This window comes from Pan troglodytes, chromosome 23, assembly GCF_028858775.2.
Source record: "Pan troglodytes isolate AG18354 chromosome 23, NHGRI_mPanTro3-v2.0_pri, whole genome shotgun sequence".
Classification (NCBI taxonomy): domain Eukaryota; kingdom Metazoa; phylum Chordata; class Mammalia; order Primates; family Hominidae; genus Pan; species Pan troglodytes.
Window position 1 is genome coordinate 44,470,807 of NC_086016.1, and position 109,051 is coordinate 44,579,857.

At 52.2% G+C, this 109,051-nt stretch overlaps 3 protein-coding genes, 1 non-coding gene and 1 pseudogene across 7 annotated transcripts; 2 read left to right on the forward strand and 3 right to left on the reverse strand.

The window, feature by feature from the left end:
* The first annotated feature begins 27,123 nt into the window (after positions 1 to 27,123).
* LOC112206713 (serine hydrolase-like protein 2) lies at positions 27,124 to 39,088 on the forward strand. Its single transcript, XM_063807993.1, is given in 9 exon segments — positions 27,124 to 27,245; positions 28,178 to 28,238; positions 28,240 to 28,325; positions 28,470 to 28,583; positions 28,902 to 28,943; positions 31,569 to 31,678; positions 35,562 to 35,644; positions 37,157 to 37,250; positions 38,646 to 39,088. Coding segments are annotated over 9 exon segments (732 nt in total). The 5' UTR covers positions 27,124 to 27,223; the 3' UTR covers positions 38,766 to 39,088.
* A 1-nt stretch (position 39,089) lies between these two features.
* Positions 39,090 to 46,378, reverse strand: RRP7A (ribosomal RNA processing 7 homolog A). Of its 2 annotated transcripts, XM_024352574.3 has the most exons (7): positions 46,262 to 46,378; positions 44,548 to 44,690; positions 42,576 to 42,701; positions 41,716 to 41,833; positions 41,247 to 41,344; positions 40,663 to 40,861; positions 39,090 to 39,522 (listed from the first exon to the last, which is right to left on the reverse strand). In XM_024352574.3, the coding sequence occupies exons 1-7, from the start codon at positions 46,332 to 46,334 to the stop codon at positions 39,437 to 39,439; spliced, it is 843 nt and encodes a 280-aa protein (XP_024208342.1). In that variant the 5' UTR covers positions 46,335 to 46,378; the 3' UTR covers positions 39,090 to 39,436. The 2 variants fall into 2 exon arrangements, with proteins under 2 accessions (XP_024208342.1, XP_063664062.1); XM_063807992.1 differs by lacking the exon at positions 44,548 to 44,690 and having other exon boundaries at positions 46,262 to 46,366.
* On the forward strand, positions 45,840 to 100,667 carry SERHL2 (serine hydrolase like 2). Of its 3 annotated transcripts, XM_024352575.3 has the most exons (13): positions 45,840 to 45,901; positions 75,700 to 75,839; positions 81,246 to 81,395; positions 81,540 to 81,653; positions 81,972 to 82,013; positions 82,377 to 82,396; positions 82,826 to 82,900; positions 84,645 to 84,754; positions 86,480 to 86,559; positions 92,605 to 92,639; positions 97,155 to 97,237; positions 98,752 to 98,845; positions 100,225 to 100,667. In XM_024352575.3, the coding sequence occupies exons 2-13, from the start codon at positions 75,797 to 75,799 to the stop codon at positions 100,342 to 100,344; spliced, it is 966 nt and encodes a 321-aa protein (XP_024208343.2). In that variant the 5' UTR covers positions 45,840 to 45,901; positions 75,700 to 75,796; the 3' UTR covers positions 100,345 to 100,667. The 3 variants fall into 3 exon arrangements, with proteins under 3 accessions (XP_024208343.2, XP_024208344.2, XP_063664061.1); XM_024352576.3 differs by lacking the exons at positions 45,840 to 45,901; positions 75,700 to 75,839 and adding an exon at positions 80,259 to 80,348; XM_063807991.1 differs by lacking the exons at positions 45,840 to 45,901; positions 75,700 to 75,839; positions 82,377 to 82,396 and adding an exon at positions 80,259 to 80,348 and having other exon boundaries at positions 81,972 to 82,033.
* On the reverse strand, positions 95,220 to 95,324 carry LOC112206800 (U6 spliceosomal RNA). The gene has a single exon (XR_002941270.1). It is a non-coding gene; the product is annotated as a U6 spliceosomal RNA (small nuclear RNA).
* LOC107966259 (ribosomal RNA-processing protein 7 homolog A-like) lies at positions 100,290 to 108,260 on the reverse strand (annotated as a pseudogene).
* Positions 108,261 to 109,051: the final 791 nt, after the last annotated feature.

Below are 109,051 nucleotides of genomic sequence, written 5' to 3' on the forward strand. Positions count from 1 at the left end.
GCTTCATGCTGTGGGTGGCTTTTCCCAAGACAACAGAACAAGAGTCCCCATCATGAGCCTCTTGTCCCTCTTAATTCTTCCCTGCTTATGCCAATTTTTTCCACTTGGCAGGATAATGATGCAACTGAAACTTCCCAATCAGTAGCTTCTGCTGGTAACTTGACAGAACCTGACCTAAGAGATCCTTTAGGCCACCTAGTGGGTAACTTTGGCAACATCCCTAATAGAACTGTTGTTCACTCGGCTTTAATGCATCCCAGTTGTGGGATACTAGATGATGAATTTGCTCTATATTATTTATTGGTTGGATAAGGAAATGTCTGTGCTATTGCTAATACTACATGCCACACCTGGATAAATTTCTTTGGGGAAGTTGAGACCCAAATACACAAAATAAGAAAACAAGTCACTTGGTTACAACAGGTCTCATCTAATTCTCCATGGTCATTCGATTTATTCAATGTATTCCCTTTAAGTCTAGGTTCATAGCTCAAAACCATTATGCAAACTAGGGTTACCATTTTTATTTATTTATTTATTTATTTATTTATTTATTTATTTATTTATTTATTTTTGAGACAGAGTTGCGTGCTGTCACCCAGACTGGAGTGTAGTGACACGATCTCAGCTCACTGCAACCTCCGCCTCCTGGGTTGAAGTGATCCTCCTGCCTTAGCCTCCCAAGAAGCTGGGACTACAGACATGCACCACCACGTCCAGTTAATTTTTTTTTTTTTTTTGAGCCGGAGTCTTGCTCTATCACCCAGGCTGGAGTGCAGTGGCTATATCTCGGCTCACTGCAAGCTCTGCCTCCTGGGTTCACGCCATTCTCCTGCCTCAGCCTCCCGAGTAGCTGGGACTACAGGTGCCTGCCACCATGCCCAGCTAATTTTTTGTATTTTTTTTTTTTTTTAGTAGAGATGGGGTTTCACCGTGTTAGCCAGGATGGTCTTGATCTCCTAACCTCGTGATCTGCCCTCCTCAGCCTCCCAAAGTGCTGGGATTACAGGCGTGAGCCACCGCGCCCAGCCACGTCCAGCTAATTTTTTGTAGAGACATGATTTCACCATGTTGCCCAGGCTGGTCTCAAACTCCTGGGCTCAAGAGATCCACCCACTTCAGACTCCCAAAGTGCTGGGATTACAGGTGTGAGCCACTGCACCTGGCTATCCCTTCTCTTAGAAGGATGAATCAGTCTATTCAGTAAATTTAAAAGGTGACTGGGGCTGGGCGTGGTGGTTCACATCTGTAATTCCAGCACTGTGGGAGGCCGAGGCAGGTGGATCACCTGAGGTCAGGAGTTCGAGACCAGTATGACCAACACGGTGAAACCCCATCTCTACTAATAATACAAAAATTAGCCAGGTGTGGTGGTGCACAACTGTAATCCCAGCTACTCTGGAGGCTGACGCAGGAGAATCACTTGAACCCAGGAAATGGAGGTAGCAGTGAGCCGAGATCGCACCAGTCACTCCAACAGAGTGAGACTCTGTCTCAAAAAAAAAAAAAAGTGACCTTATGAATGGGTAGCAATTGCCTGTGTCTTACAGCCAGATCTCAAACAACTTCGTGAACAAATCTACAAGAATCACACATTGTTAAAACACAGCCATCTCACACACAGAATCAAGCTTGTGTTTGACAATGGCATGGAAATCACACTAATTATGATGACCTAGGCTGGGAGAGAAAACCAGTGCACCTGCGCTATCTGATCCCAGCCTCCCTCTGAGCCTCACCTGGGGTCACTCTTCCCCTTAGTGTGCTGTAGCCACTCTAGATCCCACCTGCTCCTAAACACACCCATCTCTTCTCTGCCTCGGGGCCTTTGCACATGGCACTCCCTCTGCCTGAGAAGCTGCCACTTGATGTTGTCAGCTCCTTCTTATGCTTCAGATCTTCCTTTCAATGCCAGCTACTCACAGAAGCCCTCCCTGACCACCCTGTTCAAAGTAGCATCCTCACTGTGGTAGCAGGATGATGCCTCCCCAAGATGTCCATGTCCTAATCCCTGGTACCTGTGAATATGTTATGTTACATGGCAAGAGGGAATGAAGGTTGAAGAGGAAATGAAGTTTGCTAACTAGCTGACTTTGTTTTATTATATTTTAGTTTTTTTGTGAAGGAGTCTCACTCTGTCGCCCAGACTGGAGTGCAGTAGTGCAATCTCAGCTCACTGCAACCCCTGCCTCCCAGGTTCAAGCAATTCTCCTGCCTCAGCCTCCTGAGTAGCTAGGGTTACAGGTGCCCGCCACCAGGCCTGGCTAATTTTTGTATTTTTTGGTAGAGATGGGGTTTCGCCATGTTGGCCAGGCTGGTCTCAAACTCCTGACCTCAGGTGATCCCCTGCTACCTCGGCCTCCCAAAGTACTGGGATTACAAGCGTGAGCCACTGTGCCCTGCCGAGAGCCCCCTTTAAATCATCAGGCCCAGAGAGGCATTGAAATGTGATGGCAGTTACAAGCCCCCTCCCCCACCCGCCCCTAAAGCCACCTGCTATTGGGACCCTAGACTGACTATCAACACCAACAGCCATAAATTAACCCAACCATGCCATTTGCTGGATACCATAACTCATACCCTAATCAATGTGATTTCAATAAACCAATGAGAATTCCTGTAACATAACTTCTGTAATTGCTTCTCTCCTGTTTCATACTTTTTTTTTTCCTTGAGACAGGTTCCTGCTCTATGGCCCAGGCTAAAGTGCAGTGATGTGATTGTGGCTCACTGCAGCCCCCATCTCCCAGGCTCAAGCGATCTTCCTGCCTCAGCCTCCCAAGTAGCTGGGACTACAGGCACACACCAACATGCCCGGCTGATTTTTTTTAAATAGAGATAGGGATCTCACTATGTTGCCCAGGCTGGTCTCCAGCTCCTGAGTTCTAGCAATCCTCCCACCTCAGCCTCCCAAAACTTCTGGGATTATAGGTGTGAGCCACTGTGCTCAGCCTGATTCATCTTTTTTCCTTTCCTTCTTTTTTTTTTTTCAAGACAGAGTTTCACTCTTGTCCCCCAGGCTGGAGTGCAATGGCGTAATCTTGGCTAACTACAACCTCCGCTTCCCAGATTGAAGCAATTCTCCTGCCTCAGCCTCCTGAGTAGATGGGATTACAGGCACGTGCCACCATGCCCAGCTAATTTTTGTATTTTTAGTAGAGACAGGGTTTCACCATGTTTGGCCAGGCTGGTCTTGAACTCCTGATCTCAAGTGATCCACCCACCTCGGCCTCCCAAAATGCTAGGATTACAGGCATGAGGCACCACGTCCAGCCCAATCCTTTTTTCTTTAAAAACTCCAGTCTCTCCTTTGTTCTCCAGGGCACTTCCCAGTGTGTCTGAGGCCGTAGTCCTCAGCTTTGGCCCAAAATAAACTCTCTACCTATGTTAATTTGACCTCAGTTTCTTTAGGTTGATGCATCCAAACCAGGGCCATTCAGGAGTGAAAGTGGCACTATTAACAACTATGCTGGGCCAAGCGTGGTGGCTCTCACCTGTAATCCCAGAACTTTGGGAGGCCGAGGAGGGCAGATCACTTGAGGTCAGGAGTTCGAGACCAGCCTGGCCAACATGGTGAAACCTCGTCTCTACTAAAAATACAAAAATTAGCTGGGTGTGGTTGCGGGCGCCTATAATCTCAGCTACTTGGAGGCTGAGGCTGGAGAACTGCTTGAATCCTGGAGGCAGAGGTTACAGTGAGCTAAGATCACACCACAGCACTCCAGCCCGGGTGACAGAGTGAGACTCTGTCTCAACAAAAAACAAAAACAAAACAAAAAACAAAAAACTGTGCTTTACCAACAGACACCAGCCTGGACACAGGTCACCTCTAAACAGCAGGATCCCCAAGCAGCAAGGACAAGTGGCTGGATCACAGTAAATGGGGGGATAAGGATAAGACCCGAGAGAAGGAAGGGGGCAGGTTTTGTTTGACCTTACAGGCCATGGCAAGAACATTGGCTTTTACTCTAGGGGAGCTCCATGAGGGAGTTTTAAACAGAATAATATAATTGGGCTTACTTAAAAAAAATCAGGGCCGGGTGCGGTGGCTCATGCCTGTATTCCCAGCACTTTGGGAGGCTGAGGAGGGTGGATCATGAGGTCAAGAAATCGAGACCATCCTGGCCAACATGCTGAAACCCTGTCTCTACTAAAAATACAAAAATTAGCCAGGCATGGTGGTGCGCACCTGTAGTCCCAGCTACTCGGGAGACTGAGGCAGGAGAATCGCTTGAACCAAGGAGGCGGAGAATGCAGTGAGCTGAGATCGTGCCACTGCACTCCAGCCTGGGTGACAGAGCAAGACTCCGTCTCAAAAAAAAAATCAGAATATTATTTTATCTTATTTTTTAATTGGCATAGAATAATTGTACATATTTATGGAGCACACAGTGATATGTTGATACATACAGTGTGTAGTGATCAGATCAAGATATTTAGCATATCCATCTTCTTGATCATGTCTATCATGTCACTGTGCTGGGAGCATTCAGTACCCTCCTCCCAGCGGTCTGAGGGTTTTTAAAGGATTGCCCTAGCTGGTGTGGGAGGAACCAAACCTAAGGGCAAGAAGGCAGAGGCAGGGAAGCCTCTGAGGGCTCCTAGGACCCCCAAGGACCTTGCTTGGTAGACTCAAGAAATCGAGGTTGACAGCCAGGCAGAGTGGCTCAGGCCTGTAATCCCAGTACTTCTGGAGGTCAAAGTGGGTGGATCACCTGAGATCAGGAGTTCGAGAGCAGCCTGGCCAACATGGTGAAACCCCATCTCTACTAAAAATACAAAAAATTAACCAGGTGTGGAGGCACACACCTGTAGTCCCAGCTACTCAGGAGGCTGAGGCAGGAGAATCATGCGAACCAGGGTGGCAGAGGTGGCAGTGAGCCGAGATCACATCATTGCACCCCAGCCTGGGTGACAGAGTGAGACTCCATCCCAAAAAGTAAAAAATAAAAGTTAAAAAAGGAAATCGAGGTTGCCATCAAACAGGAAGTGGGGTGAGTGAAAGGGGAGTAGTGATATTGATATGGTTTGGGTGCGTCCTCACCCAAATCTCATCTTGAATTGTAGCTCCCATCATTCCCACGTGTTGTGGGAGATAATTGAATCATGGGGGCAGTTCTCATGGTAGTGAATAATCTCACGAGATCTGATGGTTTTATAACAGGAAACCCCTTTTGCTTGGCTCTCATTTCTCTCTTGCCGCCACCTTTCGCCTTCTGCCACGATTGTGAGGCCTCCCCAGCCACGTGGAACCGTGAGTCTATTAAACTTCTTTTCCAGTCTTGGCTTTGTCTTTATCAGCAGCGTGAAAACAGACTAATACAGACACAGTGACATATGTATTTAGTCTTCTACCTGATTTCCTGATACATGACTTCTAAAATCCTTGGAACCTCCAAAGGGACAGTGTCTTTTTGTATGCTGATGATTGGCTGGTGACTGGCAGCCCCCAGTGGTTTCTGGAGGAGGCCTGGTTACCAGGAAGACCGAGACAAGATTAGAGAATTAGGACTTTGAGCCCCATCCTTCAATCTCCCCGAAAGGAGAGGGGCTGAAGTTTGAGTTGATTATCAGTTGCCACTGATTTAATCAATCATGCCTGCATAATGAAGCTTCCATAAAACCCCAACAGGACTGGATTCGGAGAGCTTACAGGCAGCCAGACACACGGGGGCTTCCGGGAAAGTGAACAGGAACACATCCACATGCTGGGGGTGGCCCACCCAACTCCACGGGGACAGGAGTTCTTGCGCTTGGGGCCCTTCCAGACCCTCGCCTGTATGGCTCTTCATCTGGCTGCTTTTTTAATTTTTAAATATATTTTTTTGAGGCCCAGACTGGAGTGTGGTAGCATGTTCACAGTTCATTGCAGCCTCAACTTCCTGGGCTCAAATGATCTTTCCACCTCAGGCTCCCGGGTAGTTGGGACCACAGGTGTGTGCCATCACGCCTGGATTATTGATTGATTGATTGAGACAGGGTCTTGCTATGTTGCCGAGGCTGTGCCCTTTATACTAAAGGAGATTTGGGGCTCAGAAAATGATGCCCCAAAATGAAGGCCTCAGCAGCAGCCTCAGAAGCAAAAGTTTCTCTCTGACCTTCTCCTGCCCTCCTGTCTGTGGTCCCTCATTCTGCCCTGAGGCTGGCCATACAGACTAGAATCTCTCTTCCTCAGGGTGGGTCACAGGAACCAGAACCCCTTTCCCCCAAACCAGCCATACAACCTAAAGTATGACTCTAACTTCCCCTCTGCCCTATCTGTGTAAAAACTGCCATAAAGAAATTCTCTGGCCTACTTTGACTGTAGACCATAAGACCCCCATTCCAGGCCAGGCGCCGTGGCTCACGCCTGTAATCCCAGCACTTTGGGAGGCTTAGGTGGGTAGATCACCTGAGGTCAGGAGTTCAAGACCAGCCAGGCCAACATGGTGAAACCCCATCTCTACTAAAAACACAAAAATTAGCCAGGCATGGTGGCATGCACCTGTAATCCCAGCTACTCAGGAGGCTGAGGCAGAAGAATCACTTGAACCCAGGAGGCGGAGGTTGCAATGAGCCGAGATCACACCACTGTATTCCAGCCTGGACGACAGAGCTAGACTCTGTCTCAAAAATAATAATAATAATAATAAGACCACCATTCCAGAGAGGGTCCTCCCCACACCCAGAAGGAAGGAACTCTGCTCAGAGAGACCAAGAGGAATCTAGCCAGACAGGCCCTGCTGGGTTCCCCACTCCATCTGCTAGCATTAGATCAGATCGTTTTTGTCCAATCCTATGTCTCCACAGCTGCCCATACTGTGTTGAGCCTCAGCATGAAAATGGACAATTTCCCCTGTATCTTTGGGTCTTCATTCTGAAGTCTCCTGTGACAGGTAAAACTATAATCAAATAAATGCGCATCCCTTTCTCCTATTCATCTGCCTTTTGAGAGTTGATTTTCCATGAACCTTCAGAGGGCGAAGGGGAAGTTTTCCCTTCACCCCTACATGGTAAACCTGAGTAAGTGTTCCCCCGAGTTCTGAGCCTCTCTAGCAAGTGAATTGAACCCAAAGAGAGGGCTGTGGGAACCCCAATTTACGGCTGGTTGGTCAGAAGCAAACACAAAATAGGCTAGGCACGGTGGCTCACTCCTGTAATCCCAGCACTTTGGGAGGCTGAGGTGGGTGGATCCCTTGAGGTCAGGAGTTCAAGACCAGCCTGGCCAACCTGGTGAAACACCATCTCTACTAAAAATACAAAAATTGGTGTGGCATGGTGGCGCAGGCCCATAGTCCCAGCTACTGGAGAGGCTGAGGCAGAAGATTCACTTGAACCCAGGAGGTGGAGGCTGCAGTGAGCCAAGATCGCACCACTGCACTCCAGCCTGGGCAACACAGTGAGACCGTGTCTCAAAAACAAAAATAAAGAAAGAAAGAAGAAGCAAACTCAAAATAACCTGGGCTTGGGATCAGCTTTGGGAGTGGGGCTCAGGTCTTGTGGGACCAAGTTCTCAACCTGCGGGACCTGAGGACATCTCCAGGTAGACAGTGTTGGGACTGAGTGGAAGCAGAGGACCCCCAGCTGGTGTCTACTGCAGAACTGACTCTGCAGGAAGTCCGTGCAGGAGTCTCCCCAGCCTGCAGAGGCTGCACTTGGATGGTGTCCGTGCCCCTGGTGGAAGAGGGAGGAGGCATGAGGAGGAAAGGAGACCCTTGGGTGACCATGGCCAAGGGTGTGAGGGGCAGGTGTGTCCCCCAGCTCACTCTGGAGACTTTTTCCTGGGCTTTCTACCACAGCTGAAGTAAAATGACCATGAACTGGGTGGCTTAAAACAACAGACTTTATTCTCTCACAGTTCCAGAGGCCAGAAGTCTAAAATGAAGGTGTCACATCAAGGAAGGGATCCTTCCTCACCTATTCTAGCTTCTGGTGGTTCCTGGCTGTTATGAACCGAGTGTATGTGTCCCCCCAGAATTCATCTGTTGAAACCCTAATCCCCAGTTCGGTATGGTATTAGGAGGTGACATCTCTGGGAGGTAATTAGGGTTAGATGATGTCATGGGGGTAGAGCCCCCTGATGCCATGATGGGATGAATGCCCTTATAAGAAGAGATGGGGGACGCCGGGTGCAGTGGCTCATGTCTGTAATCCCAACACTGTGGGAGGCCGAGGCGGGTGGATAACTTGAGGTCAGGAGTTCGAGACCAGCCTGGCCAACATGGTGAAACCCCATCTCTACTAAAAATACAAAAATGAGCCAGGTGTGGGGGGGGGGTGCCTGTAATCCCAGCTACTCAGGAGGCTGAGGGGGGAAAATCACTTGAACCCGGGAGGCAGAGGCTGCAGTGAGCTGAGATCAAATCACTGCACTCCAGCCAGAGTGAGACTCTATGTCCAAAAAAAAGAAAAAAGAGACAGGGGATCGCGCGCTCTCTCGCGCTCTCCTCTCTCGTTCTTCACCCCCCTCTGCCATGTGAGGTCCGAAGTAGGAAGGCAGCCATGCTTAAAACCAGGAAGAGGCCCTCCCCAGATTGAACCGAATCTTCCAGTACCTTGATCTCTAACTTTCCAGTTTCCAGAACTGTGAGAAACAAATGTCTGTTGTTTGAGCCTCCCAGTCTACCACATCTTTAGCAGCCACAGCAGACGAAGACACCTGCAGTCATTGCCACTGCCGGGCTTGTGGGAGCGTCGCTCTGACCTCTGCTTCCGTCTTCATGTGGCCATTGCCCCTCTGGGGCAGTGTCTCTGTGTCAAAATGTTCCTCTTCTAAGGGTGCCAGTCATTGGATGAGGGTGTGACCTCATCTGAACTTGATTACAACTGCAAAGACCGTTATTTCCAGATAAGGTCACATTCACGGGTACCAGGTAGCCATGAATTTCTTGGGGGCGCTTTCCAACTCAGAGCACCTGCCATTCCCTAGGTGTCCTCCCTGGCCCAGCCTCCCCCACCCACCCTCACCCGCCGTCTTTGAGCTCCACGAACCAGGAGCCACCTTCTCAGACCCCCTTTGCTTGATCATGGTTCTGCATGCGAGCTGCCCTCCTCCCCAACACCTGCCAGCTCTCCCCCAACCTTGCGATGGCAACTGGACCCATTTTTACCCATACACAATTTCAAAGCAGACTGAATGCTGTTAAAATCCTCCAGATACTTCCTTTCAGGTCCACATCCCTCTGTAAGTGTTCATCTTTGAAACCCTAGGTAGAATCTGAGTTTGATCTTTTTTTTTTTTTTTTTTTTTTTTGACACAGAGTCTCACTCTGACACCCAGACTCGAGTGCAGTGGTGTGATCATGGCTCACTACAGCCTTGACCTCCTTGGCTCAAGTGATCCTCCTGTCTCAGCCTCCTAAATAGCTGGGGCTACAGGCATGCACCACCATGCTCGGCTAATTTTTTTTTTTGTAGAGACAGTGTTTCACCATGTTGGCCAGGCTGGTCTCAAACTCCTGGGCTCAAGAGATCCACCCTCCTCAGAATCCCAAAGTGCTGGGATTACAGGCATGAGCCACCATGCCTGGCCTTGATCTTTATACCAACTAATTGGTACACACACAAGCTCATGCTATGAAATGGTATTTCACACTGTGTGCCGCTTTGCCTTGGGCTCCCTAAAACTTCATCACCCCCCAGCGGACTCTCACTGCTGTGGCCTGTGGCCCTACTCAAGGAGCTCAAGGCGGCCACTAGCCATTTGGAGAAGGAGGTAGTTGGGGCCCTGAAAGTTTACAGGACTTCCTCAAGGCCACAGCAGGTGTGTGAGAAAAGGAAGATGGCCAGCCTGCCTCCACTTCTCTTTCCAATCTCCCACTTTGCCTGAGCTAAGCTCAAGCTCAGGGCCACCCACGTCTTGGAAGAGCTTCCTACCAGCTGGTCTATTGAGATGAGAGCTGCCCTGCATATCATGCTTGTCATCGCCAAGGACCCCAAGCTCCAGTTAGCTCAAGTCCTAGAAAATGTGCCAGCTACAGAGAGCTATGCAGGGCGTGGCCCTGGGGATGCAGGATGTTATTGCCCTTGGGATGGGAAGGAGAGATGAGAGGGAGAATTGGCTGGATCTTAAAATTGTGTTGCACCCCTTCAAACACTCTACCATCTTTGCCTCTGTAGTTCAATATTAGTCTGTTCCTATCTTCTAAACTTGCAAATGAACTTGCATGGCAATAAATCTCTGCACACTCAAAGCCATGATTTCCTCAGCAGGTGGATGCAGAATGCTCGGAGACCTATAATAATCAGCCTTTGGCAACAAGCACTTTTTCTTCTGACTCATTATTGCCGCGTTTTAAGAGGAGAAGGGAGCAACTGCTCTCACGGGGCTACAGAGACACGGAAACACGCTGGGGAGGCTGCTCTGTCACCAGGAAAGACAATGGAATCCATTTAAAATGTCTTATTTTCCCTTTCTCTGCCAAGCAAAAGCATCAGAACCCTTTGGGGAATTCACTTTACAAGGAAACAAAATGAGGCCCCGCATCTGCAGCCTGGCCCTCCCCGCCACCTGCACCCCTTCCTCTGAGGTCCCCGGCTCTGCACGGGCCGAGCAGGCGGCACCCGCTCCCAGTGGTGGCATTGTTGGGACCTGCTCACAAAACACAGTTGTTCTCTGCAATAGCTCATTTTCCTTTCTGGGTTTGCATTTTTTTTTTTTTTTTTTTTGAGACAGAGTCTTGCTCCATAGCCCAGGCTGGAGTGCAATGGCACAATCTGGGCTCATTGCAACCTCCGCCTCCTGGGTTCAAGCAATTCTCATGCCTCAGCCCCCCGAGTAGCTGGGATTACAGGTGACCACCACATTGGGTAAGTTATGTATTTTTGGTAGAGATGGGGTTTCGCCATGTTGCCCAGGCTGGTCTCGAACACCTAACCTCGGGTGATCCACCTGCCTTAGCCTCCCAAAGTGCTGGGATTACAGGTGTGCGCCACCACGCCTGGCCTCCCTTTCTGTTTTAAAGGTGCTCTGTTTATTCCCATTGAACCTGGACTTCACAGAGAGGATGGACACAATTACAAAGCTCTGAGAGCTCTGTCCCTCACTTTTCTTTTGTCCTCACTGGGTAGGTCCTTAAGGCTCTGTCGTACCTTTAGGGCACAGCATTGGCAACCCTCACCAGTGCTTGAGGGGTGGATACCTACGCTGTCTCCAGCATGAAGTTCCCAAGGGAACAGAGGTCACCAAAGAGTCCAATCAGCAAGGACCTCAGAGGTGGAGCGCTTGAATTACTTGCTCTGAACTTCTTCAGAGGTGGAGAGCTTGAATTACTTGCTCTGCACTTCTTGCTAAGCCAGCAGGGTCATTCGGATCACTGATCTGCAACCCAGCTGGATCAGGAGTCAATGCCCGGCCTAGTGCACCGGGCAAGTGACAACAGTGACAGAAAATTGGGCCAATTTGGACCATTTGGCAGAAAGCTAGACTCAGTCAGTGACAAGCGTGAATTAAACAAACTAATAAAACATAACTTTAATGTATTTTTACAATGTTCTTTTAAACTATTGCATACTGTAAAGAAAAGTTTTTACTAAGATAAATTTGGGGCCAGGTGCGGTGACTCACACCTGTAATCCCAGCATTTTGGGAGGTCAAGGCAGGAGGATTACTTGAGGTCAGGAGTTCAAGACCAGCCTGGCCAACATGGTGAAACTCTGTCTCTACTAAAAATACAAAAATTAGCCAGGCATGCTGGCACATGCCTGTAATCCCAGCTACTTGGGAGGCTGAGGCAGGAGAATTCCTTGAACCTGAGAGGCGGAGGTTGCAGTGAGCCAAGATCGTGCCATTGCACTCCCGCCATGGCGAAGAAGCAAAACTCTGCCTCAAAAAACAAACAAACAAAAAAGATAAATTTGGGGCAGGTCCTTGTCTATCAGAATTGAATGAAATGTTATTTTGACTTTTACTATGAATTTAATTGGAGACTGGCCAGGCATGGTGGCTCACGCCTGTAATCCCAACACTTTGGGAAGCCAAGGCAGGCAGATCACTTGAGGTCAGGAGATCGAGACCATCCTGGCTAACATGGTGAAACCCCGTCTCTACTAAAAATGCAAAAAATTAGCCGGGTGTGGTGGCACTCACCTGTAGTCCAGCTGCTCGAGAGGCTGAGGCAGGAGAATGCCGTGAACCTGGGAGGCGGAGCTTGCAGTGAGCCGAGATCAAGCCACTGCACTCCAGCCTGGGTGACAGAGCAAGACTCTGTCTCAAAAAAATTATTATTATTGTTATTATTATAATATATATATATATAATACATATAATTGGAAACCAAAGTAAATAATTTCTACTTCTGTCACCACCCAGGAGGAATGAAGATGAAGTATTTATTATCAGACACTCAAGTGAAGAAAAACTTTTTGGCCAGGCACGATGGCTCATGCTTGTAATCCCAGCACTTTAGGAGACTGAGGTGGGTGGATCACTTGAGTCCAGGAGTTAGAGACCAGCCTGGGCAACGCATCAAAAACCCATCTCTACAAAAAATACAAAAAATTAGCCAGGCATGGTGGTGTGTGCCTGTAGTCCCAGTTACTTGGGAGACTGAGATGGGAGGATCACCTGAGCCCGGGAGGTTGAGGCTGCAGCGAACTGTGTAAGGTGAGACCCTGTTTTTTTTGTTTTTGTTTTTTTTTTTTTTTTTAAAAAAAAGCCAGGTGCAGTGGCTCACACCTGTAATCCTAGCACTTTGGGAAGCTAAGGTGGGTGGATTGATTGAGTCTAGGAGTTCGAGACCAGCCTAGGCAACATAGTGAGACTATGTCTCTATGTAAAAACATTTTATTGATTTAAAATTTTTTGAAAAATTAGCCTAGTGTGGTGGCAGTGCCTGTAGAATCGAATCAGCTACTCAGGAGGCTGAGGCAGGAGGATCACTTGAGCCCAAGAGGTAGAGGCAGCAGCGAGCTGTGATCACACCACTGCACTTCAGCCTAGGCAAAAAACCAAGACACTGCCTCAAAAAAAAAAAAAAAAAAAAGTGGCCAGGCGCAGTGGCTCACACCTATAATCCCAGCACTTTTGGAGGCTGAGGTGGGTGGATCACCTGAGGTCAGGAGTTCGAGACCAGCCTGACCAACAGAGTGAAACCCCATCTCTACTAAAAATACAAAATTAGCTGGGCGTGGTGGCACATGCCTGTAATCCCAGCTACTTGGGAGGCTGAAGCAGGATGGGAGGCTGAGGCAGGAGAATTGCTCAAACCTGGGAGGCGGAAGTTGCAGTGAGCCGAGATCGCGCCATTGCACTCCAGCCTGGGCAACAAGAGTGAAACTCCGTCTCAAAAAAAAAAAAAAAGAAAGAAAGAAAGAAAGAGAGGGGGGGCACGGTGGCTCACGCCTGTAATCCCAGCACTTTGGGAGGCCGAAGTGGGCGCATCACCTGAGGTCAGGAGTTCAAGACCAGCCTGGCCAACATAGCAAAATCCTGTCTCTACTGAAAATACAAAAATTAGTCGGGCGTGGTGGTGGGCACCTGTAATCCCAATTACGTGGGAGGCTGAGGCAGGAGAATCGCTTGAACCCAGGAGGCAGAGGTTGCAGTGAGCTGAGATCACGCCATTGCACTCCAGCCTGGGCGACAGAGCCAGACTCCATCTCAAAAAAAAAAAAAAAAAAAAAAGAAGAAAGAAAAAGAAAAGCTTTTCTTTCATTAACTAAACTTATAAAATAGTAAGATCTATGAAAAGAGAACCAATGGTAAAGAAAACTATTTAGAAGCCAAGTGTCTTCCCAAAACTAGAATATAAGGTTCCTAACTCCAGAAAAATCACTGTAACCATGTCTTCCTCATCTCCTTTGCAGCTAGGACTTTCTGGGAATGTTTAAATCTGGACCTAACTTGTGCGATTCAGAGTTCTGCAGGTTTGTCAGGGCAGAGTCAGGCCTGAATTAAGACCAGGACCCTCACCAAGGCTAACTGAGCTTCCCACTATTAGTTGTGAAATATTTGCTAAGCACCTTTGAGAGAAAACCATTAAGCCCACTGATGTCATGCATAGTAGACAACCTATACAAGGCATATGTGGTCTTTAATTTTTTTTTTAATGTTCACATTCAAAAGAAACATTTTCCAGAATCCTTGTGCCTAATAACTGTAATTACAGAAAATGTGGGGCAACTTTCAATAATTTCAAATTATTACCTTCGGCCAGGCGAGGTGGCTCACGCCTGTAATCCCAGCACTTTGGGAAGCCGAGGTGGGTGGATCACGAAGTCAGGAGCTCGAGACCTGCCTGACCAACACGGTGAAACCCTGTCTCTACTAAAAATACACAAATTAGCCAGGCATGGTGGCACGCACCTGTAATCCCAGCTACTTGGGAAGCTGAGGCAGGAGAATCGCTTGAACCTGGGAGGCGGAGGTTGCAGTGAGCCGAGATCGTGCCATTGCACTCCAGCCTGGGTGACAAAGTGAGACTCTGTCTGAAAAAAAAAAAAAAATTATTACCTTTGAGGGCTGGGTGCAGTGGCTCACACCTGTAATCCTAGCACTTTGAGAGCCCAAGGCAGGCAGATCACTTGAGGTCAGGAGTCTGAAACCACCCTGGTCAACATGTTGTAACCCCATCTCTACTAAAAATACAGAAATTACCCGGGCATGGTGGCGGGCACCTGTAATCCCAGCTACTTGGGGGACTGAGGCAGGAGAATAGCTTGAACCTGGGAGGTGGAGGTTGTAGTGAGCTGAGATCACGCCACTGCCCTCCAGTCTGGGTGACTCAGCCAGACTCTGTCCCAAAGTAAATAAATAAATAAATAAAATTATTACCTGTGAGGCCAGGCACAGTGGCTCATGTCTGTAATCCCAGCACTTTGAGAGGCCAAGGCAGGAGGATCACTTGAGGTCAGGAGTTTGAGACCAGCCTGGCCAACGTGGTGAAACCCCATCTCTACTAAAAATACGAAAAAATTAGGCCACACTCATGCCTGTAATCCCAGAACTTTGGGAGGCTAAGGCGGGTGGATCACCTGAGGTCAGGAGTTTGAAACCAGCCTGGCCAACATGGTGAAACACCGTCTCTACTAAAAATACAAAAGTTAGCCGGGTGTGGTGGTGTGTGCCTGTAGTCCCAGCTACTTGGGAGGCTAAGGCAGGAGAATCACTGGAACCTGGGAGGCGGAGGTTGCAGTAAGCCAGGATCATGCCACTGCACTCCAGCCTGTGTGACAGAGCGAGACTCTCTCAAAAAAAAAAAAAAAAAAAAAAAAAATCCTCTTCCTCCAAAGTTTAAAAATCATATAAATGTACCTTCCTCTCAATTATGCTGTGAACCTAAAACTGTTTCCCCAAAATAGTGTCTTTAAAAAAATCAAGAATACTATAGGCATGTTCTAGAAGAAAAATGTACAGGTTGCAGGCAGGAGACACCGAGCAAATCATTTCATATCTGGAGGCCTTCATTTATTGCTCCACAAGGTTAAGAGTTCAACTCACACTGGGGTATATGAGCTAACCTCTCACCAGGGCATTCTGTTCAAACCTTGGGCCTCACTTCGTAAAAGTCCAGGAAATTACTCTCCCTTTCTGTTTGCACTCGGCCTCATGCCACGGGCCTCCTGGGCAGGTGCACTGCTGCTCCACCGGCACTCAACACATTTTTGCTAAAGGAATGGATGACCCCAGAAAACACATACAAGCTGGGCACAGTGGCATGTGTCTGTAATCCCAGGTACTTGGGAGGCTGGGGTGGGGGGATCGCTCAACGCCAGGAGTTGAGGCTGCAGTGGGCTGGGATCGCACCTATGAATAGTCCCTGCCCTCCAACCTGGGCAATGTAGCAAGACCCTGTCTCTAAAAATTTTAAAAAAGAAATAAATAATAAACATATGAATAACTATGGCCGGGCATGGTGGCTCACACCTGTAATCCCAGCATTTTGGGAGGCCGAGGTGGGCGGATCACCTGAGGTCCAGGAGTTTGAGACCAACCTGACCAACATGGTGAAACCCCATCTCTACTAAAAACGCAAAAATTAGCCGGGCATGGTGGCAGGCACCTGTAATCCCAGCTACTCAGGAGGCTGAGGCAGGAGAATCTCTTGAACCTGGGAGGCAGAGGTTGTGATGAGCCGAGATCGCGCCATTGCACTCCAGCCTGGGCAACAAGAGCGAAACTCCGACTCAAAAAAAAAAAAAAAAAGACTGATAGGCCAGCGTGGTGGTGTGAAGAAAGATGGAAAGGTGAAAGCTACTGAGAATGGGAACTGAGAACTCCTAACCGTGCCACAAGGTGTGATTAGTGCCATGGACAGGCATCATCCTGAATAGGTATCTACCTGTTCTTTCTTTCTTTAATAGAGATAGGGTCTTGTTCTGTCACCCAGACTGGAGTACAGTGGTGCAATCATGGCTCACTGTAGCCTCAAAATCCTGGGCTTAAGCGATCTTCCCCCTCAGTCTCCCGAAGTGCTGGATGATGGCTGTGAACCACTGTGCCTGGCTGGCACCACTATTAAAGAGAACGTTAGTCAGATGTTGACAGTGGTTCATCTTTCCCCCTTTTTTTTTTTCTGACACAGAGTCTTGCTCTGTCACCCAGGCGGGAGTACAGTGGCGTGATGTCGGCTCACTGCAAACTCCACCTCCCAGGTTCAAGCGATTCTCCTGCCTCAGCCTCGCTAGTAGGTGGAGTTACAGGCGCCCACCACCAAGCCCAGCTAATTTTTGTATTTTTGGTAGACACAGAGTTTCACCATGTTGGCCAGGCTGTTCGCAAACTCCTGACCTCAAAAGATACACCTGCCTCAGCCTGCCAAAGTGCTGGGATTACAGGCGTGAGCCGCCGCACTCAGCTTTCCTTTTATTTACCTATTAATATAGTTTGTAATATCCTATTTGGAGCTGAGGCAGAGTTTTCTAGGAGCAAAGGAGAGAGGAAAAAGCCCATCCTGCTATCTATGGATGTGCCTCTACTGACACCTAGGCTTGTTGTGAAACCAGCACCCCGGGTCCAACCTTGGCTGGCCACAGGGATTATAAAGTCCACACTTGTACTGGATGCCTAAGGGAGGCACATGAGGAGCCGTCCTTAATAGGAAAAGGAGATATGCCAACCACCGAGCAAGTCTTAAATAAAAGTTCACTCCCCATTGTTTCTGGTCTGTGTCTGAGTTTGTAGGTGTCTTTTAGGAGAACACACTAGCAGCCCCCACTGTGCCCTTTCAAAAGCTGTAAAGCGGGAAAGGAATTAATTATGTTGAAAGCAGAGTCACAAACCCTCCACGGGGACAGCAGTAGGGGAGCAGGATGATTTATTTAGGTTCAAATAGATGTCTTCAGCCTTCCTTCTAAAACTTTATATGGGCCAGGGGTGGTAGCTCACGCCTGTAATCCCAGCACTTTGGGAGGCCAAGGCGGGCAGATCACAAGGTCAGGAGATCGAGACCATCCTAGCTAACACGGTGAAACCCCGTCTCTACTAAAAATACAAAAAATTAGCCAGGTGTGGTGATGGGCGCCTGTAGTCCCAGCTACTCGGGAGGCTGAGGCAGGAGAATGGCGTTAACCCAGGAGGCGGAGCTTGCAGTGAGCTGAGATCACGCCACTGCACTCCAGCCTGGGCGACAGAGCGAGACTCCGTCTCAAAAAAAAAAAAAAAACTTTATATGGACAACCACCATTTTAAAAAATAGCAATAACAGGCTGGGCGTGGTGGTTCATGCCTGTAATCCCACCACTTTGGGAGGCCAAGGCGGGAGGATCACCCACGGTCAGGAGTTTGAGACCAGCCTGGCCAACATGGCAAAACCCTGTCTCTACTAAAAATACAAAAATTAGCTGGGTGTGGTGGCGCATGCCTGTGATCCCAGTTATTCGGGAGACTGAGGCAGGAGAATCGCTTGAACCTGGGAGGCGGAGGTTGCCGTGAGCTGAGATCGCACCACTGCACTCCAGCCTGGGTGACACAGAGTGAGACTCCATTTCAAAAAAGTAAAATAAAATAAAATAATAAAATAATAACAGCAGGCCAGGTGTCGTGACTCATGTCAGTAATCCCGGCACTTTGGGAGGCCAAGGTGGGAGGATTTCTTTTTTTTTTTTTTTTTTTTTTGAGATGGAGTCTTGCTCTGTCACCCAGGCTGGAGTGCAGTGGCTCGACCTCGGCTCACTGCAAGCTCCGCCTCCCGGGTTCACGCCATTCTCCTGCCTCAGCCTCCTGAGTAGCTGGGACTACAGGCGCCTGCCACCACGCCCAGCTAATGTTTTGTATTTTTTAGTAGAGACGGGGTTTCACCGTGGTCTCGAACTCCTGACCTCGTGATCCGCCCGCCTCGGCCTCCCAAAGTGCTGGGATTACAAGCGTGAGCCACCGCGCCCGGCCGGTGGGAGGATTTCTTGAGGCCAGGAGTTCAAGACCAGCCTGGGCAACATAGCAAGACCCCATCTCTACAAAAATAAATAAATAAATAAAAATAACCAACAGCAAGGTTGATCCAGGCATTCTAGAAGGGGCACTTAGGTAGGATGCTACTGCCTTGCCATTGATTGCTTACACAAAGACTCACATCTCAGCAGTGCCCATTCCCTGGCTGGTAGCCACTGTCCCAAATGGGCGCCAGTCCTGGTGTCAGCAGGTCTCTTTCTCCCACACAGCTGAAGGCCCCAACCCGTCCTGCCTCTTGTCCTCCTGAAGCTCTGGCCTCTTGTCCTCCTGAAGCTCTGGCCATGGCAGGCCTGGTGCTCACCCATGCCGCCATCTCAGTGGACAGAGCTCCTCTGTTGCTTTTGCAATCCTTTCCAGAAGCCTCCCCATGAAGTCCGAAAACGCTCTTCAGCCGGAAGCAGCTGAAGGAAATCAGAGATGGGGGTGACAGCGCCACAAACTCGAGCTAATGGGCAGTCGTGGTCGCAGTGGCATTGGCCACAGTAGGAGTCCCAATGTGTGGGACGCTGGGCGAAGGCCTGGGGGCGCGATGGGACTCATGCCCGCCCCCAACCCACCTCCCCTGAGCATCTCGCATCACCATTTGTCCAAGGACGCAGCGGCCCTAAACACTGGTGTATCTGTGCTCAGTACCGAGGGCACCGCAACTCTCCCGGGCTCGCAGAACAGTGGACACCACAGGCCGTGAGCCACCTACCAAGAGGTGCTGGCGTGCACATCTGCACAGGCCTGGTCCTTCCAAGTAGCCCCAGGAGGCTTTGCAGTGATATCAGTGGCAATGCCAGTGACCAAACTTTTGGGAACTGTTTTTGGAGCATAGGGTGCATATTCCGGGGAGTTCTTTGCCTTGTCTTTAAACTTTATTTGAGTATCATTTAGGTGGCTGGGCTGATAGCTCATACCTGTAATCCCAGGAGGCCAAGGCAGGAGCATCGCTTGAGCCCAGGAGTTTGGACCAGCCTGGGTAACATAGGAAAACCCTGTCTCAACAAATAATTTTTTTTTTTTTTGAAACAGAGTCTCTCTCTTTCACCCAGGTCGGACTGCAGTGGCACTATCTCGGCTCACTGCAAGCTCCGCCTCCCGGGTTCACGCCATTCTCCTGCCTCAGCCTCCCGAGTAGCTGGGACTACAGGCGCCCGCCACCATGCCTGGCTAATTTTTTGTATTTTTAGTAGAGACGGGGTTTCACCATGTTAGCCAGGATGGTCTCGATCTCCTGACCTCGTGATCCGCCTGCCTCGGCCTCCCAAAGGGCTGGGATTACAGGTGTGAGCCACCGCGCCCGGCCTACAAATAATTTTTAAAAATTAGCTGGGCATGGTGGCACACACCCATGGTCCCAGCTACTCAGCAGGCTGAGGCAGGAGAATTGCCTGAGCCTGGGAGGTCGAGGCTGGAGTGAGCCATGATTGCCCCACTGCACTCCAGCCTGGGCAACAGAGCAAGACCATGTCTCAATAAATAAATAAATCTGTCTGTATTTCTCTCTATGTATTTTATTGGTTCTGTTTCTCTGGAGGACCCTAATACAGATGCCATCATAGGCAAAGTGATTGTGCTTTCAGAACCAAAATTAAGGCATGTAGTCTGAAAAATGCAAGTATACTTTCCAGAACAAACCAAAACAATGGCCATCCACCCATGCATCTCACACTGGAATGTGTGTGTAAATTACTTGAGCATCTCACTAAAAGGCAGATTCTGGCTGAGTGGGTCTGGGATTCTGCATTACAAACAAGCTTCCAGCTGAGACAGATGCTGATTTTGCCTGACCACTGTGCGGATAGTTAAGTACCTGGAACTGCACTGTGCAAAACAGTGGCAGTTAGCCATGTGTGGCCATTAGGCTGTGAAATGTGGTTTCTCCGAACGGAGATGTGCTGTAAGTGTAAAATACCAGATTTCGAAGACTTGACATGAAGGGGAAAAAAAGGATGTAAAGCATTCCAATACTTTTTATATTGATTGCATGTTAAAAAGGTAATGTTTTTTGCTGGGCGCGGTGGCTCACGTCTGTAATCCCAGCACTTTGGGAGGCCAAAGTGGGTGGATCACAAGGTCAAGAGAGTGAGACCATCCTGGCCAACATGGTGAAACCTCATCTCTATTAAAAACACAAAAATTAGCTAGGCGTGGTGGTGTGCACCTGTGGTCCCAGTTACTTGGGAGGGTGAGGCAGGAGAATCACTTGAACCCAGGAGGCAGAGGTTGCAGTGAGCTGAGATCCTGCCACTGCACTCCAGACTGGCAACAGAGCGAGACTCCGTCTCAAAAAAAAAAAAAAAAAAAAAAAAAAAGATAATGTTTTGGAGGTGGGCGGATCACCTGAGGTCAGGAGTTCAAGATTAGCCTGGCCAACATGGAGAAACCCTGTCTCTACTAACATACAAAAATTAGCTGGGCATGATGGCAGGTGCCTGTAATTCCAGCTACTTGGGAGGCTGAGATGGGAGAATTGCTTGAACCCGGGAGACAGTGGTTGCAGTGAGCCGAGATCGTGTTACTGCACTCCAGCCTGGGCAGCTGAGAGAGACTCTGTTTCAAAAAAAAAAAATGTTTTGAGTAAGTTGGGTAAAATAAAATGCATACATTATTAAAATTACTTTCATCTGTTTCTTTTTATGTTTTTAAATGAGGGTCCTAGAAAATTTTTAATTGCATATGTGGCTTACATTGTATTTCTGTTGAACAGAGCTGCTGCAGAATGTTATAAATTGGGACTATCTAGAAAGAATTTACAGCTGTTAAGTTTGGGGATGGCATTTGCCAGGACAGGTGGTATTAATAGGAGTATGTTAAAAGATTGGTGGGGCCAGGAGCCAGACTTTGGAGGACTGAGGACTCTGGTGACCTGCCTAGTGTGTAGGCAAGGTCACCTGCAGAGTAGTGTGTGTGTGTGTGTGCGCGCGCGCGCGCGTGCGGACGCGCATGCATGGGAATGCATGTGTGATAAAACGGGGTATGGGCCAGACATGGTGGCTCACGCCTGTAATCCCAGCACTTTGGGAGACCAAGGCGGGCAGATCACTTGAGGCCAGGAGTTTGAGACCAGCCTAGCCAACATGGCAAAAACCCATCTCTACTAAAAATACAAAAACATTTAGCCAGGCATGGTGGCACATGCCTGTAATCCCAGCTACTTGGGAGGATGAGGCATGAGACTCACGTGAACCTGGGAACTATCACACCAAGGGCCCATGGGCTTTGCTGATCTGAGAGTAGGAGGCAGAGGTTGCAGTCAGCTAAGATTGCGCCACTGCACTCCAGCCTGGGTAACAGAGCAAGACTCTGTCTCAAAAAAAAGAGGGGTATGAAGAGAGAGGTAAAGAATTGTACCAGCCGAGTGCAGAGGCTCACACCTGTAATCCTAGCACTTTGGGAGGCTGTAGCGGGTGGATCACGAGGTCAGGAGTTCGAGACCAGACTGGCCAACATGGTGAAACCCCATCTCTACTAAAAATACAAAAATTAGCCGGGCGTGGTGGCGGGTGCCTGTAATCCCAGCTACTCGGAGGCTGAGGTGAGACTTGCTCGAACCCTGGAGGCAGAGGTTGCAGTGAGCCAAGATCACACGCCATTGCACTCTAGCCTGGGCAACAGAGCAAGACTCCGTCTCAAAAAAAAAAAAAAAAAAAGAATTGTACCAGCCCCCTAAGAATCACCAAAGGTAGCAGAGGAGGGCCAAGTCAAAGCCACAGAGTGTAGAAGCCTCAGATGAAGTTCAAAGCCATACAGTCCTAAGGAATGCTAGGAGTCGGTAACACAGCAAGTTAATATCTTTGGGTAGACACGTGCAGCTACCGTTGTGGAATAAATTTCCTCCTGAGAGTGAAACTCTACAGTGCACACCACCTACAGTGCATTGAAGCAGACATTATGCAAACACTTCAAGAGAAAGGACACTTGGTCTCGGACCAGCGAAGCCCATGGGCCCTCGGTGTGATAGTCTCAATGTATCTGTAGGAAGAGTAGGTCAGTGGCTGGTCGGCATCAGATAAAACAGTCAACAAAGCCAGCTCTGGCTGTGCCCATAGCTCACGGCAACTCACTTCCTCCAGCTGCTCAGGCCAACACCCGTGCGTCATCCCTGACTCCTCCCACTCTCACAACACCCAGCAGCAAATCCTGTTGGCTCCACTTCAAAATGGATTCTGGGCCCAGTGCTGTGGTTCACCCCTGTAATCCCAGTACTCTGAGGGGCCGAGGAGGGTGGATCACTTGAGGTCAGGAGTTTAAAGCCAGCCTGGCCAACATGATGAAACCCCGTCTCTACTAATAATACAAAAACTTAGCCGGGTGTGATGGTGGGCGCCTGTAATCCCAGCTACTCGGGAAGCTGAGGCAGGAGAATGGCTTGAACCTGGGAGGTGCAGGTTGTAGTGAGCCGAGATCGTGCCATTGCATTCCACCCTGGGCAACAAGAGCCTGGGCAACAAGAGCAAAACTCTGGCTCAATAAATAAAAAACCACATCATTTCTATTTGATGTTCTCTCTGGATGTGTATATGCAAATTTCCCTTTTTCCTAAGGACACCTGTCATATTGGAATATGGCCCAGCCTGATATCTTAATTTTAACTTGTTCACCTCTGAGAAGAACCTATCCCCAGATAAGATGACATTCTGAGATAGTAGGAGTTGGAACTTCAACATGTGAATTTAGTGGGGAGAACGAGTCACGATTCAATCCATTACAGTCCTACCCAATTGTGAGCTAACAATGTGTGTTATTTGAAGCTACTGAATTTGGTGTAATGGTGTGTGCCTATAGTCCCAGCTACTCAGGAGGCTGAGGCAAGAGGATGGCTTGAGCCCAGGAGTTCAAGGCTGCAGTGAGCCATGACTGCTCCACGGCACCCTAGCCTGGGTGATCTTGTCTCTTAAGAAAGAAGGAAAGAAGGAAAGAAGGAAGGAAGGAAGGAAAGAAAGAAAGAGAAAAAAAAAACAGCTGGGCACGGTGGCTCATGCCTGTAATCCCAGCACTTTGGAGGCCGAGGCAGGCGGCTCAAGAGGTCAGGAGTTCAAGACCAGCCTGGCCAACATGATGAAGCCCCGTCTCTACTAAAAAATACAAAAAAATTAGCCGGGCGTGGTGGTGGGCACCTGTAATCCCAGCTACCCGGGAGGCTGAGGCAGAAGAATCGCGTGAAAACCAGAAGGCGGAGGTTGCAGTGGGCCGAGATCCCGCCACTGCACTCTAGCCTGGGCAACAAGAGTGAAACTCTGTCTTTAAAAAAAAAAAAAAAAAAAAGGGCTGGGCACAGTGGCTCGCGCCTGCAATCCCAACACTTTAGGAGACCAAGGCGGGCTGATCACCTAAGGTCGGGAGTTCGAGATCAGCCTGCCTAACATGGTGAAACCTCGTCTCTACTAAATATACAAAATTAGCTGGACGTGGTGGCGCATGCCTGTCATTCCAAGCTACTCAGGAGGCTGAGGCAGGAGAATCGCTTGAACCCGGGAGGCAGAGGTTGCAGTGAGCCAGGATTGCACCACTGCCTGGCAACAGAATGGGCTCCATCTCAAAAAAAAAGAAAAAGATCTGCTAAATTTGTAGTAACTTGTTGCACAGCATAGAAAATTAATATAGTCTCCCTAAATATTATAGTTAGTACTGCCTGCTTTTAAGAGTCTCTTTCAATCTATAGATTCCCCCTGCATCTCTTCATTCTCTCTCAATTTTTTACTGAAAAATTTGGGATGGTTAATTTGTATCGCTTCCCATAGTCTGGATTTTGCTGGTTACATTCCTGTGGTATAGGTTAACAGGTTTCTTTTTTCTTCCTGTAAATTGATCATTGCATCTAGAGTGTTAATCAGATTAAGCTTTTTATGTTTTTGTTAAGACTCTTTCAAAGTACACAGCTACAAGGTGTTTGTGTGTGTGTGTATATGTATATGTGAATTTGTGTATTTTTTTTAAGATAAGATGCCTCATGAAACATACTGATACTTCTGATTCAAATTCAGGAGACAAGATGTTACTCATTCTCTTCTATTTCACATCTGTAACTCCTTTTCCCTACACCAAGAATTCAGTTCTCTGGCCACTGGGGATGATAGAATTTGAATATCACATAATTACTAATTGCTTTGTCCCATGTTCGAAAACATTCTTAGAATAAAAATATAACATTACCAGTCCATATGATCACTAAAAACAGTTCCAAAACATTTTATTTTACTTTAGTATTATTATTACTTTTTTTTTTTCTTTGAGACGGAGTCTTGCTCTGTCACCCAGGCTGGAGTGCAATGGTGTGATCTCAGCTCACTGCAACCTCTACCTCCTGGGTTCAAGTGATTCTCCTGCCCCAGCCTCCCAAGTAACTGGGATTACAGGCGCCCACCACCACACCTGGCTAATTTTTGTATTTTAGTAGAGATGAACTATTGCAGGATCTGGCCAGCAGCCCGCAATGCAACGGGGCTCTCTCTTTGTTCCCAAGCGGATTGGCAGGTTGAGAAATAATAGACACACACAAGATAGTGAAAGCTGGGTCCAGGGGGGTCACTGCCTTCTGGTCCCTCAGTGCCAACAATGCACCGGATATACCAGCATTTATTATTAAGTTTAGTGAGGTCGGGGGTAGGTTAGTGAGGGATTTAGGGTCATTTGATTATGAGGTGAGATGGTCACATGGGGATGAAGCAATTCTTTAACATAACATTTGTATGTAGAAGTACAGTACATTTGTATGTAGAAGTACAGTATACAGAGATAAGAATTTACAACATAGTGTGTGCGTCAGTAATTTCTAACAGAGCCTTAAAACAGAAACACAGTCTTTCCATAACCTATGATTAGCAAGATTTTAATCAGTAGTAAAAACTGCAACAAGCTGGTTACAAACAATCCATGGAAACAGGAAGCTAGACAACCGGTTAGACCAGAAATTCTCAGAAGGGAGTATGCCTTAACCCTAAAGAGGCCTAGAAGAGCCGCGGCAAGATGAGGGCGTTTATAGCCCTATCTTATCCATATGGACAGGCACCCCCCATGCGTCCATTTATAGGCTCTCCACAAGGGTCGCATTCCATTCCCAGAGCTATGAACATCTGCTTTGCTGGGATAGCAATCTTGGTGATGTGAAACCTCCCTGACTGCACGTCCATTCATAGGCTCTCTGCAGGGGGAAGCACATCACGTGCTGTTGGCTCATTCTGGCAGTCCAACCTGGCATTGTCTTTACACAATCCTGCATGCAATGTTGTATTTACAATAATCAGGAGCATTTCATCTTTTATTCCGTAGCAATAGTTTCAGGGAGTCTCCCTACAATGAAGTTGCGCCACATCGGCCAGGCTGGTCTCGAACTCCTGACCTCAAGCCACCCACCTGCCTTGGCCTTCCAAAGTGCTGAGACTACAAGCCTGAGCCACCGTTCCTGGCCAAAAAAAACAAAAAACAAAAAACAAAAAACAAAACACACACACACACACACACACACACACACACACACACACACTTTAAAGATATGCCCACACCATTTTCTCCCCCTATTTATAGCTGTACTTTGTCTATGTTGTTGGCGAATGTAACCATTACACTCCATCCTCTCCCTTTTACTCCTCATCTTCTCTTAGTTCTCCATGTAAATATATCTTTAATGTTCACACCAGGCTAATGTCAATGTCTTTTTAGTCTCGTTGGTTGTCTGAAGCTTATTTTCTAGTAATTCCTCAGGAAAGGCTTTGGGAACAATATTCTCTGGGTTCCTGCACATTGGTGAGAACCTGCTTTTTTTTTTTTTTTTCTTTTTAACTCACTCTGTCACCCAGGCTGGAGTGCAGTGCCGCGATCTGGGCCCACTGCAACCTCCATCCCCCAAGTTCGAGCGATTCTCCTGCCTCAGCCTCCTGAGTAGCTGAAATTGCAAGCGTGCGCCACCACGCCCAGCTGTTTTTCTATTTTTAGTAGAGACGCAGTTTAGCCATTTTGACCAGGCTGGTCTTGAACTCCTGACCTCAAGTGATCTGCCTGCCTTGGCCTTCCAAAGTGCTGGAATTACAGGCGTGAGCCACTGCGTCCGACCTGACAATCTGCTATTTTTATACTTAAAAGTTAGTTTGACCAGGCCGTGTTGGGTGGCTCACACCTGTAATCCCAGCACTTTGGGAGGCCGAGGCGTGCTGACCACCTGATGTTGAGAGTTCGAGACCAGCCTGACCAACATGGAGAAACCCTGTCTCTACTAAAAATACAAAATTAGTCGGGCGTGGTCGCGCGTGACTGTAATTACAGGACTGCCCAGTGGTCGGGACCCTGCTGGGTTCCAGCCAGTGGGAGCGGATGGGGTGGTGGGAAGGCGGGGCCTGGCGGGTGAGGGCGGGGCCTGGCAGGTGGGGCGGAGGCGTTCCGGGGGTGGAGCGGGGGGGGGGGTGCCTTCCGGGGATGGAGCGGGGGGCCTTCCTGGGGTGGAGCTGGGGCCTTCCTGGGGTGGAGCCGGGGCCTTCCTGGGGTGGAGCCAGCGGCCCTGGGCACAGGGCCCGCCGGGGCTCTGGCAGGGCGGTGGGAAGGCGGGGCCTTCTGAATGGGGGCGGGGACGGCTGGAGTTGCCGGGACCGCTGGAGTTGCGGGGCTTGCCTGGGGTGGGGCGGGGCGGCCTAGGGGTGGGGACGCCTAGGGGTGGGGCCGGCGGCCCTCGGGACGGGTCCTGCCAGGGCGCAGAGAGGGCGGTGGGAAGGCGGGGCGAAGGCGGGGCGTGAGGCGTGGAGGTGTGGCCTGACTGGGGCGGGGCGGGGCGGGGCGGAACAGCCTAGAAGCAGGGCCTGGAACTGCAGGATTCACTCCCCTCCTGCGACCTAGGCAGGCATGAGGGTGTGATGGCCGCGCATTCGCCAGACGAGAGCGATGGCTGAGAACGCCGCACCAGGTCGCCTTAGACTCACCAGGTCGCCTTAGACTTAGATGGGACGGGGAGGCCTCGCGCGAGCGCCCCATTGCCGCCACACCTGGTTGGGACTGTGGAGGAGGGCGGATGGAGTGGAGGGTTCACCGACCGCGTCGCCCTTCTGGGTGTCGCAGCTCCTTCCTCGGCAGTCCCGGGGCGTGAGAGCGCGACCGGCCGGGAGGTGGGGGACCAGGGACACGGCCGCACGTGGCCTCGCAGGGTTCTAGGAGACCCTGAGTTAGCCGAGCGTGCGCGTGGGTGTCGGGGGCGCGCAGGTCTCCAGCCCGGCAGGGACGGCGGAGGCTGCCAGTTGTGGGGGGCGGCGGTGGGTCCGGGAGTCCCACCGCCAGCCCTAAATTTCCACTCCGCCCCTGTCGCCCAGTGTGACCTTGGGCATGTACTGCAGCTCCCAGTGACTCAGTTTCCTGCTCTGTGGAGGGAGAGTGACAGTGGTCCCACCTGCTGCGTGTGTGAGGGTTTGGCGCCCCTCTGGCCTTTGGGAAAGGCTTAGGAAACGGACTGTTTCTTTACTCCGGTTTTACAGGAAAGGAAACTGAGGCTCAAGACGTTTTAGTAACTTGTCCAAGGTTACCCAGCCAGCAAGTGATGGGGTCCAGGCCTGACCAGCGCCCCCGCCCCAGCACATTCTAGAAGGTTCTGCCCCAGTTTAAATGGGGTGCATGCTCTGAGGCCTGTCCCAGGTTTTTCCGGCTTAGCTTCTCTGTCCCTCCTCTGGGAGCCTCCACACCCATGTCTGACTCTCTCCCCATAACCTTCTGGGGCAGCTAAGGGTCTGAGTCCCTCTGGACATGAGTCCCTGGCTCAAGCACATCAGGCAGAGATAAGGGGCTCAGGGAGCACCAGCTTCATGGATGAATGAATGAAGGAATGAAAGACCCGGCTGTGTCTTTCAGGTCTGATCTCAGAGCTGAAGCTGGCTGTGCCCTGGGGCCACATCGCAGCCAAAGCCTGGGGCCCTGCAGGGCCCTCCAGTTCTCTGCCTGCACGGCTGGCTGGACAATGCCAACTCCTTCGACAGACTCATCCCTCTTCTCCCGCAAGGTGTGAGGCTGGGGCTGAAGGGAAGGCCAGGGGGAAAGTGGGCAAGAAGGTGAGGGGGGAGGTCTGCAGGGGAATGAGGAGGGCGGGGAGACGGTTGGCATAGACACCTCTTCCTACCCTCCAACCCGCTTCTCTCTGTTTCAGACTTTTATTACGTTGCCATGGATTTCGGAGGTCATGGGCTCTCGTCCCATTACAGCCCAGGTGTCCCATATTACCTCCAGACTTTCGTGAGTGAGATCCGAAGAGTTGCGGCAGGTAAGAGACAGAGTGTGTGTTTTCGGCGGTGTGTGGGGTGCTCTAGGGCACCCCCTCTTATCACTGGAGTCGGGGTAGGATCCAGGAAGCAGCGCTGGCCTGGGAGTGGGGCCTGGGCTCTGGCCCCAGGTCTGCCAGCAATTCACGGGAGATCTTGGGAAAGTTGAAGAGTTTGCTTCCTCCAGTGGGTCCCCCAAGCTAGTCTCCTGGGTGGACACCCCAGATGCTGGGAAGGGATTTCCTGAGCCCGGAGACTAGAAGCGAGATCGTGGGCTGAGCCTGTGCCCAGCCGGACCTTCTGGCTCCTTGCATTTCCAGCCTTGAAATGGAATCGATTCTCCATTCTGGGCCACAGCTTCAGTGAGTACACTGGCCAGGAGCTGACCGGGCCCGGAGTACGGCTGGGAGGGAAGGATAGGAGCTGCTGCCCCACCCTTTTCCCCTGCACTTATGAGATCTGCAAAGAGAGATGAGAGGGTCAGTCAGAGGTTGACCACTGTACCCTCTGACCTCAGGCAACTGCCGCAAGGGACACAGGGATGAGGGAAATGTGGTCTTTTGAGTGGTCAGGTCTGATGAAGGGGCGATCATGGCCCAGATGCTGAGCCCCCAGCCACCCATATGGTGCCCCCCCCCCACCACTGGTGGGAAGAAGCTTTAGGGTATGCAGCTGGGGAGGGAGTGAGGGAATGTCACCCACAGCTCTTTTGTCCCTCAGGTGGCGTCGTGGGTGGAATGGTGAGTAGATGGCTTTGTCTGGCCAACTGGGGCTCCCTTGGGTGGGGTGGGGAGGGGAGCACAAAGGAGGAAGGAGAAGGTACCTGGGACAGAAAGTGCCTCCTCCTGTCACAGTGGTAGTCGTTATACCAGGAAGTTGGTGTAAACGGTGGAGACTCCTGGTAGAGTTCATGTTTCCACACCCCCATACCCAGTCCCCCAGCACCCTGGAGTCCAGCCATCACCAAGGTCTGGAGCTCAGTGCTGGGTGCAGACTTAGGGGTGGTGGGGGAAGGCACACCATAGGATAGAAGATTCTCCTCTGGCCTCTTGGTCAGCACCCTCCCCTCAGCCTAAAAGATGTTTCGGGGAACTCCAGGGTCCCCAGGGAAAGGCGGAAGTGTCCTTTCCTTCTTCCCCCTATTTATTCTCCCCTTTTGGCATCCTCACAGTTTTCCTGTACCTTCCCCGAGATGGTGGATAAACTTATCTTGCTGGACACGCCGCTCTTTCTCCTGGAATCAGATGTGAGAAGCGGGCTTTCGTGCATGCTGTCATTAGGGAGGACCTGGGCCCCGGGGAGTGCCCCCAGCCCTGTCTCCTTTGGTGGACACTAGGGAAGCAGGAGGAGGCGGCAGAGGGTGGGAAAGGGGAGTCAGGGACCCGCTCCCCAACAGATGACAGGCTTCTGCTGCTTATACCCCTAGCAGTGGTCAGGACAAGGGGTGTGGGGGGACTCCCTGGAAACTGGATGTGTGGCTTGGGATCTGCAGAATGCCAGGCTGATCACGCAGTGGCAGGCAGTGGAAGAGGGCAGCAGCCGTGGGTGGAAGATGTTCTAGGGCACACAGCTGGGCCGGCACACTGCACTCACACCCAGTCGAATGCCTTTGCACTGTGTCCACATTGCACCACCACACATGACAGCCCTAAATGTGAACTGAAGGAACAAGGACTGACCCCTCTGACCACCACTACCCATAACCAGTACTGTCTCTGCATCTGAGTCCTGGCCTGGTTTACCTGCTGGGTGACCCTTGGCAAGTTACTTTGCCTCTCTGGGCCTTAGTTCCCGCACGTGTCAAATGAGGTTGGACTCAATGACCTGGCCAGCTCTGACATCCTGTCATTTTCTTGCCAAGGTCTCAGCCTCTCAATTGTGACACAAGTCTCATCAGTTTCAGTTTTCTTGTCCATAGAATGACCACAGATCGGCCGGACACGGTGGCTCAAGCCTGTAATCCCAGCACTTTGGGAGGCTGAGGCGGGCAGATCACCTGACGTCAGGATTTCGAGACCAGCCTGACCAACATGGAGAAACCCCGTTTCTACTGAAAATACAAAATTAGCTGGGCGTGGTGGCACATGCCTGTCATCCCAGCTACTTGGGAGGCTGAGGCAGGAGAATCGCTCGAACCCAGGAGGCGGAGGTTGCAGTGAGCCGAGATCGCGCCATTGCACTCCAGCCTGGGCAACAAGAGTGAAACTCCGTCTCCAAAAAAAAAAAAAAAAAAAAAAAGAATGACCGCAGATCCCATAAGGACAAGAATCATGTCCATCTCTGTCACCACATCCCCAATCCTGGCACCTAGTAAGGGCTCAGTAAATGTTCCTTGCATGAGCTCAGCTAGCTCAGGGGCTATTGTAAGGATTCAATTTACAGATGGCAGACAGCAGACACTCCCTTCTTTCTGCATTTCACCCACTGAATTGACAAGTGCAGTGCCCCCAGGGGCTTCCTCCTGGGCGAGTCAAGAGGGGCATTTAGTTCTCTTGTGCTCCATTCTCAGGGGTGGGTAGACGGGAGTTGCCCCCCTCTGCAGCCCCGGGCAGTGGGCCTGAGGCTGTCCTCACAGAGTGAGCCACACATCGTGGGGGAGCTTGGAAGCCCCAGAACTGCGCCCTTTCTGCCACTGAGAATGATGGCATTCGTTGAACCAGATGAAACTGCAACCCCAGATGGTTCGTGGCCTCCGGACCCTAATTTCATGCCTTTGCAAAGCACTTGGCAGTTGACAGAGATTCCTCTTCCTCTCCATCATCCCACCTGATCTCTTCAACTGTCCCTGGCCGCAGGCAAGACCAGGCTGGCTGTGACTGAGGCGAAGCAAAGACTCGTTCAGAATCGTGGGGCTGACTAGCCAGGGCTGGGGCTGTGTGCCCCTTTGCCGAGAGGGGCTCAGCTGACAGCAGAGGGCAGGGCTAGGAGGGGCAGAGACCTCGTCTGCAGCCTGGATCCCTGCCCACCAGCCAACTGTGCCTCCTTAGGAAATGGAGAACTTGCTGACCTACAAGCGGAGAGCCATACAGCACGTGCTGCAGGTAGAGGCCTCCCAGGAGCCCTCGCACGCGTTCAGCCTGAAGCAGCTGCTGCAGAGGTGGGTGCCCGGTGTGGACGGGGAGCTTGTGGGGTCCAGGGGAGGACACCCCGTGAGACGTGGGGAAGCTTCTTTCTCCCTCTCACCCAACAAGCCTGTTTCTCCCTGGGGTCACGCTGAGCACCAGGCTTCCCAGGGTCTTCAGGGACGTTATCTCCTTTCCCTCTGGCCCTGCTCCAGCCATGCCCCTTACTTCCAATACCCTCCCCACACCTCTCACGCACCCGCCTCTCCCCCAAGCACATGCTGCTTCCACGCCTTCTCTCCCCTCTGGGACTCCAGCCTGGGCTCCCTTACCTGGAATTCTCCCCTGTGCTTGCTCACTGGCTTCCCCACTCCTTGGGGCCTCAGCTGGGAACCCTGCCCTGACACCCCCAGGCAAGCTGTCCCTCCTTGCCCTGCAGGTAACCACACCGTCCAATAAGAGCCTATTGATTCCTCTGTTTCCCGAGGCCTGTGAGCCCCGCAACCCCCACTATGGCTGATTTGGTCATCTTTGTGCCTCCTGCATCTGGCGGTGGGCCTGGTAGGTCAGAGCTCCACACATACTTGTTGTCTGAAGGAGGAGAAGCCCCCCACTGCCCCACCACACGCATGCGCACACACACCCACACACACACCCTGCCGCTGTAAACATGCCATTGAAACATGGGACACAGGCCAGGCGCAGTGGCTCACACCTGTAATCCCAGCACATTGGGAAGCTGAGGTGGGAAGATAGCTTGAGCCCAGGAGTTAAGAGACCAGCCTGAGCGACACAGCGAGACCCTGTATTAAAAAAAAAAAAAAAATTAGCTGGTCGTGGTGGCACACGCCTGTGGTCCCAGCTACTCAGCAGCCTTAGTTGGGAGGATTGCTTAGCCCCAGGAGGTCGAGGCTGCAGACAGCCATGATCATGCCACTGCACTCCAGTCTGGGTGACAGTGAGACCCTGTTTCAAAAGGAAAACAAGGGCCGGGCACGGTGGCTCACGCCTGTAATCCCAGCTACTCAGGAGGCTGAGGCAGGACAATCGCTTGAATGGGAGGCAGAGGTTGCAGTGAGCCAAGATAGCACCACTGCACTGCAGCCTGGGCGACAGAGCGAGACTCCATCTCAAGAAAAAAAAAAAAAAAAGAAATTACATAGCTGACATAATACATAATGATTGTCAATTTAACCGTTTGTAAGTGTGCACTTCAGTGGCATTAAATACAGTCGATGGAGGTGAGGAGAGGAGGGAGACATCCCAGGCACTGGCTGCTGCACAGGGAAAAGCTCGAAGTCAGCTCGGTGCATCTGTTGAGAGGGGAATTCCTGATAGAGGCTGTGAAGATTAAAGAGGGGAGGGGCAGGATGACAAAGGCTCTCAAAAAACAGCGCCCCACCTGGAGGCCTGTGTCACTGGAGCACTTGTATTAATAGAAACTTGGCCATCTCTGCCAGTGAGGGGCTGTAGGACCTTGGGCAAGGTGCTTACCCTCTCTGAGCCTTGGTTGTCTCACGTGCAAAAAGAAAGTGCTTTCATTCGCTCAGCTGGTTTCTGAGCAGCTTGGCTAGGGGAGCCAGGCCCTGGGCCTGCCTTTGAAGGGTTGTTGTCGAGACTAGGTGAGGTCATGTGTGTTGAGTGGCCTCGCACAGTGCTGTCGCTTCAGGTGCTCATGGCCTGTGCTATTTTGTGATTGTTAAAATATGGTAGAACACTGGACACGTGAGACATTGTCATTAGAGGTGGGGACGCTCTAACTGCAGGGAGACCGCTGAGAGCTGCTGCCCAGGCCCAGGCCAAGAGATGAGGCTTGGACCAGGGCGTCAGCCGATGGTCCGGGAATGTTAACCTGTTTGTCTTTGATCATGTGGGATTTGTTCTTGAGCATGGTGTCAGGTAGTGATTCATTTTCTTTTCTTTTTTTCTTTTTTGTGTTTTAAAAGTTCGATTTTTCTTTATTATTATTATTATTATTATTATTGATACAGAGTCTCGCTCTTGTTGCAAAGGCTGGAGTGCAATGGCACCATCTCAGCTCACTGCAACGTTCGTCTCCCAGGTTCGAGCGATTCTCCTGTCTCAGCCCCCAAGTAGCTGGGATTACAGGCACCCACGACCACACCTGGCTCATTTTTGTGTTTTTAGTGGAGATGGGGTTTCACCATGTTGGCCAGGCTGGTCTCGAACTCCTGACCTCAGGTGATCTGCCTGCCTCGACCTCCCAAAGTGCTGGGATTACAGGCATGAGCCACAGTGTTCGGTCTATTTGAATTGTAGAGACAGGGTCTCCCTCTGTCACCCAGACTGGAGTGCCATGGCTCAATCATGGCTCACGCAGCCTCAACTTCCTGGGCTGAAGTGATCTTCCCACCTCAGCCTCCCGAGTAGCTAGGACTACAGGTGTGCGCTACCACACCCAGCTAAGTTTTTTACTTTTGTAGAGACAGGGTCTTGCCATGTTGCCCAGGCTGGTCTTGAATGCCTGGGCTCAAGCTATCCTCCCGCCTCAGTTTCCCAAAGTACTGGGATTATAGGTGTGAGCCACTGCACCCAGCCATCGTAATTGTTTTTCTAGATGAACAGCTGGTTATTCCAATACCAGCTGTTGGGTGGTCCTCCCTACCCACTAAGGCTCACTCACTGGTGGTTTGTCCCTTGTGTGTGCTGACCTTCGTGGTGGGAGTTTATTGCCAGATCCTAGTCAATCTGGCTTTTGGAGATGCCCCCTTCCCTGTCCTTAGGGACCATGTCTTATGTGACCTGTTCTGTAGTGGGAGCTGTGATCACCCATAATGCTGGAAGGAGGAGGCTTCCCAGGGATGGAAAGACTTCGTTAGGACATAAACTAAATTGCAGAAGATACACATTCCAAGATGGGGGTGGCCCAAAATTCTTTTATTTTTATTTTTATTTTTTAAATTTCTGGCCAGGTGCAGTGGCTCACGCCTGTAATCCCAGCACTTTAGGAGGCCGAGGCAGGCAGATCACTTGAGGCCAGGAGTTAAAGACCGGCCTGGCCAACATGGTGAAACCCTGTCTCTACCAAAACATACAAAAATTAGCCGGGAGTGGTGACACACACCTGTAGTCCCAGCCACTCGGGAGGCTGAGGCAGGAGAATCGCTTGAACCCGGGAGGCGGAGGTTGCGGTGAGCTGAGATCACGCCATTGCACTCCAGCCTGGGCAACAAGAGCAAAAAAAAAGAAAAAAAAAAGGTTCTATAAATTCTTCTCATATTTTTATTTAACATCCACAATGTGATTTAAGATGTAATCAACATAAAGCTTGATTGCATTATTTTGCATGCTAAGTTTTCCAAATCCAGCTTCGTGTCACACCTACAGCATATCTCACTCAAGCTGGCCACATCCCCGTCATCCAGACGTAAAACAGTCACAAGACAGGGCAGGCAGGGCCGCGGAGGAGGCCGGCAGGGGCCATGACGGAGTGCCCATCCTGCACTGTGGTCCCAGCAAGTTTCTTCCTCCTGGCAAGAAGCCTGTCCCAGGCTGGCAGGGGACAGCGTGAGGTGCAGCCTATGGACTGGAAAAGGGGTGTGGAAGGGCCACACCTAAGTCCTAAAATCCAGGCCCGAAAGTGGCCCAACTCACTTCTCTGACTTTAATCTCACAGCCATACCCGGTGGCAAAGGAGTATGGGAAATGGAGTCAGGCTGGGTAGCCAGGAGCCCAGGAAGAGGGGAGAACAGACTTGGAGAGGGCAGGAGTCTCTGGCCACCAGGGGCTAAAGAGCCTTCGATGAGGCGGTGATGTGGTGGGGTCCTGGGCTCAGACCCAGGGTGGGTGGCTGAGGCGCCCTCGCCAGGGCTTAGCCACCCCAACAGAGATGGGTTTCGTGCCCACCAGAGTGCCTGTGCCTTGTGACGAGAATTCACCATGTTTTTGTCTCTGCAGGTAGAGAACAGCATTGACTTCCTCAGCAGGGAGCTGTGTGTGCATTCCATCAGGAAGCTGCAGGCCCATGTCCTGTTGATCAAGTGAGTCTGGACCCATCCCCTTCAGTCACCCCCAAGGAGACATGGGCACCAGGAATCTCTGGGAGGGGGCGCTGGCATGAGGCTCCAAGTTCTCTGCGTGTCGACCACATCGCTGAGGCTCAAGATCTTTGTTGGGAAGCCCCCCTGGCAGCAGGGTCATGGAAAGAGGAAGGTCAGAGGAGGGGAGGGCTCAGGCAGCAGGGGATGGGCCAGGGCTGTCCCATGCCTTTCCACAGGTGTCAGCGGGGGGCATGCCCAGGTAAGGCTCCATAACCAGTGAGCCCAATCTCACTGCAACCTCTGCCTCCTGGATTCAAACGATTCTCCTGCCTCAGCCTCCCGAGTAGCTGGGACTACAGGCGCCAGCCACCAGGCCTGGCTTATTTTTGTATTTTTAGTAGAGACAAGGTTTCGCCATGTTGGCCAGGCTGCTCTCCATCTCCTGACCTCATGATCCGCCTGCCTCGGCCTCCCCGTGTTGGGATTACAGGCGTGAGCCACCATGCGTGGCCCACCATAGACGATTTTTAAGCCATAAAAAGAAACGAAGCACTGACATGGGCTCCAGCATGGATGAGCCTTGAAAACATGGCGCTAAGTGGATGAAGTCAGACACAACCGTCTACGTGTTGTATGGCTGCATTCACGTTCAAGTCCAAATAGGACACACTGCAGAGACAAAGCCAGGTCATGGTTGCTCAGGACCAGAAGCCTGTTGGGGCCGGGGGGGGTGGGGGGGGTGTGTGTGTGAAAGCTCAGAGGTTTGCGATTTCTTTGGGGGTGATGAAAATGTAATTGTGACAACGGTCTCACAACTCAATGTATTAAAAACCACGGGATTGTAGACTTTTTTTTTTTTTTTTTGAGATGGAGTCTGGCTCTGTCGCCCAGGCTGGAGTGTAGTGGTGCAATCTCGGCTCACTGCAAGGTCTGCCTCCCGGGTTCACGCCATTCTCCTGCCTCAGCCTCCCGAGTAGCTGGGACTACAGGCACCCGCCACCACGCCCGGCTAATTTTTGTATTTTTAGTAGAGACAGGGTTTCACCATGTTAGCCAGGATGGTCTCGATCTCCTGACCTCGTGATCCACCCGCCTCAGCCTCCCAAAGTGCTGGGATTACAGGCGTGAGCCACCACACCCGGCCAGGATTGTAGACTTTCAACGGGAGGACTGTGAAGACGTAAATTCTCTCTCAGAGCAAGTGTGGGCTCCAGCGCCTGTTCAGATCCCAGCTCTGCTGTTCAGGGCTGACTGTGGCCAAGTCCTGAACTCCCTGTGCCCCAGCAAGGCTGTGCCTTCAGCACTCGCTTGCGCCTGGCTTGTGCCAGCTGAGCGTGAGCTAAGATTAACTGAGCCTCAAATCCAACCCAGGGTCAAGGGACCCAGCTGTGGGAGTTGGGGTAGCCCAGGCTTTGGTTTCTCCTCAGAGGCCTGAACCCAGGGCAGGATGGGGGCAGTGCTGGGAGGTGGTTCTAAGGTGAACCCCAACAACCCCAACTCCTCACTTTCCAGAGCAGTCCACGGATATTTTGATCCAAGAGAGAATTACTCTGACAAGGAGTCCCTGTCGTTCATGATAGACACGATGAAATCCACCCTCAAAGAGGTAAGGCGGGGCTGAGGCAGCTGGTGTCCAGCCACTGTCGCCCACTCTGGTCCCACCTCACCCATCTCTTCTCATGCACTGGGAAAGACCCCTGGTCTGCCCCCAGGCCCAACAAGTGACCACCAGGATCTATCAGGCCTCATGCTCCAGTGATCAGTCCCTAGAGGCCTGGCGACACATGTAGTCAGAATTTAGGAAACAGAGACCTTTGGTGGGGAGGTTCTTTATCATCCTCAAGTACCCACCCCTCCTTCTTGGGGCCAGGCACAATTAGGTGACCCAACTGCCAGAGACAGACCCACATTTTTTAAGAGACAGGGTCTCATTCTGTTGCTCAGGCTCAGTCATAGCTCACTGCAGCCTCAAACTCCTGGGCTCAAATGATCCTCCCACCTCAGCCACCTGAGTAGGTGGAACTACAGGCGCATGCCATCATGCCCAGCTAATAGTCCCACTTTTTTTTTTTTTTTTTGAGACGGAGTCTCAGTCTGTCGCTCAGGCTGGAGTGCAGTCGGAAGATCTCAGCTTACTGTAACCTCCACCTCCCGGGTTCAAGCGACTCTCGTGCCTCAGCCTCCTGAGTAGCTGGGATTACAGGCACCTGCCACCATGCCCAGCTAATTTTTATATTTTTAAGAGATGGGGGTTCACCATGTTGGCCAGGCTGGTCTCAAACTTCTGACCTCAGGCGATCCGCCCACCTTGGCCTCCCGAAGTGCTGGTTTTGCAGATGGGAGCCACCATGCCCGGCCTAGTCTCACTTTATAGGCTCCCAAACCACAGCAGAACACCTGGCTGCCTCATCCCTCTGCACCCATCACGCCAGTGGGCATGCTGGCTGTAGGTGGGGATGGCCTTTGCCCGGGTTCCTGGGAGCACCTGGTGTTTTATGGTCACCTACCCACTTATACCTGACCCTGGGGCCTCTGCAGGTTTCTTGGCGTTGTCACCACAAAGGGAAGAAGCCCACCTGTGGCTGGCTGGCTGGCCGCCAGGTCAGAGCCAAGGCAGGCAGGGCCTTCCTGTCTGGCTTCTTGAAGGCAGACACAAGTCTGCAGGCTGCTCACGTCATCTCATTATCTTTTCTCACGGGGACTACTTCGGATACAATCACAGCAACCCTGGCCTCGGCCCTGCCCTGTCCCTGCCATGCAGCTTCACAACTCAGCTGGCCTAGACCCCTGAGAGGCCTCCAAGTCCCTAGGGTTGGACACCTCCTGGGGTGCTATGGACTGTCGGGGCTCCAAGGAGCCGAGTGTGGGGGAAACTCACTGTGGGAGGCGCTCCTGACCTGCAGGGAGCTGGAAGGCTGTGGGAGGGCCCTGACCCCAGGGCCCATGGAGCTCCCTAGGCTCCTCTGGCCACACCTCACTACCCACCCCCTCCCCTCTCCAGCGGTTCCAGTTTGTGGAAGTCCCAGGCAATCACTGTGTCCACATGAGCGAACCCCAGCACGTGGCCAGTATCATCAGCTCCTTCTTACAGTGCACACACACGCTCCCAGCCCAGCTGTAGCTCTGGGCCTGGAACTATGAAGACCTAGTGCTCCCAGACTCAACACTGGGACTCTGAGTTCCTGAGCCCCACAACAAGGCCAGGGATGGTGGGGACATGCCTCACTAGTCTTGAGGCCCAGCCTAGGATGGTAGTCAGGGGAAGGAGTGAGATTCCAACTTCAACATCTGTGACCTCAAGGGGGAGACAGAGTCTGGGTTCCAGGGCTGCTTTCTCCTGGCTAATAATCTCCAGCCAGCTGGAGGAAGGAAGGGCGGGCTGGGCGCACCTAGCCTTTCCCTGCTGCCCAACTGGATGGAAAATAAAAGGTTCTTGTATTCTCACTGCTTTTGAGGCTTTTTCGTTGCCAGCAAGGGCTTTTGCATTGAGGGAAAAGGAAGCACAGAACGGATTCATCCAGGGTCCTGGAGAGGAGGGTGTGGAGGCAAGAAGCAGGAAGGACAAGTCCTCCAGTCGGCACGCCTGGGTCCCCAGGACTGCTGAAGCACAAGACCCGAGGGGTGGCCTGGTCCTTCACTCCTGGCCTGTGTGGACTCTGATGGGGCTGTTTGACACGGTGGCCTTCAACCTGGGGCCCGTTGGCCAGAGCTCGGCCTCTCAGAGACCGCTGCAGGCCCTGCCTCGCCTCCTCCTGGCCCTGCACCTCCAGCCATTCACTGCGGCTCTCAGGCTCAGTAGGGTCGGAATTTGCGCTGGGCCCGCAGCAGCTCGATCCTCTGCTTGTCCTCCTCGAACTTCTTGCGCAGCTGCGCTAGATCTGGGGGTGAGAGGAGGCGCGGGGCAGGGTCAGACAGCGCGCCCGGGGAAGCAGGCTTGCTCATGCTCCACCCCTCCTCCCAGTTACTGTGGGGGTGGGGCTATGTCTCCCCCACCAGCCCATCCCCCTCCCAGCTCTGCTGTGGGGGCAGGGTCTGGATCTTGTCAGGAAACAGAACCCACGGCAGGCCGAGTCCAAGGGCAAGGCCAAAGCGGGAGATGCTGGCACCCCCAGCCTGTAGATGAAGCCCTGGCGACAAAGCAAAGGTACCCGCCCCCACCCCCATCCCTGCACAAGGGGGAAGGAAGGAGTCTTGACCGCTCGGCCTGGAGAACCCTGAGAATCGATAAAGGGACCCCAGCCCTGGTGCTGGTGAATGCAGATGGCAACTCTGGTCACCGGGTGGCCTAGGTCAGTGGGAGGCTGATGGCACTGAGGGGGAAGCTGAGGGTCTAGAGCGAGCACGAGCGGGAGCCAGGAGGGCCAGCCAGGCAGGGAAAGCACCAGTGACTGGGCGGGCGGCTCAGGGCCTGCCGCAGAGCCCGTCCCTGTGCCCTAGCCAGGGCCAGGAGAACCCTCCCCTGGGCCCACAGGGAAGCTGTTCTGTAGACAGGGACACCAGGCAGTGAGTGGGGCAGGAGGCTCAGCCGCAGCACCAGGAGTGGGCCACAGGCGATTGGGCCCACAGGCATGGGAGGGTCCTGTGCGGGGCCACCGGAGACAGACACACACACACACACACACACCCACCACCACCAACCCAACACACATACTCTGCAGCACCTTCTCTGCACCCACAGTGGGTTCAGAAGCCCCCTCTGCACTTGAACTCCTCGTTAGCTGGAGGCTGATGAGCGCCAGCACTAAGTGCACAGGGACCCAGAGGTGGGCACTGATGACCTAGGGTCCCCACTCACTGAGCAAATGCATCTGCCCCTGGGGGGTGATGGGGAACCGCCACACAGGGTGCTGCCAGGCTGGGCCTCTTTCCACAGAGTCTGGTGCGAGCCCTGTGCTGAGGGACGCCCTCCCTCCTCGACCACCAAGTCCAGCGCCCGCCCTCAGGAGCACTGGCCACAGGCCTCATCCATGGCTGGGGCCAAGGCCGAGGGGTCTGAGGATGGACTGGGGGTGGCTTACGCTCCATCTTGCTCTCTCGATGCTGCCAGGCATAGAAGTTGAGCAGCTCTTTTCGGCTGCGCTTCCGTCTCTCCCTCTCCAGCACCCGCAAGCTGGCTGCCTCAGTCCGGGGGAGCACAGGCCGCCGGCCCCGGCGGGTCACCTTCACCCAGCCCTCCTCGTCAGGGACCCCCTCCTCCTCCTTGGCCTTAGCTTCTTCCTACAAGGAAGGTGATCCCATCGTCCGGTGGGCGCCTGGGACCTCCTGCAGCCTCCAGCAGCGCGCCCTCCACGCCCTCCTCCCAAAGTCAGAACTGCCCTGAGCCCCCGCAGGGGAGGGCTGCTCCCCTCCTCCCAGCACAGTGTTGGGGCTAAGGATGGCGGGGAGGGCACGGACCTGCCGGCACTGCCTCCTTCTCCACTGTAGACCATGTGGAGACTACATGTGTCACCCAGCCAGGAAGCCCAGGATCCAGCAGGGAAACAGGGAGCCTGGCCTCTACAGAGTGGCCAAGGACAGGCCACCAGCGCCCTCCCTCTGGGGCGCCACCTTCCCACAGCCACACGGGCGATGCGGTGCTCGGCCGACCCCGCGGGGCCTCTACCTCAGCGATCTTCTGGTCATATGCCTCCATGAACGTGTCCACTTCCACCCTCAGGGCCTCAGGGTCGGGCACGGAGTCTGCGTAGTCACTGATCCACTCTGAGGAAAAGGGAGCCAGGGAAACAGGGCTTCCTCAGGCCTGGCATTTGGGCCCCACCCCAGGGCCTGCCAGGCAAATTGGGACCTTTTCCCACAGGGCCCCGGGCACAGGCGCTAAGGAGATCCCAGGGGCTGCAAGCTGGGCCCTCGCTCTGCCTGCCCAGTATGCCTGTGCCGCTCTGTGCCAGGGGCTCAGGCTAACAACTCCCTGGGGACCCAGACACAGCCCCATGGTCCTCCTGCCCAGGCCTCCACACGCTGCTCTCAGGGAGCATGGACTTGGCTTGTGACATTCACACACTGTCCCCATAGAGTGTCCTGCCAACCCGGAGCCCAGAAAGGAGGCGCCAGACCCCTCCCGCAGTACTAACTGTGAATGCCACTCTTCACAGGGTGGCTGTCTGTGGACACCAGCAGGGGGCCCTTCAGGGCCAAGGCCGCTGACACCCCACTTGGCTTCTGGAACACCACGTAGGCTACCTGGAAACCCTGAAGAGAGAGAGATGTCAGAGGTTGGGGGCTCCTTCCCACGTCTGGCACAAGGTCTCCAGGCCTGCCCTCAGCCTAGGTGGTAGCTACACCAGGGGAGACGGTGCTAGGCTATTCCTGAGCCATGAAGAGAACCACAGGCCATCCCATCATCCAGGTCAGAGGCAGCCACACTTCCAGTAATCCTGCTTCTGCGGGAAGTGACGGCTGTTCCCAACTCCTCCCCAGGAAGAGGGGATACACAGGCTTCTTTTCTTCCAGTCACGGGAGGGATGCGATGAAACGCAGGGGTCGCCCTGGGCCAGGGCAGGTTTTTGGAAGCCAGGTCTGGGCGCACACACCATGCCAGATGCCACCGTGTGGGGAGGAGGTGTGGGCTCCAGGGCCACTGGGAAAGCTGTGAAGAACAGTGCTCCTGGAGACCCGGCCCCCAAGCCTGGGGAAGGAGCTCCCTCAGTGGGGAAGCAGGAGGGGAGCCGGGGAAGGCCCTGCAGGCGGCCAGCAGAGATGGTCCCTGAGCTTTAACACGGGACGGAAAAAGCCAGGCAGGAAGTGCAAGGATGTGGCAAATCTGGGAAGGAATCGCAGGCTTTGTCACCCGGACAGTCTCCTACACCACACACGGTGAGGATGGGCTCAGGACCAGAGAATGCTCTGACGTCCCACTGCCAGCTCCCTCAACACACTGGGGACAGTGCCCCACCCCCCTCACTCTAGTGGAACCCCGGGCTTGGCGGCTCACCGGAACTGGCTTGGGATGAAAAAACTTCGACCTTGACTCCTTTGGGCTCTCAGCCAGGTCCGGCTTCTCCTGCAACTCTACAGACTGGACGAGGCCACAGGTGGACAGGAGGCGGGACAGGCTCTCCTGCCGCAGGGAGAGGGAAGCCAACTGTGAGCATCCGCAGGGCCATCCCAAAGCCTCCCTGCACCATGGGTGGCGCTGCCAGGGGTCCAGCGCCGCTGAAGGACTCAGAGCCACAGCCACATCTGCCCAAGCCAGGAGACTGTGGGCACCATGGCCTCCGACCTGTTCCCCAGGGACAATATGGAGGTCGATATTCCTGCTCTTTTTTTTTTTTTTTTTTTTTTGAGTTGGAGTATTGCTCTGCAGCCCTGGCTGGAGTCCTGCAACCTCCACCTTCGGGTTGCTAGTGATTCTCATGCCTCCGTCTCCCGAGCAGCTGGGATTACAAGCGCCCACCACCACCACACCCGGCTAATTTTTGTATTTTGAGTAGAGACAGGGTTCTGCCACGTTGGCCAAGCTGGTCTTGAACTCCTGACCTCAGGTGATCCGCCCGCCTCGGCCTCCCAAAATGCTGGGATTACAGGCGTGAGCCACTGTGCCCGGCATATTCCTGCTCTCTCATTGGAGACAGGTGGGGACATTCTTGCTGTTATTCTGATTTCCTATGACAAGTTTTACTACCTGAATCAGCAGTAGTGACCCTATGCTATGACAGTTGGGATGGTGGTTGTCTGTGGTGGAGGCAGCGGGGGTGCTGCTGTGTCTCCACCTGGGCGCTGACTACACAGCTATGTTCTGTCTCTGGGATGCAGTGAGCTGGACATCTGCCACTGGGGCCCTTCCCGGCACACATGCTGCACTTCAAAAAAGGTCAGAACTCGCACCCCCTCTTCTACATGCTTCTTTTTTTCTCTAAGTTTAGAGGAATCTTTTACAAATGAGGGTTTCTTTTTTGAAAACAAATCCAGCAATTCCCTTGGCCAGGGGCGGTGGCTCACGCATGTAATCCCAGCACGTTGGGAGGCTGAAGGGGGCGGATTACTTCAGGTCAGGAGTTCGAGACCAGCCTGGCCAACATGGTGAAACCTTGTCTATACTAACAATACAAAAATGAGCCGGGCATGGTGGTGGGCGCCTGTAATTCCAGCTACTTGGGAGGCTGCGGCAGGAGAATCACTTGAACCTGGGAAGCGGAGGTTGCAGTGAGTCGTGAACGCTGCGCTCCAGCCTGAGCAACAGAGGGAGACTCTGTCTCAAAATAAATAAATAAATAAATAAATAAATAAATCCAGCAATTCCCTTAGCTTAGTTTTTGTTAAAAAAAAAAAATTAACAGTTGTGTTTGGATAGAATTAGAGGCACTTTTTATTTTCTTATACTTTCCTACTTTTAAATTATGGACATGTACAATCTGGAAGAAAACACGTAATTCAGACAACTTTGGGTAATATGTAAAAATACCTTGGGCTACTTAGGATTGTACTTTTTTCTCTTCTTTTTGAGTCAGAGTCTCACTCTGTTGCCCAGGCTGGAGTGCAGCGGCGCGATCTTGGCTCACTGCAACCTACACCTCCCAGGTTCAAGGGATTCTCATGCCTCAGCTTCCCGAGTAGCCAGGACTACCCACACATGCCATCATGCCTGGCTCATTTTTTATTTTTTAGTAGAGACGGGATTTCACCATGTTGGCCAGGCTGGTCTGGAACTCCTCCCTTCAGGTGATCCGCCCGCCTCAGCCTCCCAAAGTGCTGGGATTACAGGCATGAGCCACCGTGCCTGGCAGGATTATACTTTTAAAGACATCTTTAAAAAGCCAGTTTCCTGACTGGAGATCACGGTAGCCCTCCTGACACTCTCCTCTGGGGCTCCCATTAGCTGTGTCCGTCTCACCACCAAGGACTTGGTGGAGGCCATGGGAGCCCCCACCTTGAGCCCACAGGTCTCCTCCCAGACACTAGCTCACCTCTGTGCAGTACGGGGGCACATTGAGGACAAAAAGAGTCCTCTTCTGAGGCCAGGTGGACTTGGTGCCTTGTCGAACGCCGTGTGCTCTCACATATAGGTAGTGAGAAGCCTGTTGCTTTTCAGAGAACTTGATTGGAATAGCTGGAAAGGAAATGGGAGAGGAGGGATGGCCAGGCTACCCTGAGCTGAGGCCAGCGAGACACTCACACAACTTCCTTTCTCCACATCCCTGTCTAGTCCTATCTGTTCATCGATCCATCCATCCCTTCACCAACCCCCCTTACCCTACTCTTTGGCAAAGCCTGTGCGGGCTCTAAGAGTCTGCCCAGGAGGGCCTCCCAAGGCGGTGCAGGGAGAGAGAAGATAAATGGGCAATGATTACAGATGGGGGCGCAATGAGAGGGAAGCTCGAACCCTGCGGCTCTTGGAGTCAACACCAAAATCCTAACCATGGCTGGAAGCCCCGTGAGACCCTGCCTGTCACTGTGACCTCTTCTCGTACCATCTTCCCCCACCACCTTGGATTCTCTGTTCCCCCGGGTACACCAGGGCCTCACACATGCTGGCCTCTCTACCTGGCGTGTCACCCTCTTCCCTCCCGCTAACCTCAGGTTTAGCTCAAACCTCGCTTCCTCAGGAGAGCCTTAGCATCACCCCCAGCCCCTCCTGCCAGGTCAGATCCCACTGCCTGTGCCTTCACAGCTTCTCTTAACAGTCTGGAGGCTATATTGATGAGATTCTTTGGTTAATCGCTGGCACACCCATGACTGTAATCCTCATAAAGCTAGGAACTGCTGCTATTTTTCTCACACCTCCGTCACAGTACCGGTTGGCATAAAGCTGCGGTCCCTGAACTCAGGAAGCTCAGTTGCAATAACGGAGAAGGCAATTAACAAGTAAGCATACAGCAAACTTGTATCAATTGTGAAAGAAACATTACAGGGTGATGGGGTGGCAGAGGTCTTCTTTCCATAGGCCATCACGGATGGCCTCTTTGAGGAAGCAACATTAAAGCTCAGACCAGAACGCCACTGTGCAACAAACTGGCACAGTACGTGCAAAAACCCAGAGCGGGAAAAAGCATGTTCCCTCAGAGGAACAGAAAGAGCTTTAGGTCGGCACCAGCCAGACCACCTGGCCCACACAGGTTAAGAAGTCTGGTTTTTGTTTTAGAAGCTACCTGATAAAGCCACTGGAGGGAATGCAGTGGGTGTGGGGCCTATCGTGGGCGTGTCAGACATGATCTAATCTAAATGTCCTTAAAAAGAACATTCTGGCACGTGGGTGGAGAACAGAAACAAGGGCAAGAGGAGAAGGAGGGCAACCGAGTAGGTGGGCCTACAGCAGCCCAGGTAAGAGCTGATGGGGGCTGGACTAGGAGCAGGGGCGATGAGAAGGGGATGGCCTCACCTGGACGAGCGGGTGTGGACGGAAATGGGTTTGCCCTGGGTGAGAGTGTGGACAGAGGCGGGCTCACCCAAGGGAAGCGTGGGCCAAGCTGGGCTCGCCCCGGGAGAGTGAGCAGGCAGAAGGGCGCCGCGTGGGTCCTCGGGACCCCGGAGCCTCAAGACCTGCGGAGCCTGGGGCCACGGGCCACCGGGGCTCACACCCAACCGTGCGGCCGCTCCTGGGGACCCCCGGCCGTCGCCAACCCCCAAACACCTCCCGGCGATGCCTGACCGCTCCCGGTCTCGCGTCCCGGAGCCCCTCACCTGCGTAGCCCAGTGGGCTGGGGATACGGTCCTCCGGGTCCCGCGCCGCGCGCTTCCTCCTGCGCGCCACCATCTTGCCACCCGGGAGCGCGGGGGCCGCCGGGAGTTGCGGTTCGGCGCCGGCGCGAGCACGTTTTCGTGGCGCCTGCCCCGCCCCCTCGCTCCAAGCCCGCCTCCCCGGCCCCGCCCGCCATGGCCCAACCTTCATCCGTTCAGAGATAAATCAGCGCGCGAAAGTGGGAGCGAATGTCAGAGTTGACCCCGGCCAGTCACGAGTGCGAACTCAGCTTTCCACTCACGCATTCACACGTTGAATAGGCAGTGTGAGAGAAATCCAGGATGGCTGCTAGGTTTTCAGTCTGAGCAACTAAGAGGATGGTGTTGCCATTGACTGAGATGGGAAGACTGCAGGAGAGGGGCCTGCTTGGGGGTGAAAATGGAGTAGATCAGTTCTCTGTGAGCTGTGGTGAGATGCCCATTAGGCCACTCAGGGGAGATGTCAGGTGGGCACTTAGATATGAGACTGAACAGACTGAACATCAGAGATGTCAGGCCTGGAGCAATACACACGGGACTGGCCATGGATAGGTTATTGACAGTTACGAGAGGAGCCGGGTGCGGTGATTCATGCCTGTAATCCCAGCAATATGGGAGGCCGAGGGGGGCGGATCACTTGAGGTCAGGAGTTCCAGACCAGCCTGGCCAACATGGTGAAACCCCGTGTCTACTAGGTACAAAAATTAGCCGGGCGTGGTAGCGCATGCCTGTAATTCCAGCTACTCGGGAGGCTGAGGCAGGAGAATCGCTTGAACCCAGGAGGCGGAGATTGCAGTTAGCCAAGATCGCCCCACTGCAATCCAGCCTGGGCAACAGAGCGAGACTCTGTCTCAAAAAAAAAAGAAAGAGAAAAAAAAAGAAAGTTATGAGAGGGTGTGATCGCCAAGGGAGCAAGTGTAGATAGGGGAGAAATGAAGTCCAAGGACTCCACTTTTCTGGACTCCAAAGGGCCTCTCAGACAGTGTACCCGCCAGCCCTTGATGTGTCTACTATTTCTCTTTTCCCAGTGTACAGTTGCTTCTTGGAAATGCTGTCGGCCCCTTTGGGGAAAGATTAGGAGACTACTACTGCAAATATTTGTGGTCTGGAGGGGACCCAGCCTCCCTTTCAGTCAGTGACCTCTGGTTCTGAGGCCTAGCTTAGGCCTGGAAACTGGATGAGGAGTTGGGATTTTCCATCAGCAGCTGCCATTACTGTCCTGTTCGCTCGTTTTTTGTTTTTGGTCTTTCTTTGCTTAGTGCAGTCAAGCAGTGTTGGGGCTTCCGTGGCCCCTGGGAATACCATGGTCTACTAGCATTCACCAGAGACTCCTGTGCGCCCAGGATCCCTGGCAGCCACTCTGGCCTTGCTCCTGTTCTGACAGTCACATCAACCGAACCTCTGCTCTCTGGAATCCTATCTCCTGCTGACCTTTCCGAGCCCGGCTCCAGTCCTATTTGCCCTCTTCTACCCTGGCCTCAGAGGACGGCCATGCCGATTGCCCAGTGATGCCTAGACCCCCCACTAGTCAAAGCAGTCTCTGGTGAACCCTCCAGAAATACGGTCATCTGGCTTCTCAGATGTTGCATAATAAATCTGTGCCTGCACATCCCCCTCCCCGAGGCCTTTGGCTCCTTCTCAGTGCCCTGCCACCATCGTTCTGTTATCTCCCTCTCATGTATTGCTTCCACGCTTCAAGGAGCCATCTTGGTGGATATCAGGACTGGCCACACAACATCACTTTTTTTTTTTTTTTTTTTTTTGAGATGGAGTCTCGCTGTGTCGCCAGGCTGGAGTGCGGTGGCGCGATCTCCGCTCACTGCAACCTCCGCCTCCTGGGTTCAAGCAATTCTCCTGCATCAGCCTCCTGAGTAGCTGGGATTACAGGTGTGCACCACCATGACCAGCTAAATTTCTTATTTTTGATAGACACAGAGCTTCGCCATATTGGCCAGGATAGTCTCGATCTCTTGGCCTTGTGATCCGCCCACCTCGGCTTCCCAAAGTGCTGGGATTACAGGCATAAGCCTTTTTTTTTTTTTTTTTTTTGAGACGGAGTCTCACTCTGCTGACACCCAGGCTGGAGTGCAGTGCTGCCATCTCAGCTTACTGCAACCTCCACCTCCCGGGTTCAAGCAATTCTCCTGCCTCAGCCTCCCAAGTAGCTGGGATTACAGGCATGCGCCACCACACCCAGCTAATTTTTTGTATTTTTAGTAGAGACAGGGTTTACCATGTTGGCCAGGCTGGTCTTGATCTCCTGACCTCAGATGATCTGCCCACCTCGGCCTCCCAAAGTGCTGAGATTACAGGTGTGAGCCACTGCACCCAGCCTAGAATTCAAGACTCTTGAGCCCATCTATCCAGACGTTCCCTGCCCTAGGTGACAGTGTCCGCTCCTTCACTTCTGTGCTCCTTGACTGGAGCACAGCACTTAGCACAGCCGTTCATCTGCCCTGATTCAAACTCCACAGTTCTCATCAGGTTCTAGGCGTTTATCAGCACAACGTGACCTGTCTTTAAACACGTCTCTGGAAGCCCCTCCTGATTTTCACCTTGGGCTATAAGTTGATAAATGGCTGTCCTGAGGACTGTTGTTTTCTTCCTTCAGCCCATTGATGCCACTCGATCAATTAACTCCACTTTCTTTATAATTACCACTGCCCATGTATTTCATGGGTCAGGAATTTGGGCAATGCTCTGCTAGGAGATTTTGTTTCTCCCTGTGGCACTGACTGAGGGGATTTGATGGTATTCAGGTGGCATATGGGCTGCACTAAAGGTTCCAGGTCACTTCGCTCACATCGCAGCATCTCGGCAGATGAGTCCGGCATCTCAGCAGGGATGGCTGGTGATAGAGTTTGAGTATTTGTCTCCGCCCAAATCGCATGTTAAATTGTAATCCCCAATGCTAGAGGTGGGGCCTGGTGGGAAGTGTTTGGATCATGGGGGCCTCATGGCTTGGCGCCGTCTTTGCGTCTTTGCGATCGCGAGTTCTCGCGAGATCTGTTTGTTTAAAAATGGGTGGCTGCTTCACCCCCCACTTTGTTGGTCAGGCTTTCACCATGTGAAGTGACCCCTCACACTTCGCCTTCCACCATGAGTCAAAGCTCCCTGAGGCCTCCCCAGAAGCAGATGCAGCCATGCTTCCCGTACAGCCTGCAGAACCAATTCAACGTCTTGGCTTTATAAATTCCCCAGTCTCAGGTATTTCTTCATAGCAGTGCAAGAATGGCCGCATATGGCTGGGTTCAAGTGGGACTTGTCAACTAGAGCACCCACCCGTGGATTTCCTAGCATGTGGTCTCAGTAGTCAACTTTTTTTTTTTTTTTTCCTGCTTGCTGGGAGGAGGAGGAGGGAGAAGCGACGGGCTTCATTAGGAACGGTGAGTTTGTGACTCTGCCGCTAAGTGGCAGCTCCAGCTCACCCCCCCAGCTCCCTCCCACAGGCCACGGCTGGGCATGGAGAACTGGTGACTTCAGAGGCCCGGAGAGAAGAGACAGGGGAGAGCGAGGGGCCGCCGTGCCTGAGGTCTGGGGGTGACAGCAGAGGATGGCCAAGGAGTGCAGGGCCAGGTTGCCCTGCCCTGTCTAAGAGAGTCTTACCGAATATAGAGGTTGAATTGTGCTCCCCAAGAGACATGTTGAAGTATTTTTTTTTTGAGATGAAGTCTCACACTGTCTCCCGGGCTGGTGTGCAGTGGGCGATCTCGGCTTGCTGCAGCCTCCACCTCCCGGGTTCAAGTGATTCTCCTGCCTCAGCCTCCCGAGTAGCTGGGACTACAGGCATGCGCCACCACGCCTGGCTAATTTTTTTTTTTTTTTTTTTTTTTTTGAGATGGAGTCTTGCTCTGTTGCCCAGGCTGAAGTGCAGTGGCGCGATCTCGGCTCACTGAGAGCTCCGCCTCCCGGGTTCACGCCATTCTCCTGCCTCAGCCTCCTGAGTAGCTGGGACTACAGGCACCCGCCACCACGCCTGGCTAATTTTTTGTATTTTTAGTAGAGACGGGGTTTCACCATGTTAGCCAGGATGATCTCGATCTCCTGACCTCGTGATCCACCTGCCTCGGCCTCCCAAAGTGCTGGAATTACAGGCGTGAGCCACCGCGCCCGGCCTAATTTTTGTATTTTTAGTAGAGACGGGGGTTTCACGTGTTAGCCAGGATGGTCTCGATCTCCTGACCTCGTGATCTGCCCGCCTCAGCCTCCCAAAGTGCTAGGATTACAGGCGTGAGCCACCGCGCCCGGCCATGTTCAAGTATTAACCTCTCCCTTCCCCCACCACTCTTCCATTCCTGTGAATGGGACCTGAATATGGAAACAGGGTCTTTGCAAATGTAATCAGGTCCTTTCAACTCAAGATAAAATCATCTTGGATTTAGGGTGGGCTCTTTGTCCAATGGCTGCTGTCCTTATAAGATGCCTAGGAGACACACACAGGAAAGAGGGCCATAGGAAGATGGAGGCAGAGATGGCAGTGGTGAGGCTATAAGCCAAGGGATGCCTGTGGCCACTGGACGCCGGAGGAAATGAGGGAGGATTCTTCCCTAGAACCTTCAGAGGGAGCACAGCCCTGCCGACACCTTGGTGTTGGACTTCTCGCCTCCAGAACTGGGAGGAAATCAATTTCTGTTGTCTTAAGCCACCCAGTTTATATTATTTTGTTACAGCAACCTGGGAAAAGGAATACACTGAATAAGAACCCAAGTGAGCTTATTAGAAAGAATATTGAGGCCTGGCGCAGTGGCTCACACCTGTAATCTCAGCACTTTGGGAGGCTGAGGCGGGTGGATCGTTTCAGTCCAGGAGTTTGAGACCAGACTGGGCAACATGATGAAACCCCGTCTCTACCAAAAATACAAAAATTGGCTGAGTGTGGTGACACACACCTGTAATCCCAGCTACTTGGGAGGCTGAGGCAAGAGAATCCCTTGAACCCGGGAGGTGGAGGTGGCAGTGGGCCGAGATTAAGCCATTGCACTCCAGCCTGGGTGACAGAACAAGACTCTGTCTCAAAAAAAGAAAGAATGTTAAACCTCCTCAAGAGGAGGTAAGCGATTTTAAACACTCTGAAGCCACGCAGGGGTAACCCTTTTACAAGCCAAGAGGAAGAGAAGGAAAAATTGAAGTCACTTTTTTTTTTTTTTGAGATGGAGTCTCACTCTGTCACCCAGGCTGGAGTGCAATGGTGCGATCTCGGCTCACTGCAAGCTCCGCCTCCCGGGTTCACACCATTCTCCTGCCTCAGCCTCCTGAGTAGCTGGGACTACAGGCCTCCGCCACCACGCCCAGCTACTTTTTGTATTTTTAGTAGAGACAGGGTTTCACCATGTTGGCCATGATGGTCTCGATCTCTTGACTTCGTGATCCGCCCGCCTTGGCCTCCCAAAGTGCTGGTATTACAGGCATAAGCCACTGTGCCCAGCCTCAATTTTTCTTTTTTAATGGTTAAAAAATACCTTCAAATGTACACACAGTAAAATTCACTTCTTTTGGTATATAGTTCAAATGCATAGAGTCCTATCACCATGACCACAGTCAAGATAGGGAACATCCCATCACTCCCAGAACTCCTGTGCTGCCCCTGGCAACCACTGCTCTGTTCTCCTGTTGCTTTTCCAGCGAGTCCTGAAAGTGGAATCGTGCGAGTCCAGGTTCTTTCACTGAGCATCGTGATTTGAGGTTCACCCACATTGTTGTATGGTTCCTTTTCATTGCTGAGAAGTATTCCACTGTCTGGATGGACTGTGGTCTGTTTATCTATTCACCAAGTAAAGGATGTGGGCGATTTCCAGGTTTCGACGATTATGAATAAGCTGCTGTAACATTCACACACAGGTGTTTGTGTGAATGGAAGTTTTCACTTCTCTTGGGTGAATACCTGGGAGTGGGGTTTCTGGGTCCCGATCAGGTTTCTAGTGGTCTGTAAGTCAGACTTGCTAAGATGTTTCGTTGGGGAGATGCACACAGGCAAGGTCAGCTCTCAGGGTCCTTTCTGCAATGCGGGGATATCGAGGTCACCTGACAGAGGGGCAAATGCCAGCTGGTCGCCCAACCTGCTCTTGTCCGTTCCTTTTTCCTCAGAAGCTAATAGAGGAAAGTAAACCTGTTGTTTCCCTCTCATTTCCTTTTATTTTCATTAATATTAGGAAATGCCAAGATTAGTGAAAGAATGAAAAGATGAGTCAAGGCCAGGCATGGTGGCTCACACCCGTAATCCCAGCATTTTGGGAGGCCGAGGAGGGCAGATCACGAGGTCAAGAGATCGAGACCATCCTGGCCAACATGGTGAAACCCTGTCTCTACTAAAAATATAAAAAGTAGCTAGGCGTGGTGGCGCGCACCTATAATCCTAGCTACTCAAGAGTCTGGGGCAGGAGAATCTCTTGAACTCAGGAGGCGGAGGTTACAGTGGCCTGAGATCACGCCACCATACTCCAGCCTGGGCAACAGAGCGAGACTCTTGTCACACACACACACACACACACACACACACAAAAGATGAATCAAAACAGCCTAGAAAAGGCTTCAGTGATCCTCAGACTGGATGATCGAATCCCGAATAATGGGGAATCAACAGTAATGGCCTAGTAACACTTTTAAAAAGTCTTCTTTCTTTTTTTAAGAGACGGGGTCTCACTGTGTTGCCCAGGCTAGTCTCAAACGCCCAGGCTCAACCAATCCTCCTACCTTGGCTTCCTAAAGTGCTGAGATTACAGGTTTGAGCCACTCAGCCCAGCCCAAAATCCTTATTATATCCTATTTGTTTGCTTTGCATGGAAGTTTATACTTACTTCCATCCCACCCTTAACATAACTGCAGAGGGAATTTCTTTTTTTTTTTTTTTTTTTTTGAGACAAGATTTCGTTCTCTCAGCCAGGCTGGGGTGCAGTGGTGCAATCTTGGCTCACTGCAAGATCCGCCTCCCAGGTTCATGCCATTCTCCTGCCTCAGCCTCCTGAGTAGCTGGGACTACAGGCCCTCACCATCACCCCCGGCTAATTTATTTTTGTATTTTTAGTAGCGACGGGTTTTCACCATGGTAGCCAAGATGGTCTCGATCTCCTGACCTCGTGATCCACCCGCCTCGGCCTCCTAAAGTGCTGGGATTACAGGCGTGAGCCACTGCGCCCGGCCCAGCAGAGGTAATTTCTAAAGGCAAAGACTCTGCTCCTGAATTAGGCGAAGGCGTGGCAGCTTCACCTCTTACTGCCTGGGGTCAGGCAGTTCTCTGCAGAGCCATTCTCAAGAAGGTGTCTTAGCTTGACTTGCCCCAAAATAGATGGGGAGCCCCATCTGCCCCATCTAATTACCCTGAGCCCTACTTCTGCCTAAATGCAGCCCTGGCTGAGCTCAGGCTGAGAAGTCCCAGGATCTACAGTCAGCAAGCAAAAGAAAACCAGGAGAGCTGACAGTGTCATTGCAGTCCAAGTCCAAGTTCAAAGGCAGGAGAAGACCAGTATCCCAGCTCAGCTCACAGTCAGGCAGATGGGGTGAATTCTATCTTACTTTTTCTTTTTCTTTTCTTTTCTTTTTTTTTTTTTTTGAGAAGAAGTCTTGCTCTTTCACCCAGGAATATGCTTTAGGCAATGCATAGTTTTTCACTGGAGCTTGAATCTTCCTGAGTGCTTTAACTGGTATTTGTCTATAGTGACTTACCAAAAGCAAGCTTGTAGATGGTCCTAGAATTTAAAACTAAGAAGCCAATCTCCAGGCCATCTGCTGAGAGTGATTAGGATACTGAGGAGGTCCGAGGAGCTAAGTGATGGCACCCAGAGTATACCGCTGGAGTGCAGTGGCGCAATCTGGGCTCACTGCAACCTCCACCTCCCGGGTTCAAGCAATTCTCCCTGCCTCAGCCTCCTGAGTAGCTGGAATTACAGATGCCTGCCACCACGCCTGGCTAATGTTTGTATTTTTAGTAGAGACGTGGTTTCACCATGTTGGCCAGGCTGGTCTTGAACTCCTGACCTCAGGTGATCCACCCGCCTTGGCCTCCCAAAGTGCTGGGATTACAGGAGTGAGCCACCGCACCCGGCATTTTTTTTTTTTTTTTTTTTAAGAGACAGGCTTTTGCCCTGTAGTCCAGGCTAGAGTGCAGTGGTGTGAACGTGGCTCACTGTAGCCTCGATATCCCGGGCTCAAATGATCCTCTTGCCTCAGCCTCCTGAGTAGCTGGGACTACAAGTGTGCCACGTCTCACTAATTCTTTTTTTTTTATGTTTTTGTAGAGATGAGGTCTCGCCACATTGCCCAGGCTGGTCTAGAACTCCTGGGTTCAAGCGATCCTCCTGCCTCAGCCTCCTGCGTGGTCGGGTCTACTGGCATGCGTCACCACACTCGGCTTACTCTGTCTTTTGTTCCCATCAGGCTTTCCATGGATTGGACGAGGTGCATCCACACTGGGGAGGGCCATCTGTTTTACTCAGTCTACTGATGCAAATGCTTATCTCTTCTGGAAACACCTTCACAGACAGACACAGAATCATGTTGAACCAAATACTGGGCACCTCATGGCTCCAACAGGTTGACACAAAAAAAGAACCAGTGCAGAAAACGAAGAACAGTCACCAACTCCCACCCATGCAGCTGGCTCATTTGCTGGGCTGCCCTCCCCAGCAGGTGGCACAGGAATCCCTGCCTTGGCAGGGAGGAGGCCTGGGGTGTGTGCAGGTGCCCATGGGAAGTTTCTTTGCCATGGGGAAAGCCAGAGTGACCCCTTGCTGATCCTGCAAGGGAAGAAGCAGGAGTTTCCTGACACTAACCCCAGAGGCAGAGCCCACATCCACATTCGGCTCAGCAGGCACTGTGCCTGAGGGGCACTGTGGGCCCACAAAAACGTCTTAATTTCTATTAAAACCAGAAAAAAACATGTAACTGATTTATAAGCAGCCCAGCCTGGTTATATTCATCTTTTTAGCCATGCAGGCATAATATACAATTTTTACTTTTTTTTTTTTTTTTAGTGGACGAAGGCCCCATGACATTCATAATGTCCAGAGCTCCCTCCAGCCAGCCGTGTCTGCACGGCTGGGCACCACTTCCTCCGGCCTGGCTGCTGGCACTGTTTCTGGGGCATGCTGCAGGACTCCAGGCCAGGGTGGGGAGGAGGGTAGCACCAGCCAGGGACCGGCTCCCGTCAGCTGAAACTCTGTATCTGGTCTGGTCTGCTCCAAGGGGTAGACACAAATTTTGCAGCATTGTTCTCATCTGTGCCCCGCTGCCACCTTCTTGAGTGGGGGCTGCTTTTCCTCCTAGTCCTGGTGCTTTCAGGCCTGGAGATGGGGGTCTGTGTCATCCATGCGAAGGAGTTTCTCTGACCTTCTCTTGCCCTCCTGTCTGTGGCCCCTCATTCTGCCCTGAGGCTGGCCATAGAAACTAGAATCTCTCTTCCTCAGGGTGGGTCATAGAAACCAGAACCCCTTTCCCCCAAACCAGCCATACAACCTAAAATATGACTCTAACTTCCCCTCTGCCCTATCTGTGCAAAAACTGGCCATAAAGAAATTCTCTGGCCTACTTTGTTTGACTGTAGACCATAAGACCCCCATTCCAGGCCAGGCGCCGTGGCTCATACCTGTAATCCCAACACTTTGGGAGGCTTAGGTGGGTAGATCACCTGAGGTCAGGAGTTCAAGACCAGCCAGGCAAACATGATGAAACCCCATCTCTACTAAAAACACAAAAATTAGCCAGGCATGGTGGCTTGCACCTGTAATCCCAGCTACTCAGGAGGCTGAGGCAGGAGAATCGCTTGAACCCGGGAGGCGGAGGTTGCAACGAGCCGAGATCACGCCACTGCACTCCAGTCTGGGCCACAGAGCAAGACTCTGTCTCAAAAAATAATAAGACCCCCATTCCAGAGAGGGTCCTCCCCACACTCAGAAGGAAGGAACTCGGCTCAGAGAGGCCAGGAGGAATCTAGCCAGACAGGCCCTGCTGGGTTCCCCACTCCATCTGCTAGCATTAGATCAGATCGTTTTTATCCAATCCTATGTCTCCACAGCTGCCCATACTGTGTTGAGCCTCAGCATGAAAATGGACAATTTCCCCTGTATCTTTGGGTCTTCATTCTGAAGTCTCCTGTGACAGGTAAAACTATAATCAAATAAATGCGCATCCCTTTCTCCTATTCATCTGCCTTTTGAGAGTTGATTTTCCATGAACCTTCAGAGGGCGAAGGGGAAGTTTTCCCTTCACCCCTACATGGTAAACCTAAGTAAGTGTTCCCCCCGAGTTCTGAGCCTCTCTAGCAAGTGAATTAAACCCAAAGAGAGGGCTGTGGGAACCCCAATTTACGGCTGGTTGGTCAGAAGCAAACACAAAATAGGCTAGGCACGGTGGCTCACTCCTGTAATCCCAGCACTTTGAGAGGCTGAAGTGGATGGATCCCTTGAGGTCAGGAGTTCAAGACCAGCCTGGCCAACATGGTGAAACACCATCTCTACTAAAAATACAAAAATTGGTGGGGCATGGTGGTGCATGTCTGTAGTCCCAGCTACTGGAGAGGCTGAGGCAGAAGATTCGCTTGAACCTGGGAGGTGGAGGCTGCAGTGAGCCAAGATCACACCATTGCACTCCAGCCTGGGCAACACAGTGAGACCCTGAAAGAAGAAAGAAGAAGAAGAAGAAGAGGGAGGAGGAGGAGGAAGAGGAGAAGGAGGAGAAGGAGAAGAAGGAGAAGCAGAGACTCAAAATAACCTGGGCTTGGGATCAGTTTTGGGAGTGGGGCTCAGGTCTTGTGGGACCAAGTCCTCAACCTGCGGGACCTGAGGACATCTCCAGGTAGACAGTGTTGGGACTGAGTGGAAGCAGAGGACCCCCGGCTGGAGTCTACTACAGAAATGACTCTGCAGGAAGTCCGTGCAGGAGTCTCCCCCGCCTGCAGAGGCTGCACTTGGATGGTGCCCGTGCCCCTGGTGGAAGAAGGAGGAGGCATGAGGAGGAAAGGAGACCCTTGGGTGACCATGGCCAAGGGTGTGAGGGGCAGGTGTGTCCCCCAGCTCACTCTGGAGACTTTTTCCTGGGCTTTCTACCACACCATGACCATGAACTGGGTGGCTTAAAACAACAGACTTTATTCCCTCACAGTTCCAGAGGCCAGAAGTCTAAAATGAAGGTGTCACATCAAGAAAGGGATCCTTCCTCACCTCTTCTAGCTTCTGGTGGTTCCTGGCTGTTATGAACCAAGTATATGTGTCCCCCCAAAATTCATCTGTTGAAACCCTAACCCCCAGTTAGGTATGGTATTAGGAGGTGAGATCTTTGGGAGGTGACTAGGGTTAGATGAGGTCATGGGGATAGGGCCCCCTGATGCCATGATGGGATGAGTGCCCTTATAAGAAGAGATGGGGGACGCCAGGTGCGGTGGCTCATGTCTGTAATCCCAGCACTTTGAGAGGCTGAGGTGTGAGCGGAGGACTGTCCAGGTGCTGAGGCAAGAGACTGAAAGCACAAACTGTTTCAGTATGATAAAAAAAAATAGTTAGAATAAGAATAATTATGATACAAATTAGATACAGAGATGATCATGGACGTTATCAATCATCAGTATAAACATTATTAATCATTAGCTTTTAATGTTACTCTTTGTAGTATTACTAATATAACCAAGAAATAACTGGTGGATATAGGGTCAGGTGCTGAAGGGACATTGTGAGAAGTGACCAATAAGGCAAGAGGTGAGCCCTCTGTCACGCCCGCATGAGGGCCGCTTGAGGGCTCCTTGGTCAAGCGGTAACGCCAGTGCCTGGGAAGGCACTCGTTCCTTAGCAGACCGTGAAAGGGAGTCTCCCTTTCCTTGGAGGAGTCAGGGAACACTCTGCTCCACCACCTTCTTGTGGGAGGTTGGATATCGTCCAGGCCTGCCTGCAGTCATCCGGAGGCCTAAACCCCTCCCTGTGGTGCTGTCCTTCAATGCTCACGCTCCTTGTCCACTTGCATGCTCCTCCCATACTCCTGGTTCCTCTTGGAAGTTCTTAGAAGATAGCGGTAGAAGAAATAGTGAAAGTCTTAAAGTCTTTGATCTTTTTGATAAGTGCATAGAAGAAAACGCCGACGTATGCTGCCTTCCCTCTCTGCTTCAGCTACCTATAAGGGAAAGGTTCCCTGTCCTATGATCACGTGACTTGCTCGACCTTATCAATCACTTGGACGACTCACCCTCCTTACCCTGCTCCCCTTGTCTTGTATGCAATAAATAACAGTGCGCCCAGCCATTTGGGGTCACTACCGGTCTCCGTGTCTTGGTGGTAGTGGTCCCCCCAGGCCCAGCTGTTTTCTCTTTATCTCTTTGTCTTGTGCCTTTATTTCTTACGATCTCTCATCTCCGCACACGGGGAGAACACCCGCCAAGCCCTGTAGGGCTGGACCGTACATCTGGTGGATCACTTGAGGTCAGGGTTCGAGACCAGCCTGGCCAACATGGCGAAACTCCATCTCTACTAAAAATGCAAAAATGAGCCGGGCATGGTGGGGGGTGCCTGTAATCCTAGCTACTCTGGAGGCTGAGGCAGGAGAATCATTTGAACTCAGGAAGCAGAGGCTGCAGTAAACTGAGATCATGCCACTGCACTCCAGCCTGTGTGGCAGAGTAAGACTCTATCTCCAAAAAAAAAAAAAGAGACAGGGGACATCATCAATCTCTCTGCCTCTCTCTCTTCACCCCCCTCTGCCATGTGAGGTCCAAAGTAAGAAGGCAGCCATCCTTAAAACCAGGAAGAGGCCCTCACCAGATTGAACCGAACCTTCCAGCACCTTGATCTCAAACTTCCCAGTACCTTGATCTCAAACTTCCCAGTCTCCAGAACTAGGAGAAACAAATATCTGTTGTTTGAGCCTCCCAGTCTACCACATCTTCTTTAGCAGCCACAGCAGACGAAGACACCTGCAATCGCTGCCATTGCCGGGCTTGTGGGAGCGTCGCTCTGACCTCTGCTTCCGTCTTCACATGGCTATTGTCCGTCTGGGGCAGTCTCTGTGTCCAAGTGTTCCTCTTCTAAGGATGCCAGTCATTGGATGAGGGTGTGTGTGGGCGGCAAGCCACCCAGGTGCCGAGGCAAGAGACTGAGGGCACGAGCTGTTCTAGTGTAATAAAATATATAAAATAATAAGAGTTATAATAGATATAGATCATAGATATGATTATATGTGAATATCATTAATCATTGGTTTGTAGCAATTACTCTTTATTCCAATATTATAATAATCCTTGCTCTACAATTATAACCTGGGAAAAACCAGACCTCACAGAGATAGGAACTGAAGGGGCACTGTGAGAAGTGACCAGAAGACAAGAGTGTGAGCCCTCTGTCACGCCCGGACAGGGCCACCAGAGGGCTCCTTCATCTAGCGGTAATGCCAGCGTCTGGGAAGACGCCCGTTGCCAAGCGGACCGTGGTCTAGCGGTAGCATCAGTGCCAAGGAGAAACACCTGCTACTTAGCAGACCGGGAAAGGGAGTCTCCCTTTCCCCGGGGTAGTTTAGAGAAGACTCTGCTCCACACCTCTTGTGGAGGGCCTGAGTGATCGCCCACAGTTATCCGGAGGCCTAACCGTCTCCCTGTGATGCTGTGCTTCAGCGGTCATGCTCCTGTTTCACTTTCATGTTCCACTCTGTACACCTGGCTCTGCCCTCTAGATAGCAGTAGCAAATTAGTGAAAGTATTAAAGTCTTTGATCTTTCTGAAAAGAGCATAGAAGAAATAATGACGTAAGCTGTCCTCTCTCTCTCCGCCTCGACTACCTATCAGGGAAGGGCCCCCTGTCTGGTGGACACATGACTCACGTGACCTTATCAATCATTGGAGATGACTCACACTCTTTACCCTGCCCCTTTTGCTTTGTATCCAATAAATAACAGTGCAGCCAGGCATTTGGGGCCACTATCGATCTCCCCGTCTTGGTGGTAGTGGTCCCCCGGGCCCAGCTGTCTTTTCTTTTATCTCTTTGTCTTGTGTCTTTATTTCTACCATCTCTCGTCTCCTCACATGGGGAGAAAAACCCACAGACCCTGTAAGGCTGGGCCCTACAGGTGTGACCTCATCTGAACTTGATTACAACTGCAAAGACCCTATTTCCAAATAAGGTCACATTCACGGGTACCAGGTAGCCATGAATTTCTTGGGGGCGCTTTCCAACTCAGAGCACCTGCCGTTCCCTAGGCCTCCTCCCTGGCCCAGCCTCCCCCACCCACCCTCATCCGCTCTCTTTGAGCTCCATGAACCCGGAGCCACCTTCCTAGACCCGCTTTGCTTGATCATGGTTCTGCATGTGAGCTGCCCTCCTCCCCATCACCTGCCAGCTCTCCCCCAGCCTGTGATGGCAACTGGACCCATTTTTACCCATACACAGTTTCAAAGCAGACTGAATACAGTTAAAATCCTCCAGATACTTCCTTTCAGGTCCACATCCCTCTGTAAGTGTTCATCTTAGAAACCCTGGGTAGAGTCTGAGTTTTGTTTTGTTTTGTTTTATTTTGTTTTGTTGGTTTGTCTTTTTTTCTTTTCTTTTTTTTTTTTTTACACAGAGTCACAGGCTCGAGTGCAGTGGTGTGATCATGGCTCACTATAGCCTTGACCTCCTTGGCTCAAGTGATCCTCCTGTCTCAGCCTCCTAAATAGCTGGGGTTACAGGCACCTGCCACCATGCCCGGCTAATTATTATTATTATTATTATTATTATTATTATTATTATTATTATTATTTTTGTAGAGACAGCGTATCACCATGTTGGCCAGGCTGGTCTCAAACTCCTGGGCTCAAGAGATCCACCCTCCTCAGAATCCCAAAGTGCTGGGATTACAGGCATGAGCCACCATGCCTGGCCTTGATCTTTATACCAACTAATTGGCATACACACAAGCTCATGCTATGAAATGGTATTTCACACTGTGTGCTGCTTTGCCTTGGGCTCCCTAAAACTTCATCACCCCCCAGCGGACTGTCACTGCTGTGGCCTGTGGCCCTACTCAAGGAGCTCAAGGAGGCCACTAGCCATTTGGAGAAGGAGGTAGTTGGGGCCCTGAAAGTTTACAGGACTTCCTCAAGGCCACAGCAGGTGTGTGAGAAAAGGAAGATGGCCAGCCTGCCTCCACTTCTCTTTCCAATCTCCCACTTTGCCTGAGCTAAGCTCAAGCTCAGGGCCACCCACGTCTTGGAAGGGCTTCCTACCAGCTGGTCTTGTGAGATGAGAGCTGCCCTGCATATCATGCTTGTCATCGCCAAGGACCCCAAGCTCCAGTTAGCTCAAGTCCTAGAAAATGTGCCAGCTACAGAGAGCTACGCAGGGCGTGGGCCTGGGGATGCAGGATGTTATTGCCCTTGGGATGGGAAGGAGAGATGAGAGGGAGAATTGGCTGGATCTTAAAATTGTGTTGCACCCCTTCAAACACTCTACCATCTTTGCCTCTGTAGTTCAATATTAGTCTGTTCCTATCTTCTAAACTTGCAAATGAACTTGCATGGCAATAAATCTCTGCACACTCAAAGCCATGATTTCCTCAGCAGGTGGATGCAGAATGCTCGGAGACCTATAATAATCAGCCTTTGGCAACAAGCACTTTTTCTTCTGACTCATTATTGCCGCGTTTTAAGAGGAGAAGGGAGCAACTGCTCTCACGGGGCTACAGAGACACGGAAACACGCTGGGGAGGCTGCTCTGTCACCAGGAAAGACAATGGAATCCATTTAAAATGTCTTATTTTCCCTTTCTCTGCCAAGCAAAAGCATCAGAACCCTTTGGGGAATTCACTTTACAAGGAAACAAAATGAGGCCCCGCATCTGCAGCCTGGCCCTCCCCGCCACCTGCACCCCTTCCTCTGAGGTCCCCGGCTCTGCAGGGGCTGAGCGGGCGGCACCCACTCCCGGTGGTGGCATTGTTGGGACCCGCTCACAAAACACAGTTGTTCTCTGCAATGGCTCATTTCCCTTTCTGAGACTTTTTGTTTGTTTGTTTGTTTTGAGACAGAGTCTTGCTCTATTGCCCAGGCTGGAGTGCAATGGCACAATCTGGGCTCATTGCAACCTCCGCCTCCCGGGTTCAAGAAATTCTCATGCCTCAGCCCCCCGAGTAGCTAGGATTACAGTTGTGCACCACCATGTTGGGTAATTTATGTATTTTTAGTAGAGACAGGGTTTCACTATGTTGGCCAGGCTGGTCTCGAACTCCTGCCCTCAAGCGATATGCCTGCCTTAGCCTCCCAAAGTGCTGGGATTACAGGCAGGAGAATCACTGGAACCTGGGAGGCGGAGGTTGCAGTGGGCCGGGATCATGCCACTGCACTCCAGCCTGTGTGACAGAGCGAGACTCTCAAAAAAAAAAAATTTCCTCTTCCTCCAAGGTTTAAAAATCATATAAATGTACCTTCCTCTCAATTATGCTGTGAACTTAAAACTGTTTCCCCAAAATAGTCTTTTAAAAAAAATCAAGAATACAATAGGCATGGTCTAGAAGAAAAATGTACAGGTTGCAGGCAAGAGACACCAAGCAAATCATTTCATATCTGGAGGCCTTCATTTATTGCTCCACAAGGTTAAGAGTTCAACTCACACCGGGGTCTATGAGCTAACCTCTCACCAGGGCATTCTGTTCAAACCTTGGGCCTCACTTCGTAAAAGTCCATGAAATTACTGTCCCTTTCTGTTTGCACTCGGCCTCATGCCACGGGCCTCCTGGGCAGGCGCACTGCTGCTCCACCGGTGCTCAACACATTTTTGCTAAAGGAATGGATGACCCCAGAAAACACATACAAGCTGGGCACAGTGGCATGTGTCTGTAATCCCAGCTACTTGGGAGGCTGGGGTGGGGGGATTGCTCAACGCCAGGAGTTGAGGCTGCAGTGGGCTGGGATCGCACCTATGAATAGCCCCTGCCCTCCAACGTGGGCAATGCAGCAAGACCCTGTCTCTAAAAATTAAAAAAAGACAAAATAACAACAATAAACATACGAATAACTATGGCTGGGCACGGTGAAACCCCGTCTCTACTACAAATACCAAAAATTAGCCACGTGTGGTGGCGGGTGCCTGTAGTCCCAGCTACTCTGGAGGCTGAAGCAGGAGAATGGCGTGAACCCAGGAGGCAGAACTTGAGTGAGCCGAGATGGCGCCACTGCACTCTAGCCTGGGCGACAGAGCAAGACTCCCATCCCAGCACTTTGGCAGGCCGAGGGGGGCAGATCACCAGCTCAGAAGATCGAGACCATCCTGGTTAACACGATGAAACCCCGTCTCTACTAAAAAAAACAAAAAATTAGCTGTGCATGGTGGCGGGCGCCTGTAGTCCCAGCTACTCCGGAGGCTGAGGCAGGAGAATGGCATGAACCCAGGAGGCGGAGCTTGTAGTGAGCCCAGATCGCACCACTGCACTCCAGCCTGGCCAACAGAGCAAGACTCTGTCTCAAAAAAATAAAACAAACAAACAAACAAAAAGAAATTGTACCAGCTTCTGAGAATCATCAAAGGTAGCAGAGGAGGGCCAAGTCAAAGCCACAGAGTGTAGAAGCCTCAAGATGAAGTTCAAAGCCATACAGTCCTAAGGAATGCTAGGAGTCGGTAACACAGCAAGTTAATATCTTTGGGTAGACACGTGCAGCTACAGTTGTGGAATAAATTTCCTCCTGAGAGTGAAACTCTACAGTGCACACCACCTACAGTGCATTGAAGCAGACATTATGCAAACACTTCAAGAGAAAGGACACTTGGTCTCGGACCAGCGAAGCCCGTGGGCCCTCGGTGTGATAGTCTCAATGTATCTGTAGGAAGAGTAGGTCAGTGGCTGGTCAGCATCAGATAAAACAGTCAACAAAGCCAGCTCTGGCTGTACCCATAGCTCACGGCAACTCACTTCCTCCAGCTGCTCAGGCCAACACCCGTGCGTCATCCCTGACTCCTCCCACTCTCACAACACCCAGCAGCAAATCCTGTTGGCTCCACTTCAAAATGGATTCTGGGCCCAGTGCTGTGGTTCACCCCTGCAATCCTAGTACTTTGAGGGGCCGAGGAGGGTGGATCACTTGAGGTCAGGAGTTTGAAACCAGCCCGGCCAACATGATGAAACTCTGTCTCTACTAAAAATACAAAAAATTAGCCGGGTGTGATGGTGGGCGCCTGTAATCCCAGCTACTCGGGAGGCTGAGGTAGGAGAATGGCTTGAACCCAGGAGGCGGAGGTTGCAGTGAGCTGAGATCGTGCCATTGCACTCCACCCCGGGCAACATGAGTGAAACTCTGATTCAATAAATAAATAACCACATCGTTTCTATTTGATGTTCTCTCTGGATGTGTATAATGAAATTTCCCTTTTTCCTAAGGACACCTGTCATATTGGAATATGGCCTAGCCTGATATCTTGATTTTAACTTGTTCACCTCTGAGAAGAACCTATCTCCAAATAAGATGACATTCTGAGATAGTAGGAGTTGGAACTTCAACATGTGAATTTGGTGGGGAGAACGAGTCACGATTCAATCCATTACAGTCCTACCCAATTGTGAGTTAACAATGTGTGTTATTTGAAGCTACTGAATTTGGTGTAATGGTGTGTGCCTGTAGTCCCAGCTACTCAGGAGGCTGAGGCAAGAGGATGGCTTGAGCCCAGGAGTTCAAGGTTGCAGTGAGCCATGACTGCTCCACGGCACCCTAGCCTGGGTGATCTTGTCTCAAAAACAAAACAAAACAAAACAAACCACCACCACCACCCACAACAAAAAACAGCCAGGCGCCGTGGCTCACGCCTGTAATCCCAGCAATTTGGACACCAAGGTGGACAGATCACGAGGTCAGGAGTTCAAGACCAGCCTGGACAACATGGTGAAACCCCGTCTCTACTAAAAAATACAAAAGGCCAAGCGCAGTGGCTCATGTCTGTAATCCCAGCATTTTGGGATGCCAAGTCGGGCGGATCATGAGGTCAGGAGATCGAGACCATCCTGGCTAACATGGTGAAACCCCGTCTCTACTAAAAATACAAAAAATTAGCCAGGCATGGTGGCGGGCGCCTGTAATCCCAGCTACCTAGGAGGCTGAGGCAAGAGAATCACTTGAAAACTGGAAGGCAGAGGTTGCAGTGGACCGAGATTGCACTGCTGCACTCCAGCCTGGGCAACAAGAGTGAAACTCTGTCTCAAAAAAAAAAAAAAGGGCCAGGCGCGGTGGCTCATGCCCCTAATCCCAGCACTTTGGGAGACCAAGGCGGGCGGATCATCTAAGGTCAGGAGTTCGAGATTAGCCTGGCTAACATGGTGAAATCCCGTTTCTACTAAATATACAAAATTAGCTGGATGTGGTGGCACATGCCTGTCATCTCAGCTACTCGGGAGGCTGAGGCAGGAGAATCGCTTGAACCCAGGAGGCAGAGGTTGCTGCGAGCCAAGATCACACGCCGTTGCACTCTAGCCTGGGCAACAGAGCAAGACTCCATCTCAACAACAACAACAACAACAACAAAGAATTGTACCAGCCCCTAAGAATCACCACAGGTAGCAGAGGAGGGCCAAGTCAAAGCCACAGAGTGTAGAAGCCTCAGATGAAGTTCAAAGCCATACAGTCGTAAGGAATGCTAGGAGTCGGTAACACAGCAAGTTAATATCTTTGGGTAGACACGTGCAGCTACAATTATGGAATAAATTTCCTCCTGAGAGTGAAACTCTACAGTGCACACCACCTACAGTGCATTGAAGCAGACATTATGCAAACACTTCAAGAGAAAGGACACTTGGTCTTGGACCAGCGAAGCCCGTGGGCCCTCGGTGTGATAGTCTCGATGTATCTGTAGAAGAGTAGGTCAGTGGCTGGTCAGCATCAGATAAAACAGTCAACAAAGCCAGCTCTGGCTGTGCCCATAGCTCACGGCAACTCACTTCCTCCAGCTGCTCAGGCCAACACCCGTGCGTCATCCCTGACTCCTCCCACTCTCACAACACCCAGCAGCAAATCCTGTTGGCTCCACTTCAAAATGGATTCTGGGCCCAGTGCTGTGGTTCATCCCTGCAATCCCAGTACTTTGAGGGGCCGAGGAGGGTGGATCACTTGAGGTCAGGAGTTTAAAGCCAGCCTGGCCAACATAATGAAACTCTGTCTCTACTAAAAATACCAAAAATTAGCCGGGTGTGATGGTGGGCGCCTGTAATCCCAGCTACTCGGGAAGCTGAGGCAGGAGAATGGCTTGAACCCAGGAGGCGGAGGTTGCAGTGAGCTGAGATCGTGCCATTGCACTCCAGCCTGGGCAACAAGAGCGAAACTCTGGCTCAAAAAAAAAAAAAAAAGGGCCAGGAGCAGTGGCTCCTGCCCCTAATCCCAGCACTTTGGGAGACCAAGGCGGGCTGATCACCTAAGGTCAGGAGTTCGAGATCAGCCTGGCTAACATGGTGAAACCCCGTCTCTACTAAATATACAAAATTAGCTGGATGTGGTGGCGCATGCCTGTCATCCCAGCTACTCGGGAGGCTGAGGCAGGAGAATCGCTTGAACCCGGGGGCAGAGGTTGCAGTGAGCCGGGATCGCGCCACTGCACTCCAGCCTGGCAACAGAGTGAGGCTCCATCTCAAAAAAAAAAAAAAAAAAAAAGCTGCTAAATTTATAGTAATTTGTTGCATAGCATAGAAAATTAATATAGTCTCCCTAAATATTATAGTTAGTACTGCCTGCTTTTAAGAGTCTCTTTCAATCTATAGATTCCCCCTGCATCTCTTCATTCTCTCTCAATTTTTTATTGAAAAATTTGGGATGGTTAATTTGTATCGCTTCCCATAGTCTGGATTTTGCTGGTTACATTCCTGTGGTATAGGTTAACAGGTTTCTTTTTTCTTCCTATAAATTGATCATTGCATCTAGAGTGCTAATCAGATTAAGCTTTTTATGTTTTTGTTAAGACTCTTTCAAAGTACACAGCTACAAGGTGTTTGTGTGTGTGTGTGTATGTGAATTTGTGTATTTTTTTTAAGATAAGATGCCTCATGAAACATACTGATACTTCTGATTCAAATTCAGGAGACAAGATGTTACTCATTCTCTTCTATTTCACATCTGTAACTCCTTTTCCCTACACCAAGAATTCAGTTCTCTGGCCACTGGGGATGATAGAATTTGAATATCACATAATTACTAATTGCTTTGTCCCATGTTCGAAAACATTCTTAGAATAAAAATTTAACATTACCAGTCCATATGATCACTAAAAACAGTTCCAAAAAATTTTATTTTAGTATTATTATTATTATTTTTGAGACAGAGTCTTGCTCTGTCACCCAGGCTGGAGTGCAATGGTGCGATCTTGGTTCACTGCAACCTCTACCTCCTGGGTTCAAGTGATTCTCCTGCCCCAGCTTCCCAAGTAGCTGGGATTAGAGGTACCAACCACCATGCCCAGCTAATTTTTGTATTTTAGTAGAGATGAAGTTGCGCCATGTTGGCCAGGCTGGTCTCGAACTCCTGACCTCAAGCCATCCACTCGCCTCAGCCTCCCATAGTGCTGAGATTACAGGCCTGAGCCACCACGCCTGGCCAAAAAAAAAAAAAACAACATTTTAAAGATATGCCCACACCATTTTCTCCCCCTGTTTATAGCTAAACTTTGTCTACGTTGTTGGCGAATGTAACCATTACACTCCATCCTCTCCCTTTTACTCCTCATCTTCTCTTGGTTCTCCATGTAAATGTATCTTTAATGTTCACACCAGGCTAATGTCAATGTCTCTTTAGTCTCTTTGGTTGTCTGACGCTTATTTTCTCGTAATTCTTCAGGAAAGTCTTTGGGAACAATATTCTCTGGGTTCCTGCACATTGGTGACAATCTGCTATTTTTTTTTCTTTGTAACTCACTCTGTCACCTGGCTGCAGTGCAGTGGCGCGACCTGGGCTCACTGCAACCTCCATCCCCTAAGTTCAAGCAATTCTCCTGCCTCAGCCCCCTGAGTAGCTGAAATTACAAGCGTGCGCCACCACACCCAGCTGTTTTTGTATTTTTAGTAGAGATGTGGTTTAGCCATGTTGGCCAGGCTGGTCTTGAACTCCTGACCTCAAGTGATCCGCCTGCCTTGGCCTCCCAAAGTGCTGGAATTACAGGCATGAGTCACTGCATCTGGCTTGACAACTGCTATTTTTTTTTTTTTTTGAGACAGAGTCTTGCTCTGTCACCCAGGCTGGAGTGCAGTGGCACCATCTCAGCTCACTGCAAGCTCTGCCTCCCGGGTTCACGGCATTCTCCTGCCTCAGCCTCCCAAGTAGCTGGGACTACAGGCGCCTGCCACCACGTCTGGCTAATTTTTTGTATTTTTAGTAGAGACGGGGTTTCACTGTATTAGCCATGATGGTCTCGATCTCCTGACCTCATGATCTGCCCGCCTCAGCCTCCCAAACTGCTGTGATTACAGACGTGAGTCACCGCATCCAGCCGACAACTGCTATTTTTATACTTAAAAGTTAGTTTGACCAGGCCGGGTGCGGTGGCTCACGCTTGTAATCCAAGCACTTTGGGAGGCCAAGGCAGGCTGACCACCTGACATCGAGAGTTTGAGACCAGCCTGACCAACATGGAGAAACCCCGTCTCTACTAAAAATACAAAATTAACCGAGCATGGTGGCATGTGCCTATAATCTTAGCTACTCGGGAAGCTGAGGCAGGAGAATCGCTTGAACCTGGGAGGCAGAGGTTGTGGTGAGCCAAGATCACGCCATTGTACTCCAGCCTGGGTGACAAGAGAGAAACTCCGTCTCAAAATAAATAAATAAATAATAAATAAAAAGTTAGTTTGACCAGATATAAAATCCTGGCTCAGCTGGTGTTTGCCTTGAGTATCCTAAATGTATTATTCCAGTTTTTTCTGACAGAAAGTATTGCTGTGTCTCTATCAGTTCAGGTTGCCATAATGAAAACCGTGGACTGAGCAGATTTTAAAAACCCTAAATTTAATTTCTCACAGTTCTAAAGATAGTAGGTCCAAGATCAAGGTGCCAGCAGGGTCAGGTTCAGGTGAGGACTCTTTCCCTGGCTCGCAGACTGCTGCCTTCTTGCTGTTTCTCCACGTAGGGGAGGTGAGGAGAGACGGAGATCTTCTTCTTCCTATAAAGCCACAGTCCTATTGGATTAGGGCCCCACCACGATGACTTGATTAACCTTAATTACCTCCTAAAGACCGAGTCTCCAGATACAATCACATTGGGGATTGGGGCTTCAACACCTGAATTTGGGGGGGGTGGAGGGTCACACACAATTCAGTCCATAGCCCTATGAAAACCTTGAATGGCCATTTTTCCCCATTATATGCCACTTGATCTAGATGGCAAGATGACTAGATAACTGTATCATTCCAGGTTCTCCAGAGAAACAGAACCAACTGTGTGTGTGTGTGTGTGCGTGTGTATTTTATATATATATATATATATATATATATATATATATATATAAAAAGAGAGAGACAGAGATTGAGATTTATTTTGAGGAACTGGCTCACAGATTGTGGGGTCTGGCAAGTCTGAAATCTGTAGGCAGGCTGCAGGCTGGACACTCAGGCAGGATCTCTATGTCACAGTCTTGAACAGACTTGAAGCAGAATTTCTTCTTCTCCAAGAACCTGTGCTTTGTTCTCTCTCTCTCTCTTTTTTTTTTTTTTTCGGAGACAGGGTCTCACTCTGTCACCCAGGCTGGAGTGCAATGGTGCAATCATGGCTCAGTGCAAACTCGATCTCCCAGGCTCAAGTGATCCTCTCACCTCAGCTTCCTGAGTAGCTGGGACTGCAGGTGTGCACCACCATGCCAGCTAATTTTTGTATTTTTTTTTAGCGACAGTGTCTCACTATGTTGTGCAGGCTGGTCTTGAACCCCTGGGCTCAAGTGATCCACCCACCTTGGCCTCCCAAAGTGTTGGGATTACAGGTGTGAGCCACGGCACTCGGCCCTGTTCTTAAGGTCTTCACCTCACTGGATGAAGCCCACCATGTTAGGAAGGGCCATCTCTACTTAATGTCTACTGATTGGAAACTTTGATCAAAGCTATCAAATACCTTCACAGTCTTAAAAGAAGAACTTTGGACAAAATAAATGTAACAGTTTATTTGAGCAAAGAACAAATTCATGAATCACGAAGCACCAAACCAAAAGGAAGGTATGGGCTCCACTCCAGCAACACGAGTAGTGAGCTTATTTTTTTATAGTTTATTATTTATTTATTTATTTTATTTATTTTTGAGACGGAGTTTCACTCTTGTCGCCCAGGCTAGAGTGCAATGGTGCAATCTTGGCTCACTGCAACCTCCGCCTCCCAGGTTCAAGCAATTCTCCTGTCTCGGCCTCCCAAGTAGATGGGATTACAGGCATGCGCCACCACGCCTGGTGGATTTTTTGTATTTTTACTAGAGGCAGGGTTTCAACATGTTGGCCAGGCTGGTCTTGAACTCATGACCTCAGGTGATCCACCTGTCTCAGCCTTCCAAAGTGCTGGGATTACAGGCAGAGGTTGCAGTGAGCTGAGATTGCGCCACTGCACTCCAGCCTGAGCAACAAAGTGAGAACTTGTCTCAAAAAAAAAAAAAAAAAAAAAAAAAAAGTTCTAAGAAATCCAGGGGGGGAAACAAAGAAAAAGTAGGGAAAGGACATTACAAATACAGCTGATCCTGGGCCGGGCGCAGTGGCTCACGCCTGTAATCCCAGCACTTTGGGAGGCGAAGGTGGGCGGATCACAAGGTCAGGAGATCGAGACCATCCTGGCTAACACAGTGAAACCCCTTCTCTATTAAAAAAAAAAAAAAAAAAAAAAAATTAGCCAGGCGTGGTGGCGGGCGCCTGTAGTCCCAGCTACGCGGGAGGCTGAGGCAGGAGAATGGCGTGAACCCGGGAGGCGGAGCTTGCAGTGAGCCGAGATGGCGCCACTGCACTCCAGCCTGGAGAACACGGTGAGACTCTGTCTCCAAAAAAAAAAAAAAAAAACAGCTGATCCTTAAATATATAAAAAGATGATTAAGCCAATTTATAAAAAGAAAAAAAATTCCAAGCACTGTAAGATACAATTTCTCACCTATCAAATTGACACAATTTCAAAAGCTGGATACTGTCATCTGTCAAGGCCATAGGGAAGGAGGCAGGCTTGTCTAGTGCAGGAGGGAGGCAGAATAAGACAGTCTGGTGATGTGGAAACATCTAGAAAATGACAAACGTGTTTAGCCTTTGCCCTGGCTCTCCCACCTCTGGGAAGTTCTCTCATGGTTATCTCTGACCATGCTAGTCATTGGAGCATTGTCTGTAAAGCAAAACATGGGCAAGATTCCAATATTCTCTCTGTAGAGGGTAGACAAATACAACCGTGGAATAGTCACCCAGCAGAAGACTTCACAAGTATAAAAAACAGTGAGGCAGCTTTGTGATTTTTTTTTTTTGACAAATATAGGAGAAGCTCAGGAATATATTGCTAAGGTGCAGAACAGTGTACACAGCCAACCTCCTTTTTTTTTCTTTTTTTTTTAGATGGGGTCTCCCTCTGTCACCCAGGCTGAAGTGCAGTGGCGCAATCTCGGCTCACTGCAACCTCTGCCTCCCGGTTTCTGGTGACTCTCCTGCCTCAGCCTCCCGAGTAGCTGGGATTACAGGCATGCGCCACCACACCCAGCTAATTTTTCTATTTTTTAGTAGAGACAAGGTTTTGCCATGTTGGCCAGGCTGGTCTTGAACCCCTGACCTCAAGTGATCCGCCTGCCTTGGCCTCCCAAAATGCTGGATTACAGGTGTGAACCACCACATCCAGCCAAAGAGGAAGTTTCTTAAAGCAGGTGGTGAAAATAGGGTGGACAGGGACAGGGTAAAAACAAAGTAGCCCTGTTGGGCGCGGTGGCTCATGCCCGTAATCCCAGCACTTTGGGAGGCTGAGGTGGGCAGATCACTTGAGCTCAGGAGTTTGAGACCAGCCTGGGCAACATGGTGAAACCCTGTCTCTACCAAAAATACAAAAATTAGGCCAGACACAGTGGCTCACACCTGTAATCCCAACACTTAGGGAGGTGGAGGCGGGCGGATCACTTGAGATCAGGAGATCGAGACAAGCCTGGCCAACGGGTTGAAACCTCATCTCTACTAAAAATACAAAAATTAGCCAGGCCTGGTGGCACACACCTGTGATCCCAGCTACTTGGGAGGCTGAGGCAGGAGAATTGCTTGAACCTGAGAGGTGGAGGTTGCAGTGAGCCACAATCACACCACTGCACTCCAGCCTGGGCAACAGAGCCAAACTCTGTCGCAAAAATAATAAAATAAAATAAAATAAAATAACTCAATGAAAATGCAAATACAGCATGTCAAATTTTATGGAACACAGCTACAAATTTTTTGAAAAAGAGCATTAGGCCCATGTGGTGGCTCATTCCTGTAATCCCAGCACTCTGAGAGTCTAAGGTGGAGGGATTGCTTAAGCTCAGGAGTTCAAGACTCAATCTCTACAAAAAAGTCAAAAATTAGCCAGGTGTGGTGGTGCATGCCTGTAGTCTCAGCTACTTGGATGGCTGAGGTAGGAGGATCATTTGAGCCCAGGAGATCAAGGCTACAGTGAGCCGTTATTGTGCCACTGCAGTCAGCCTGGGCAATAGAATGAGACCCTGTCTCAAAAGAAAAAGAAAAGAAATTTAGAGCATTAAATGCATGTGTTGAAGCTGGGTGTAGTGGCACATGCCTGTAGTTCCAACTACTCTGGAGACCGAGGTGGGAGGACTGCTGGAGCCCGGGAGTTTGAGGCTGCAGTGAACTGTGATTGTGCCACTGCACTTCAGGCTGGGTGACAGAGCAAGAACTTTTCTCTAAAAAGAAAAAGAAACTAGCCAGGCCCAGTGGCTCACACTTGTAATCCCAGCACTATGGGAGGCCAAAGCAGGCGAATCACTTGAGGTCAGGAGTTTGAGACCAGCCTGACCGACATGGTGAAGCTGCATCTCTACTAAACATACAAAAATTAGCTGGGCTTGATGGCACATGCCTGTAATACCAGCTACTTGGGAGGCTGAGGTGGCAGGACTGCTTGAGCCCAGGAGGCAGAAGTTGCAGAGAGCTGAGATTGCACCACTGCACTCCAGCCTGGGCAACAACAGAGCGAGACTCTGTCTCAAAAAAGGAAAGAGAGAGAGAAAGGAAAGAAAGCAAGAAAGAACGAAGGAAAGAAAGAAAGAAAATTGAATATAAAAATGTTTTAGATAAATACATGACTGGGAAATAAAATTTCTTCTTTTTTTTTTTTTGAGATGGAGTTTCACTCTCGTTGCCCAGGCTGGAGTGCAATGGTGCTCACTGCAACCTCCGCCTCCCAGGTTCAAGCAATTCTCCTGCCTGAGCCTCCCGAGTAGCTGGGATTACAGGCATGCGCCACCATGCCCGGCTAATTTTGTATTTTTAGTAGAGAAGGGGTTTCTCCATGTTGAGGCTGGTCTCGAACTCCTGACCTCAGGTGATCCGCCTGCCTCGGCCTCCCAAAGTGCTGGGATTACAGACATGAGCCACCGTGCTTGGCCAAAATTTATTTTTTTAATTAAAGTAGGCCAGGCACAGTGACTCATGCCTATAATCACAGAGCTTTGGGAGGGTGAGGCAGGAGGACTGCTTGATGCCAGGAGTTGGAGACCAGCCTGGGCAACGTAGTCAGACCCCCATCTCTACAAAAAAAAAAAAAAAAATTCTTGAAAGATTAGCTGGGCATCGTGGTCCATTCCTGTAGCCCTAGCTGCCTGGGAGATTGAGGTGAGGACCCCTTGAACCCAGGTGTTCAGGGCTACAGTGAGCAGGGATTGAGCCACTGCTCTCCAGCCTGAGTGACAGAGCAAGATCGTGTCTCAAAAAAAAAAAAAAAAAGGTAAAGCAAAGCAAAACATGCTCATTAACACTCTCATTAATGACTGTACATTTGTTGTACTTGAGCGAGTTAGAAAAACGCCACACTTTGAGATGAATTTAGAGTCCTTTGTTAGCCGGTGACCGAGAGACGGCTAACGGTCAAAATTCTCTCAGCCCTGAGGAAGAGGCTTGATTAACTTTTATATCTTGGTTTAGGAAGGGGGGGGGTCTAGTTAAAACAATTTTACAGAAGTTAAGTAGTCAAAAAGTTAAAAGGATAAATGGTTACAGGAAAGTGAACAGTTCCAGGTGCAGGGGCTTTAAGACTATTACAAGGTGATAGACGCGGGGCTTTGGGCGTTATCAATCAGACGAATTCTTGGCAACTGCGGATACAGCTTGCCACAGTATCTTATCAGTTAATTGCATTCTTGGACGTGCTGGGAGTCAGCTTGCACGAGTTAAGTCCTTGAGGAAGGGGCTGCCAGTGAAAGAGCCAAGATGGAGTTTGTCTGGTTCTCTTAGCTAAGGGAGAAACAAGGCCAGGTGAATAAGGAAAAAACAAGGTTGGGCATTACACATTTTGGCCAGGGGCGGTGGTTCACATCTATAATCCCAGCAATTTGGGAGGCCGAGGCAGGTGGATCACCTGAGGTCAGGAGTTTGAGACCAGCCTGGCCAATATGGTGAAACCCCATCTCTACTAAAAATACAAACAGTAGCTGGGCGTGGTGCAGGGTGCCTGTAATCCCAGCTACTCAGGAGGCTGAGGCAGGAAAATCACTGGAACCTGGGAGGCGGAGGTTGTAGTGAGCCGAGATCGCGCCACTGCACTCCAACCTGGGCGACAGAGAGAGACTACGTCTCAAAAAAATAAATAAATGACTGTACGTTTCACAGTACACATATTTGCTAACCCCCTGTGTATGTTTGTCTTTAAATCTAATGTTCTTCACGGTGAAACCCTGTCTCTACTAAATTAGCCGGGCGTGGTGGCACATACCTGTAATCCCAGCTACTCGGGAGGCCAAGGCAGGAGAATCGATTGAACCTGGGAGGCAGAGAATGCAGTGAGCGAGATCGCGCCATTGCATTCAAGCCTGGGCAACAACAGTAAATGTCCGTCTCACCAAAAATAATAAATAAACCTAATGTTCTTGGCCATGTCTGTTCCAGGGTCCAGTCCAGAATACCACATTGCATTTAGTGTCAGTTTTTATTTCACCGACTTAGCTTAGGGGCCTTGTCTTGCTGATGAAGGAGGAACTCCTGGGAAACATTTGTCTCTCACAAGTGGTTATGTGAACACTTCATACACTCCTATGTCTCTGGATGTGGCTACTATGTTAACATAAAAAAGGGGTGAGAAGATAAGATCTTAAGAATTCCCGCCAGAATCCATGCCCTCCAGAATCCACGCCCTCCCCCACCCCCACTTGCTGCTGCTTTTGTGAGCCCTTTCAGGGAGACTGGGAGAGGATGTTCTTAGCACTTCTCAGCCACTTCAACCTGCAGACATTGATTGAGGCCCTACTGTGTGCAAGGTCCTCTGGTAGACGCTATGGGGAAAAACAAAGTTGAATGAGACCTTTTTCCACTTTTTAGGGCAGACATCCAGCCAGAGAGGCAGCCAGACCCAATGGACTGCAACACCACGTAGGGGTGAGAGGCAGGTGGCAGCAGCAGTAATGGAGATGGGGAGATGCATTTCACCTGGGAGGATCGTAGAGCGCTTCCTGGAGCAGGTGATTCTGAACTATGCCTTAAAAGAAGGGTATGATTTCAATGGTAAAGGCAAAGGGGAACGGTGTTCTGGGCTGAAGGAGCAGCGTCAGCAAAGATACAGAAGTGTGAAAACTGGGGGCAGGTGCATAGAATGAGCAGCCCAACATTCCTGGAGTTAAATGTGGTATAAAGGAGAGAGGGGCTCCAGAGAAGGCTTTCCGTGCCGGGGCCGGAATCCACCTCCGTCCAGCAGGCGGTGAGAAGCAGCGGGGACTCCCACACAGGGAAGTAAGATTGGAGCTACAGCTGAGCTCCAGGGGGGTGCTGGTGGCATGGCGCAAAGTGATTTCTCTTGTCTTCTTGGGGTGACGACGAGCTAGCCAGCCCAGGGGGTGGGAGGCGGGGAGGGTCACAGGAATGAAAGTGAAGAGAGGCAGGTGGGGAAAGGCTGAGGTGTGACAACAGGATGTGAGTGTGAAGATGAGGATGAGGGCGGGGGGGGCGGTGGAAGTGGGGGACTGAGGCCGCGAATCTGCTGGACAGAGGAGGGGGTGGGTGCGTCTGTGTTGAAGGAGCTGGTAGAGCCACAGCAGGTTGAGATGGAGGTCAGGTCCCCACCCCGGAGTCAGGCTGGAGCCTGGCGCCCAGGCATAAATTTGGTGTCATCAGTGAAGAGGGTCTGCCAATGGGTCCTCAGGGCAGAAGAGGAAAGAGACCAACCCGCCTCATAGGGGTCATGTCCTCAATGCCTCTGTCACTCCAGGATCATTGACCCCTTGTATAACTTGTAAAAGGGTCCAGGCCCATAGAAAGCCAAACTGTTTACTGAGCTGATGGACTGTACCGTGCATGGACCTTTCTAGAAGCAGTCTTGTCATCTCCCAGCCCCTAGCCTCCCCAGGGACCCACCACTCAGAATAAGGGCCAAGCTCCTCGGCCCCACATGCAAGGCCTGTTGTAACCTAATGCCACACCAAGCTCCAGTCCATCATCCGCTCTTGCCCACTTTTTCTAGCCATTGACAACCTTCCCTGCATTGCGGCTCCACCGGGAAGCTCCCTTAACTTCTGCAGCCCAACATCTTCTCTGTCTCCAGGGGTTGGCTCCCCTGTCCCGGTCCAGGGAGAACTCGCTGTAAAGATCTTTCCCCACCTTAGCGTGCTGTACTGTAGCTCGCCACTCATGAGCGCTGCTGGACTGGAGCTCGAGGGACCACGTCCCATTTACTCCCAGAGCTTCCAACTAGCAAATGGTAGTGAAGGAACAGGAAGTCCTGTTTTGAGAGCCCCCAGCTAAACTGGGCTTCCAGTACCAGAGCAGCCAGCAACCTGCCCTAAGCAGAAAGGTAGGGGGCTAGATGTGGATGTGTGCAGTGCACCTTTCACAGGATACTTCTTGTAACTAGTGGACAACCTCATGCCTAGTGTCTGACCTATGACCAGAGGTCCCTCACATGGGAAAGGCCCTAGTGGCTCTGGTGAGACCCATGTCTGGTTTATGCTGCCTGACCATTGCTCTGGCACCGGGAGCCCGGCCTAGGGCAGCCCCTGGTTGTTCTGATGGAAAGTGCAAATCCAACCCACCACCGCAGGAAGGAAACAAGTCCAGAGATTTTTAATACAGAACCTGGGCAAGGAAAGTGTAATGAGACTGGAGGGAAGTCCTCGTCCCTGGTCACGGGAGGCAGGAGTGAAGAGTCAGGCAGAAAGAGCGCGTGGCAACTAACAGCAGATAGAAGGGAATGATCATGGGTCAATAAGTTTGCTGACCAAATGCCTGACTGTTCTTTTTAAAGGAAGCACCAGAAAAGCAGGAGTGCAGTCTGCTAGGCAGAAGAGATGCCTCTAAGTGTTATTTTATTTTTTAGTGGTGGTTGTGGTGGGGGTGGGTGGGTCTCACTATGTTGCCCAGCCCTGGTCTCGAACTCCTGGCCTCAAGCAATCTTCCTGCCTTGGATTACAGACCTGAGCCTATTCCCACCCTGTCAGCCCTCTAACTTCTTATCTCTGCAGTCCTTTGGGTGTGGTGTAGACCTGGAAACTGCCAAGGGTGACTGTGTAGGGACCAGCCCCACAGGGTCAGTGGGTTTTTCTCCCCGTGTGCAGAGATGAGAGATTGTAGAAATAAAGACACAAGACAAAGAGATAAAAGACCGCTGGGCCCAGGGGACCACTACCACCAAGACGCAGAGACCCGTAGTGGCCCCGAATGCCAGGCTGTGCTGATATTTATTGGATACAAGACAAAGGGGTAGGGTAAGGAGTGTGAGCCATCTCCAATGATAGATAAGGTCACGTGGGTCACATGTCCGTGGGACAGGGGGCCCTTCCCTGCCTGGCAGCCAAAGCAGAGAGAGAGGAGAGAGAGACAGCTTACGCCATTATTTCTGCATATCAGAGACTTTTAGTACTTTCACTAATTTGCTACTGCTATCTAGAGGGCAGAGCCAGGTGTACAGAGTGGAACATGAAAGTGAAACAGGAGTGTGTCCGCTGAAGCACAGCATCACAGGGAGACGGTTAGGCCTCCGGATAACTGTGGGCAATCAGTCAGGCCCTCCACAAGAGGTGTGGAGCAGAGTCTTCTCTAAACTACCCCGGGGAAAGGGAGACTGCCTTTCCCGGTCGGCTAAGTAGCAGGTGTTTCTCCTTGGCACTGATGCTACCGCTAGACCACGGTCCGCTTGGCAACAGGAGTCTTCCCAGACGCTGGCATTACCGCTAGACCAAGGAGCCCTCTGGTGGCCCTGTCTGGGCATAACAGAAGGCTTGCACTCCTGTCTTCTGGTCACTTCTCGCTATGTCCCCTCAGCTCCTATCCCTGTATGGCCTGATTTTTCCTAGGTTATGATTGTAGAGCAAGGATTATGATAATATTGGAATAAAGAGTAATTGCTACAAACTAATGATTAATGATATTCACATATAATCATATCTATGATCTATATCTAGTATAACTATTCTTATTTTATATATTTTATTATACTGGTACAGCTCGTGCCCTCGGTCTCTTGCCTCGGCACCTGGGTGGCTTGCCGCCCACAGACTGAGCCCTGCTTCTGGTAGGAAAAATTTGAATCTTATCAAAATGGATGCCAAGGCAACATAAAATTATAAGAAATCACTATCAGTAGTTGGCCGGGTGTGGTGGTTCACGCCTATAATCCCAGCACTTTGGGAGGCCGAGGCGGACGGATCACGAGGTCAGGAGATCGAGACCATCCTGGCTAACACGGTGAAACTCCGTCTCTACTAAAAAAATACAAGAAAAATTAGCCGGGCGTGGTGGTGAGTGCCTGTAGTCCCAGCTACTCGGGAGGCTGAGGCAGGAGAATGGCGTGAATCCGGGAGGTGGAGGTTTAAGTGAGCCGAGATCGCGCCACTGCACTCCAGCCTGGGCGACAAAGCGAGACTCTGTTTCAAAAAAAAAAAAAAAAAAAAGAATTCACTACCAGTACTTGTACTTATTTGTCCTAGACTTGCCACTGTTTCAGACTCAAAGGGTGCACTTTCCCTCTTTCATTGTAGGATTTAGTGCATGAATCTGCTCACCCCAAACATCCTCTTCATAACTTGGGGTTTTCAATCCTTTCCAGGCAGATACTGTTTATAATCCCTCACCTGGAGGGTTCCTCCACGTCCCCAATTTATACATTGATTTGTTCACCTGTACAACAAAAAAAATTTTTTTTTGAGACGGAATCTCCCTGTCGCCCAGGCTGGAGTGCAGTGGTGCGATCTCGGCTCACTGCTGGCTCCGCCCCCCGGGTTCACGCCATTCTCCGGCCTCAGCCTCCAGAGTAGCTGGGACTACAGGCGCCCGCCACCTCGCCCGGCTAATTTTTCGTATTTTTAGTAGAGACGGGGTTTCACCATGTTAGCCAGGATGGTCTCGATCTCCCGACCTTGTGATCCGCCCGCCTCGGCCTCCCAAAGTGCTGCCGCGCCCGGCCTGTACAACAATTATTAAGACTGGCTTGTGCCAGGCTCTGCTGAGAATCCCAGGACACGGTGGGGACACGGTGGACGCAGGCTGTCCGTCAAGGGGGCTAGTAAGCCACTAAACAAACGGTAGCCTTCAGCCCTGCGGCGCGGGCCAGCCAGCATTCAGAGGCCCAACTCGCTGTGGCTGCTCCCCGGGTCTGGTCCCGCGCGGACGTGGGGGCGGCCATCAGGACTGCCCAGGGGTTGGCGCCCTGCTGGGTTCCAAGCCGGTGGGCGCGGACAGTGTGGCGGGAAGGCGGGGCCTGGCGGGTAGGGGCGCGGCCTGGCGAGTGGGGGTGGACCTTCCTGGGGTGGAGCCGGCGGCTGTGGGAGCGGGACCTGCCAGGGCACAGGGAGGGCGGGGTGAAGGCAGGGCGTGAGGTGTGGAGGTGTAGCCTGCCTGGGGTGGGGTGGGGCGGGGCGGGGAAGGACAGCTTAGGGCCCGGAATTGCGGGCGTCACTCTGCTCCTACGACCTAGCCAGGCGTGAGGGAGTGACAGCAGCGCATTCGCGGGACGAGAGCGATGAGTGAGAACGCCGCACCAGGTCTGACGGGGAGGCCTTGTGCGAGCGCCCCACTGCCCACCCACCTGGTTGGGACAGTAGAAGAGGGCGGGATGGAGTGGAGGGTTCGCCGACCGCGTCGCCCTCCTGGGTGTCGCAGCTCCTTCCTCGGCAGTCCCGGGGCATGAGAGCGCGACCGGCCAGGAGTTGGGGGTCCCGGGACACGGCCGCACGTGGCCTCCCAGGGTTCCAGGAGCCCCTGAATTAGCCGAGCGTGCGCGTGGGTGTCGGGGGTGCGCAAGTCTCCAGCCTTGCAGAGACGGAGGACGCTGCCAGATGTGGGGGCGGCGGGGTGTCCTGGAGTCCCACCGCCAGCCCTAAATTTCCACTCCGCCCTTGTCGCCCAGTGTGACCCTGGGCATGTACTGCAGCTCCCAGTGCCTCAGTTTCCTGCTCTGTGGAGGGAGAGTGACAGTGGTCCCACCTGCTCCGTGTGTGAGGGTTTGGCACCCCTCTGGCCTTTGGGAAAGGCTTAGGAAACGGGCTGTTTCTTTACTCCGGTTTTACAGGAAAGGAAACCGAGGCTCAAGACATTTTAGTAACTTGTCCAAGGTTACCCAGCCAGCAAGTGATGGGGTCCAGGCCTGACCAGCGCCCCCGCCCCAGCACATTCTAGAAGGTTCTGCCCCAGTTTAAATGGGGTGCATGCTCTGAGGCCTGTCCCAGGTTTTTCCGGCTTAGCTTCTCTGTCCCTCCTCTGGGAGTCTCCACACCCATGTCTGACTCTCTCCCCATAACCTTCTGGGGCAGCTAAGGGTCTGAGTCCCTCTGGACATGAGCCCCTGGCTCAAGCACATCAGACAGAGATAAGGGGCTCAGGGAGCACCAGCTTCATGGATGAATGAATGAAGGAATGAAAGACCCGGCTGTGTCTTTCAGGTCTGATCTCAGAGCTGAAGCTGGCTGTGCCCTGGGGCCACATCGCAGCCAAAGCCTGGGGCTCCCTGCAGGGCCCTCCAGTTCTCTGCCTGCACGGCTGGCTGGACAATGCCAACTCCTTCGACAGACTCATCCCTCTTCTCCCGCAAGGTGTGAGGCTGGGGCTGAAGGGAAGGCCAGGGGGAAAGTGGGCAAGAAGGTGAGGGGGGAGGTCTGCAGGGGAATGAGGAGGGCGGGGAGACGGCTGGCATAGACACCTCTTCCTACCCTCCAACCCGCTTCTCTCTGTTTCAGACTTTTATTACGTTGCCATGGATTTCGGAGGTCATGGGCTCTCGTCCCATTACAGCCCAGGTGTCCCATATTACCTCCAGACTTTTGTGAGTGAGATCCGAAGAGTTGCGGCAGGTAAGAGACAGAGTGTGTGTTTTCGGCGGTGTGTGGGGTGCTCTAGGGCACCCCCTCTTATCACTGGAGTCGGGGTAGGATCCAGGAAGCAGCGCTGGCCTGGGAGTGGGGCCTGGGCTCTGGCCCCAGGTCTGCCAGCAATTCACGGGAGATCTTGGGAAAGTTGAAGAGTTCGCTTCCTCCAGTGGGTCCCCCAAGCTAGTCTCCTGGGTGGACACCCCAGATGCTGGGAAGGGATTTCCTGAGCCCGGAGACTAGAAGCGAGATCGTGGGCTGAGCCTGTGCCCAGCCAGACCTTCTGGCTCCTTGCATTTCCAGCCTTGAAATGGAATCGATTCTCCATTCTGGGCCACAGCTTCGGTGAGTACACTGGCCAGGAGGTGACCGGGCCCGGAGTACGGCTGGGAGGGAAGGATAGGAGCTGCTGCCCCACCCTTTTCCCCTGCACTTATGAGATCTGCAAAGAGAGATGAGAGGGTCAGTCAGAGGTTGACCACTGTACCCTCTGACCTCAGGCAACTGCCGCAAGGGACACAGGGATGAGGGAAATGTGGTCTTTTGAGTGGTCAGGTCTGATGAAGGGGCGATCATGGCCCAGATGCTGAGCCCCCAGCCACCCATATGGAGCCCCCCTCTCCCTCCACCACTGGTGGGAAGAAGCTTTAAGGTATGCAGCTGGGGAGGGAGTGAGGGAATGTCACCCACAGCTCTCTTGTCCCCCAGGTGGCGTCGTGGGCGGAATGGTGAGTAGATGGCTTTGTCTGGCCAACTGGGGCTCCCTTGGGTGGGGTGGGGAGGGGAGCACAAAGGAGGAAGGAGAAGGTACCTGGGACAGAAAGTGCCTCCTCCTGTCACAGTGATAGTAGTTATGCCAGGAAGTTGGTGTAAACGGTGGAGACTCCTGGTAGAGTTCATGTTTCCACACCCCCATACCCAGTCCCCCAGCACCCTGGAGTCCAGCCATCACCAAGGTCTGGAGCTCAGTGCTGGGTGCAGACTTAGGGGTGGTGGGGGAAGGCACACCATAGGATAGAAGATTCTCCTCTGGCCTCTTGGTCAGCACCCTCCCCCCAGCCTAAAAGATGTTTCGGGGAACTCCAGGGTCCCCAGGGAAAGGCGGGAGTGTCCTTTCCTTCTTCCCCCTATTTATTCTCCCCTTTTGGCATCCTCAGTTTTCCTGTACCTTCCCCGAGATGGTGGATAAACTTATCTTGCTGGACACGCCGCTCTTTCTCCTGGAATCAGATGTGAGAAGCGGGCTTTCGTGCATGCTGTCATTAGGGAGGACCTGGGCCCCGGGGAGTGCTCCCAGCCCTGTCTCCTTTGGTGGACACTAGGGAAGCAGGAGGAGGCGGCAGAGGGTGGGAAAGGGGAGTCAGGGACCCGCTCCCCAACAGATGACAGGCTTCTGCTGCTTATACCCCTAGCAGTGGTCAGGACAAGGGGTGTGGGGGACTCCCTGGAAACTGGATGTGTGGCTTGGGATCTGCAGAATGCCAGGCTGATCACGCAGTGGCAGGCAGTGGAAGAGGGCAGCAGCCGTGGGTGGAAGATGTTCTAGGGCACACAGCTGGGCCGGCACACTGCACTCACACCCAGTCGAATGCCTTTGCACTGTGTCCACATTGCACCACCACACATGACAGCCCTAAATGTGAACTGAAGGAACAAGGACTGACCCCTCTGACCACCACTACCCATAACCAGTACTGTCTCTGCATCTGAGTCCTGGCCTGATTTACCTGCTGGGTGACCCTTGGCAAGTTACTTTGCCTCTCTGGGCCTTAGTTCCCGCACGTGTCAAATGAGGTTGGACTCAATGACCTGGCCAGCTCTGACATCCTGTCATTTTCTTGCCAAGGTCTCAGCCTCTCAATTGTGACACAAGTCTCATCAGTTTCAGTTTTCTTGTCCATAGAATGACCACAGATCGGCCGGACACGGTGGCTCAAGCCTGTAATCCCAGCACTTTGGGAGGCTGAGGCGGGCAGATCACCTGAGGTCAGGATTTCGAGACCAGCCTGACCAACATGGAGAAACCCCGTTTCTACCGAAAATACAAAATTAGCTGGGCGTGGTGGCACATGCCTGTCATCCCAGCTACTTGGGAGGCTGAGGCAGGAGAATCGCTCGAACCCAGGAGGCGGAGGTTGCAGTGAGCCGAGATCGCGCCATTGCACTCCAGCCTGGGCAACAAGAGTGAAACTCCGTCTCCAAAAAAAAAAAAAAAAAAAAAAAAAAAGAATGACCGCAGATCCCATAAGGACAAGAATCATGTCCATCTCTGTCACCACATCCCCAATCCTGGCACCTAGTAAGGGCTCAGTAAATGTTCCTTGCATGAGCTCAGCTAGCTCAGGGGCTATTGTAAGGATTCAATTTACAGATGGCAGACAGCAGACACTCCCTTCTTTCTGCATTTCACCCACTGAATTGACAAGTGCAGTGCCCCCAGGGGCTTCCTCCTGGGCGAGTCAAGAGGGGCATTTAGTTCTCTTGTGCTCCATTCTCAGGGGTGGGTAGACGGGAGTTGCCCCCCTCTGCAGCCCCGGGCAGTGGGCCTGAGGCTGTCCTCACAGAGTGAGCCACACATCGTGGGGGAGCTTGGAAGCCCCAGAACTGCGCCCTTTCTGCCACTGAGAATGATGGCATTCGTTGAACCAGATGAAACTGCAACCCCAGATGGTTCGTGGCCTCCGGACCCTAATTTCATGCCTTTGCAAAGCACTTGGCAGTTGACAGAGATTCCTCTTCCTCTCCATCATCCCACCTGATCTCTTCAACTGTCCCTGGCCGCAGGCAAGACCAGGCTGGCTGTGACTGAGGCGAAGCAAAGACTCGTTCAGAATCGTGGGGCTGACTAGCCAGGGCTGGGGCTGTGTGCCCCTTTGCCGAGAGGGGCTCAGCTGACAGCAGAGGGCAGGGCTAGGAGGGGCAGAGACCTCGTCTGCAGCCTGGATCCCTGCCCACCAGCCAACTGTGCCTCCTTAGGAAATGGAGAACTTGCTGACCTACAAGCGGAGAGCCATACAGCACGTGCTGCAGGTAGAGGCCTCCCAGGAGCCCTCGCACGCGTTCAGCCTGAAGCAGCTGCTGCAGAGGTGGGTGCCCGGTGTGGACGGGGAGCTTGTGGGGTCCAGGGGAGGACACCCCGTGAGACGTGGGGAAGCTTCTTTCTCTCTCTCACCCAACAAGCCTGTTTCTCCCTGGGGTCACGCTGAGCACCAGGCTTCCCAGGGTCTTCAGGGACGTTATCTCCTTTCCCTCTGGCCCTGCTCCAGCCATGCCCCTTACTTCCAATACCCTCCCCACACCTCTCACGCACCCGCCTCTCCCCCAAGCACATGCTGCTTCCACGCCTTCTCTCCCCTCTGGGACTCCAGCCTGGGCTCCCTTACCTGGAATTCTCCCCTGTGCTTGCTCACTGGCTTCCCCACTCCTTGGGGCCTCAGCTGGGAACCCTGCCCTGACACCCCCAGGCAAGCTGTCCCTCCTTGCCCTGCAGGTAACCACACCGTCCAATAAGAGCCTATTGATTCCTCTGTTTCCCGAGGCCTGTGAGCCCCGCAACCCCCACTATGGCTGATTTGGTCATCTTTGTGCCTCCTGCATCTGGCGGTGGGCCTGGTAGGTCAGAGCTCCACACATACTTGTTGTCTGAAGGAGGAGAAGCCCCCCACTGCCCCACCACACGCATGCGCACACACACCCACACACACACCCTGCCGCTGTAAACATGCCATTGAAACATGGGACACAGGCCAGGCGCAGTGGCTCACACCTGTAATCCCAGCACATTGGGAAGCTGAGGTGGGAAGATAGCTTGAGCCCAGGAGTTAAGAGACCAGCCTGAGCGACACAGCGAGACCCTGTATTAAAAAAAAAAAAAAAAAAAATTAGCTGGTCGTGGCGGCACACGCCTGTGGTCCCAGCTACTCAGCAGCCTTAGTTGGGAGGATTGCTTAGCCCCAGGAGGTCGAGGCTGCAGACAGCCATGATCATGCCACTGCACTCCAGTCTGGGTGACAGAGTGAGACCCCGTCTCAATTAAAAAGAATACAAGGTCCAGGCACCACCGGTGGCTCATGCCTGTAATCCCAGCACTTTGGAAGGCTGAGGTGGGCAGATTACGAGGTCAGGAGATTGAGACCATCATGGCTAAGATGGTGAAACCCTGTGTCTACTAAAAAATACAAAAAATTAGCCGAGCGTGGTGGTGGCGGGCGCCTGAATATCTATCCAGAAGAGGGGTTAGACATTGTCTAGATGTAACGAAGAATGGCATGAACCCGGGAGGCAGAGCTTGCAGTGAACCCAGATTGCGCCACTGTACTCCAGCCTGGGCAACAGAGCAAGACTCTGTCTCACAAAAAAAAAAAAAGAAAAAAAAAATCACGAGACACATGCACACTTTGTGGGTGAGCTCCCTTTTGCTGCCCTTGTCTCCATTTTTTTTGTTTTGTTTTGTTTTTGGAGACCAAATCTCGCTCTGTTCCCCAGGCTAGAGTGCAGTGGCACAATCTCAGCTCACTGCAACCTCTGCCTCCTGGGTTCAAGTGATTCTCATGCCTCAGCTTCCCAAGTAGCTGGGATTACAGGCACATGCCACCACGTCCAGCTAAGTTTTGTATTTTTAGTAGAGATGAGGTTTTACCATGTTGGCCAGGCTGGTCTCGAACTCCTAACCTCAGGTGATCCGCCCATCTTGTCCTCCCAAAGTGCTGGGATTACAGGCATGAGCCACCGTCCCCGGCCCTCCTCTCCTTTTTATCTGACCTCCTTTTTATTGGCCTCCAGGCACCCAGCATCCTTCTGTCTCCCCCCAGGTTACTGAAGAGCAATAGCCACTTGAGTGAGGAGTGCGGGGAGCTTCTCCTGCAAAGAGGAACCACGAAGGTGGCCACAGGTAAGGGACTCTGCTGTCCAAGGCCATTTTATATTTGTCACTATTCTTACCGAGGATGTTAAGGACTTGCCTTAGACCAGGCAGGATACTAAGCGCTTTGCAAACAGCATCTCACTGAATCCCCCTCCTGCCTCACTGTCATCCCATTTAGAGCAGGAGAAACCAAGGCTCAGCATTGTCAAGCAACCCGGGTGAGGCCATACAGCTACTGCACATCCCAGAAAGCCACGCTCTGGGAGAGTTTGGTTAGGTGTCTTGGACTAAATGTTGGTGAATGTCACGGCCATGCTCTGCTGGATCTGGGGTGGGTGCCCAGCGCCAGAGGCAGGCTGTGAGGATGTCCCAGGGGCTGAGTGACTTGGGAGAGGCTTTTCACAATGGAGAGGTGGAGCTGGTGTGCCTTGGTTTCAGAGCAGCTTCTGGCACAAGCGATTTGTGTACTTTGCTTTTTACCCAGGAATTTTTTTTCTTTCGTTCTTTTCTCTTATGAGACAAGGTCTTGCTCTGTCACCTAGGCTGCAGTGCAGTGGCACCATCATGGCTCACTGCAGCCTCCACTTCCCGGGCTCCAGAGATCGTCCCACCTCAGCCTCCTGAGTAGCTGGGACTACAGGTGTGAGCTACTGTGCCTGGCCCAAGAAATCTTTTGTAAGGGTCTGCTACAGGCCCGGCTCAGTGAGGCTGCAGTGAGCAAGAGCCGACTGTCCCTCTCTCAGTGGGGCCAGACCTCCAGCACCACAACTCCAGGGGCTGCTGCGCACAAATGGCGCCCCCTGGAGTTGAGTAAGGAAGAGTTTGGGCAGAGGCCTAGATTCTTGGAAGAGAAGCAGATGATAAACAGGTGAACAGGCACATGAGTGGTTAGACATTCTCTAGATGTAATGAAGGAAATACATGGTTCTCTAGAAGAGGCTCATGGCGGGGCCTGCTTCAGAGCAGTGGTCCAGGAAGCAGCTCTCCCAAGGTGAGGGAACAGCTGGAGGGAGATGGTGTCGTCGGATGGAAAATGTGCTAAGTTGGGCAACACAACCTGGCTTTCTGACACTGCCAGCTCAGTGATCTTGGGACAGTCCCTTCCCTTTTAGACTCCCCTTGTTTGCTCGGGTGACAAATAAGGTCTTGGGTTTTTTGCGCTCATTGGACCAGGTGAGGTGGGCATGTGCCTTCCCTTTATAAAGTGCTGAGTGAGGCAGGGGGTCAGAAACTCCAGCACCTGGGGGCGGGGGTGGGGGCGTGTTGTGGAGTTGAGGGTGCAGGCCGGGAGGGAGGCTATGGGCTGTGTAGGGACTTTGGAGCTGGAGGCAGCCCACCCTGGTAGGCAGCTGGGCCGGTGCTAATCAAGTGGGAATTCAGTCTCCTGTGGCCAGAATTACCAGTTGCTCAGCTCTGCAGTTGATCTGCTGAGGTGAGTATTTTTAGTTATCTTGAGTCGAGAAATGGACAGCATCCCCTGAGGGTCTAAGGAGTGGCACCTGTGGGCTGTTTTGGCCTCGGGTCGCCAGTTTGGGACCAGTTGGGTCTTTGTGATCATCTTGGGTGAAACTTTATCTTGCCTCCCTGGAAACCCATCATGGGGAGGGGAGGTCAAGGACCCCGGGCCCAGGCTTCCTGGACATGCCTCACAGATGGCTGACCTAGGGAGCCCCAGGCACAGAGGTGAGCTAATCTGGAATGAGGCCGGGGAATTCGATTAGGCCCAGGTCACAGGAAACAGTGAATGCAGGATGCTGACCAGGCATCCCTATGTGGGTGTCAGGTGGGTGAGGGAACAGGCAAGAGGGAGGGCTGAGAAAGAGGTGACCCCTGGGTCTGGGGAAGTGGTCAGCTGGCTGGAACGTTGTGTGCAGACAAGCCCTCTGCAGCAGTTGTGGCCTTTTGGGACCCAGCATTAACCTAAAAGAAGACAGTACCCAGCCAGAACCCCTCATCCAGTGCCTCAAGGACAATGTAGGTTCCTCCCAAATGCTTCCCTCCAACCCCAGAGCACCTGAGCGTTCACATTCTATTCTGAACTGGGATAACTTCCCTTCCCCGCCCCCATCATCCAACCTGATCCCTCCAGAATCTGGAGCTTAAACAACCAAGACACATTCCCCCACAGTTCCGGAGTTCAGGGTCCAAGGTCAAGGCCTCGGCAGGGCTGGTTCCTTCTGAGGGCTGTGAGGGAGTATCTGTTCCCACCTCTCTGGCTGCTGGGAGCCTCAGGAGCCCGTTGGCTTATGTGTGAGGTTCTCTGGGTGGGTTACAGAGTGCGTGAGAAGGGGAGGGCTCGTGGAGGACGCAGAGTGGGGAGGGCAGCGAGCATTGTTGGGAGAGGCTGCAGCTCCACTTCCTCTTTTGAATAGGAGGGTCTGGGTGGGCCTCATGAGAAGGTGACTTTTGAGCAAAGCAGTGAAGGTACAGGAGCTGCTCCCACGGACTCCAGGAGGAGAAAGGAGCTGGTAGGACAGGCCTGGAGGTGTGAGCTGGTGGTGCAGGATGGGGAGAGAGCAGCAGAGATGAGCTCTTTATCTTCTCATCTAAGTTCAAGCCCCACAATACTGGCTTTCTGGAAACCATCTTGAGGTGTTCCCATGAAGGAGGGAGGAGCCCACTCTGCCTGGGGTGCCCTAAGGATAGAGGGACAGTCTGTGTCAGTCTGGCCCCTGGCCAAGCATATTCACACATGCCTGTAATTCCAGCACTTTGGGAGTCCAGGTGGGAGGACTGTTTGAGGCCAGGAGTTCAAGATCAGCCTGGGCAACATAGGAAGACACCCCCATCTCTACAAAAAATTCAAAAATAAACGGCATGGTGGCACACCTGTGGTCCCAGCTACTTGGGAGGCTGAAGTGGGAGACTCACATGAGCTCAGGAGTCGGAGGCTGCATTGAACCTTGATTGTGCCACTGCACTCTAGCAAGACCCTGTCTTTTTTGTTGTTGTTGTTTTGTTGTTGTTGTCGTTGTTGTTTTCAACAGGGTCTTGCTCTGTCACTCAGGCTGGAATGCAGTGGCGTGACCATGGCTCACTGCAGCCTTGGCCTCATGGGCTCAGGCGATCCTCCTACCTCAGCCTCTTGAGTAGCTGGGACCACAGGTGTGCAGACCACACCTGGCTAATTTTTGTATTTTTTTGTAGAGATGGGGTTTCGCCATGTTGCCCAGGCTGGTCTCGAACTCCTGAACTCAAGCGATCCTACTGACTCGACCTCCCAAAATGGTGGGATTACAGGTGTGAGTCACCATGCCCAGCCAACCCTGTCTTAAAAACAAAACAAAAATATCTGGCCCCTGAAGCCCTGTGCTGTGGGGGAGGCTCAAATCTTTCTCATAAGCTGGACTGCATACAGGTTGCAGATAATAATTTGTTTAACTTGTGCAGTTTAATCAAAAACATTTGGCATGGGAATTTTGAATAGATTGCCCACATTTTATTTATCTTTTATTATACTCTTTTTATTTTTTGGAGGAAGGGCCCAAGGGCCAGAGCAGAAGGGCTATTATTTTAAATAGAAAGATTTTATGTAAAAATACAGATTTCTAGACCAGGCACAGTGGCTCATGCCTGTAATCCCAGCACTTTGGGAGGCTGAGGTGGGTGAATCACCTGAGGTTGGGAGTTCGAGACCACCCTGACCAACATGGAGAAACCCCGTCTCTACTAAAAATACAAAATTAGCAGGGCGTGATGGCGCATGCCTGTAATCCCAGCTACTCGGGAGGCTGAGGCAAGAGAATCACTTGAACCTGGGAGGTGGAGGTTGCAGTGAGCTGAGATCATACCATTGCACTCTAGCCTGGGCAACAAGAGTGAAACTTTGTCTCAAAAAAAAAGAAAAGAAAAGAAAAGATGTCTTTTGTATGGCTTCTGGAATTTGAGTCATAGTTAAAAGGTCATGCTTGATACTAATATTATTTTGGGTCTAGCACTTGCATTTAAATATTTACTACATTGGTCCTTATCTAGTATACAGAGTGAGGTTTGCATCTGACTTCATCTTTTTCCAGATGGCTCCTCAGGTGCCTAATGCCATTTTTAGACAAGTCTATCTTTACCCTGTTCATGTAAGGGGCTGCCTTGGTCAGACACTGAATGCCCATCTGTACTTGGGTCTGTCTCTGACTGCCTGCCTATGATCTTACTGTACCACACATTTTAAACTGAGGCCCGACACAGGATTTTTTTTTTCTTTTTTTTGAGACGGAGTCTTGCTTTTGTCGTCCAAGCTGGAGTATAATGGCACAATCTCGGCTCACCGCAACTTCCACTTCCTGGGTTCAAGTAATTCTCCTGCCTCAGCCTGCCAAGTAGCTGGGATTACAGGTGCCCACCACCACGCCTGGCTAATTTTTGTATTTTTAGTAGAGATGGGGTTCACCATGTTGGCCAGGCTGGTCTCGAACTCCTGACCTCAGGTCATCCACCTGTCTTGGCCTCCCAAAGTATTGGGATTTCAGGCATGAGCCACTGCACCCAGCCTGAGGATTTTCATGTCTGACGGGACCGTCTCCCTTCATGGCTCTTTAACAGAGTTTTTCTACTAGTCTTTTTTCTTTTCCTTTTTGAGACAGGGTCTTGCTGTGTTGGCCAGACTGGATTCAGTGGCAGGATCTCGGCTCACTGCAGCCTCTGCCTCCCGGGCTCAAAGAACCCTTCCACTTCAGTCTTCCCAGTAGCTGGGACTACAGGAGTGTGCCACCATGCTCGGCTAGTGTGTGTGTGTGTGTGTGTGTGTGTAAGTGTGTAAGTAACTAGGCTGTTTATTTCACCTGGGTGCAGGCGGGCCAAGTCCGAAAAGAGAGCAAAGGGTGATGGGATGACTACCCTACGTTCTCCTACAAATGGACCTTGAGAGCTCGTTTGGAGGTTCTAGCAGGGGAGCGCAGCTACTCGTATACCCTTGACTGAAGACCGGTCCTCCTCTATCGGGGATGGCTGTCCTCTTCGACCGAGCGCACAGTTTCGGGAGGGACGCACATGGAGCGGTGAGGGAGGAAGGGGACACCTGCCTAGCCAGCCAATCAGCCGAATCAACCCTGGCGATCAATGGGGTGACAGATGTCGCAGCCAGATCACCCTCACATCCTTTTCTTCTTTTTTTTGAGACGGAGTCTCACTCTGTCACCTGGGCTGGAATGCAGTGGCTCGATCACGGCTCACTGCAACCTCTGCCTCCCGGGTTTAAGCGATTCTCCTGCCTCAGCCTCCTGACTAACTGGGATTACAGGCACCCGCCACTACGCCCAGCTAATTTTTGTATTTTTAGTAGAGACCAGGTTTAACCATATTGCCCAGGCTGGTCTTGAACTCCTGACCTCGTGATTTGCCTGCCTCGGCCTCCCAAAGTGCTGGGATTACAGGCTTGAGCCACCATGCCCGGCCTTGGCTAATTTTTTAGTTTTTTTGTGTAGAGATGGGGTCCTGCTCCATTGCCCACGCTGGTCTCAAGTGATCCTCCCACTTCGGCCTCCCAAAGTGCTGGAATTACAGGTGCCTGACCTGCTATTCTTACCTGTGTAATTTTTCCACGTGAACTTTAGAATCAGGTGGTTTAGGCCCCCCACCAAAAAAATCTTGTTGGTATATCATATATGTATGGTTTTTTAGTGTTTTTTGTTTGTTTGATTTTTTGAGACAGAGTCTTGCTCTGTCGCCTAGGCTGGAGTGCAGTGGCAGGATCTCAGCTCACCACAACCAGTGACACCATTGGTACTTATTTGCTTCTTCCTAGTGACTAAAGGAATGAAGGAGTTTGTCAGAGACGAGAGCTCCACTGTCCACGAGGCTATTAGCCTAAGCTCCCGCCCTCATTCTGCACCGGCCCTTTGGGGTGGCCGGTGAGGGCCCATGTGGGCTGACAGGTCTGCGGCCAGGTGGCCGTGGTCGAGCCCTGCTCCAGCTGGACCCCAGGACAGGGAGTCCTGGGCAGCTGAGGACGTCGGGGGCAGGTGGGAGAAATGGGCCCTGGCTGGAAAGGCCTGGGGGGTTCCAGCAAAGTCACGGAGTGTCCTCTGACCCTGACGGACAGCACTGACGCTGCTGTCTTTGTGCTTCTGCCTCCAGGTCTGGTTCTGAACAGAGACCAGAGGCTCGCCTGGGTGAGTACCGCTGGCCTCCGGGTCCCCCGCCAAGGTTTGTCTGTTAGTGTCTTTTTCGTTTTTGAAAATTACAGGCCAGGCGTGGTGGCTCACGCCTGTAATCCCAGCTACTCAGGAGGCTGAGGCAGGACAATCGCTTGAATGGGAGGCAGCAGTGAGCCGAGATAGCACCACTGCACTGCAGCCTGGGCGACAGAGCGAGACTCCATCTCAAGAAAAAAAAAAAAAAGAAATTACATAGCTAACATAATACTTAATGATTGTCAATTTAACCGTTTGTAAGTGTGCACTTCAGTGGCATTAAATACAGTCGATGGAGGTGAGGAGAGGAGGGAGACATCCCAGGCACTGGCTGCTGCACAGGGAAAAGCTCGAAGTCAGCTCGGTGCATCTGTTGAGAGGGGAATTCCTGATAGAGGCTGTGAAGATTAAAGAGGGGAGGGGCAGGATGACAAAGGCTCTCAAAAAACAGCGCCCCACCTGGAGGCCTGTGTCACTGGAGCACTTGTATTAATAGAAACTTGGCCATCTCTGCCAGTGAGGGGCTGTAGGACCTTGGGCAAGGTGCTTACCCTCTCTGAGCCTTGGTTGTCTCACGTGCAAAAAGAAAGTGCTTTCATTCGCTCAGCTGGTTTCTGAGCAGCTTGGCTAGGGGAGCCAAGCCCTGGGCCTGCCTTTGAAGGGTTGTTGTCGAGACTAGGTGAGGTCATGTGTGTTGAGTGGCCTCGCACAGTGCTGTCGCTTCAGGTGCTCATGGCCTGTGCTATTTTGTGATTGTTAAAAAATGGTAGAACACTGGACACATATGAGACATTGTCATTAGAGGTGGGAACGCTCTAACTGCAGGGAGACCGCTGAGAGCTGCTGCCCAGGCCCAGGCCAAGAGATGAGGCTTGGACCAGGGCGTCAGCCGATGGTCCGGGAATGTTAACCTGTTTGTCTTTGATCATGTGGGATTTGTTCTTGAGCATGGTGTCAGGTAGTGATTCATTTTCTTTTCTTTTTTTCTTTTTTATGTTTTAAAAGTTCGATTTTTCTTTAATTTTATTATTATTATTATTATTATTATTATTATTATTATTATTATTGATACAGAGTCTCGCTCTTGTTGCAAAGGCTGGAGTGCAATGGCACTATCTCAGCTCACTGCAACCTTTGCCTCCCAGGTTCGAGCGATTCTCCTGTCTCAGCCCCCAAGTAGCTGGGATTACAGGCACCCACCACCACATCTGGCTAATTTTTGTGTTTTCAGTGGAGATGGGGTTTCACCATGTTGTCCAGGCTGGTCTCGAACTCCTGACCTCAGGTGATCTGCCTGCCTCGACCTCCCAAAGTGCTGGGATTACAGGCATGAGCCACAGTGTTCGGTCTATTTGAATTGTAGAGACAGGGTCTCCCTCTGTCACCCAGACTGGAGTGCCATGGCTCACGCAGCCTCAACCTCCTGGGCTGAAGTGATCTTCCCACCTCAGCCTCCCGAGTGGCTAGGACTACAGGTGTGTGCTATCACACCCAGCTAAGTTTTTTACTTTTGTAGAGACAGGGTCTTGCCATGTTGCCCAGGCTGGTCTTGAATGCCTGGGCTCAAGCTATCCTCCCGCCTCAGTTTCCCAAAGTACTGGGATTACAGGTGTGAGCCACTGCAGCCAGCTACTGTAATCGTTTTTCTAGACAAACAATACCAGCTGTTGGGTGGTCCTCCCTACCCACTAAGGCTCACTCACTGGTGGTTTGTCCCTTGTGTGTGCTGACCTTCATGGTGGGAGTTTATTGCCAGATCCTAGTCAATCTGGCTTTTGGAGATGCCCCCTTCCCTGTCCTTAGGGACCATGTCTTATATGACCTGTTGTGTAGTGGGAGCTGTGATCACCCATAATGCTGGAAGGAGGAGGCTTCCCAGGGATGGAAAGACTTCGTTAGGACATAAACTAAATTGCAGAAGATACACATTCCAAGATGGGGCTGGCCCAAAATTCTCTTTTAAGTTTCTGGCCAGCTAAGTTTAAGTTTCTGCAGTTGCTCATGCCTGTAATCCCAGCATTTTGGGATGCCAAGGCGGGCAGATCACTTGAGGCCAGGAGTTAAAGACCAGCCTGGCCAACATGGTGAAACCCTGTCTCTACCAAAACATACAAAAATTAGCCGGGCGTGGTGGCACACACCTGTAGTCCCAGCTACTCAGGAGGCTGAGGCAGGAGAATCGCTTTAACTTGGGAGGTGGAGATTGCAGTGAGCTGAGATCGCACTACTGCACTCCAGCCTGGGAGACAGAGTGAGACCCTGTCTCAAAAAAAAAAAAAATCATTTTCATAAATTTTTTCTTTCTTTTTTTTTTGAGACAGTCTCACTCTGTCACCCAGGCTGGAGTGCAGTGGTGGGATCTCAGCTCACTGCAACCTCCACCTCCTGGGATCAAGTGATTGTCCTGCCTCAGCCTCCCAAGTAGCTGAGATTACAGGCGCCCTCCACCATGCTGGGTTAATTTTTTGTATTTTTCGTAGAGACAGGGTTTTGCCATGTTGGGCAGGCTGGTTTCGAACTCCTGACCTCAGGTGATGTGAATTTTTTTTTTTTTCTTGCAAAGGAACATTTCACAAATTTTCGTATCACGCTTGCACAGGGGCCACGCTAATCATCTCTTTGTTGTTCCAATTTAGCAGTATATGTGCTGCTGAAGCAAAGCACCTACATTCTATTTATTTATTTATTTAGAGACCAAGTCTTACTCTGTCATCCAGGGTGGAGTGCGGTGGCCCAAGTTTGGCTCCCTGCAACTTCTGCCTCCCGGGCTCAAGCAATTCTCCTGCCTCAGCCTCCTGAGTAGCTGGGATTACAGCAGCCTGACACCACGCCCAGCTAATTTTTTGTAATTTTAGTAGAGATGGGGTTTCACCACGTTTGCCAGACTGGTCTCGAACTTCTGACCTCAGACGATCCACCCGCCTCAGCTTCCCAAAATGGTGGGATTACAGGCGTGAGCCACTGTGCCCAGTCTAATTTTCATACCTTTAGTAGAGACAGGGTCAAGTTTGCCTGTTCACCTTGTGCCGAGGAAGCCCCTCCTGTGTGCAGGCCCGAAAGGCTTGGTCACACCCTGCTGTGAGATGTGGCAGCTGACATATGAGAACACGCAGGCCTTGGGAACAGTATGGGAACCCGTTTCAGGGAAGGCACTTCGGGTCATTTTAGTCTGAGAAGCAGAAAATAGCTGGAGGGCCAGGGTGGAAACAGGGCAGTGAGTTTTCACTGGTGTGTGTGTGTGTGTTCATAGCAATTTTATATTCACAATGGTGGAGGAGTATCGGGTGTGACTTAGTGGAGCTGGTCCTTAAGGGAGCTTCCCGGAATTAATCCACTCAGCTGCATTTATGAAGCTTTTCCTCTGCACTCCATGTGCTGAGAACTAGGGATAGAGAAAATGCTGAGAGCTCCTGCCCTTAGAGTCCCCAGATCAGAGCAGCACAGTCCAATGGAAGCAAAGCCTCACAGAACTTGACATTTGTCTAGCAGCTATATTAAAACAGGCCCAAGGCCGGGTGTGGTGGCTCACACCTGTAATCCCAGAACTTTGGGAGTCCGAGGCGGGCAGATCACCTGAGGTCAGGAGTTCAACACTAGCCTGACCAACATGGTGAAACCCTGTCGCTACTAAAAATACAAAATTAGGCCTGGTGGTGCATGCCTGTAATCCCAGCTACGCGGTAGGCTGAGGCAGAAGAATCGCTTGAACCCAGGAGGCGGAGGTTGCGGTGAACTGAGATCGCGCCATTGCACTCCAGCCCAGGCAACAAGAGCAAAACTCGGTCTCAAATAAATAAATAAGGCTCTAACAATTGTTCTCATATTTTAACATGCACAATGTGATTTAAGATGTAATCAACATAAAGCTTGATTGCATTATTTTGCATGCTGTTTTCCAAATCCAGCTTCGTGTCACACCTACAGCATATCTCACTCAAGCTGGCCACATCCCCACCATCCAGACGTAAAACAGTCACAAGACAGGGCAGGCAGGGCCGCGGAGGAGGCTGGCAGGGGCCATGACGGAGTGCCCATCCTGCACTGTGGTCCCAGCAAGTTTCTTCCTCCTGGCAAGAAGCCTGTCCCAGGCTGGCAGGGGACAGCGTGAGGTGCAGCCTATGGACTGGGAAAGGGGTGTGGAAGGGCCACACCTAAGTCCTAAAATCCAGGCCCGAAAGTGGCCCAACTCACTTCTCTGACTTTAATCACACAGCCATACCCGGTGGCAAAGGAGTATGGGAAATGGAGTCAGGCTGGGTAGCCAGGAGCCCAGGAAGAGGGGAGAACAGACTTGGAGAGGGCAGGAGTCTCTGGCCACCAGGGGCTAAAGAGCCTTCGATGAGGCGGTGATGTGGTGGGGTCCTGGGCTCAGACCCAGGGTGGGTGGCTGAGGCGCCCTCGCCAGGGCTTAGCCACCCCAACAGAGATGGGTTTCATGCCCACCAGAGTGCCTGTGCCTTGTGACGAGAATTCACCATGTTTTTGTCTCTGCAGGTAGAGAACAGCATTGACTTCGTCAGCAGGGAGCTGTGTGCGCATTCCATCAGGAAGCTGCAGGCCCATGTCCTGTTGATCAAGTGAGTCTGGACCCATCCCCTTCAGTCACCCCCCAAGGAGACATGGGCGCCAGGAATCTCCAGGAGGGGGCCCTGGCATGAGGCTCCAAGTTCTCTGCGTGTCGACCACATCGCTGAGGCTCAAGATCTTTGTTGGGAAGCCCCCCTGGCAGCAGGGTCATGGAAGGAGGAAGGTCAGAGGAGGGGAGGGCTCAGGCAGCAGGGGATGGGCCAGGGCTGTCCCATGCCTTTCCACAGGTGTCAGCGGGGGGCATGCCCAGGTAAGGCTCCATAACCAGTGAGCCCAATCTCACTGCAACCTCTGCCTCCTGGATTCAAACGATTCTCCTGCCTCAGCCTCCCGAGTAGCTGGGACTACAGGCGCCAGCCACCAGGCCTGGCTTATTTTTGTATTTTTAGTAGAGACAAGGTTTCGCCATGTTGGCCAGGCTGCTCTCCATCTCCTGACCTCATGATCCGCCTGCCTCGGCCTCCCAGTGTTGGGATTACAGGCGTGAGCCACCGTGCGTGGCCCACCATAGACGATTTTTAAGCCATAAAAAGAAACGAAGCACTGACATGGGCTCCAGCATGGATGAGCCTTGAAAACATGGCGCTAAGTGGATGAAGTCAGACACAACCGTCTACGTGTTGTATGGCTGCATTCACGTTCAAGTCCAAATAGGGCACACTGCAGAGACAAAGCCAGGTCATGGTTGCTCAGGACCAGAAGCCTGTTGGGGCCGGGGGGGTGGGGTGTGTGTGTGTGTGAAAGCTCAGAGGTTTGCGATTTCTTTGGGGGTGATGAAAATGTCCTGTAATTGTGACGATGGTCTCACAACTCAATGTATTAAAAACCACGGGATTGTAGACTTTTTTTTTTTTTTTTTTGAGATGGAGTCTGGCTCTGTTGCCCAGGCTAGAGTGTAGTGGTGCAATCTCGGCTCACTGCAAGGTCTGCCTCCCGGGTTCACGCCATTCTCCTGCCTCAGCCTCCCGAGTAGCTGGGACTACAGGCACCCGCCACCACGCCTGGCTAATTTTTGTATTTTTAGTAGAGACAGGGTTTCACCATGTTAGCCAGGATGGTCTCCATGTCCTGACCTCGTGATCTGCCTGCCTCAGCCTCCCAAAGTCCTGGGATTACAGGCGTGAGCCACCACTCCCGGCCAGGATCGTAGACTTTCAGTGGGAGGATTGTGAAGACGTAAATTCTCAGAGCAAATGTGGGCTCCAGCACCTGTTCAGATCCCAGCTCTGCTGTTCAGGGCTGACTGTGGCCAAGTCCTGAACTCCCTGTGCCCCAGCAAGGCTGTGCCTTCAGCACTCGCTTGCGCCTGGCTTGTGCCAGCTGAGCGTGAGCTGAGATTAACTGAGCCTCAAATCCAACCCAGGGTCAAGGGACCCAGCTGTGGGAGTTGGGGTAGCCCAGGCTTTGGTTTCTCCTCAGAGGCCTGAACCCAGGGCAGGATGGGGGCAGTGCTGGGAGGCGGTTGTAAGATGAACCCCAACAACCCCAACTCCTCACTTTCCAGAGCAGTCCACGGATATTTTGATTCAAGAGAGAATTACTCTAACAAGGAGTCCCTGTCGTTCATGATAGACACGATGAAATCCACCCTCAAAGAGGTAAGGCGGGGCTCAGGCAGCTGGTGTCCAGCCACTGTCGCCCACTCTGGTCCCACCTCACCCATCTCATGCACTGGGAAAGACCCCTGGTCTGCCCCCAGGCCCAACAAGTGACCACCAGGATCCATCAGGCCTCATGCTCCACTGTGGTCAGTCCCTAGAGGACTGGGGACACATGTAATCAGAATTAAGGGAACAGAGACCTTTGGTGGGGAACCCCTGCCAGGTTCAAGCTACTCTAGTGCCTCAGCCTCCTGAGTAGCTGGGATTACAGGCACCTGCCACCATGCCCAGCTAATTTTTATATTTTATATTTTTAAGAGATGGGGTTTCACCATGTTGGCCAGGCTGGTCTCAAACTCCTGACCTCAGGCGATCTGCCCACCTTGGCCTCCCGAAGTGCTGGTTTTGTAGATGGGAGCCACCATACCCGGCCTAGTCGCACATTTTACAGGCTCCCAAACCACAGCAGAATACCCGACTGCCTCATCCCTCTGCACCCATCATGACAGTGGGTGTGCTGGCTGTAGGCAGAGGTGGCTTTTCCCCCAGGTTCCTGGGAACACGTGGTGTTTTATGGTCACCTACCCACGAACACCTGACCCTGGGGCCTCTGCAGCTTTCTTGGCATTGTCACAAAGGGAAGAAGCCCACCTGTGGCTGGCCGGCTGCCAGGTCAGAGCCAAGGCAGGCAAGGCCTTCCTGTCTGGCTTTTTTTTTTTGAGATGGAGTCTTGCTCTGTTGCCCAGGCTGGAGGGCAGTGGCCCGATCTCGGCTCACTCCAAGTTCCATCTCCCGGGTTCACGCCATTCTCCTGCCTCAGCCTCCCGAGTAGCTGGGACTACAGGTGCCTGCCACCACGCCCTGCTAATTTTTTGCATTTTTAGTAGAGACAGAGTTTCACTGTCTTAACCAGGATGGTCTTGATCTCCTGACCTCGTGATCTGCCCACCTCGGCCTCACGCCTGCCTCGGCCTCCCAAAGTGCTGGGAATACAGGCGTGAGCCACTGCTCCCGGCCCTCTCTGGCTTCTTGAAGGCAGACACAAGTCCGCAGGCTGCTCATGCCCCCATCTCATTATCTTTTCTCACGGGGACCTCTTCTGATACAATCACAGCAACCCTGGCCTCGGCCCCGCCCTGTCATGCAACTTTACAACTCAGCGGGCCTAGACCCCTGGGAGGCCTCCAAGTCCCTAGGGTTAGACACCTCCTGGGGTGCTATGGACTGTCGGGGCTCCAAGGAGCCGAGTGTGGGGGAAACTCACTGTGGGAGGTGCTTCTGACCTGCAGGGAGCGGGAGGGCCCTGACCCCAGGGCCCATGGAGCTCCCTAGGCTCCTCTGGCCACACCTCACCACCCACCCCCTCCCCTCTCCAGCGGTTCCAGTTTGTGGAAGTCCCAGGCAATCACTGTGTCCACATGAGCGAACCCCAGCACGTGGCCAGTATCATCAGCTCCTTCTTACAGTGCACACACACGCTCCCAGGCCAGCTGTAGCTCTGGGCCTGGAACTATGAAGACCTAGTGCTCCCAGACTCAACACTGGGACTCTGAGTTCCTGAGCCCCACAACAAGGCCAGGGATGGTGGGGACAGGCCTCACTAGTCTTGAGGCCCAGCCTAGGATGGTAGTCAGGGAAAGGAGTGAGATTCCAACTTCAACATCTGTGACCTCAAGGGGGAGACAGAGTCTGGGTTCCAGGGCTGCTTTCTCCTGGCTAATAATCTCCAGCCAGCTGGAGGAAGGAAGGGCGGGCTGGGCCCACCTAGCCTTTCCCTGCTGCCCAACTGGATGGAAAATAAAAGGTTCTTGTATTCTCACTGCTTTTGAGGCTTTTTCGTTGCCAGCAAGGGCTTTTGCATTGAGGGAAAATGGAGAACAGAACGGATTCATCCAGGGTCCTCAAGGGTGTGGAGGCAAGAAGCAGGAAGGACAAGTCCTCCAGTCGGCACGCCTGGGTCCCCAGGACTGCTGAAGCACAAGACCCAAGAGGTGGCCTGGTCCTTCACTCCTGGCCTGTGTGGACTCTGATGGGGCTGTTCGACACGGTGGCCTTCAACCTGGGGCCCGTTGGCCAGAGCTCGGCCTCTCAGAGACCGCTGCAGGCCCTGCCTCACCTCATGTTCCTCCTGGCCCTGCACCTCCAGCCATTCACTGCGGCTCTCACGGCTCAGTAGGGTCGGAATTTGCGCTGGGCCCACAGCAGCTCAATCCTCTGCTTGTCCTCCTCGAACTTCTTGCGCAGCTGCGCTAGATCTGGGGGTGAGAGGAGGCGCGGGGCAGGGTCAGACAGCGCGCCCCGGGGAAGCAGGCTTGCTCATGCCCCACCCCTCCTCCCAGTTACTGTGGGGGTGGGGCTATGTCTCCCCCACCAGCCCATCCCCCTCCCAGCTCTGCTGTGGGGGCAGGGTCTGGATCTTGTCAGGAAACAGAAACCCAAGGCAGGCCGAGTCCAAGGGCAAGGCCAAAGTGGGAGATGCTGGCACCCCCAGCCTGTAGATGAAGCCCTAGCAACAAAGCAAAGGTACCCGCCCCCACCCCCATCCCTGCACAAGGGGGAAGGAAGGAGTCTTGACCGCTCGGCCTGGAGAACCCTGAGAATCAGTAAAGGGGCCCCAGCCCTGGTGCTGGTGGATGCAGATGGCAACTCTGGTCACCGGGTGGCCTAGGTCAGTGGGAGGCTGATGGCACTGAGGGGGAAGCTGAGGGTCTAGAGCGAGCACGAGCGGGAGCCAGGAGGGCCAGCCAGGCAGGGAAAGCACCAGTGACTGGGCGGGCGGCTCAGGGCCTACCACGGAGCCCGTCCCTGTGCCCTAGCCAGGGCCAGGAGAACCCTCCCCTGGGCCCACAGGGAAGCTGTTCTGTAGACAGGGACACCAGGCAGTGGGGCAGGAGGCTCAGCCGCAGCACCAGGAGTGGGCCACCTGACACACACACACGCACACACACCCACCACCACCAACCCAACACACATACTCTGCAGCACCTTCTCTGCACCCACAGTGGGTTCAGAAGCCCCCTCTGCACTCGAACTCCTCGTTAGCTGGAGGCTGATGAGCGCCAGCACTAAGTGCACAGGGACCCAGAGGTGGGCACTGATGACCTAGGGTCCCCACTCACTGAGCAAATGCATCTGCCCCTGGGGGGTGATGGGGAACCGCCACACAGGGTGCTGCCAGGCTGGGCCTCTTTCCACAGAGTCTGGTGCGAGCCCTGTGCTGAGGGACGCCCTCCCTCCTCGACCACCAAGTCCAGCGCCCGCCCTCAGGAGCACTGGCCACAGGCCTCATCCATGGCTGGGGCCAAGGCCGAGGGGTCTGAGGATGGACTGGGGGTGGCTTACGCTCCATCTTGCTCTCTCGATGCTGCCAGGCATAGAAGTTGAGCAGCTCTTTTCGGCTGCGCTTCCATCTCTCCCTCTCCAGCACCCGCAAGCTGGCTGCCTCAGTCCGGGGGAGTACAGGCCGCCGGCCCCGGCGGGTCACCTTCACCCAGCCCTCCTCGTCAGGGACCCCCTCCTCCTCCTTGGCCTTAGCTTCTTCCTGCAAGGAAGGTGATCCCATCGTCCGGTGGGCGCCTGGGACCTCCTGCAGCCTCCAGCAGCGCGCCCTCCACGCCCTCCTCCCAAAGTCAGAACTGCCCTGAGCCCCCGCAGGGGAGGGCTGCTCCCCTCCTCCCAGCACAGTGTTGGGGCTAAGGATGGCGGGGAGGGCACGGACCTGCCGGCGCTGCCTCCTTCTCCACTGTAGACCATGTGGAGACTACATGTGTCACCCAGCCAGGCAGCCCAGGATCCAGCAGGGAAACGGAGCCTGGCCTCTACAGAGTGGCCAAGGACAGGCCACCAGCGCCCTCCCTCTGGGGCGCCACCTTCCCACAGCCACACGGGCGATGCGGTGCTCGGCCCGGCCGACCCCGCGGGGCCTCTACCTCAGCGATCTTCTGGTCATATGCCTCCATGAACGTGTCCACTTCCACCCTCAGGGCCTCAGGGTCGGGCACAGAGTCTGCGTAGTCACTGATCCACTCTGAGGAAAAGGGAGCCAGGGAAACGGGGCTTCCTCAGGCCTGGCATTTGGGCCCCACCCCAGGGCCTGCCAGGCAAATTGGGACCTTTTCCCACAGGGCCCCGGGCACAGGCGCTAAGGAGATCCCAGGGGCTGCAAGCTGGGCCCTCGCTCTGCCTGCCCAGTATGCCTGTGCCACTCTGTGCCAGGGGCTCAGGCTAACGACTCCCTGGGGACCCAGACACAGCCCCATGGTCCTCCTGCCCAGGCCTCCACACGCTGCTCTCAGGGAGCATGGACTTGGCTTGTGACATTCACACACTGTCCCCATAGAGTGTCCTGCCAACCCGGAGCCCAGAAAGGAGGCGCCAGACCCCTCCCGCAGTACTAACTGTGAATGCCACTCTTCACAGGGTGGCTGTCTGTGGACACCAGCAGGGGGCCCTTCAGGGCCAAGGCCGCTGACACCCCACTTGGCTTCTGGAACACCACGTAGGCTACCTGGAAACCCTGAAGAGAGAGAGATGTCAGAGGTTGGGGGCTCCTTCCCACATCTGGCACAAGGTCTCCAGGCCTGCCCTCAGCCTAGGTGGTAGCTACACCAGGGGAGACGGTGCTAGGCTATTCCTGAGCCATGAAGAGAACCACAGGCCATTCCATAATCCAGGTCAGAGGCAGCCACACTTCCAGTAATCCTGCTTCTGCGGGAAGTGACAGCTGTTCCCAACTCCTCCCCAGGAAGAGGGGATACACAGGCTTCCTTTCTTCTAGTCACGGGAGGGATGCGGTGAAATGCAGGGGTCGCCCTGGCAGGTTTTTGGAAGCCAGGCCTGGGCACACACACCATGCCAGATGCCACTGTGTGGGGAGGAGGTGTGGGCTCCAGGGCCACTGGGAAAGCTGCGAAGAACAGTGCTCCTGGAGACCTGGCCCCCAAGCCTGGGGAAGGAGCTCCCTCAGTGGGGAAGCAGGAGGGAAGCCGGGGAAGGCCCTGCAGGCGGCCAGCAGAGACGGTCCCTGAGCTTTAACACGGGACGGAAAAAGCCAGGCAGGAAGTGCAAGGATGTGGCAAATCTGGGAAGGAATCGCAGGCTTTGTCACCCGGACAGTCTCCTACACCACACACGGTGAGGATGGGCTCAAGACCAGAGAATGCTCTGACGTCCCACTGCCAGCTCCCCTAACACACTGGGGACAGTGCCCCACCCCCCTCACTCTAGTGGAACCCCGGGCTTGGCGGCTCACCGGAACTGGCTTTGGATGAAAAAACTTCGACCTTGACTCCCAGCCAGCTCCAGCTTCTCCTTCAACTCTACAGACTGGACGAGGCCACAGGTGGACTGGAGGCGGGACAGGCTCTCCTGCCGCAGGGAGAGGGAAGCCAAGTGTGAGCATCCGCAGGGCCATCCCAAAGCCTCCCTCCACCATGGGTGGCGCTGACAGGGATCCAGCGCCGCTGAAGGACTCAGAGCCACAGCCACATCTGCCCAAGCCAGGAGACTGTGGGCACCATGGCCTTCCGACCTGTTCCCCAGGGACAATATGGAGGTCAATATTCCTGCTTTTTAAAATTTTTTTGAGTTGGAGTATTGCTCTGTAGCCCTGGCTGGAGTGTATAGAGTGATCTCGGCTCACTGCAACCTCCATCTCCAGGTTTCAAGTGATTCTCGTGCCTCAGTCTCCCGAGCAGCCGGGATTACAGGCACCCACCACCACACCCAGCTAATTTTTGTATTTTGAGTAGAGACAGGGTTCTGCCATGTTGGCCAGGCTGGTCTTGAACTCCTGACCTCAGGTGATCCGCCCGCCTCGGCCTCCCAAAATGCTGGGATTACAGGCGTGAGCCACTGTGCCCGGCACATTCCTGCTCTCTCTCATTGGAGACAGGTGGGGACATTCTTGCTGTTATTCTGATTTCCTATGACAAGTTTTACTACCTGAATCAGCAGTAGTGACCCTATGCTGTGACAGTCGGGATGGTGGTTGTCTGTGGTGGAGGCAGTGGGGGTTCTGGGATGTGCTGCTGTGTCTCCACCTGGGCGCTGACTACACAGGTATGTTCTGTCTCTGGGATGCAGCAAGCTGGACATCTGCCACTGGGGCCCTTCCCGGCACACGTGCTGCACTTCAAAAAAGGTCAGAACTCACACCCCCTCTTCTACATGCTTCTTTTTTTCTCTAAGTTTAGAGGAATCTTTTACAAATTAGGGTTTCTTTTTTGAAAAGAAATCCAGCAATTCCCTTGGCCAGGGGCGGTGGCTCACCCATGTAATCCCAGCACTTTGGGAGGCTGAAGGGGGTGGATTACTTCAGGTCAGGAGTTCGAGACAAGCCTGGCCAACATGGTGAAACCTTGTCTTTACTAACAATACAAAAACGAGCCGGGCATGGTGGTGGGCGCCTGTAATTCCAGCTGCTCGGGATGCTGTGGCAGGAGAATCGCTTGAACCCAGGAAGTGGAGGTTGCAGTGAGTCGTGATCGCTGTGCTCCAGCCTGAGCAAGAGAGAGACTCTGTCTCAAAAAAAAAAAAAAAAAAAAAAAAAAAAAGAACAAAGAAAAAAGAAAAGAAAATCCAGCAATTCCGTTACTTTAGTTTCTGTAAAAAAAAAAAAAAAAGAAAGAAAAATTAACAGTTGTGTTTGGATAGAATTAGAGGCACTTTTATTTTCTTATACTTTCCTACTTTTAAATTATGGACATGTACAATCTGGAAGAAAACACGTAATTCAAACAACTTTGGGTAATATGTAAAAAAGCCTTGGGCTACTTAGGATTATACTTTTTTTTTTCTTTTGAGAGTCTCACTCTGTTGCCCAGGCTGGAGTGCAGTGGCACGATCTTCGCTCACTGCAACTTCTGCCTACCAGGTTTAAGCAATTCTTGTGCCTCAGTCTCCCAACTAGTTGGGATTACAGGCGTGCGCCACCACGCCGGCTAATTTTTGGGGTTTTTTGGGTTCTTTTGAGATGGAGTCTCACTCTGTTGCCCACGCTGGAGTGCAGTGGCGCAATCTCGGCTCACTGCAACCTCTGCCTTCCGGGTTCAAGGGATTCTCATGCCTCAGCTTCCTGAGTAGCCAGGACTACTTGTGCACGCCATCATGCCCGGCTCATTTTTTATTTTTTAGTAGAGACGGGATTTCACCATGTTGGCCAGGCTGGTCTGGAACTCCTCACTTCAGGTGATCCGCCCACCTCAGCCTCCCAAAGTGCTGGGATTACAGGCATGAGCCACCATGCCTGGCAGGATTATACTTTTAAAGACATCTTTAAAAAGCCAGTTTCCTGACTGGAGATCACGGTAGCCCTCCTGACACTCTCCTCTGGGGCTCCCATTAGCTATGCCCATCTCACCACCAAGGACTCGGTGGAGGCCATGGGAGCCCCCAGGTCCCATGGGACCTTGAGCCAACAGGTCCCCTCCCAGACACTAGCTCACCTCTGTGCAGTACGGGGGCACATTGAAGACAAAAAGAGTCCTCTTCTGAGGCCAGGTGGACTTGGTGCCTTGTTGAATGCCGTGTGCTCTCACATATAGGTAGTGAGAAGCCTGTTGCTTTTCAGAGAACTTGATTGGAATAGCTGGAAAGGAAATGGGAGAGGAGGGATGGCCAGGCTACCCTGAGCTGAGGCCAGCGAGACACTCACACAACTTCCTTTCTCCACATCCCTGTCTAGTCCTATCTGTTCATCGATCCATCCATCCCTTCACCAAACCCCTCTACCCTACCCTTTTGCAAAACCTGTGCGGCCTCCCAAGGCGGTGCAGGGAGAGAGAAGATAAATGGGCAATGATTACAGATGGGGGCGCAATGAGAGGGAAGCTCGAACCCTGCGGCTCTTGGAGTCAACACCAAAATCCTAACCATGGCTGAAAGCCCCGTGAGACCCTGCCTGTCACTGTCACCTCTTCTCGTACCATCTTCCCCCACCACCTTGGATTCTCTCTGTTCCCCCGGGTACACCAGGGCCGCACACATGCTGGCCTCTCTACCTGGCGTGTCACCCTCTTCCCTCCCGCTAACCTTCAGGTTTAGCTCAAACCTCGCTTCCTCAGGAGAGCCTTAGCATCACCCCCAGCCCCTCCTGCCAGGTCACATCCCACTGCCTGTGCCTTCACAGCTTCTCTTAACAGTCTGGAGGCTATATTGATGAGATTCTTTGGTTAATCGCTGGCACACCCATGACTGTAATCCTCATAAAGCTAGGAACTGCTGCTATTTTTCTCACACCTCCGTCACAGTACCGGTTGGCATAGAGCTGCGGTCCCTGAACTCAGGAAGCTCAGTTGCAATAACGGAGAAGGCAATTAACAAGTAAGCATACAGCAAACTTGTATCAATCGTGAAGGAAACATTACAGGGTGATGGGGTGGCAGAGGTCTTCTTTCCATAGGCCATCACGGATGGCCTCTTTGAGGAAGCAACATTAAAGCTCAGACCAGAACGCCACTGTGCAACAAACTGGCACAGCACGTGCAAAAACCCAGAGCGGGAAAAAGCATGTTCCCTCAGAGGAACAGAAAGAGCTTTAGGTCGGCACCAGCCAGACCACCTGGCCCACACAGGTTAAGAAGTCTGGTTTTTGTTTTAGAAGCTACCTGATAAAGCCACTGGAGGGAATGCAGTGGGTGTGGCGCCTATCGGGGGCGCGGCAGACAGGATCGAATCTAAATGTCCTTAAAAGAACATTCTGGCACGTGGGTGGAGAACAGAAACAGGGGCAAGAGGAGAAGGAGGGCAACCGAGTTGGAGGGCCTATAATAGCCCAGATAAGAGCTGATGGGGGCTGGACTAGGAGCAGAGGCGATGAGAAGGGGATGAGCTCACCTGGACGAGCGGGTGTGGACGGAAATAGGTTTGCCCTGGGTGAGAGTGTGGACAGAGGCGGGCTCACCCAAGGGAAGCGTGGACCGAGTTGGGCTCGCCCCGGGAGAGTGAGCAGGCAGAAGGGCGCCGCGTGGGTCCTCGGGACCCCGGAGCCTCAAGACCTGCGGAGCCTGGGGCCACGGGCCACCGGGGCTCACACCCAACCGTGCGGCCGCTCCTGGGGACCCCCGGCCGCCGCCAGCCCCCAAACACCTCCCGGCGATGCTGGCCGCCCCCGGTCTCGCGTTCCGGAGCCCCTCACCTGCGTAGCACGGTGGGCTCGGGATACCGTCCTCCGGGTCCCGCGCCGCGAGCTTCCTCCTGCGCGCCATCTTACCACCCGGGAGCGCGGGGGCCGCCGGGAGTTGCGGTTCGGCGCCGGCGCGAGCACGTTTTCGTGGCGCCTGCCCCGCCCCCTCGCTCCAAGCCCGCCTCCCCGGCCCCGCCCGCCAGGGCCCAACCTTCATCTGCTCAGAGGCAAATCAGCGCGCCAAAGTGGGAGCGAATGTCAGAGTTGACCCCGGCCAGTCACGAGTGCGAACTCAGCTTTCCACTCATGCATTCACACGTTGAATAGGCAGTGTGAGAGAAATCCAGGATGGCTGCTAGGTTTTCAGTCTGAGCAACTAAGAGGATGGTGTTGTCATTGACTGACATGGGAAGACTGCAGGAGAGGGGCCAGCTTAGGGAAAGTCGAGTAGATCAGTTCTCTGTGGGCCGTGGGGCCACGCAGGGGAGATGTCAGGTGGGCAATCAGATATGAGACTCAGTAGTCAACTATTTTTTTTTCTGCCGTCTGTGTTGCCCAGGATGGAGTATAGTGGCATGATCACAGCTCACTGCGACCTCTGCCTCCTGGGCACAAATGATCTTCCACTTCAGGCTCCTGAGTAGCTGAGCTAATTCTTCGTTTTTTGCAAAGATAGGGCTTCACTATATTGCCTAAGCTGGTCTCGAACTCCTGAGCTCCAGTAATCTTCCTGCCTCAGCATCCCAAAGTGCTGGGACAAGAGGCATGAGCCACCATGCCAAACCGATAGTCAACTATTTTTTTTCTTTTGAGACAGAGCCTCGCTCTGTTGCACAGGCTGGAGTGCAGTGGCGTGATTTCACCTCACTGCAAACTCCACCTCCCGGGTTCAAGTGATTCTCCTGCCTCAGCCTCCTGAATAGCTAGGATTACAAGCGCCCACGACCACCCCCCTCTAATTTTTGTAATTTTTAGTAGAGACAAGGTTTTACCACGTTGGTTAGGCTGGTCTCAAACTCCTGATTTCATGCGATCTGCCTGCCTCGGCCTTCTGAAGTGCTGGGATTACAGGCGTGAGC

What these genes read in the sequence shown, in the direction of transcription:
- RRP7A (XM_024352574.3), bottom strand. Translation starts at nt 46,334, where the DNA reads ATGGTGGCGCGCAGGAGGAAGCGCGCGGCGCGGGACCCGGAGGACCGT. An exon ending in CAGCCCACTGGGCTACGCAG is followed by an intron (nt 44,691 to 46,261) that starts GTGAGGGGCTCC and finishes TTTCCTTTCCAG; the next exon opens with CTATTCCAATCAAGTTCTCT. An exon ending in ATGACCAGAAGATCGCTGAG is followed by an intron (nt 40,862 to 41,246) that starts GTAGAGGCCCCG and finishes CCTTCCTTGTAG; the next exon opens with GAAGAAGCTAAGGCCAAGGA.
- SERHL2 (XM_024352575.3), top strand. Translation starts at nt 75,797, where the DNA reads ATGCATTTCACCTGGGAGGATCGTAGAGCGCTTCCTGGAGCAG. An exon ending in CATTCTGGGCCACAGCTTCG is followed by an intron (nt 82,014 to 82,376) that starts GTGAGTACACTG and finishes CTTGTCCCCCAG; the next exon opens with GTGGCGTCGTGGGCGGAATG. An exon ending in GAGACCAGAGGCTCGCCTGG is followed by an intron (nt 92,640 to 97,154) that starts GTGAGTACCGCT and finishes TTGTCTCTGCAG; the next exon opens with GTAGAGAACAGCATTGACTT.